The following is a 101,370-nucleotide window of genomic DNA, read 5'->3' on the forward strand; positions in this document are numbered from 1 at the left end:
AAAACAATTTCATGTTTCATTGCTCATCTTTTGAACGAAAACAATACAGTGTTAATACCAACTGAAAAGCATTGCTTTTATTTATTATTTTTTACTTTTATTTATTTTTCTATTTGCAATAAAAGCATTAAAATGCAACTGCACTGATTCTGATTTCCAATGAGATCCTGCTCAGTTTGTTTCTGGTAACCTGCAGCTGATGCTCAGTCACACCTGTATTGAAATATGACCTTGACCAAAATCTTTACCAGCAAACACAATGAAACACTTCAAAATGCAGTGCAGATTGATTTTGTGTATATTCTTGGTGTAGCTAATTAATGTCACCCACAAAGCATCAATGGATTAGGACTTATTCTGTGCAGAGACACAGAACGGCAGAGATTTAAAATGAACGAATGAAATGAAACATTGAAAAGGTTGAACATTGTTGACAGATGCACCTTAGAGGACACTCCCACAAGTTCTGCATAAAAAGAGAAATCGGTTTTGAGTTGTTAGATGAACAGGGAAGATCTTCAGAGTAAGATCTTGGCGTCATTAGCAGAGGTAAGATAGATAACACTGACAGTTTCTGCACTGAAACTGATCGTAGATAGAGGACACATTTGAAATTACTTCTCATAATATCTTTTGGTTAATATAATTTTGTTCCCATCAGGATTTTTCTTCTTTCAAGAGTGAAAATGGGCGATTATGAGGTGATCATTTTCACTGGCAATGTCTCCAATGCCTCCACTTTTAACAAGATCTACATTAAGCTAGTCGGCACAGATGGAGAGAGTGAACGCACACACCTGTGGAGCTGTGTGCCATCTTTCTACAGGGGAGCAGTAAGTATGATACTCAGTTACTTTTTTTATATATATAAACTCAATTCACAATAACAGTCACCTCCAGGTAGTCTCTATTTTAAGGTAAAGAGCATACGACATTAGAGAAAGCCACAACAAACAGATAATCTGCTATGAGCAATATAAAGGCAGTAGGAAATCAACTCCCTTATAGAAGTTAAAAGTCTTCCAGAAGAAGCAAGTTCAGGGAGAGGCAGCCATCTGGAAGTAAGTTATTACTTGGAAGTAAGGTCAAAGAAAAGAGAGCATAGGGAGAGTGGATGGAACACAAACTGTGGGAGACAAGACAAAACCTGAGAGAGCTTAATAAATAGTGGTTTGATTACAGCCACCTTAAAAGTCTGTCGTACATAAACTCAACTACAGTTAGTCACATTCTGGAGTTTTTAATCAATTTGGCCATGTTATTCGAAACAAGGCTGTACTTTCCACAGTGGGAAGGGTGGTATCCTTCCTAATCAGATAAAATATTCTCCACAGGAAAATGGATGTTTAAATTTGTGCCATGGTTATATGAGATTACATCGTGATTTATAGCATTAAATACTCTGAAACTGAAATGTACATTTTAATTTTGCCTGTATAGTAACTGCACTGTGATTACTAGGAGGTAAAGACGTATGATAAAATACAATTGTCAGTTTAATACATGCTGACCTATTGTACATTTTTCAAAGGTATTCAAAGGTATATGCTACTTTTACTTCAGGTGTCACATTTTATTGTGTCCTGCCGAAAATCCCTTGGACATCTAGCACTGATAGAGCTAGAAAAAGAGAATCAGACGCTTGTCCCAAACATGGCTTGGTATCCTGCTAAGGTGGATGTGACGTCCCCTGAGGGAGGCAAATACAGCTTTCCTGTCTACCGCTGGATCACTAACAGCAAGCCGCACTACTTCAGAGAGGGAGCAGGTTTGTGTCAATGTTAGAAATGAATAAATTAAAAGCAAAAAATGATGTAGCTATTCATTTAGAAGAGATCATAAAGATTATAAAAATTAACTGAAAAATGACACATTAAGAAAGTCTTCTTTTTTTTCTGCCTGTCTTCTTTTTTCTTTTTTTTTAAAAATCTTTAAGAGAAATTTTATAGACAATAAAGAATTTGCTAATTGGATCTCCTCAGTGAGTGTTTGAGAGAATAGTTCCTGTCCACCACAAGACGGAGGAGCAAATCAGCAGCAAGTGTATTGCTCCTCCAGTTTTCCACCTGAAGACAGCGTTTACATTGCAATCTACCTTTGGTAGTTTTTTGGCCAGTATCTGTAACATTCCGGAGATTCCTCATTATTTTGACACGCCCACACACAAACTGAGTACACACTAAGTACACTACACGACAAAGTAAAAGTAAGAGTAAAAGTGCTGCAAGCACAGCAAAATTCTAGGAATAATGGATATAACTTATATTATAATTTATCATCAACTCTGACCACAAACATCTGGAGTTAATTGAAACAAAAACAAACAATATCATGAAAACCAGCAGGAACATCTGCAACTGGTAACCAGAACTAATGAAACAGACCAAGCAGGTAGATCAAATCCAAACCGTTCTGTCTTTTAAAAGAATTTTTACCTTGTGTGTGTTTTTTCTAGCTCTCACAGCAATTGAAGACAAGCACAGACTTCCTAGCCCGTACAGTCGGGAACAGGAGCTTCTGGAAAGACGCAAAATCTACAGGTAAGAGATGAGAGCATCAGGAGAACCAATAGAATGAAGGCCTGAAATCCTTCTCCACCCCTGGCTCGATCAGTTGGATGTAAATTTGTGAAATACCAAGATAATTTAAACACTACATAATATCTGCTAGAATTTGATGTGCATGGTCGAAGCATAGATGTGCATATACAAACAATTAGTCAGTAATGCCATTTGTTTTCTGTACTATAATCCCTTTCCACTACACTTAAGTTATTTTGTTTTTGTATATTTTATATGTTTTGCCTTTATCTTCTTTTCCAGCTGGGACGAGCAGGGCATCTCCCACCTGAAGGCAGACAGTGTTTTATCACTCCCCTATGACATCCGCTTCTCTTTGACTAAGACTGTGGAGATGGTCTACATTGGGGCCACAGGGTGAACCCCTCATGTCATATATATATACATATATATATACATATATACATATATATATATGTATACATATAGATATACATACATATACATACAATACAATACATACATATATATATATATATATATATATATATATATATATATATATTTATAAAACACCCAGCACGCCCCTGCGGGCGGTTTATCCTTCAAGCTCGGGTCCTCTACCAGAGGCCTGGGAGCTTGAGGGTCCTGCGCAGTATCTTAGCTGTTCCCAGCCCTGCGCTCTTCTGGACAGAGATCTCCGATGTTATTCCCGGGATCTGCTGGAGCCACTCGCCTAGCTTGGGAGTCACCGCACCTAGTGCTCCGATTACCACGGGGACCACCGTTACCTTCACCCTCCACATCCTCTCGAGCTCTTCTCTGAGCCCTTGGTATTTCTCCAGCTTCTCGTGTTCCTTCTTTCTGATGTTGCTGTCATTCGGAACCGCTACATCGATCACTACGGCCGTCTTCTTCTGTTTATCTACCACCACTATGTCCGGTTGGTTAGCCACCACCATTTTGTCCGTCTGTATCTGGAAGTCCCACAGCATCTTAGCTCGGTCATTCTCCACCACCCTTGGGGGCATCTCCCATTTTGACCTCGGGACTTCCAGGTTATACTCGGCACAGATGTTCCTGTACACTATGCCGGCCACTTGGTTATGGCGTTCCATGTATGCCTTGCCTGCTAGCATCTTGCACCCTGCTGTTATGTGCTGGATTGTCTCTGGGGCATCTTTACACAGCCTGCACCTGGGGTCTTGCCTGGTGTGATAGACCCCAGCCTCTATGGATCTTGTACTCAGAGCTTGTTCTCGTGCTGCCATGATTAGTGCCTCTGTGCTGTCTTTCAGTCCAGCTTTGTCCAGCCACTGGTAGGATTTCTGGATATCAGCCACCCCCTCTATCTGCCGGTGGTACATACCGTGCAGGGGCCTGTCCTTCCATGATGGTTCCTCGTCTCCCTCCTCTTTGTTGGGTTTCTGCTGCCTGAGGTATTCACTGAGCACTCGGTCAGTTGGGGCCATCTTGCCAATGTATTCTTGGATGTTCGTTGTCTCATCCTGGACTGTGGTGCTGACACTCACCAGTCCCCGGCCCCCTTCCTATGTCAGTGGCTTCTATCTCCTCCTTTGGCCAGCCTATTACCCCAGCAGGGTACCTGATCACGGGCAGGGCGTACGTGTTGATGGCCCGGATCTTGTTCTTACCATTCAGCTGACTCCTCAGGACTTGCCTGACCCTCTGCAGGTACTTGGTGGTTGCAGCTTTTCTAGCGGCCTCTTCATGGTTCCCATTCGCCTGCGGGATCCCCAGGTACTTGTAACTGTCCTCTATGTCTGCAATGTTGCCTTCTGGTAGTTCAATCCCCTCAGTTCTGACTACCTTCCCTCTCTTTGTTACCATCCGACTACACTTCTCCAGTCCGAACGACATTCCAATGTCATTGCTGTATAGCCTGGTAGTGTGGATCAGTGAATCGATGTCTCGTTCACTCTTGGCATACAGCTTGATGTCATCCATGTACAGGAGGTGGCTGACAACTGCTCCGTTCTGTAGTCAGTATCCGTAGCCAGTCTTGTTAATGATCTCACTGAGGGGGTTCAGGCCTATGCAGAACAGCAGTGGGGACAGAGCATCTCCTTGGTAGATCCCGCACTTGATGGTGACTTGTGCTATGGGCTTGGAGTTGGCCTCTAGTGTTGTACGCCACATCCCCATTGAGTTCCTGATGAAGGCTCATTGATCTTGTACAATTCTAGGCATTCCAGTATCCAGCTGTGGGGCATTGAGTCATAGGCCTTCTTGTAATCAATCCAGGCAGTGCACAGGTTGGTCAGTCTGGTCTTGCAGTCTCGGCTGACTGTTCTGTCTACCAGTAGCTGGTGTTTTGCGCCTCTGGTATTCTTGCCAATTCCTTTCTGTGTCCCGCTCATGTATTGACCCATGTGCCTGTTCATCTTAGCCGATATGATGCCTGACAGGAGCTTCCATGTAGTACTGAGGCAGGTTATTGGTCGGTAGTTGGAGGGGACCGGTCCCTTCTTGGGGTCCTTGGGGATCAGGACCGTCCGACCTTCGGTTAGCCATTCCGGGTGTCTCTCGTTAACTAGCAGCTGGTTCATTTGTGCTGCCAGACGCTCGTGGAGTGCAGTCAGCTTCTTTAGCCAGTAGGCGTGAACCATGTCGGGCCTTGGTGCTGTCCAACTCTTCATACTGGAGACCCTTTCTTGGATATCTGCCACTGTGATGGTTACTGGACCCTGTTCGGGGAGGTCGCTGTGGTCTGCCCTCAGATCCACTAGCCACTGAGCATTGCCGTTATGGGTTGCGTCCTTCTCCCATATGCTCTTCCAGTATTGCTCGGTCTCCAGCCTGGGTGGTGCTGTTCTCTTATTATTATTGTTCCCTTGCCACTGAGAGTACACCTTTGCTGGTTCTGTGGAGAACAGCTGGTTTATTCTCCTGCCTTCTATCTCTCTGGTGTACCTCCTCAAGCGGCTGGCCAAGGCTGTGAGTCTTTGCTTGGCAGTTTCCAAGGCCTCAGGTATGGACAGCTTGCTGTATTTCTTATGCACCTTCTTTGTCGCACCTTTCTGCAACTCCGTTAGTTGGCAAACCTCCCTCCGTGCTACTTTGATCTTGCCCTCTAGCCTCCTTCTCCATGGAGGGTACTGCCCCTTGTGGCTGTTCATCTTGTAGCCAAGCATCTCACTGATCACTGCTGCCGTATTGTAGATCAGCTTGTTAGTGTCGGTAATCGTGGTTGTAGGTATTGTCCGTAGTGCTGCATTAACATCATCTAGCAGACCTTCTGAGGGTACTTCACTTAATCTTGGTAACCGGCTACGGGGGATCCAGGTTTCAAGCTTGGCCATGATCCTATCTTTCAGGTCAGTTCCTCTCGCACTTAACGTGCAATCCTTCTCCTATTGCACTTGGGGCTATGTACCCAATCTCGGGTGGGGGTGATGATATCGCCCCCCTGACCTGGCGTCCTGACTCCTCCTTGCCATAGCATTTGTGTTGTACCTCGTCAATCTCTAGCTGTGAGAGCAGTCCCTTCTTTCGAATGTTGGAACACTGAGCTACTAGTTGTTTCGCCGTCATTGTGGATGTTGGGTATCGAAGAATCCATCCTATTCATGTAGCCCCTTCCGCCGGGGTTACTTGCGTAGTAGCATTCCAACAATGCCCTGTTATATATATATATATATATATATATATATATATATATATATATATATATATATATATATATATATATATATATATATATATGATTCTAATCATCTGAAAAAGCTACTGTGTTTTTTTCTAGACTGGGAAGGCTGGGACTGATGGGAATGCTTCAGTCTAACAAGTTTAATTGTATAGAGGATATTAAACAACTATTAAATGTCCACAAAACTCAGGTTTCAGGTAATGAACAATCATTAGACCATATTATATAATGTATAATAGCACATAAAGTAACATAGAATAAGTCATATTATTAGGACTCTGGCATTTATGTCCATGACATGATGAATTTTACTTTCCTGTTTTTTGCCTGCGGTCAAATTTTATGATATTAACAGTGGTTGAGAAGGATTGTACAGCATTTTAAACACAGAGAAGTAAAATTATGTTTTATTTCTAGAATACGTCTCTAAACACTGGAAGGAAGATGCATTCTTTGGCTATCAGTTTCTAAATGGTACCAATCCCATTTTGATCCAACGCTGTACACAACTGCCCAATAACTTATCTGTCACGGATGAAACGGTTTTCCCTGATGGTCAGCATAATTTGGCAGAAGAAATGGAGGTTTATTTAATTTAAATTTCTATTAAATAAAGTTGACTGATATCTGGTTGCTCTTATTTGTATGTTGGTGAGGTATTTGTATTGGCAAATTTTACTTTGCAGTTGTAATACCCAGACTAAATGCATGGGGTCAAATAATTTGTCATTCCTTCTGAAATTTCAAACAGAAGGGTAACATCTTCCTGTGTGACTACAAGATTTTGGATGAAGTGGAGTCAAACACCATCAATGGGAACAAACAGTTCTTGATGGCCCCGCTTGTCCTACTTTGGAAAAACAATGCTGATCAGTTAATGCCAGTTGCTATTCAGGTGAGCTTAGAACTCAGACATTAATAACGTAAATTAACTGGTTCTTATATAGCACTTTTCAACCCTACCTGAGCACTCAAATTGCTTTAGACAATGTGCATCTATTGTATATGGATTTTGTTTATCTTTTTCCTTCTGCATAGAGATTAGCTCTTGCTAAACCAATCCCTGTTGTTGTTGCCAATGTCTGTGCCAGAAAAAAGTTCTCAGTAGCTTTAGCTAGGGAATGAAATTAATAAGAATTTATTCCAATTCCAATATCAATATCACTCGTGGATTCCATTCATTATCAATTCTCTTATTGATTGTCTATCCGGTCTTTAAGGCTGACGTCATTAGCCGCGTCTGGGCCCAAACTCCGCTGCAGGTTCCTAAGTCAAAAGATCTCTGCAGCATTACTGAGAGTTTAAAAACTGTCTAAATTCATTCATCTTTAATAAAATGATCAGTGTTGCTGTTTTACCAGGTGCAATGATTAAGTTTAACATCCAGGCATCCATGAAAACTGAATTATTTATGAAATTTAACTGAAGTCGAAGTTAGCAGGGAGTTAGCTCGCTAGCTTCCATTTAAATATAATACACCATGTTCTGAATGAGAGACTTCTGAAAAAATTAAAACGTTACAGCTCTGCTATCACTCCCAACATAAATGAAGACAGAAAACTAAACAGCAGTGGCGTTTGTAGGATTACAGAACTTGGACTAGCAGGTATATAATGATGTGCTGCATGATCGCTAGCGACACAGCTATGTTAGCATAACATTAGCATGGCAGGATGCTGTAAACGGACCAAACTTCAGTCAGGGGAACAAGTGAGATAATCCATCCACAAAACAAGGTTAGTCATTAATATACTGCTGCATGGGCTGTGCTGTAGTTACATCGTAAGGTTTTAAAAAACTGAGCTTTAAAATGATTAGCGGAAATAAAAATAGAGAGAGGCCGACAGTGATCACTGACTGTTTTTAGGGGCTTGTTGAGATGAAATAGAACAAGATACAAAGCATTAAAATATGTTAAAAGCACAATAGCCCTATTAAAAGCAGAGTACTTTTGGACCGGAAGCAGGATTCAGCACATCATCGCTTAAAGGCTGGATAGATTCTGGTTGGCTCAGCTTTGAGAATAACCACTATCTCTAAGCAGCATATCAAGGAATGTCTCAGGAATAGGGATGGGTACCGGTATCGGTTCTGACATAAATGGTAGTAACCAGACCGAAAAGCAGCGCACATTTCGGTGCTTTATTTCGGTGCTTTTTTTTCCTGAGATGTCATACACTTTGAATTCTAGCCAATCATTTTACGTTTCCGAGGATAGTAGGCGGGTCCAGGTACGTACGTTATTTTAGAGCGGAGCTACAGATTAAAAATGCCCAAGGCAAGCGGTCAAAAGTCTGGCTGTACTTCACAGCAAAATATGCAAACTCAGCAGCCTGCAACAAGTGCTTTAAGGTGATACTGTGATACTGTCAAAGGAGGTAACACCTCAAATCCGATGAAACACCTGGCGACGCATAGCGTTTTTTTTAAAGCCGAAAAATGCGCCGTATTTGATAGCGTGCTGCGAGACCTCACACCGAGCGCATCTACTGCACCCGAAGAGGAGAGTCCTGGCCCCTAGCCCTGCCAGTGTAGCAAAAATGATGACGGATGATAATGGCAGCAGCAGCCGTTCTTCTCTGCGTGAGTAGCTTAATGTTGTTCGTGTGTAATTTATGCTGAGTAGGCTAACCACATTATTAAATGAATGCATATAAGGTGAACTAGCAAACACAGTCGTAGTTACATGCAGCTGACTTCTTGTTTGATGGCAGATACTCCCTTCACCCTGGCCAAAAAGGCTAAAATGACCAAAGAAAAAGTGGAAAACAGTTAAACATGAGAGGTTTTTGGACAAAGTTTGTGTTTTTTCCATTGTTTAAGCACTGCTTCCAGCCAAGAGTGATACCATATATGCCCCATAGCTGCAGAAAAGGCTAACATTGTTATCTTTTTACAAAAAAAAAACAGCTGAACATGAGAGGTTTTTGGACCAATTTTGTGTTCTCCATTCTTTAAGCACCGGTTTGAGCACCGGTTTGAGCACCGTTTAAGCACCGGCACCGTTTCAAAAGTACCGGTTTGGCACCGATATCGGATAAAACCTAAACGATACCCATCCCTACTCAGGAATATCATCTAACAATATCAAACTGAAGTTAAAATCTCATACACCTACACTAATCCTATCCTAATGAGGAGTCACATGTGATCTTTCTCTTAATATTTAGATATGAACAAAACGCCAACAACACAAAGCAAAGATAAAAACAGCAGACAGAAACTTAAAACAATCACAACAAGATCATACAAGATTCTCAAAATTCTCATCTTGTCAATTTAGCTATTGGGATTTATCTGTTAGCTTGTAGCATGGGAGCCAATGCAGCAGGGTCACACAAGACCGGCATCAAAGGTGATGGCAGAGATTTGTGGAGTGACTCTGCACATATTGCGATCTGTCTGTCCTTTCTTGGCCACCTGCCTCATTCAACCTAAAGAAAGTGCCAACCTCCAAATGTGGCGGTACTGGTAAGCGGTGTCTTCTGGACTCGAAGGTCCCCACATGCAACAACCTGTCACTAGCACTCTTTCTTTTTAAGTGATTTTAAACTCTGGTGCTGATTTAATTGACAGTTCCCATATGGAAAAGATATATATAAATCTTATAAAGTTTGTATCTGTCTTGTGTGAAACTTGTATGAAAAGCATACAAGAGTAAAAACAGATATAAGATCCCTTGAAAAATTATATAATGAAACTTGTATGTTTTGGATACTTACTAAAACAATGTATGAAAGTAATGAGAAAGTGGCCACTTTCATGAGTAAATCATGTAAGCCTTAAATGATTTACTCATGAAAGTGGCCACTTTCATGAGTAAATCACATATAAGTTTTTACTATTTCTTTTCCGTATGGGTTAGCTTATGAAACAACTCAGTACGGAGGTTTGGCCCTTGAGGCTCCTGTGGAAGTAACTGCCAGTTACTCCCCACCATCATCATCACAGGGTTTTTGATCAGCACGTTCTGTTTGTCACACTTCTTACAATTCATCATCCCTTCAGCCCCAAATTGGGTCCTTAAACCTGACTTAGAGACTGCAGATTTATCTTTAGTTCCCTAGTAATATTTTGACACAAACAGCAGTGGCTCCTTCCTCCACATGACCCCTAAGACTCTCGGCTACTAGTCTCTCCCCTTTCAATTATCTATAAATTACATTACAAGGGCGAAGAGACTGAAATCACAGTTCCCTCCATGCCTTAACACCTACATCACAGCCAGAGGATACGAAGGCAGACTTTTCTGTGACGTAGAATCATTGATTTGCCAACCAGGGAAAAGGAGGACTGGTACGATCCAGCGTGGATGGGGTTTACCTACCGCTTTCTGTTTTGCTTTTCAGGAACAGTTGGGCAGCTGGGTGTGACTGTGGTGTACATGGTTTCTCTGGCACAACTAGGGCCATTTGGTTCTGTCAACCTAGTGTATTTAAGTAGCAACGAGGCAGATATCCTACGCCTGATTGTTGTCTCTGCTCTGGTGGTTTTGTTGTGACTTGAATTTTGGGAAAGTGTCAATCTGCAGTTTCTACTTTTGCTTTTCGGCAGTCCTCCTTCCAGCTTGCCAGTTTTCCCAGGATCTTTCAGAAGAATATCAGCCATGACCCTTCTCCACTTTCATCAGACTGTCCTGCCACCGTAAATCCTGCACTGTGTGCTGCTTACCTGAACACCTCTATGCCTCTCACACACCACTACTCTTACCTTTATTCCTCTCTGCCTCAGCCACCTTTCCTCAAACTCCTCACACAAGACCTTTTTAACTTGACAAATAATCTCTACTCACCTTTAAATTCTTTCATTCAGTATCCAAATCTTTTCCTAGTCATGTGCTTTCCAGTCACTAACTGCCATTTTTCTGTCTCCCTGGATTATCAAAGATCCTCGGTCTGTTTCTTTCCTGCGCCTTTAATCGTTATTTTTACAGTAAATAAAGCTTTTCATTGCAGTTTGTGTTTGAGTTGGTCTGCTCAACATCTATAAAAGTGTTTGATGGTTAGCAGTTCGTAATGATTAAAAAAAAGGTAGTATAAGTAAGAAAACACATTTATTCCTTCTCCTGCAGCTGAAGCAGAAACCAACAAAGGACAACCCGATTTTTTATCCTAGTGATTCTGAGTACGACTGGTTGTTGGCCAAGACGTTTGTGAGAAGTGCAAACTTCAACCTTTATGAACTAAATGCTCATCTGCTGCGCACTCATCTGCTGGCTGAGGTTTTTGCAGTGTCACTGCTCCGCAACCTTCCAATGGTGCATCCACTGTACAAGGTATGTAAAGTTGATTAATTGTTTCGAAGATTTAACACAATGGTAAATGGTACAGAAAGCAACAAAACTTGTGACTTTGATGTTAGCCATTTACATATATGTTATACAGCAGAATTAAACATTTGAATATAAAACATCAGACAAGAAAGGAAAAAGTAGTCTTCTTACAAATGAACTTCTCTGCTTCCCTCAGCTTCTCATACCTCACACTCGCTACACTTTGAACATCAACTTCTTAGCTCGGATGCTTCTGATATCTAAAGGAGGAACTTTTGCTAAGGTATAAACAAACAAAAAGGACAAACAAATGTTCTTTTTGACCAACATGTATTTTTTTGCCACTAAGATTTGACTGTTTCCTAGTTTACATCTTCTGGTGGAGAGGGTGCCCTCACAATCCTGAGAAGATCACTGACCTCACTGACCTACAGCTCCCTCTGTATCCCAGATGATATTGAGGAACGTGGACTGAAAGATGTGCCAAACTTCTACTACAGGGATGATGGACTCCAGCTTTGGGAAATCATCAACAGGTTCTATTACCACTTTGTCTGACACAACATACAGAATAACTTCAATTTATTTCGAAGTTCACCTAGGCCATTCTTCACACCCTGGTAAATTTAGTAATGTACTTTCAGATGCTTGCCGAAACAAAAACAAAATTCTTCCAGATGGCTTCCCAGTTATTATTTTAAATGAAAGAATAAATGAATGAAGCCTTTATTTGTGACATGCAGTTGCCTGCAGTGAAACTGACCCTTCTGACCATACATATATTACACAAACATCACATTGCGGAGACAGGTCAGAATAGATAGCATTTAAAAAGAACAGTGAAAATTCACAACATCAGGGACAGGAGGAGAAAAAAAGGACTCTACTCAGACTCACCTCCACTAGGAGAGCAGTTTAAGGACAGCAAAACAAAAACAACTCAGTGTCTGTGTCCGTTACATGAGTATGTGTGTGAGTGTATCCCGTGTTCACCCCATGCTTTATATTGTACAGCAGACCCTACAATAATAGATACAGAGAAAAACCCAACAATCATATGACCCCCTATGAGCAAGCACTTTGGCGACAGTGGGAAGGAAAAACTCCCTTTTAACAGGAAGAAACCTCCCACAGAACCAGGCTCAGGGAGGGGCGGCCATCTGCTGCGATCGGTTTGGGTGAGAGAAAGAGAAAAAAAGAAGGAGAAAGAAGATCAAGTCTCCAGTGGACCCAGGTGGCCTTGAAGGTCAGACAGAAAGTTCAGACAACAATCTTGTTGGGTGGATGCCGTAGGCATCCACACTATTGAGATCCTGTTTCTCTTTATTCTTTATCCTTTATTATTCTAGTTGCTCCGTTTCTTTGCCGCTTAACTACTCCCTCAGTTTTCAGCCGATTTTTACCATTCAAACTCTAAACTGTTCTGCTATTTCTGCTTTCGACTGCTATATCTTTTGGTACTTATTACTATTATACTTTTTAAAATATTACACTTTTTTCCTTTAATTTGTCCCATTGAAATGAATGGGAAACTTCTACAATTCTGCTAAAACTTGCTTGTCTTTGAAACTTAACTACTTCCTCATACTTTCACCTAGAAACTCCATTCAAACTTTAAAACGTTCTCAGATGATTGGGCTATTCCTGTGTGATTCAGCTTTTTCATATCTGTTACCGTTTTCATGTAATGACTCTTTAAGTTTTCAGTTACAACTTTGTGATTTTTCAGAAAATACATGTGTTGCTATGGTTGCTATGCAATTAACTCCCACTGCACACTCGTCCGTTCTGAATTTTCTCTTCATGTCTGAACAACTCCTTGCTACTCGCTCAATTTCCACTCAACTTCCACAAATTATACATCAAAACGTAGGTATTTTTGCTGGCTTTAAGACAGTGTCACTATAATTATTGTGAGAGTTACGTTTTTTTCACAATTTGCCTCGAAGTGACACATGGTCTAAAAACTCCCCATTCAAAGTCTATGGGGAGGTTGTGAAACTCAGAGCTGAAATACTGAAACTGAAGGCATTTTCAAATCGTCATATCTCCTTAACGAAGCAAAGTTAAGACATGAGGCTTGTCCCTGTATATCTTCAGACACTCCTGACACTCACAATTCAAGAATTATTTTCTCACCTATTACCGTTCTGAGATGAGTTAGACTTGTTTGAGGGGTGGAAATCTGTCCTCCTCTCATTTTTCAAATTCCGAAAATGAAGCCGTTTCTTCTCTCGTCATATCTCCGCGACGGAGATACAAAGAGCTATGTAAATCGCAGTCAAAGTACACCAAAGTCCGCTGATTCACCCAGTGCAAGAATTATGCTTCTATCCCACCTAGTTTTTGAGTTACACGACGTTTTGTAACTCCAAAAAACGGCGTTTTTCGCGTCTCACCGCGATCTAATTCTGACTCCTCATCACCCTTTTTTTCAAAGCGCCCGCCCCCTTAGAGGTGGCGCGATTGGTAATGACACCGCTCTTCAGACCAGAGGTCGTGGGTTCGATTCCACCTTGGCCCACATGTTTTTTTTTTAACTACAAATTTATACACTATCACAGACCGGTAATTCATATTGATAATTTATTACAATTCTGCAAAGTTTAATGATTTTAGCAGCTTTTCTAATATGGACCTCAGATTCTGGTTAACAGTCTATGGCAGAAATACATACAAGTACACAGCCTGATGAAGCAGACAGAAGCAGTACCTCTGATTGGTTCCGCAGTTTCACCTCTTATCAGCACAAATCTCACCCTCTTCTGCTGTTTTCACCTCTTTTCTGCTAATTTGAGCTTCTGTTCCACAGTGCACTCAGCCTCTTCTGCTGTTTTCATTAGAATTTTAAGCTTTTCCACCTTTTTTCAGTTACGTGAGAACCAGTTTGGCTCAATGAGTAGCTGAAAAATATCAGCCTCTTCTGCTGTTTTAGCAGGATTTCAGAGTTCAGCTTTTTCACTTGTTTTAAGCACAAATTTCAGTTTCTTTACCTCATTTCACAACAAAGTTCTTCCTCTTCACCTCTTTTCTGCTAATTTGAGCTGCTGCTCCACAGTGCACATTTTCCCTCTCATCATATCTTTGCTTGTGACCAGAACTCATTTGGCTCAGAGGGTAGGGCATCTGTCGTGAGACCCGGTGGCAGAGGTTCGAATCCTACCTGTGACAGCTGCTACACATGTTCACTGCTTGCATGCGCTCTGCTTTCTTGACACTCTCCAGTGTGTCATTACACATACAGCCATCTTCAGCAAGCACTTCTGCTTCTACACTTCTTTTCAACTCGGCTTTTTGCTTCTTTACCTCTTTTCAGCAGAAATTATTCCTCTTCACCTCTTTTCTGCTAATTAGAGCTCCTGCTCCACAGTGCACTTAGCCTCTTCTGCTGTTTTCATTAGAATTTTAAGCTTTTCCACCTTTTTTCAGTTACGTGAGAACCAGTTTGGCTCAGTGAGTAGCTGAAAAATATCAGCCTCTACTACTGTTTTAGCAGGATTTCAGAGTTCAGCTTTTTCACTTGTTTTAAGCACAAATTTCAGTTTCTTTACCTCATTTCACAACAAAGTTCTTCCTCTTCACCTCTTTTCTGCTAATTTGAGCTTCTGCTCCACAGTGCACATTTTCTCTCTCATCATATATTTGCTTGAGACCAGAACTCATTTGGCTCAGAGGGTAGGGCAGCTGCCGTGAGACCCGGGGGCAGAGTTTCGAATCCTACCTGTGACAGTTGCTACACATGTTCCCTGCTTGCATGCGCTCTGCTTTCTTGACACTCTCCAGTGTGTCATTACACATACAGCCATCTTCAGCAAGCACTTCTACACCTCTTTTCAACTCATCTTTTTGCTTCTTTACCTCTTTTCAGCAGAACTTCTTCTGATTCACCTCTTTTCTGCTAAATGTTTAGCCTTTTCACCTCTTATTAGCACAATACTAAGCAGCTTCTGCTAATTTCACCAGAATTGTCAGTCTCTCCACCTCTTCTTTGTAAGAATCAGTTTGGTCCAGTAAGGTGAGACGCCGCCTATAGATCAGAAAGGCCAGGTTCGAATCTCGCTCAGGGCAATGTTTTTTGTTTTTTCAACTTTTTCTGCTTTTTTCAGCAGAAATCTTCAGCGTAAGGCATCCACACAGCATTTTCGCAGGAAATGCAATTTTTTGGGTGGATGCCGTAGGCATCCACACTATTGAGATCCTGTTTCTCTTTATTCTTTATCCTTTATTATTCTAGTTGCTCCGTTTCTTTGCCGCTTAACTACTCCCTCAGTTTTCAGCCGATTTTTACCATTCAAACTCTAAACTGTTCTGCTATTTCTGCTTTCGACTGCTATATCTTTTGGTACTTATTACTATTATACTTTTTAAAATATTACACTTTTTTCCTTTAATTTGTCCCATTGAAATGAATGGGAAACTTCTACAATTCTGCTAAAACTTGCTTGTCTTTGAAACTTAACTACTTCCTCATACTTTCACCTAGAAACTCCATTCAAACTTTAAAACGTTCTCAGATGATTGGGCTATTCCTGTGTGATTCAGCTTTTTCATATCTGTTACCGTTTTCATGTAATGACTCTTTAAGTTTTCAGTTACAACTTTGTGATTTTTCAGAAAATACATGTGTTGCTATGGTTGCTATGCAATTAACTCCCACTGCACACTCGTCCGTTCTGAATTTTCTCTTCATGTCTGAACAACTCCTTGCTACTCGCTCAATTTCCACTCAACTTCCACAAATTATACATCAAAACGTAGGTATTTTTGCTGGCTTTAAGACAGTGTCACTATAATTATTGTGAGAGTTACGTTTTTTTCACAATTTGCCTCGAAGTGACACATGGTCTAAAAACTCCCCATTCAAAGTCTATGGGGAGGTTGTGAAACTCAGAGCTGAAATACTGAAACTGAAGGCATTTTCAAATCGTCATATCTCCTTAACGAAGCAAAGTTAAGACATGAGGCTTGTCCCTGTATATCTTCAGACACTCCTGACACTCACAATTCAAGAATTATTTTCTCACCTATTACCGTTCTGAGATGAGTTAGACTTGTTTGAGGGGTGGAAATCTGTCCTCCTCTCATTTTTCAAATTCCGAAAATGAAGCCGTTTCTTCTCTCGTCATATCTCCGCGACGGAGATACAAAGAGCTATGTAAATCGCAGTCAAAGTACACCAAAGTCCGCTGATTCACCCAGTGCAAGAATTATGCTTCTATCCCACCTAGTTTTTGAGTTACACGACGTTTTGTAACTCCAAAAAACGGCGTTTTTCGCGTCTCACCGCGATCTAATTCTGACTCCTCATCACCCTTTTTTTCAAAGCGCCCGCCCCCTTAGAGGTGGCGCGATTGGTAATGACACCGCTCTTCAGACCAGAGGTCGTGGGTTCGATTCCACCTTGGCCCACATGTTTTTTTTTTAACTACAAATTTATACACTATCACAGACCGGTAATTCATATTGATAATTTATTACAATTCTGCAAAGTTTAATGATTTTAGCAGCTTTTCTAATATGGACCTCAGATTCTGGTTAACAGTCTATGGCAGAAATACATACAAGTACACAGCCTGATGAAGCAGACAGAAGCAGTACCTCTGATTGGTTCCGCAGTTTCACCTCTTATCAGCACAAATCTCACCCTCTTCTGCTGTTTTCACCTCTTTTCTGCTAATTTGAGCTTCTGCTCCACAGTGCACTCAGCCTCTTCTGCTGTTTTCATTAGAATTTTAAGCTTTTCCACCTTTTTTCAGTTATGTGAGAACCAGTTTGGCTCAATGAGTAGCTGAAAAATATCAGCCTCTTCTGCTTTTTTAGCAGGATTTCAGAGTTCAGCTTTTTCACTTGTTTTAAGAACAAATTTCAGTTTCTTTACCTCATTTCACAACAAAGTTCTTCCTCTTCACCTCTTTTCTGCTAATTTGAGCTTCTGCTCCACAGTGCACATTTTCCCTCTCATCATATCTTTGCTTGTGACCAGAACTCATTTGGCTCAGAGGGTAGGGCAGCTGCCGTGAGACCCGGTGGCAGAGGTTTGAATCCTACCTGTGACAGTTGCTACACATGTTCCCTGCTTGCATGCGCTCTGCTTTCTTGACACTCTCCAGTGTGTCATTACACATACAGCCATCTTCAGCAAGCACTTCTGCTTCTACACCTCTTTTCAGCTCATCTTTTTGCTTCTTTACCTCTTTTCAGCAGAAATTCTTCTGATTCACCTCTTTTCTGCCAAATGTTTAGCCTTTTCACCTCTTATCAGCACAATTCTAAGCAGCTTCTGCTAATTTCACCAGAATTGTCAGTCTCTCCACCTCTTCTTTGTGCGAATGAGTTTGGTGCAGTGAGGTGAGTCACTGCGTTTAGACCAGAAGGGCCAAGTTTGGATCCTGCTCAGGGTAATATTTTTTGTTTTTTCAACTTTTTCTGCTTTTTTCAGCCGACATCTTCAACGTTAAGGCATCCACACAGCATTTTCGCAGGAAATGCAAATTTTTCTAGTTATTAGTAGTGGTGCAACAGATCAAAAATCTCACGGTTCGGATCGGATTACGGTTTCAAGTCACGGATCGGATCAATTTTCAGATCGGCAAAAAAAAGAAAAAAATGAATTTTAAAAAAAAAAATTCTTATTAACTTAGTTAAATATTTTTTGCCTATTAAAAACATTCAACACAAGACTCATTCCACGCAATTATATAAAAACAAATTAAGGTGCAATACAAGGCAGTACAGGACTTTGTATCTACCACTCCGCTGTGATATAATCAGTGGTCACGGTCACGTAGCTTTCCGTTGACCTGGAGGTCCACCCATTTGTAGTTGGGCAACAGAAGATGTCTGTGACAGTTCAGCCATAACTTTAAACTTTTCCTGCTCGTAAATGCCTGGGTACAATCTTGTCACTGAAGTGGACGCGCAACGGGATATCATAGCGTGGCTCAAGCACATTCGTCATAGTTTAAACCCCTTGTTTAGCACAAGGGAATACGGCCTCCCGTCTGCAGCTAAACACTCCAGTAGCTTTTGTAATAGCTTTAGCCCAGTCGGATTGGGCAGCAAAGGGCTGCTTAAATGCCGCAAACTCCTCTGCTCCTCCACTTGGACCACTAACACTGGCCATAATTATCACTTGACAGACTGACGACGTGAACCATACACTTTTTTTCCTTCTTTTTCGAATCTTCGGATCACCTGCGTACAGAACTGTGGATTGGGATCAGTTCGGATTACGGATCAACCTTTATCCATTGCACCATTAGTTATTAGTGAAGAATTTTGTTGTTCCAGTCAACTTCAACCTTGGCAGGTCTCTATCTGTTGCCAGTGGGATAGCCGCATGAGTGAAGATGGTGGTTGTTTGTGTTTAGTGCGAACAACTGCATCCAGTTTTTAGAGCTGGTCTAATGTCTGTCACTGGTGACTAAATCTCTCAATTCCTATTGCAGAGCCGTGAGCTTCTCCAAGATCTTGCCCATATGCGTTCAATAAACACAGTCTGAGTACTCACAGCTCCACTCATCGTCTATCTTGTCGGCCAGCCTGGTGGGATTTTGAACAGCTGTGGCTGCTTCTTGTTCTTCGATAAGCTAGGTCCGAGCCAGATCCAATCACCCAGAACTCTGTTATCGAGGTTCCGAATTGGTAGATCTCATTCAATGTCCTCCATCGATAATGTCGCTAAATACACAACACAACCGGCCATAGAGTATCACACAGCAAACGTCTCTGCAGGCCAATTGGGCTCTCCTGAGCCCAGGCTTTTTGTCGAGAAGAGGATGTCAGTTCCGTTACGGGAGCAGTTGATTAAATCCATAATTCTTTAGATTTTAACCCTCTCGAGGCAGGCGTTGCCGATTTGCAACAGTTAAAAACTAACAACCTGATTACCCAACATACATATTTTATATTTATTTTATCTGTTATGCATTATAGCTTTTTAAATGTGTTTTAGAAACCATCAATGGAAGTAGGAACATGTTTGAATGTGTCTCCATTTGGCCAAAGGTTGGTGAAGTCAACACTTGCCTTCTACTACAAGACTGATGCTGAGGTCCAAGAAGACACAGAACTGCAGAACTGGATTAAAGAAATTTTTCAGTATGGATTTCTTTCACAGGAAACCACAGGTGGTTCATTGTTTATTATATTATATTTAATTTCTGTGTTGACATAATTCATAATTTATTCTGCCTATTCTGTCAGGAATTCCTCAAGAATTTAGCACTATGGATGAGATGGTCAAGTTTGTCACCATGGTGATCTTCACTTGCTCTGCCCAGCACTCAGCTGTCAACTCTGGACAGGTGAAGCATTTTAATATATCCTGATTATCAGTGATGATGTTCACATCAGATTTTCTCAGTTCTCTCTGCATGGATCACTTTTGCATAGATAAATCCACTAAAATTTTGAGGTTTATGAAGGAGTTGATGCAACTCCATCAGCAGTGAATACAATACATTACTTAATGCTTATTGTATTCTATGATCATAATTGAACTTTACCTCGTGAACATGGAAGCAGAAATTACGTACAACTATTTCCAATCGGAATGCCATTTATTGTGCACTCATTCATGTACTACAGTGATGACCATTGTTGTAGGCCACAGCCCTCCTTTTAAGTCATAAGGTGATTCAAGTAGTTCATAATTTATCTTCCAATGTATTAAGAAATCTAAAAGTTGATAGAAAGTCATGCGAAGGATTTTAAATGTTTTTCAGTTTAATTCAATGGTAATTATAAAGGGCAGAATCATAACTCTCACTTCAAGGTGCTTTATATTGTATGTTAAAGACCAGTGTTGGGGTCCTTACTCAAAAGAAGTAATATATTATACAATACTTGTTGCTGCTCACTGCAGCATTGCATTTTTGTAATGCAAGTAACTATAACATTGAAACTGTAATCTAATTACAGTTTCTCAACTGAGACTGGGTGTACCAGTCCTAACCCAGCAGTCCTAAGTACAGTGTTTAAGACTGCCTGTACTGATAAACTTACACTTCATCTGCCTAATGGACAGAATTTTTTTTTAATAAAAAAGGTACGCTATACCTTCTAAGGATACTGCCTAAGAGAGGCATGTATAATGTAAAGAGTCCTAACATAAAACGCTATGAAACTCCATCATTAACAAATTCGAGTTACGTAAATATGATTCAAATCAGTATTTTTAATACCTAGAGCATGCTCTAATCACCATAATAAAATATTAGCCAGGCTGACAAAAAGTCAGAGCTCTTTTGAGCCAACCATCCCTTTAACGTTAACTAGTAATGACTTCATGAACTTCTTCACAAATAAAAATTACCAATAATCATCCCACAGATGTAATATTATCTACAGCTACTCTTAGTACCATTGATGTTAAGTTAGACTCTTTTTCTCCAATTGATCTTTCTGAGTTAACTTCAATAATTACTTCCTCCAAACCATCAATGTGTCTTTTAGACCCCATTCCTACAAAACTGCTCAAAGAAGTCCTGCCATCAATTAATTCTTCGATCTTAAATATGATCAACCTATCTCTAATAATCGGCTATGTACCACAGGCCTTCAAGGTGGCTGTAGTTAAACCTTTACTTAAAAAGCCATCTCTAGACCCAGCAGTCGTAGCTAATTATAGGCCAATCTCGAACCTTCCTTTCATATCAAAAATCCTTGAAAGAGTAGTTGTCAAACAGCTAACTGATCATCTGCAGAGGAATGGTTTATTTGAAGAGTTTCAGTCAGGTTTCAGAGCTCAGCACAGCACAGAAACAGCTTTAGTGAAGGTTACAAATGATCTTCTTATGGCCTCTGACAGTGGACTCATCTCTGTGCTTGTCCTGCTAGACCTTAGTGCAGCATTCGATACTGTTGACCATAATATCCTATTAGAGCGATTAGAACATTCTGTAGGTATTACAGGTACTGCACTGCAGTGGTTTGTATCATATCTATCTAATAGACTCCAATTTGTACATGTAAATGAAGAGTCCTCTTCACCCACTGAGGTTAATTATGGAGTTCCACAGGGTTCGGTGCTAGGACCAATTCTGTTTACATTATACATGCTTCCCTTAGGCAGCATCATTAGAAGACAGCATAAATTTTCACTGCTATGCAGATGACACCCAGCTCTATCTGTCCATGAAGCCAGATAACACACACCAATTAGTTAAACTGCAGGAATGTCTTAAAGACATAAAGACCTTTCTGCTTCTAAATTCAGATAAAACTGAGGTTATTGTACTCGGCCCTGAAAATCTTAGAAATATGGTATCTAACCAGATTCTTACTCTGGGTGGCATTACCTTGGCCTCCAGTATCACTGTGAGGAACCTTGGAGTCATTTTTGACCAGGACATGTCCTTCAACGCACATATTAAACAAATATGTAAGACTGCGTTCTTCCATTTGCGCAACATCTCTAAAGTTAGAAATATCCTGTCTCACAGTGACGCTGAAAAACTAGTTCATGCATTTATTACTTCCAGGCTGGACGACTGCAATTCATTATTATCAGGATGTCCAAAAAACTCACTGAAAAGCCTTCAGCTAATCCAAAATGGTGCAGCAAGAGTCCTGACAGGGACTAGAAAGAGAGAGCAGATTTCTCCTGTTTTGGCTTCCCTTCATTGGCTTCCTGTTAAATCCAGAATTGAATTCAAAATCCTGCTCCTCACATACAAGGTCTTAGATAATCAGGCCCCATCTTATCTTAATGACCTTGTAGTACCATATCACCCTATTAGAGCACTTCGCTCTCGCTCTGCAGGCCTACTTGTTGTTCCTAGAGTATTTAAAAGTAGAATGGGAGGGAGAGCCTTCCGTTTTCAGGCCCCTCTTCTGTGGAACCAGCTTCCAGTTTGGATTCGGGAGACAGACACTATCTCTACTTTCAAGATTAGGCTTAAAACTTTCCTTTTTGCTAAAGCATATAGTTAGGGCTGGACCAGGTGACCCTGAATCCTCCCTTAGTTATGATCCAATAGACGTAGGCTGCCGGGAATTCACATGATGCATTGAGTTTTTCCTTTCCAGTCACCTTTCTCACTCACTATGTGTTAATAGACCTCTCTGCATTGAATCATATCTGTTATTAACCTCTGTCTCACTTCCACAGCATGTCTTTTATCCTGTCTTCCTTCTGTCACCCCAATTGGTCGCAGCAGATGGCCGCCCCTCCCTGAGCCTGGTTCTGCCGGAGGTTTCTTCCTGTTAAAAGGGAGTTTTTCCTTCCCACTGTCGCCAAAGTGCTTGCTCATAGGGGGTCATATGATTGTTGGGTTTTTCTCTGTATCTATGAAGCGCCTTGAGGCAACTTTTGTTGTGATTTGGCGCTATATAAATGAAATTGAATTGAATTGAATTGAATTGAATTACAGTCAGCAGCATCAAACACTAAATTGTAGCCTGGTAGAAAAAGCAAAGAAAAGAGTCTGTCTTTAAGTTGTTTTTTTAAAAACTTAGAATTCACTGCAGTCCATGGGCTTATGGTGTTATAGACACTAGATATTTGAGCAAATCAGCAAAGAATTATTTATTTACTAAGATTTCATTAAGTTCAAGATCAGGACTTTTTTCACAGTGAGTAATTCAAATCACCCAGCCACCAACATGTTACTCACTAACCTTGTGCAGTGGATATAAAAATATGTTCTCTTGGCTAAAATGTGATCAGTTTTCAGTACAGTGGTCCCTCACTGTAGTGCGGTTCACCTTTTGCGGCCTTGTTGTCGCAGATTTTTTATTTATTTATTTTTGGTGCAATATTAAATGCTTTTTTTAAGTGCAATATTAAGTGCATTGTGGTCTGGGTCCTGATTGTCTGTAGACTATTGTCAGTAAATCTCGTGCTGTGTCTCCTATCCAGTACAGAATGCATTCAGCTTGTCAAATATAATCACTAACACTGTGACTCTGAAGTGCTGTACTGTTTGTTTGTAAGTTTTCTCCCCAACAATGTCGACGAGACATTTTGCACCATCAAAGGCACCTGTGGTAGCACCCAAAAGGCAGAGAAAGATGCTAATCATTGCACAAAAAGTTGGACTTCCGCACTTGCTAAAGGAAGGTAGAAGTTAACGTATTTTTCAGCCCATTATGCTGGGCATACACTGTGCAATTTTGGGCTCATTTTGATTTTTCAGTCGTGCGACCGTTTTGGTGATTGGAAACCTGAGTTTCGCCTTCATCGTGTGTCATGCATCGTGTAGTATACGTGGGGTAACGAGATTAACACCTCATGACCAGCTCCCGATCATCAATCGCTTCGTCGTAAGAAAATCAAACCAGTTTGAAATCCTGTCAGCCGTCGTGAGGGTGTCACCACAGCCTCTCACACTGCGGACGCGCAAACACAGAAATGAAAGTGAAAAAACGAAGTAGCACAGCAGTGCAGCGTGTGATCTGGACATAAGCGATGGAGGCACAACTTGTAGAACTTTGGCAAGCGCATCCGAGCCTTTTAGATTTGGCCTCACAAAATTATCACGACTACAACAACCGTGAAAATAGTTGGATTTACATTGCTGCTCAATCACAGCTGCCTGATCAATGTTTTTCATTAGCAATTTAGCAAAGTTGATGGTGGTGGTGCGTGTCTGTGTGAGTGAAAGACAGAGAGGGAGAGCGAGGGACAGATTATCTGTTATAACCTTCATTTTATGGACGCACAGTGTGAGCACTCAGGTCACATCAGGGCATCGGGCTGTATAGTGTGAGACCCTGCATCGTGACCTACAAACTTCTAACCCCTGTGAGTCAATCGTGCAGTTTGAGCAGAAGCTGAATAACGCGACTGAAAAAACTGCACAGCGTGTGATGTTACACTTGATGGATAAATCTGGATGTGAAACACCTTAGAAATCATGTGGAATATTTGGTACATTTGGATCCAAAGGTTAATGCTATCAGACCTAAAAACTATCTCTCAAAGCCTATAAATAATGTATCAATTACTTCACCAATGCAGTACGATTTTGGTGGCTGGATGCCCAACAGTCCTACTACCATGGAACTTCCCCCACCAAAAGAAAAGGGGACAACAACTGAGAAAACGATACTGGACACATTCCCCAGTGTTAACACAACAGTGCATGCCATGTCCACAGTATGGCTACTCAGCAAGCAGTCCTCTGATAGTGTAAGTACTCACCAAAGATGTTATGTTTTATGTTGCTGTTTGTTTATTTTAATGTAAAATACATGAAAATTTTGCTAGAGTTACATATTTGATCAACGTGATAGTGGAACCAAAACTAAATGTACCATTGATCTCATCAGATTTTTCTTGGCAACTACCCAGAGAAGCATTTTACTGAGAGGTTTCCTCTCCTGAAGATAAAAGAATTTCAAGAAGAGCTCAAAAAGCTGAGTGCAGACATCAAAGCTAGAAACTCAAGGTTGGCCTTGCCGTACACATACATGGATCCAGAGGTGGTTGAAAACAGTGTATCTATTTGAATGAATATTGAAAGGCATCTTCTCCTTCAGCTTCATATTAATTTAACGGGGTAGGGGGAAGAGTGTGTGTCCAGATTTAAACTTTTTCCACTGATTTAACTTTTGTGTACATCATAATCTTAAAACTTCTTAATAGTGTATCGGTGATTATAACAAACAGGGAAACTGTAAGAATGAATGTAAAGGTGTTGCAGTCAGGAGGTTTTTATGAAGAGGGGGGTTTGTGTAGTCATGGCCTTTTTTGTCTCAAGATATGAATTATTTGATTTATATTTGTTCTTATTTCAGTGTGTATTGCATGTCTGTTGTGTAACAGTTACTGATCACTGAGTTTCTCCTTTCTCAAATTCTGATAATAAAAAAACTTAGCAAACAAAGCTTAATCCATATAAAATATTTACATTCCGTACAGATTAATAGAGTTTATGCATCTTAGGAATTGTGTGACAAGTGATGATAAAATACTGTGTAACTGCCGTGTTGTGATCACATGTTTAAACATTAAAGTCAAAGCTTGAAGCACCATGTTATCAATCTGTGTGACTTCAGTTATGACTGGATCCATTATGTTTTGTTACACAGCTGATTATTGAGGATGCATCAAATAAATGCTTATAGCTTAATTTTCAACTGAGCTGACAGGCGATACTGTATATAAAACATGGATGTGCACATTGTCACCCAATCAACGTTGAACTCATTTAATGGCAGATCTATGACCATCACCATGTTGGTTTCATGGAGCTTGAGGTAAGCATACTCGGAAAAGATGGTGGAGTGCTTAGTTATAAGCTAATGCTAGCTAGCTTGATTACTGTTAGGTTCATTTTTGAGAGAGAAGTCAAATATACTCAAAGATACAAACATTTGATGCTAAATATGAGATACAAACTGTGGAATATGACAGAACCCAACTCCTCAAGTATTCAACTTTAAGCCAAAATTCAGCTTTATTGTCAGTACTGGACTCCGGATTGATACTGTGTTAAGAGTAGAATAGAGTAGAAAATATCAAGTATACACATATACATCTCTCTCCCTCTGTCCATATATATATATATATATATATATATATAGACAGACAGACAGACAGACAGACAGATAGATAGATAGATAGATAGATAGATAGATAGATAGATAGATCCATTCGCCTCCGCTTATCCTTTTCAGGGTCGTGAGAGGCCCTGGAGCCTATCCCAATCATAGGGCGAGAGACTGGGTACACCCTGGACAGGTTGCCAGTCTGTCGCAGGGCCAACACACAGGGACAGACAACCATTCACACTCACTCGCCCATTCACATCTAGTGGCAATTTGGATTATCCAATTAACCTATCCCCACAAGCTGGAGTATCTGGGGGGCACCCACTGTCACGGTCTCGCTGGCAGACCGTGGGGATGTGGGGAAAGGAGGACCCAAAATGCAGGACTCTACAGTGCAACAGTGTTTATTTACAGTGGTAACAATCCGAACAACAATAAATCCCCCCGTGCGATCCCAACTCCCGTTCCGTGTCTTCTCCTTTATCCCGTGCTCCGTGCTCTGTCTCCGTTCCCTGTGTACTCTCCGTGTGCTGCCTCCTGGTCGCCACAATTCCTCCTGAGGAAACACGCATACCAAAGGCAGCCGTGAGTACAAAACCTAACAGTAGACTTGCACTAACCTTGCATAATACACTTAAGACTGACGGGAAGTCACTCAACGATCCAGCGTCGAGGAGCTCTCAGCCACACTGTTTTGAAGCTCCTCTGACGAGGCTTGATCGGCGCCAGGTGTGTGTGGATTCCTGGGTGGGACCGGTCAGCTGGCAGGGCCACACCCACCAGGCCTAAAAGTGCCTGCCACGACCGCACCCTCACATACACAAGCACACACCCCTAAACACCTGACAGTACACCAACACGGAAAAACAGGACAGCAGACACAACCATGATAACAACAACCACAATAATGATAATAATAATAATAATAATAATAATAATAACTACAATAGTAGTCCACACTGCTCACGGACCCCGAATCCCTGGAACTGGGTCCGTGACAGTACCCCCCCTCTAAGGGTCGGCACCCGACGACCCAAAAACAAAAACAAAACAAAAACCACAGTACAACCAACCCCGGGCGGGCGGCGGGGGGTCCCGGACGGAGGGCCCCAAAACCCCAGTTCAAATGTCCAACCACTGCCATGGTGGGAACAACAGTTCTTGCAGCCGACCCAGTGGACCGCAAGCAGGCAAAACTCGCTACGGGTCAGGCAGTGGTGGGAAAACAGTTCGGGCGGCCTACCTCCAACCCCATGATGGAAGCGGAACGCTTCAGGCGGCCTGCCACGGATCCGGTGGCGGCGGCGCTGCTCCTCCGGCGGCCTGCCACGGGTCCGGTGGCGGCGGAACGGTTCTGGTGGCCTGCCACGGGTCCGGTGGCGGCGGCGCTGCTCCTCCGGCGGCCTGCCACGGGTCCGGTGGCGGCGGAACGGTTCTGGTGGCCTGCCACGGGTCCGATGGCAACGTCGCTGCTCCGGTGAGCAACAGCGAGGCGTGGCACATGGTCTATGACGCGCCGGTCGCTGACGTGGACGCACTGGACGTGGATGGCGTGGAGGCCGCGCTAGACGTGGTGGTCCCTCCGGTTCGCTGACCTCCGGCTGAGCGGGTCCCTCCTCGGCTGGCAGCGAGAGCCCCTCCGCGGCTGGCAGCGCCGGTTGTTCCTTCCGCTCGCCGAGCTCCTCTGCTGGTGGCTCGCCGAGCTCCTCTGCTGGTGGCTCGCCGAGCTCCTCTGCTGGTGGCTCGCCGAGCTCCTCTGCTGGTGGCTCGCCGAGCTGCTCCTCCGGCTCGCCGAGCTGCTCCTCCGGCTCGCTGAGCTGCTCCTCCGGCTCGCTGAGCTGCTCCTCCGGCTCGCTGAGCTGCTCCTCCGGCTCGCTGAGCTGCTCCTGCTCGCTGAGCTGCTCCTGCTCGGGCATGCTGAGCTCCTCCGGCTCGCTGAGCTCCACAGCTGGCGACGCGGGCTCCTCCCGCTCGCTGAGCTCCTGCTCGGGCATGCTGAGCTCCTCCGGCTCGCTGAGCTCCTCCGGCTCGGGCATGCTGAGCTCCACAGCTGGCGACGCGGGCTCCTCCCGCTCGCTGAGCTCCCGCTCGGGCATGCTGAGCTCCTCCGGCTCGCTGAGCTCCTCTGCTGGTGGCTCGCTGAGCTCCTCCGGCTCGCTGAGCTCCTCCGGCTCGCTGAGCTGCTCCTGCTCGCTGAGCTGCTCGCTGAGCTGCTCCTGCTCGCTGAGCTGCTCCTGCTCGCTGAGCTGCTCCTGCTCGGGCTCGCTGAGCTCCTCCGGCTCGCTGAGCTCCACAGCTGGCGACGCGGGCTCCTCCCGCTCGCTGAGCTCCTGCTCGGGCATGCTGAGCTCCTCCGGCTCGCTGAGCTCCTCCGGCTCGGGCATGCTGAGCTCCACAGCTGGCGACGCGGGCTCCTCCCGCTTGCTGAGCTCCCGCTCGGGCATGCTGAGCTCCTCCGGCTCGCTGAGCTGCTCCTGCTCGCTGAGCTGCTCCTGCTCGCTGAGCTGCTCCTGCTCGCTGAGCTGCTCCTGCTCGGGCATGCTGAGCTCCTCCGGCTCGCTGAGCTGCTCCTGCTCGCTGAGCTGCTCCGGCTCGCTGAGCTCCACAGCTGGCGACGCGGGCTCCTCCCGCTCGCTGAGCTCCCGCTCGGGCATGCTGAGCTCCTCCGGCTCGCTGAGCTCCACAGCTGGCGACGCGGGCTCCTCCCGCTCGCTGAGCCGCTCCTCCGGCTGCGACACGGGTATAGATGGTCGTTGATCCGGAGGTGAAGATGGCGATGCGGAAGCTGCAGGTGGCGAAGATGACGGTCGAGCGGGTGATGTGGATGGTGAAGTCGAGAGTTCTGCGGTCGCTGCAGTCTGATGGGACGCTGGTGGAGAAGTAGCTGCAAAGGGCGGAGGTGATAATGGTGCGGCAGCTACTCGTGGTAGACTGGACAGCGATGTAGAAACAACAGGCGGGTGACATAATGGCAGGGTAGTTCCAGCAGGCATATCAGCCTCCAACTGAGGATGAAGACGAGAGGCTGACTGGACTGGCTGTGCTACGGCTACAGGCTGGGCAGCTGGCTGTGCTACGGCTACAGGCTGGGCAGCTGGCTGTGCTACGGCTACAGGCTGGGCAGCTGGCTGTGCTACGAGGTTAGCTTTCACACAGTCCCGTGAATAAACAGATGAGGTGAATGAAGATGAATTGTCCATATGACTCACCACAGCCGGCTGTTGGAAAGTTTTAGAGTCTGACTGCGGTGAGGCACGCCGGCGGCGCAAGCGTCGCTTCTTTAACGATGCCGGGGCCAGCGTATCAGGCTGAGGTTCCACCAGCCGGCCGGACAGGAGAGCAGCTGCGTGATTTTGAGCTGCCGGTCCTTGGTCTGCTGACTCAGCAGGTGCCGCAGAGGTGAGTGGAGATGTGGTGAGGTGCAGAGGGCGTGTGAAACGTTTCCCCCGCAATGGAGGGTCCAACAAGCGAGCTGCAAGCGACGGCGGGGAGGCTATCAGCCTATGAAGAAATAGGCAGCAAGGGCTCCCAGGGAGGTTGCCATATCCTCCTCGCCCGGACAGCCCAAACCAAACAGCTCAAAACAGGAACTTTCCCTCAGCGTGGTTATAATCGAAATTAGTCTCTTAATGTCCAAAAAGCTCACAGATGAGGTGATTGATGATAAGAAGGAATCAAAAAATACGACCTGTAAGTGTCTCTGATGTGGATCTGCCGCCTGGATAATGCTCCGACAGTATTTCCAGAGCTGGGCGAGCAATTCCTCCTGTGAGACGGTCCTTGAGTCCGCTGGGCCCATAATGGCTGGATCGTTCTGTCACGGTCTCGCTGGCAGACCGTGGGGATGTGGGGAAAGGAGGACCCAAAATGCAGGACTCTACAGTGCAACAGTGTTTATTTACAGTGGTGACAATCCGAACAACAATAAATCCCCCCGTGCGATCCCAACTCCTGTTCCGTGTCTTCTCCTTTATCCCGTGCTCCGTGCTCTGTCTCCGTTCCCTGTGTACTCTCCGTGTGCTGCCTCCTGGTCGCCACAATTCCTCCTGAGGAAACACGCATACCAAAGGCAGCCGTGAGTACAAAACCTAACAGTAGACTTGCACTAACCTTGCATAATACACTTAAGACTGACGGGAAGTCACTCAACGATCCAGCGTCGAGGAGCTCTCAGCCACACTGTTTTGAAGCTCCTCTGACGAGGCTTGATCGGCGCCAGGTGTGTGTGGATTCCTGGGTGGGACCGGTCAGCTGGCAGGGCCACACCCACCAGGCCTAAAAGTGCCTGCCACGACCGCACCCTCACATACACAAGCACACACCCCTAAACACCTGACAGTACACCAACACGGAAAAACAGGACAGCAGACACAACCATGATAACAACAACCACAATAATGATAATAATAATAATAATAATAACTACAATAGTAGTCCACACTGCTCACGGACCCCGAATCCCTGGAACTGGGTCCGTGACACCCACGCAGACACGGGGAGAACATGCAAACTCCACACAGAAAGACCCCGGCCTGATGGTGGAATTGAACCTAGGACCTTCTTGCTACATAAAAAAAACAAAAAAAACACCCAGCACGCCCCTGCGGGCGGTTTATCCTTCAAGCTCGGGTCCTCTACCAGAGGCCTGGGAGCTTGAGGGTCCTGCGCAGTATCTTAGCTGTTCCCAGGACTGCGCTCTTCTGGACAGAGATCTCCGATGTTGTTCTGTGCTCCGATTACCACGGGGACCACCGTTACCTTCACCCTCCACATCCTCTCGAGCTCTTCTCTGAGCCCTTGGTATTTCTCCAGCTTCTCGTGTTCCTTCTTCCTGATATTGCTGTCATTCGATCACTACGGCCGTCTTCTTCTTCTTCTGTTTGTCTACCAAGGGCAGACATATATATATATATATATATATATATATATATATATATATATATATATATATATATATATATATATATATATATATATATATCCATCCATCCATCCATTCGCTTCCGCTTATCCTTTTCAGGGTCGCGGGGGGCGCTGGAGCCTATCCCAGCTGTCATAGGGCGAGAGGCAGGGTACACCCTGGACAGGTCGCCAGTCTGTCGCAGGGCCAACACACACGGACAGACAACCATTCGCACTCTCATTCACTCGCACATTCACACCTAGTGGCAATTTGGATTATCCAATTAACCTATCCCCACAAGCTGCATGTCTTTGGACGGTGGGAGGAAGCCGGAGTACCCGGAGAGAACCCATATATATATATATATATATATATATATATATATATATATATATATATATATATATATACATATATATATATAGAAACTCTTCATCTCTTCATCTCCTCTTCACTTATGTAACGTCCCTTAATGTGAAGAGCACTCTGTGAAAACAGGACTTCCGACTTCACGGAGAGTTTAATGTCCAAATTGTAGCTCCTGTCCACGACTGCTAGGTGGAGATATGCACTCAAATTAAGTAGCCACTTAATTAGGAACAGCTTAAGTGTTACTTGCTGTGGTTCGGTTTGATGCTAGACAGGCTGCATCAACTGTTTCATACACTGTTTTAATTTTCATGCTTTTCTTTTTGTTTTGTTTTTTAAACTACAAGTATTTCAAGGAGGATTTATTCACTTTGTCTTTCCGGGGTATTCTGTGTATAATTCTGAGGTGAAACATGAATTTATTATTCCAACAAAAGTAAATGAGGAATAAGTGGAGTTCTGCAAATACTTTTTTATGGAGAGCAGCTGAAAAGCCTCCTGAAAGAAAGAAAAACTGGAGTTTACTAAAACTGGATAAATTGAAAAGAATGCATCAGAATTTGGTGCAATAGCATGTAAACAGCATGAAGCTCATCTATCCTGTTTAGTATTGAAAAATGAGGCTACTGCTGCTGTAATAGAGCTAAGGGGTGCTGTCATGGCACTCTCTGAGCTCCTGAGCCCCACCTGAGCATCATGTGAAGGCCACAGTGCTGTTGCTGAACATCGCTTCATGTGTGGTGTCCAATTTGTGAATTTCTTCATGAGAAGCACATGGGCCCCACAGACAGGAAGGAGCTGTGTGATGCTATCATAATGACATGAACCAATAACGTCCCTGAGGAATGCTTCCAGCAGTTTCTTGAACCTCAGCCACCAAAAATAAAAACAGTTCTTGTCCCAGTGCCTAGAATGTGAACCTAATAAAGTGTCCAGTGAGTGTACATTCACTGGAAATTGTGAGGTTTTAACCACTGTCAGGGCCAGTGCCACTGAAAGACTTCAAAGAAAGAGATTGGATGGAGCTAGTTTATCACCATGTTATATGACAGTAATGTCCTTCACTCTTGAAGGCTATTTAACTCTCTGAGATCTCACGCTCTCACCGCAGTGAATTCTTACAATGAAAGGTCATATTATAGAGAATATGAAAATTGGGTTTCTGCAGTTAGAATTATACTTTTACTGAATTTCTTTTGTCCCTTGATCTCCAAAATGCAGGAGAGCATGGAGTCAGGGTGATGGGTTTAGAGTACAAAGGTCATCACTGATGTTGGCTCAGACCTCACAGGGATAAATCCAGGGCACCCACCCTGTGTTTCTCAGTTGTCACTGACCTTCCATGGTCTCTGGTGTCTGCTTTGCTGCCAGCTGCTTCCTCTGTAGTGATGGCTGTACATGCTGGGATTTTTTGTCCAGCTCAGCAGCTATATTGATCCACCATATAAGACCTAGAAGAAATGAAGGCCACTGTTTTTTTCTTGCCATTTATGTTGTTCGTCATGTATTACTTTGGGTTATTTCATGTTTTAATGCTCTGAATACGACTGGAGGAAAAGCACAAACACGAAGACAACACACAGCTGCTGTTTCACTCAGAGGATGGATTAGTTGAAAATAAAGGACCTTTTTTATATTTTGGGGTGTTGTATGGAAGGCTTTTAGATGCATAAGAATGATTTAAATGTTAATATGATCAGTTTAATGATGTTGAACTCTTTAGACGGGAAATGCGCTTCTCTTCTCAGACATGAGCATTCTGGTTCTCTGTGAAGACCGTTTGTAGTTGCTCTGTTTGTCCGGTAGATGAAGACAAAAATTCAGCTTTAAATTCGTGTTGTCCATGAATAAATGACAAGCGCGATTGAATATTTAAATATTTATTCTTTCCGGTGTCACTGGAGGCTGGACGAGTCACTCCCACCACTCCTCCTCCGCTCTCTGCTGTCACAAAGTTTCATTCTTCAGAGCGCCGCCTTGTCAGCAGAAGCACTCTCTGTAAAAATGAGGATCTGTCAGACGTCAGTGGGGCAGATGTCACGTGTGGAGAAGACAGTGGGGCAACGCTTTATTCTTGTGTTGAGGTGACAGGGTCCGCGGGAGTCCTCAGGTCCAGCTCCAGGCTCTCAAGGTGAGCTTCACATTTCACAATAGGCTATCCTCATCGGGAACGACCCAGATCCTACACTGACATGATGTGTCGTTTTTATTTCACGGTTTGCGCAATAATCGGTCTAGCTGACAGACATCGAAAACTATTCATACACCCTTAATAAACTGTCCGTGTTCCCTTTAAAATGTAGAGCAGATTTATTAATAACAATGAGTTCCAGCTCAGTATACTTAGTGTGGGGTAGGAGTTGGCAGGAGAGCGCAAAGCATGCTTAAATTGTGCAAGTTTGGAAGATATCGCAGCCAATTCTTATTGCATCAGCCCCGTCCCCCAGATTTCATTTCACCCTTTCGCTCAACTCTGTTCTCATTAAGCCAAGCCCCAAAAGTAAAACTGCAGCGCTAATGACATTTGGTGAAACCGGCAACAACTGGTCACAGTTTCTGCTGCTGATGTCATGGACAAAATCAGCAAGTCTGTCACTTCGGGCGAAAATGACTTGGAGGTTTGTTTGTTTTTTTATACCTGGAAAATCAAAGACGACATGGTTCATACTTATTATAATTGTGTTGGAAACTGTGAAACGGACCTGTTTTCATGTTTCAGTCTGAGAGTCATAAGCACTGTTCACTCTATTTTTTTATGTGTCTGAGCGAACGCACAAACTCTCTGAGCGTCTCTTGTAGTGATGGGATTTCCGGATCTTTTTAGAGAGCTGGCTCTTGCGGCTCCGACCGACTCTTCAGGTTGTTTTTTGCTTTAATTAATTTATTATTAACAATAATATGACATTATGCACAAAAGGAATTACTAATGTATAAAAAAAGTGGTTTTATTGATATGTTTATATATAAATATATACAGTGGCCCCTAGAGACAAAGCATGTACAAACTCCAAAGCATGTACAAACTCCAAAACACATTTCTAGCGTTAACTGAACTTCAAAACAGAGCTACCTAGATCACTTAAATTACACAATTGAAAGCATATATGTATTGTTTGTGTATTTATACACAAGCACCATATATTTTCAAATAATTAAAAAAAATGTTCATTTACCTGTTAATACACCATACACAAGCCAGCAAGTCGTTGGTACTTGCTGGCTTGTGTAGCCTCTACACTGTTAGAAAAAGCATCTTGAAAAAATGGTAATATTCCGGCAGCTGAAGCCAAAATACGACCGTATAATTACAGAAAATAACTCCCGCATAAAAATACGGTTATTTCCAGTAATGAAAATACAATTAGTTGCGCTAATTTGACATGGGATCCTGCCTTTTTCAAGTGCCGCTAAACATTAAATTAGGAACATGTTAATGTCATTAAACAATGAAATCATCTGTAAATAGGAAAAAAAAACATCTTAAAAAAAACGGTAATATTCCGGCAGCTGGGGCGCCAAAATACGACCGCAAAATAACAGAAAATAACTGTCCTATAAAAATACAGTTATTTTCAGTAATGAAAATAGAGTTTGTTGCTCTAATTTGACATGGGATTCTGTCTTTTCCAAATGCTTTTAGACATTAAATTAGGAACATTTTAACGTGATCAAACAATGAAATTACCTATAAACCAGGTCACTGAATGTGGAAATATGAATCATAATACGTAAATGTACAGAAATATACAGTTAACAGTTGGTTTAAATAATAATTGATTGCATGCCCTGGGACAGAGGCGAGGCTGCCATATCGCACCATCGGCCATCACTAGTAGGCGGTAGGTGAAGAGTCTTGACCACGGACACAGCGACGGAGAGTGTCTGAGCCGGGGCTCGGACCGACAACCTTCTGATCACAAGGCGAACTGCCAACTCTTGAGCCACGATCGCTCTAACTAGTGACGATAATAATACTTATGTGATGTAACACAAGCTTATAGGGATCATGTTATATACTTTTCCATAGCATTACATTTGAATTCAACAGTTCAATCTTTCAAATAACGGACAGATATTTGTGAAATCATGATACATTTGTGAATGTATTTTTACAATCTAAATATGCATATGTACAAAAAAATTTATTTAAAAAACAAGTAAATTGTGTTTTATTACATTTACAGTGATGTTATGTTATTTTACATTTGACGTGTCAGATCACAGTCTACTTATGTAAATGTAATGATATTCTAGAAAAACAGTACACAACTGTAAAATACACTGTAAAATAATTTGACATTTCTATTTTTTGGAACAGTGCAGGTAACAAAAGCTCAATGCTGGGCCTAGCATTCTGGAGCACTTCTGTTGTGTTTTCTTCGTGTTTTGGAGTTTTTACGTGCTTCTGAGTTTTTATGTGTTTTGGAGTTTGTACGTGCTTCAGGGTTTGTACGTATTGTGAAGTTTGTACGTGCTTTGTCTCTAGGGGCCACCGTAAATATACTTTTATTTATTCACTCCACATAAAATGTAATAAATAAATCATATAAAACGAAAACCAACTAGTCACAGTTCAACTTTTAACTATTTAAATTTTCAGCTTTTTTTTTTTTAAATGGAACAACACAAAATGCTGCAAACCACAACACAATTAAATATAAATGAAAATATGAAAACAAAAAGAAGATGCACATTCTCAGTCATATGGGCCTGCATGAATAAACTTTCTGAATCCTGTATCATCCGCAACTGAAAATAGTTGTGGACGATTACTATACCTTTCTAATGTGACGTTGTTGTCCCTAGCTCTCTTTCTCTGTCTCTCTCCCTCCTGCTTTGTTCCTGTGCTACTGCGAGTGTAACTAGCAGATGATTCCCTTCGCCAGTGGTCTGCATGGCAGTTTGTGCCAGGGAAGTTTAATCCCACAGCTTCAGAGCCCTTTGAGCAACACTCAGGGGAGGACGTTTTACCATCCTCTGTTGTCTGGCCCTTCTTCATCTCATCTCCTGACAGCTCTCTGACTCCCTTTCTACAGTTCTGAGTAAAACCCTTTCTGCTTCACCCAGGTGTCTGTCATACCATGCATGCCTCCCCTAGGAATTGAAACAAGAGCATTTCCTTTATGTTTGATTTCGTTTTCGCTTCCTGTGTGAAGTTATACAAAGTGGTCAATTCGACTGTCTGTTTCTATTCATCACTTTGCAAAAGAAAGTCTGAAGACGAGGAGGGAGAGAATAAGGGTAAATGTCTGTTGTCACTTCACATTTTTATCTCTGAGAGCTGTCAAAATGCAAAAGAGACGCAGTCAGTAAAGCAAGGACATCCTCTTTGTTTAGTTGTTTAGTTTGGGCCGTAGGTCTTTGGTTCAGACTCAGAGTGTCAAACATTGAGAGAAGAGGAGCAGGACTGATGGTTTAGCTGAAACTTTCTGCTTCATATATCAGACTAAGGGTTAGTTAGCAGCATGTTCATAGGTAGTCTGGTGTTTGAGGATTCAGTTTTGGTGTTTGTCGATGCCTGTTTTGATTTCAGAATTAATTCCTTTGGAGCATTAATGTGATTTGATTCCTGTCCTCCCTCTATCTTATTTTTCTGTTAGTGCCTCTTCATCTGGCTCTATTATTCCACTGTATGTGCTCAACGTTTTCAGGTATTTTATTTATAGCTTGTTATAAGTGCAATATGTATTCTGTGCTGCTGGAATATGTTTAGTATGTGTTTTTAAGCCTTACAAAAACCACAACATGAACTGCAAACTGTGAACTGTATTATCCCTGGATTGAACATGTATGTAATGAGCAATGTTGTTGTGCTTTAACCTGAATGGCACTGCTCACAGTGACACAGACTACCTGTAACTACCACAGGCTACACTACTAGTGTTGTAGTGTTATGCTTGAAAGTTTGATTAAACATGGGACGGCAGCCTCGTTTGGCTTGCATACGGTGAAGTCAGAGTCGAAGATTAAGAAATGAATGAAAAAAATAAAGTACGAGAATATGAGATTGTTTTTCATGGGCTCATAAGGCTGATAATGATCCACCCCATATCCATTTTTTGGAGTATGAGTTCTAACCCTCAGAGAGACGTTAGAGTAGACGGCTGCAAAAAAAATCACTTTAGGCTGATTTGATTACACACTCAGTATTAAAATAAATAACTAGAATTTAAGTGGGGTTTTTTTGCTGCTCGATGTACTAAGTTGTAAGAGCAACAGTGCTCCCCCCTGACCCCGTCACAATCAGCTGATTTCTTTTCTTACAAAAACTTCAGCACATCTCGTGAAGCCAGTCTGACGTTTGTCTTCATACTGTGAGTACTTTCAGAGTTACAGGCCCTTTGATGACACAAGCCTGGTCCAGATTTGTCCTCACGGCAGATATCAAATCAAATCAAAAATGTATTTATAACCCATATGGAAAAGATATATATAAATCTTATAAAGTTTGTATCTGTCTTGTATGAAACTTGTATGAAAAGCATACAAGAGTGAAAACACATATAAGATCCCTTGAAAAATTATATAATGAAACTTGTATGTTTTGTATACTTGCTAAAAAAAATGAAAGTAATGAGAAAGTGGCCACTTTCATGAGTAAATCATATATGTTTTTACTATTTCTTTTCCATATGGGATAGCACATTTAAAAACAACAATGTCGATCAAAGCGCTTCACAAATTAGGAAATAAATAAAATAAGACACATTTACCAAACAGGAACACAAGACAAGACAATCTTAGAAGCCACAAAATGATAGTCAAACTGTCTTAAGTCAGAGCCAGGGAAAAAAGATGAGTCTTTAAGCGAGATTTAAAAGACTGAATAGACTCAGAAGTGTGAATGGCAGTAGGGAGATTGTTCCACAGTTTAGGTGCTGCAATAGCAAAGGCACGATCACCTCTGGTTTTCAGTTTAGACTTAGGTTGCATTCAGAGCATCTAGTTTGAAGATCTTAGTGCTTTTTTAGGATTATACAAATGCAGAAGTTCTGTTAAATAGCTAGGCATGTTATTGTTAAAGATTTTATGAGTAAAAGAATTTTAAAATCAATGCGAAATTTCACAGGAAGCCAGTGTAAGTTAGCTAAAACCGGAGTCATATGATCATGCATTCTAACACCTGATAAAAGGCGTGAAGCAGCGTTCTGTACTAATTGCAAACGGTAGAGAGAGGAGTGAGGGAGGCCTAAATAAAGAGAGTTACAATAGTCCAGTCTAGAGGTAATGAATGCATGCAATCTGCTTTTCAAGGTCCTTGGGGGAAAGAAAAGGTTTAGCTTTAGAAATTTGACATAGCTGATAGAAGCTGGATTTAACCACAGTAGAAACTTGTTTCTCTAATTTGAAGGAGCTATCCAAGAGTACCCCAAGGTCTCTTACAATGTGGGAGAGGTAGCTAGCAAGGGGGCTAAGGGTCTCAGTTTCAGATATCCATATGAAAATTTAGGGGCGAAAAACATTTCTTTAAAACTGTACCCAAATCTCTTTTACACTCTCTCCAAGTTTGATTGATTGATTGGTAATTTCTTTCAAACATGTAAACAATATACAGGTAAATTTAGAAAAGAAAATAAGAGAAAAAAATACTATACTAAAAAAATCAATACATTTCAATATACCTGCCGTTCTGATTAACTTACATGTCGAAAGGGAGTGTGAAGAAGTAAACACTTATTTAATTCCACCCCTTTGCCATAAATTATCAGCTAATATTTAGTCAGCTTCCTTACTGATATAATTTGTAATAAAAAAAAGTGAACAGATTTCTGATATACTATAGACTATAATATCACATCATGAATTTTATTTTTTTTAAATAGAGACATTCACTTAATTTCAATATTCTCCATGCCTTTATAGTTCGGGAAGATCATATTTTTATAACCCTTTTTGAACTGTTTTATGTTTGGACATTGCTTTAATTCCATATTCAGACTGTTCCACAGTTTCACTCCATGAACAGAAACATACTCTGAATATTACCTGGCAGTTCTTTATTTTTTGCTTTGAATAGAATTTGTGCTGTTTGGAATTTCACTAGATCGTCAATTTTCAATATTTCAGACTGCAAAGATACTGAGTTGGTATGTTACCTTTCACAAAGTAAAGGTTGCTTTTTGCTTTCTTTTGCTTTGCTCGGATTTGTTTGGAATAGCTATTTATCCCCTATGATGAAATGAGTCATGGCAGTTTACCCACAATGCATTCTTGGGATATTTTTCAGTAGGATGTGGTATGACTCACCCAATTGAAGTTAAAAACCCCTTTATAGTATCTGAAAACTGTAAGAGCAGCAAAAACACAGCAATTATCTGATAACGCGTCCAACAACTCTCCTGCAGATCCTGCATTTTCTTTGGGATTATTAATTAAATTGTGTCGTAGAGTCTAAAGCAGTGTTTGAAAACTTATGGTCATTTTTGTATGACAGGATCGTCGGTATCAGGTCTCATCTGTTCTCACACCAGCTTCTGTTGCTTTCGGCCACTTTGGTCTCATTCTGTCTCGACATCCTGCAGAGTTAAAAATGAAAAATGATCACGTATGTGACAGCTACTGTATGCAAGTGAGATCGACTGTAAGATCGGAGAGAGAATCCGCAAATGAAGCTAAGTTTGAAAAATGACAGGACTCCGCACGCACACACACATTAAAATATATATATATATTTTTTTAAAGTTGCCTCAACAAAAGGGCAGGCAGGAATTAGCCCCTCTAGCTCCCCCTCCCCCCCCCCCCGCACGTGCCTGATGTGACAATATCCTTTATATCGATATAGTCTATGTTACGTTATAATTATACTTGTGGAGCCACAAGTTTGCCTCTCTTTCGTTCACTTTTGTCTCTACGCAACGTTACTCGGCCTCGCTTCTCCTTCACTGAATACAACTCCCCCTCCCCCATAGCTTCAACTGCAGGCAGCAACCAGAAGGACACGGCAAATCTCCATTAGCGAGTTGTGGGGCTGGACGGCGTCAACGTGTTAGCGAGCTAACCGCGCTAACGAGCTAACCATGCTAATGACATGCAGCCCACAGGGGCTGCACGGCCTAAAATCCTTTCATTTTCTCAAAAGTTGACAGCGCGCCTAATGTATGAATTCTGGTTGTGCTTACTGACCACGAACCGATTTCAGGTGGTACTCAGCAATCTGTCAAAAAATGTTTTACGACTTTGGTAAGCTACGGAGCTGCAGCGCTTGATGAATTGTCGGAGCATTACGGCTACCGTAGTCTGGAGCCTCGCGGAGTAATACGTACTGTGCTTCGACGTAATATTACCGTATTGTGTGTGTATAAGGACCATAAATGGCACCTGTTAAGAGACATGGTTACGAAGCGGATTTCAAACTCACGGCTGTCAGTCACGCAGTAGAAGTTGGGAACAGAGCAGCTGTGAAATCTGTCTTTGTTATTATGCTCAGCGTCTGTTAGTTTACATTTTGACTGCACAATTATGAGCTTTTTGTTATGCACAAAAACAACATTGTTTTCTTTTATTTATGGACCATGATTATTTAATAAATGCTGATAATTTATTTTTGAGTAATTTCTTCATGTAAATCTATGCTGTATGTAAATAAAAATGCCTGTGTGACATCTGGGACACAGTGTGACTAAGAACTCTCTTTTTGTTCTAACTTATGGCTTTAAAAAATATCGAGATATATATCTTATATCGCCACCCAGCTAAAAAATATCGAGATATGAATTTTGGGTCATATCGCCCAGCCCTACTCTAATGTATTCAATAATCCTCTGACCTCAATGTCAGATCTTGGCTCTGTGGCAAAGATGGCAGCCATTGAAGTGTGTTGTTTTTGTTTGTTTTTAGTTGTTTTTACTCTTGTTTAAAAATTTGTCTCTGGCTGTAAAGTGCAGTTGTCAAAAATTATGAATGCTTCTTGGTTCAGTCCCAAGAGGAGACTCTATTTCGCTTGGGGCTGTGACAGGAAAGGCACCCGTGCTAGTTTTAAAATGTGATTAAAGAAAAGCTTGATCACAACAGAGTGCTGGGCATGTTGCTACATGGCAAACGACTGTCTCATAGCTACTAGCTCATTCGTTTGTTACGACATATCCTCTTCCTCTTATCAGGATTGCAGAGGGGGTGGAACCTATCCCAGCTACCATAGGGCGAGTGACAAGGTGCATACAAACTCAACAAAAAAGTAACGAGTCAAATTTTGCAAATGTAGCGGAGTAAAAGTACCGTTTCTTCTTCACAAATGTACTCAAGTAAAAGTAAAAAGAATCATGCAAAAAAGGTACTTTAAAAGTAAAATTTTTTGAAAAACTTACTCAAGAAAATGTAACGGATTAAATGTAACTCGTTACTACCCACCTCTGCTCACGATGCACTGTAGATCATACTATAATCACGATAAAAGCCTTGTTCTTATTTCCTGCTTCTATCACCGTTGCTATGATGTAACTATGTGAATGTTCACGTTGAACCTAAAGTATGAGTTTACACGTCTTCATCTCAGACTTTGGGTCATCTCACTGAGAGTTATATTTTAAATGACTGTAACTCTGTAACACCTTGTTCAACCACAAATCCTCTCACACATTAACAGCTTGTACTTTGACACTTCACTTTTTCACTTTCAGACAGCGTTATATCTGATGAAAGAGCAATTCGGTCACATCAAAAGACAAGTTAGCATTAGGTAACATTAGTCAAACTGAAGCAAGGCCAGACTTCCTGTCTTGCAGAGGTCTGTAGGGAAGCAACGCTCGGCCTTGACCTCAGTAAACAATTTGCTGGTGAGTTCATGGTCTAAAATGGGTTTCCTGTTTCAGATTAACTGGAATAAAAAAAAATATCCCTCTGTTTTCCTCACATCACTTTCAGTGACACTATAAAAGTGACTTTGCTTTAAATTAAATGTTCCTTTCACTGTTGCTATCACTCACACTCAGACATGTTTACTGTTGAGAATGAACTCTCAGCTCAACTGTTTTCACTCTGTACATTGTAACTGTTCAGCTGTCCAAAGCATGTCTGAGCATGTCCATCAGCAGCTCTGTTATACAGGCTGCACAGCAGCCCGTAGATTGTTCCCAGCATCATGAATCTGATATTCCTCAGAGTACGGGATGACTCCAGAGCAAAAGAAATCACAACATGTTGTGTCTGTTTTTGGCTCTGATAAATCCATTTCAATAAAATTGCTCCAAATAACCAAAATTACAGAGGTGTACGTGTTGTCCTCTCAATGTTTTACTGACTCAGTTTCTTTGAACTGTTTTGCAACTTTTACACAAAAACATTTGTTTCCTTTCTTGTGAAGCCTGTTAGTGTGCATGGCTTTTTTTTTTTTTTTTTTTTTTTTACAAGGGTGTGTTCTACAATGCTTGTCTGATGCAAAAGCCTCCTTTCCTCTTACAGCAGTGCACACACACTTGTGCTGTGGTTTTACATCACGTCTCCGTCTTTAGATGGTTATTACTCATAAAGAGCAAAGTGTGTGTGTGTGTGTGTGTGTGTGTGTGTGTGTGTGTGTGTGTGTGTGTGTGTGTGTGTGTGTGTGTGTGTGTGTGTGTGTGTGTGTGTGTGTGTGTGTGTTTTTGTTGGGGTAGGCACCGAGTCAGTCATAAAAGAATTACAACCTAATGCAGACTATCTTACCATAGACCACAACAGAAAGTCTCAGACCAACTTAAATAAACAAAAAGAAAACATTTGTGTTTTTGCAACAAAGCATGCAAATGCAACCGTTTATGCTGTTTTTTGATTTGCTCATTTGTGTTTGGTGTTAATAAGACACGCTGTGGTCTCATCACTGACGCTCAATTAGCTCCTCAAGCGAGAAGCCGATTTTAGAGAGCCACTTTGAGTTTTCCACAAATAAAACACACCATACAAAAAGACAGCCGGCTGGTGATCATTCAGTGCAAATGTGTGCACTTTTTTCTTGTCTTGGGAATGCATCCTTTCAGACTTTGCATCAGCATAAATGCGTCACTTTGAAGTGACATTTCTAAGAATTTTTGCAGAAATTCAGTGAAAAAAAAAACCAGCCTTTAACTGCAATTCATCATCAGCTCCCCTTTAACTTGCTACAGCAGCAAAAAGCATGCTTTTACTTCTGTTTTCGTAACCCAGGTTATTTATTTATTTTTAATTACTTGAACATTTTAAAAAGAGACAGCTGTGTGAATACTGGTGCAGAGAGCCATTGGCAGTTGCTAGACTACCAAACAGGAACTGACTGCATGCAAATAAAACCTTTTTGTTCTGAGTTCTGGGGGAACTGTTATTTGGCAAGTGCACAAAAAAAGACAAAGTAGTGAGTGTGTTGGTATTACATATTTGGTCACTGTGGCTACAGTTTAAATGAAGACAGGAAGCCAAATTGTGAGAACGTGAACAAGACATGTTATTATTGAATTATCTGCAGGACATGACCTGATTTAAATAAATGTCATGTTATTTAAGTAACATTTTAAATGGCCTGTATTCCCATATGGAAAAGAAATAGTAAAAACTTATATGTGATTATTCATGAAAGTGGCTACTTTCATGAGTAAATCATATAAGGCTTACATGATTTACTCATGAAAGTGGCCACTTTCTCATTACTTTCATACATTGTTTTAGTAAGTATCCAAAACATACAAGTTTCATTATATAAATTTTCAAGGGATCTTATATCTGTTTTCACTCTCATATGCTTTTCATACAAGTTTCACACAAGACAGATACAAACTTGTATATATCTTTTCCATATGGGTTTGTATAGCGCTTTACTAGTCCCTAAGGACCCCAAGGCACTTTACACATCCAGTCATCAACACATTCACATACTGGTGATGGCAGCTACATTGTAGCCACAGCCACCCTGGGGCGCACTGACAGAGGCGAGGCTGCCGGACACTGGCGCCACCGGGCCCTCTGACCACCACCAGTAGGCAACAGGTGAAGTGTCATGCCCAAGGACACAACGACTGAGACTGTCCAAGCTAGGGCTCGAAGCGGCAACCTTCCAATTACAACTCTTGAGCCACGATCGTTCCATTTTATAGGTCTTCTCATTCATACAGTGCTGCAGGAGTGCTCAGACGTAATGAGAGGTATAAATAATTGATGTTGTTATGTTTAGGTTTGAATCTGTGAGTCAGTCCTGTGGGGAAATCCATCCATGCTGTACACACATCAAATGTCTGTTAAGCACCACTCTGATGTATTCGCTACCTCATACTTTGTGTTTTCTTGCTATTGCAACACACAGGCCACACTTGATCTGACATTAAAGATAAACTCTAAAATTGAGTTTATAGATGATTATCTGCCTATTACGTCTTATAATGCTAGCTGATACAAACTCCTCTTTAGTTCCCAAAGTCAAACAAACACTTCGCCTGAGAGTAAAACGCTCTAAAATCTGTCATCTTTAATAAAATGATCAGTGTATACCAACAATAAGAGGTTTAACAACAATAACATCCATGATAACAGGATTTATAAAGTTTCATGGAGTTAGAAGTTAGCAGGGAGTTAGCTCGCTAGTTTCAAAATAAGAATCATGTACAGCTCTGCTATCATTTCAGGTATAAATGAAGACAAAAAACTAATAATGTAAACACATTAGCACAGTGAAGCTAGAGGATAAGCGCTAACTTTTCCCCACTCAATAAAAGTTAACATGAGAGTCCCTGATGAACAGAGAGAAATGTGATCGCATGGCAGGAAAAACATGCATAAAACAGACCAAAGTCCAGTCATGGGAACACCTGAGACAATCATCCACAACACGAGGTTAATCATTAATATACTGCTGCATGGTCTGCAATATTCCTGATTCTCAGCTTCATGTACTCATTCAATCTTTGTTAGCCTCAGAGTGATTAGCTTCTAACCTGATTAAATATTTGATGTTTGGCAAACCATGAACTGCTGGGCTGTAGTTACATCACAAGGTTTTAAAAACTGAGCTTTAAAATGTGCTGCTGATGAATAGTGGTGATATCAACTCAGAGAAGCTGACACTGATCACTGACTATTTTTAAGGACCTATTTTTACACTTTGCACCTTCGATCCAGGAGGACGATATCTTGTCCCACTGTATACTTGAGTGTATTTTATTGGGTTGACAATAAAACTCAACTTGACTTGATTCGACTTGCTGTATGTGCTCTTTAATGGACTGCTATGCATTGAGAAGGCTGTTACTGATAGAGCTACCCAAACTGAGCGGCCCCTAATTATGTATTATTTATTGAGATGTGCTCTCATTTGCTTTTGAACTACTCCACGTCTTTACCATTACAGCTGCCAGACTGTTTAGTAGTGAAGCACTAGAGTATTTAAGTTTTTCCACATAAAAAAACAGCTCTGCTTTGTTAGTCTCAAAGGTCAGTCTGTCAGTGATTAAAAACTTTGATGGACTGAATGATCTGTTTGAAGAGACACTTTGGAGTCACAGTGTACAATTGTTGTTGTTGTGTACTAAGATGAATTTAATTGAGAATTTTAAATTTAACAATATTTTGGCCTAAATGCATATTAAGTTGTAATTTTATAGAAATACATGCTTATGGATATCAAGAAGTATTTCTAATGAGTTACAGTGACAGGAAATGCCCATAAATGATTATTTAAATAGTTTACGCTTTTACTATTAATGGAAATGTTCATTAATGGCACAAAAATATGCCAATTACCCAAAAGTTTGTTACCTTCCACAAAAAATACAAGCATTTTACAGAATTTTGTTTCCTAAAGTTTCATTCAGAGCCGATCCCCCCCTTTCTTTCTTTATATAAAAGTGAAGTTGTAATTCACACACGGTTCTTTGTCTTGTTTCGGCTGCTCTCATTGGCGGTCACCACGGGGGTCTCCATCACAGCCTACACCTAGCACAATTTTTGTCCAGTACATCCACTCTCCGTCTGCACCTTGTAGACTTTACATACTGTATAAAAGATGGACATAGTGTGGTAAATCTGCTTCATCTCTCATCTCCAGCTGACCTCAGCAAAAACTCTCCTAAGAAACTTTAGACCTTTTAGCAACCAAAGGGAGGAAAAACCATGTTGTCATGCTCAGCTCATGCTTGCATCATCCTTTTCATCCTTTACAGTAACACGTCATTTGTGACCTTAGAATAAGATTTCCCCCAACGTCCCACATAAATCTTTATACACAGTTCAGTTTCTGCTCTCCATCACATTGACATTTTTAAATGTTACATTCATGAGTGCTTTAACAGACTTTGCTTTTTTCTGATTTTTTTTAATTTATATTGCACACACAGTTAGTGTGTGTTAACATCTGGAGAAGTTTGGGACAGATTCCAGTCAGACTGAGGAAATAAATCCTTTAATTTAAACACTAATCCAATTAGCTCAACACAACAGGAGCAACAACACAAAAGAGTGGGCCACTGAAGCAGACAGCTGTGCAAACACACACACACCCACATGTTGCTGCACTTTTCTGACCCAGTCTCTTGTTTATTTGCTTAAATGAAATGTGATCCACGTAAATGCTCGAGCTGTTATACTTAGAAACACACATCTCTTGTCAGGGCCAGGTTTATGGCCCTCTCCTGGCTCAGAAATACCAATATAAATAAAAATGACCAAAAAAAACAAAAAACAAATTGTAAAAAAAAAGAAAAATCAAAGGAAAATGCATCCATCCTCTTCCGCTTATCCTTATCAGGGTTGTAGCAGACTGGAGCCTATGCCAGCTACCATAGGGCGAGATGCAGGGCACATTTTCCACAGGCCAGCCTGAGGGCTAACACACGAGACAACCATTCGCACTCGCACCTTTGGGAAATATAACCTAACCCCACTAACTGCATGCGTTTGGACTTTGGGAAGAAGCCGGAGTACCCGGAGAGAACCCACACAAACACAGGAGAACATGCAAACTCCACACAGAAAGGCAACAGTGCCAATCACCAGTGCTGCCAACAAAAAATGATAGAAGAAAAATCCTGTTTGGTCCATTTAAACCAAAGCCTTCCTACAACACTCTTCATTCTGGCTCAAAGTTCTAGATTACCCCAGAGTAAACATAATGAAATGATTCAAATTATACACATGAGTGGAATAAAAATAGGAAATAATGAAATCTCTAAGACCAACAATAAAAGCCAGTGAGCTGAAGAACAGAATAAGAAATGAAATGATGATGAGGGAAATTTCTGTGCCAGATTCAAGTAATTTTCTCACACTAACAAAAGCCTTTAATTTCAAACACATTCTCCGAGCTGTAGTTTTCTTTTTGGCTCAAAGACAGCAGCGGTTTAACAACTCGCCCAAACAAACATTGAACAACACCTGTTAACACCTGACATGTTGACATGGAGAGAGAAAGTTTTTTGACTTGCTAAGATAAAAATCAAACCACTCACGCTTCACTAACGTCAAACAACGGTGTTACGTTCATACTTAAGATCGACACAACTGCTAAGTGTTCACATGTTCGCAACTGTGGCTGATTCCTTCTTCAGCCAGCCATCCATACACATCCTCATCAGTACAAACTGTTCAGCTTTGTGAAAGACATCACAGTTATAAACCAGATGACTGTAAAAACCTGATCAACAGGTTACATGTTCACACATGTCTTTACAGCTGTTTCAGGCCAAAATAATTGCTACCACAGTGGTGTCGGGGTGTTCCTGTTATTTCCTTTGATGTTGCTGTGAATTCGGTGCTTTGTTACATTCTTCAGTCTTTGGTTCTACTGAAGAGTTTCAGCAGAATACAGATTATTATTTTAACCTGTGTCTTTATGATGGTCTTCATTTTTGCTTTGTTCATTGCTTGTGGGATTTTTTTCGGACTTGATTGTCTCCAGTGTTTTGCTTTGAGTTTCACACATTGTCTGTACCTGTGTCTTTTACCTAGCTATTCACACTTTCCTGATTACCCAATATTACTGTTTAAAAGTCTCAAGCACTTTTGCTTTCTTTGTAGCATGTTCAAAAATGCACAGTATTTAAGGCAAAAACAGAGTTTGTATAATTCTAAAAAGCTTGAAAGTCAATAGTTGGTATGGCCACCTTTATTCTTCAACAATAGGCTGAAGGCCGAAGGTGTGTCAGGTTTTTCCCCGGGATCCTCAGCTGTAGATAGTTTTTTTTTGTTTTGGCCTGCCATAGTTGGAAGCATTTGGCATCAGAAACGGGCATTTCTAAACAAAAGGCTGGCCCAACCCTTTTAAATACAGGAGGGGCAAAAATAAATTAAATTAATAACACGTAGTGGATGGTTCTCTGATGCAGATCCAGCAGAACGAGTTCCCACCAAGCGTACACCTAACTTGGTAGCAAGTGAAACTGACAGTTGCAATGCATGTACAGGAAATATGGAAACATTTATTGTATATGCAGTGAAATGGAACCCGAGGGAGGCACCTGAACCTTCAGCTAATACATTTATTATTAAAAAATGAAGGTAACCAGTTTGAAATACTGACTTCCAGAAACCTCCCATACCTATTTCCCACATGTATTGCTTTCATTGAACAACTACAGAGTGCTTTAAAAGCCAACGTGTTTCCTTAATGATGGTTTGACCTGTTTGGATTTCATTAACAGTAAATCCAACACGCTGCTCAAATTCCAGGTGTTCTAAACTTCATTGTGATCTTGAAACAGATCAGAATTTGATCTCAGGTTAAGTTATTCTGTAGAAAAGCTGAAGGTGCATTTGTCTGCTTTCTACAAAGCGATGCCACAGCTAATATGGGCGTGGTGTTAAACAACTAGCTGTGCAAACAGGATGTGTGCAGAAGTGTATCTATATGGTTGATCAGTGGTGTCAAAGAGGAAAATGTTGGTTTGTGGTACGAGTGGAGTCAGAGGAATAATTAGATCTACGATCTTAACACAAATATAGATTTTCATGACCTGGACACAGCAACCTTTGTTTACTGTTATTTCTGAAAAGGTGTTGTCACAACCTCTGACGCATTGGCACGGATACACGGACAATATAAACAAACATAAACAGTTACCACCAAAACAAGTTAAACTGGAACACCAGCAGGTTGATATTATATGGTGCAGATATCATTAACATTATGTTGGGATCATGTGGTTCTGGTTTAATCACAAAAAACCACAGAGACTCAGTGTTGAGATAAAATGATTTTTAATGTTTATTCTATGAGTAAAATGTTGCAAAAAGGAAAATGAATTTTTAAACAAAAAAGGATGTTAAAAAATAAATTTTTTGGAAATATTTAGATTTTTTAATGCTGGCATTCATTTGAACTGAGGTGACCTCTCTTTTCTCAGGACTCAGATAAAGTACAAATAAAAATCACTGTTGCAATAATTAGTGACCTGAAAGCAAAGCACAGCCACAGAAACTACAGATAAAATGACAAACTTTACTTCCCCAAATCATACAGCTCCCACATAGTTCCTCCTTAACCAACTCCCAAACGAGCTGAAATTCTGCTGAAAAGAGAAACACAATATGATATAAATAAAAGTGATTAAAAGTCCCCCAGGCCGTCTATCCCCACTGAGATACTGCTGTGGCAGCAGAAGCAGCACACTAACACAGGCTGAAATGATATGTGCACAGTAGACAGCGGCGTCGAACAAAAAGCTATTACATCTCTATGACCACATCCAATACCTTAATACAGTTTGTAGAAATTTCTCTTCCCCTCTTGGGGAGTCTTAAAAATATATTTTAAAATTTCCGTTAGACGTTTTTTTCAAACCATAAAAACAAGTTTACATTCAGGATCTCACTGTGCCCAACGTGTATTATCGCGGGACCGTCATTCTACTGGATTTCATCCGTAACCCGGCTCCTAGAACGCGGAAGGTCGTTCCTCGGGAACGCCGCGGGACATGACAAATCGTCGGGATGTTACGCCTCAGGAGTTCATTATTTTTATTTTGATAGGTGAAAAAAGATGAAAAAAGAGTCTAAATCTTTTTGGACTATATATATATATATATATATATATATATATATATATATATATATATATATATATATATATGCAGTAAATAAATATGTGGAGACAAAAAAAAGAAACATTGAAGCTATTCTTGCATTAAAACAGTGTTTTTGTTTTTACTGTGATTATTTATTGTGAGCAGCAGGAAACTACCTGCAGGATTAAACGGGAGGAGGTGTTGCAGTAAATTTTGTCTCCCTGCACAATCCATGACTTTTCAAATAAACTTTATTTAAACAGTTTTTCTGTTTAAGTGTAATTACTGAAGTTTTTTTCTGTTTTTTCTCCCTCACGCAGGCTCAGTGAGAACCATCCACACATGGACACGGCTGCAGAAGTCTCCGCAACACCAGTGCTGGAGGAGGCGCAAGAGGAGAAAGAGAAGACAGCATGATGAGGTTCCGCCTGTGCGCATGGTGTTTTCACTGATGTCAGGCAGTTGCAGAATATGTGATAGGTGCGTTACAGCTGGAAAATCTGCTTAATCTGGAGTTTCGGAGCACAAATCGCAACAATTTAGCAGAAATTTGACGTAGACGGCTTAAAAAACGTGGATTTTTAAATTTGGGGGTTGAAATAACATTGTAAACACACATAAACACAGCCGAGATATATTTAAAAAATATTTCTCATAGTATGTGCATTATTATTATACTGAACTTTTTAAAGCGGAAATGACTGCCTCTTGGCTTCCGTTTACTGGGATACGTGAGCCAGGAGTGTCTAGCTAGCTGGAAAACTAGAAGTAATAAGTAAATATAAAATTTATTTTGGGCATCTGGGAGGGATAAAGAAACGGCATGAACAGTTTAATCAGGTCAGTAATGAAACCGACAACGACTGGGCCATAAAATGAGTGTGATGGGTCATCGAGGCTAACTACGTAGTTCAGCGTTAGCCGTTTTCTTTTAGCTTAAGCTACTTCCGGTAACTGGCCAACTTTAAAGAAGTCAAACAAGACAAACAGAATTTCTCTGAATTAACTGCAGATAAACGAGCTTCTCCTCATATAACCAGCTCACAGGGAGCCGCTTTAACTCCTGCCGCTTCTCCGCTAACTCATTTCACTCCATCGTCTTTAAGTTTGAAGTTAAAAACACGTCGAGATAACATTTTTAGATGAATAACACATGGTGAAACCCTGGATCACGGATGATTTTTAAAAACTGAAAAAATCCAGACAATACTTCAGTTTTCTCTCATTTACGCTTAAAACTCCCTTTCTTAATAATAATTTTAAAAAAGCCCAACTTAACACCAAGAAAATATTTTATGAAGGTTTAACGTTCACGTTTTTGGCAGTTTTTCCTTGAAAATGAAAAGACGAGTCCACTCTTTTGACTTTTACTTTTAATCTAGTTTAAGTTTTACTTTGGAAGGATTTTATATAATTAAAATGCTATTTCATTTTATGTTTTTACCTCTAATGCTTCATTATGGGTTGAATTTTCGTTTAAATACTCAATACTGCTGTTTCTGCACTTGAGCTTCACTGAACCTGCTCGTTGACATTCCTGGATTTGTTGGATTTCAGTATCATCAGCTGTGTCACAGGAGTTACACTGAAACCTGGGTGTCTTTCTTTGTCTCCACAGCCTGACGGTGTTCCTGCTGTGGAATCAGAGCGTGGGTGAGTCTAGCATAAAAAAACCTTTTTACTAGGGCTGGGTATCGTCACTGATTTCTAGAATCGATTCAATTCCAATTCACAAGGTCCCGAATCGATTTGATCCACGATTCGATTTAATTCGATTTGATTTGATTCGATTTAAATCTGGGAAATTTTGACAGTCAGAAATATAATTCAGATCAGTACATTTACATATTTTTGTATCAATAAAAAGGAAGCTGACACACGCAAGACTTTATCAAAGGTGTGAGCATCACAGTAGATGCCTTTGTGTCAAAGTAGCTGAAGATAAAACACAGAAAAACATGAAGGTGATTTTCCTGTTCTGGGATTTTATAAAAATATTCTGCAGTACATCAAAAACGAAAGAAAACCATTAATCAACATATGAACATTACCTCTGAAGTTACAGCGGTTTTATTAGAGACACGTCTAAGCATTTTGCATAATTTTAAAAAGTTTAAATTTGTTCAGTATTGAACAGCAGAAATGAGGTTTTCTTTTCGGAAGAATGTAAAAGGGAAAAAAACAGCGGCCAACAGCGCTGTAAACAACGGTAGTCTTGTGGGTAACAAGCAAGCGAATAATGAAGAAAACAGAGAGAGAGAGAGCTGTGCATCGTGGTGGAAGCAAAACAGTAAAAGTCAGAGTGAATTCATGACGATGTTTATGTGAAGCGTTTGGATCTTCTTTTGCTGCTGGTTTGGTCAATATTGTTTGGAGAGAGATCAAACTAACAGCTTTAGAATCGGCTCATAAAGGGCGTGAACACAAAGCGCGGACCCGCCGACAGATCAGAATCAGCGAGCTGTCGGCTTTCAGCCCCGACTGTGAGAAAGGCGACATCTAACTGATTCTGATCCGCGGGTCCGCGCTGTGTGTTTACGTCTATGTGCAGAATCCGTGTACCTGCTCTCATTTACTGTCTTAGTTGTTTGGTGGTTGTTGAAATTTTGTGATCTTTCACCTGAGATTCTGGCATTTCGGGCAAAATAAATTTATATTAAAAAATCGATTCAGGATTTTAATGAATCGATTTTATGTTATCCAAGCCAGAATCGATTTTAATCGATGAATCGATTATAAAAACCCACCCCTGCTTTTTACAGTCTAAAGTTTGGATGGATGTCATGACTTCTGTGAAATTTGAGCTTAGAATAGAATAATCCTTTAATTGTCCCACAAGGGGAAATTTGGGTGTAACAGCAGCAAGAAAGACAAATATACAAACAAACAGTACACAAGAGTTTCTAACATCAGATATTTCTTCAGGTATGCTTTTTTTTTTTTTTAAAAGGCCGATCCACTCACTTTCAGCCCTCCCTCACAAACACACATGAAAGTCTGACTGCATGTTTAATATTAACGTCTGAAACAGTGTTAAAAATAAAACCCTGACGTTTTTACCGGCCCTTCTGAACATAAAGTGAATCAATTGATTTGATTGGTAATTTATCTCAACATGTGAACAATATACAAGTACATTTAGAAAAGAAAATAAGAGAGAGAAAAAATACTATACAAATTACATACAAAAAAACGTTCTGATTAATTTACATGTTGAAAGGGATTAATTAGAGGAATTAAAATCCATTAAAATGTTAAATTAATAAAATAAAACTCAGTTTCATATCAAGCAATCTGAAACCTCTTGTTATCCCCACCACAGCGCTGCTTTACATACATAGGCTGTGTGTACTTCTTAAAAATGGTTAAATGGTTCAGAAGAACTATAATAGTATTTTTTTTTTTTAACATGAAGTTTTTAGTCACAAAAATTAGTAAACGCTTTTTTCATTCAGCTTTCACGCTGGATCGAACAAATATGACAAATGATACCACAAAAGCAAAAACATCAGCAGAAATTAGAAAAAGAGTCTGGGGTTAGATTAAACACGGGCATATTTTCACAAGTGGATTACTTGCTCATTTCATGTACGAAGTCTTCTGAGGCCAATACATAACGGCGTGATCAGCAGTCAAGATTCTAACTGTAATGCAATGATGGCTACAGGCAAGCAGGGGTCAGACGGTCAGCATGCTGACAGCCAGAGTGAATGCTGCAAGATTTGTGACACATGAAAATGCTACTCTGTGGCAGTTTTAATGCCTCTTTGTATATTTAAACCTAGCCTGAATTAAGTTTATCAGTCAGCTTAACCTCAGACTACTCCTGAGCGATGTCCCTGCTTTCAAAGTCAGTCTCAAAAATGAAAACATTAGTTTAATGTTGCATTTCTGTGAAATATAGCACTGGTCACTAGTTGCTTTTGAAGTTTTTTATTTTCAAATATGGGACTTCAACACTTGAATTATTATTAATTTATATATTTATTTCATATTTTAACTAGCCAGTAGTGAAGACATTTATTAACGGATCTGTCTCAAATTGGAGACTCGGGGTGTTCTCTCACCTCAGTGTAGTTTTTCTTTGGTTCAGTGTTGGTTCTCCTTGTGTGTCAGGGTAATTTAAGATATTTAAACACAGTGTAATTAAATGTTTCCACCAAAAAAAAGAAAGACCTAAAACAGAAAACAGCTCTATGTGGTTAAGTATTGCGGTTTCAGTTCCTAGTCAGGTGTGAATCTTCTTCCTCTTTCTGGTTTCCTGCTGTTCATGTTCTTGTTGCGTTGCATCAGTTGAGCTGAACAAACATGAGAAGCATGCCATGGAAAGTCTGTGTGGCCCTCCAAAATAAACCAAAATTAAAACTGTGCAGTCATTAGAGAGTAGTTTGAGTGAGTTGGCAGTTCCTACTGACTAGTGTGGTCATTTTCTGAACGTAAACGGCTCGTCTCATTGTGGTACCTGCATGTACGGCAGCATGAGACAGACAGGAAAGTGGAAGATGTGAAAGAGTGGAAAATTTCTGGGCTTGGCAATTGTTGTTCCCTTTGTGGACAGAAGAGGATTTAGATCCAGTTTAGTTAGTGTATGTTTCCATGTGAGCAAAGAGCAGAGATGAGCAGGGAGTCTGTTGATACTGTGGCTACGCAATCACTTCTTCATACAGTGATGCACACAACAAAGAGGCTGCAGGGTGGCCGGAGAGTCATTAACGACATGGTTTTTTTAGGGTTCCAAATGGTCTGAGACCGTCCAACAGACTCCATGCCATCAATTGGCTAATCAGTGGCGTCACTCGATAAATCATGAGAGCGTCTCCTTCACCTAAATCAGGTATACCATCATCTCGGCGTCCATGTTGCATACAAATGACATCACAAGACACTTCCCTACGTTGCTATAACAACCCGATGTGCTTTAGGTTGTACTCGATTGTAATGGAAAAAAAGAGTCGTGCCACGTTGGGCCTGTCCCAGTAGGTACTATGGAAAAAAAAAACCCTAAAGACTGTGCAGAAAATCAGGATCCTGTTACCGTCTTTATGACTGGATTTATTACAAATGAATTAACCTTTATAATGTAAGCAGGTTGCCTGGAATTATTTTCTAGTTTCAGCTGTAAAATTATCATAAAATAATCTGTGAGTGTGTGGTTTTCTCCCTTGTTTATCACCAGCTCCAGGCCTGTGCTGAATACATGAAAGAATGGCGCCCCTCCAAATAAACAAAGAACAAACAAAAACAAAGATAAAATCCATAAAACTACAGTAAAGAAAAGTGAAATCACAGGAAAGAACAGAGGACAAAAATCAGTACAAATACATAAAAAAAGAGAAAAATCACAGCAAAATAACAGTAGAAAAACAAAAACGATAAAAAAACAGGGTAATAAAAATAAAAACACTCCCAAATTTTCCACAGATCTCTGTTACACTTAGTGATTAACTGACCTGTAAACCAACTGGGGATGCTGGACTCACATCAATTATTTTTATCATGTATTTGTTTTTAGTTTTTATGGTTCAAAGAATTATACAACTAGTGTGTCAGCTTATAAGCAATAAGCCTGGCTGCCAGAAAGTCTTTTTAGCTTGACAATGAGAAACTGAATGGGGGGGAGGGGCAAGGGGGGGGGAGGCATGCTTGCGCTTCATCCAGAATATTCCTGGCAATCTCAGAGTGGACTCTGTGGGAAAAGAAACATGCATTAAAACAAATGTTATATTTGAAGTCAGTGTAAAAAAAAAAAAAAAAAAAAAAAAAAAAAAAAAAAAACCTAAAGAGCTGAAGTTCCCAGGTTTTTCTTGCTGATAAAACCCATTCATACCACCCTAAAGTAACTAACAGAACAGGGGCTATCATTTCATTTCAGTCTGTACAATCAGCCATTAAAACATTTTATATAATTTTCCATGTTGATTTCTTACAGTTTACGAGTTGCTCTGATAAATGTCTCCCACTTACTACAGCAGGATGTTTTCTAACATGTAGGAAAACTGAAGAATATTATTGAAATGACACTTATTTTTTTCCTAAATGAAATCATCTCAGCTAAATGTGTAGTTAAACTTCACTGACAGACAGGACAGTTTCACTGGTTCGGACCACCTCGGATAAAAATGGGCTGTACGTCACCCTAATGAGTTTGATGTTCCTGCTTTACAGAGTAACAACCAGTGGAAAAGAAGCAGGATTTGTCAGATTCTGTACAAATCAGCTCCACACAGACAGATCTTCTGGCAGCTTATCTTTGTTTTTATTAAGTTAATTGTGTGAACACCCTCGTTTTGAACTCCACACACTAAAGTCACCACAGTTTAAATCCACTTTAACATTTGGCAGGTTAAGTGTTGAAGTCCCAAACCTTTATTTTATTTTTTTATTCACTTTTATTATTTTATACATTTTCCTTTGTTTATGAAGAGAAAAAAAGTTCAGTTTGATCTGATCTGCCTCAGGTTTAGTTTATTGTAATAGCCTGCCTTCACATTCATGATTCTGATCTCTGGTATTTGCAGATATTTAAAGATGAACTATTTCTAAGACCTGACTCACCTTTATGCAGAGGTCTGTAATCATGTAGGTCAGTGCCATTTAGTGAAGTATTTAGCTGATGAAGGACTTTGATTAAATCAAATCAAATCACTTTTATTGTCACATCACATGTGCAGGTACATTGGTACAGTACATGTGAGTGAAATTCTTGTGTGCGAGCTTCACAAGCAACAGGGTTGTGCAAAATACAATAATGTAAACAAGCAAAATACAAGAATGGCTAAATCTGAAACTAATAAATATATGTACAATATATAATAGTATATGCATTTCTGGATGTGTATACTAAATGTTTTTCTACGTGTGTGTGTGTGTGTGTGTGTGTGTGTATACACATTTTTTACAAATTAAATAGAGTAAAAATAAAATATATAAAATATACAGAGTTGAATATGTGCAAAACAAGTGGCATTTATATACAGTGTGGAGTGCATAATGTTGAAGTTCCAGTAGTGAAGCTGAGGTGTCTATGACGTGTTCAGCAGTCTGATGGCCTGATGGAAAAAGCTGTCTCTCAGTCTGCTGGTACGGGACCGGATGCTGCAGAACCTCCTTCCTGATGGAAGTAGTCTGAACAGTTTATGGCTGGGGTGACTGGAGTCCTTGATGATCCTCCCCGCTTTCCTCAGGCACCGCTTCCTGTAGATGTCTTGGAGGGAGGGAAGCTCACCTCCAATTATCCGTTCAGAGCACCGCACTACTCGCTGGAGAGCTTTGCAGTTGTAGGCGGTGCTGTTGCCATACCAGGTGGTGATGCATCCAGTGAGGATGCTCTCAATGGCACAGTGATAGAAGGTCCTGAGGATGCGGGGGCTCATGCCAAATCTTTTCAGTCTCCTGAGAAAGAAGAGGTGCTGCTGCGCCTTCTTCACTGTTTTGTTTGTGTGTACTGACCACGTAAGATCCTCAGCCAGATGTACACCAAGGAACCGGAAGCTGCTCACTCTCTCCACAGCAGCGCCGTTGATGGTGATGGGGGTGTGTACTTCTCTGCACCTCCGGAAGTCCACTATCAACTCCTTTGTCTTTGCGACGTTGAGGGTGAGATGGTTGTCTTGACACCAGTGGGTCAGGGCGCTGACCTCCTCCCTGTAAGCCGTCTCATCAAAGTTGGTGATAAGACCCACCACTGTAGTGTCGTCCGCAAACTTCACAATGATGTTGGAGTTGTTAGTGGCCGTGCAGTCGTAGGTGTAGAGTGAGTACAGGAGAGGGCTCAGTACACACCCCTGTGGAGCACCAGTGTTCAGTGTGATGGGGGATGAGGTGATGCTGCCCAGTCTGACCACTTGGCGTCTGTCAGACAGGAAGCTAAGGATCCAGCTGCAGAGGGAGCTGCTCAGTCCTAGATCCTGCAGTTTCCTGTCCAGCTTCGAGGGAACGATGGTATTGAATGCTGAGCTGTAATCTACAAACAGCATCCTCACATACGTGTCTCTCTTCTCCAGGTGTGACAGGGCAGTGTGTAGTGTCAGGGCTATGGCATCATCAGTGGACCTGTTGTGGCGGTATGCAAACTGTAGAGGGTCCAGTGAGTCGGGTAGTGCAGAGCAGATGAAGTCCCTGACCAGCTTCTGGAAGCATTTGCTTACGATGGGGGTCAGGGCTACAGGTCGCCAGTCGTTCAATGAGGAGATGGTGGAGGATTTGGGTACAGGGACGACGGTGGCCATTTTGAAGCAGGCTGGGACTACAGACAGAGAGAGGGAAAGGTTGAAGATGTGCGTGAACACTCCAGCCAGCTGAGCCGCGCATGACTTGAGGACGCGGCCGGGAATCCCGTCCGGACCAGTAGCTTTGCGCACGTTCACCTTCCTGAAGCACTTCCGCACATCCTCCTCAGACACAGTGTGCGCACTGACGTCATCCGCGGTGCGCACACTGTCCGGTCTCATGGTGTTCGCTGCGTCGAATCTAGCGTAGAATACGTTTAGATCCTCACACAGAGAGGCCGTGGTCTGCGGTGTGCTGGTTTTCCCTCTAAAGTCTGTGATCGTGTTTAGTCCCTGCCACATACTCCGAGGGTTGTTAAACTGTTGCTCCACCCTGTCCCTGTACTCACGTTTGGCTGCTTTGATCGTCTTCCGGAGTTGGTAATGTGCGTGTTTGTAGTCCGATGTGTTCGCGGAGGCAAAGGCGGTGCTCCGTGCCGCGCGAACATCTCCGTTAATCCAGGGTTTTTGATTTGGGAAGGATTTAACTGTTCTGGATGGGACGACATCTTCCACGCATTTTCTGATAAATCCGCAGACTGAGTCTGTGTACTCATCAATGTCCCTAGCAGCCACGTGAAACATTTCCCAGTCCGCGTGATCAAAACAGTCCCGCAGCGTAGATTCCGATTGGTCCGTCCAACAGTGTACCGCCCTCCGGGTTGGAGCTTCCCGTTTCAGCTTCTGCCTGTAGGCGGGCAGGAGCAGGATGGAGCAGTGATCTGATTGGCCGAATGGGGCGCGGGGGAGGGCTTTGTACGCATCCCGGAAAGAGGTGTAGCAGTGGTCAAGTAGCCGGTCTCCACGAGTGTTGAAATGGATGTGTTGGTGGAGTTTGGGTGAGACTTTCTTCAGGTTTCCCTTATTAAAGTCTCCGGCTGTGATAAACGCTGCCTCTGAGTGTGCGGTTTCCTCGCTGCTGATCGCGCTGTACAGTTCCCTGAGTGCTCTGTCAGTGTCGGCTTGTGGGGGTATGTAAACAGCCGTAATGATCACTGCTGTAAATTCCCTCGGTAGCCAGAATGGCCGGCACTTAATCATCAGGTACTCCAGGTCCGGTGAGCAGAAGGATTTGACCGGGTGCACGTTCGCATAATCACACCAGCTGTTGTTGATCATGAAACACACACCACCGCCTCTCCCAGTAAGATCCTGTGACCTGTCCGCGCGATGCACAGAGTTACAGTTACAGTTAGGAAAAGAGGGAAGCTGTTCTTGGCTTCAGCTTGCGGCCCCTCAGTCTCAGGACAGACATTAACAGCTGAATCAGATTAATTAATGCTAAAATACTGCTCATGTTCTTCCTCTGCTGTGAGATTTTCCCTGTGCTCAAAGTCACATGATGTTTGCAGGTCACTCACTCACAGCACTGAGCATGAATTACACAGTGCAGCAGCATTTACTGAGTATTCCCATCATCGTCTGGCAGATTTTAATCACAGTAAAAATTTACAGTCCTCTGCATATTTAAAGACATTCATGAGGGTTTACTAAGCAGGAGAACATCCAGTGAGTGTTTTATGTGTTTAAGGTTTTTCCAAACAACAGACTGATTCCATAAATTGGCTTGTGATGATTTGGTTCAGAGGACAGAAGTTTATCCAGAGAAAAACTGGAACATTAAGTTTTTTAGTCTGTTGCTTAAACAGTGAGCTAAAGCACAGAGCTGTGGTGAAGCTGTGCACAGGTAATCTGTAACTCACCTGTCCTGTCGTCCTGCAGTCAGCAGCCAGTCTGTGAGGACCGGCTTCATCGGGGGTGAGGTCCTCCTGCCCTGCGTCTACTCTGAAAAGCTGCCCAAGGAGGTCAACGCCTTCTGGAGGGACAAGGATGACAATGTTGTGTTGGACATCTTCAACGGCAGAGAGGGTAAAATGGATCCAAAGTTCAAAAGTCGCGTGTTCAGCTTTCCAAACCAATACGAGACTGGAAACTTCTCCATCCTTATAAAGGGCCTGAGGGCAGACGACGCCGGCCCGTATGACTGCTACATCACCAAAGTGGACTATCAGACCAAGATAACTCTGAAAGTCACAGGTCAGTTCAGCAGCACGAGCACCTTATTAGGAACACCTCAGTGTTTGTGCAGCAGCAGCTCAGGGGTCTTTGAAAAGTGCAGAAAATGATCATGCTGCTGTGAATAGAAATCAGGACACGTTTCCTCTTTAGATCTAATTCAGTGCAGAAACTGTTCACAGTAAGTGTCGATGAAATCTCGAGCTCACAAAGAGCTGACTGCTGCACAAAAATCCTCTTTATTAATCCATTCTCTCTCTGAACAAATACACGTGCTGCAAATCTAGCGTGCAACTCTTATTATCCTGTTGTTGTGGTGCCTGACTCTTTCCACATTATAAAATTATGACATCACTACAATGTGATTTGTGTCTTGCAAGTGTTGAAGCTGGACACCATTAGTTTTATTGCTGCAGAAACAACAACAACGCAACAATATCAGATCGAGTCAAAGCTGGAGTTGGTGGCTCGTTATGTATCTGCTGCGTCCATGTGGCCCTATATGTGTCACAGATAAACAGCATGAACCCTGATCAGTGAGTGTGAGCTCAGGTATGGGGATAAAAACTTTTTCAACTGCTTGTGGCTCGTGCAGCAGGTCAATATCAGGTGAAACTTGAACTCAGACAGCACCAGACTCCATTCAGATTTTCCCCAATTTAAGAGGCTTTTTAAAAATATCCTCCGTGTCCTGCAGGTGAACATGAGTTTGGTTATCAGACTATTAAGCAGCCCCATCAGTGGCTCTGTGCTGCAACACTGCCACCTGCTGGACTGCACCTACACCTGTGAACACATTTGAATCTTTAAAGAGTTCCAGTGTCGTGTTTGCCTTTTAAATATTGTTCACTTTTCATATTAAAAAAAGTAAAAACAAAAACTTAAATCTGAATCTAAAATCCAAAGCAGCACTACAAGAGGAAGAAAATAATTTTATTAGCTTTTTTTTTTTCCTTTTTTTTGTTCGTTTCTGATCTTCCCACAATATTTTAGTATTCCACTGTCAGGCGTGTTTTTAGAAGCAGCATACAGCATACATGTAGCTTGCCATCACCAGTGTGTGAATGTGTGTGTGAATGGGTGGATGACTGAATGTAGTGTAAAGTGCTTTGGGGTCCATAGGGACAAATTAAAGCGATATACAAATACAGGCCATTTACCATTACATCACCTACAAAGCTGCAGTAGTGTTAAAACTGAGTGGATAAAAGAGGAAACAGACCTTTTAGAGCTCAAACACTGACTAAAATGAACAGCTAATTTACTGAACCACTAAGGCAGGGCTGCCCAATCCCAGTCCTCGAGAGCTACTATCCTGCAGCTTTTAGATGCATCCCTACTCCAACACAGCTGAATCAAATGAATGGCTTGTTATCAGGCCTTTGCCAAACACGATGGCATGCTGAAGAGGTAATCAAACCATTTGATTCAGCTGTGTTGGAGTAGGGATGCATCTAAAAGCTGCAGGACGGTAGCTCTCGAGGACCGGGATTGGGCACCCCTGCACTAAGGTGTGCCTTGTGCGGATTTGACTTTGGGCTGATTTGACAGCATAAAGCAAAGATAGCGCTGCTTCCCAGCAAACTTACAAATGCTACACTTAAGAAGTTGCACTTTAAAATTTAAAAAAAGTAACAGAAAGCATCTTTATTTTTAGGCAAACAGAAGAAAAGAAAAAAGTGTTTTTTGCACGTTCAGCTCTGATTAAACTGATGTTTATCTGTTTTGTGTTGCAGAGAAGCCCGCCGTTAAAATAACAACTCCACGTCCTTCGCCTCCTGTGACTGCTTTGCCTCGGGGTGCAGCGGTTACCTCCTCCTCCCTGCAGCACCTGACTCTCCTCTGTCCTGCTCTGTTTGTGCTTTTCTTCTCTTGAAAGTAGGCACAGACTTGAGTTAAAGTTGGGTTTAGCTTTAATCAAAAACTAGATTATACCTTAAAAATAACATTTCACACTGTCGTATAAAGTAAAACCCTTCTTTTCCATATTTGCTCTAAATCTGGTAAATGTATAATGGAGCTGCTTTGAATTATTGACATCCATACATCTATCGTCATTATATACAGCTATCGTCTTAACGTTTCATCCTTCAGCTCAGACGACTGAAAAATTCCTCTTCTGCCTCGAGGCATTTCTTATTAGACTGTTCAGTGTGCTGATGTAACTCATCCTCCAATCAGGTGACAGAAAAATGTTAAACCTAAACCTCAGCTCGAAACCACCTGCGACCGTTACACTCCGACTCACCCGCTGCATCCACCTCCACCTGTTTTCAGCCCTCCAAAACAAACATGAATGAACTCGCTGCACTGATGTTCATGACATCAACGTTAAATTGATCCATTTATAAACAGTCTCCCAAAGACAGGCTGTCATGTTATTCAATGTATGTTGACAGTCATAAAGATAGTCGTTTAGCTTAGTCTTGCTAATCAAGTCATCTGCCCTGCTGGACACGCTGTGTCATGACACCAGAGATATCGGTGTAGTCCTGTTTAGATCTGATTGGAGTCAGATGGTGTTTTCATTGCTTTTCAGTGCTAACTTCATGCTGTGTTACTGGAAAACAAAGAAATAACCTCCAAAATGTGTAAGTATCCATACTGGCCAATATTGGTTAATGCCTGAAAAACTGATGAACCAGTCTCCTGGCTGATATCCATCCGCTGAGTCAGGTCAGCCTCCAAATTCAATGATTTCAAAACTGAGTGTGGCCCTGAAAGGTCAAACAGCTGCAAGTAGAAAAGTACTCCAAAAACACACCAAGTACAATAAAAGAAAAACAAAACCTCACAAAAAGTTATTTTTTAGTAATGTTTTTTTCAATTTCCTTTCTGTTTTGTGCACTTGTTCCATTTGTTGATGTTTTCTTATGTTGCAGTGCATTTGACCTTTGAGCGCCACCATTTAAATAAATCAAAAATAAGTTATATGGAGAGCTGACGAGGTTTTAAAACCAGTCATTATTTACCCCTATTGAAGCTCTTTTGATGCCCGAGACCAAAAAAGGACATTACAGCAGAAGAAGAAGAAAAGTATCCGAACAACATTGATACGACCCAGATTACTGTCATAAACAGAAAAATACAGTTGTTCGACTTTCCGAGATTGCTGCCGGACCTTTAACGTCTAAAGTTTCAGTGTGTGTTTCATTATAATTGTACTCAGATACTTCTGTGATGGGCCGATATTAGTCATATTGATCAAATTGGAATTCTTCCACAGAAAACACCTTTATAAAGCTGATTTACATTGTTCACGTTCTTTGTCGATCGCCAGGAGGGAAGTGCTCCCTATCATCTATGAATAAAACAGGAAGTCACACTGTCAGGCAGATTTAACAGGCTTTAATCTACCTGGATGTTTCACAGTGACACCATATAGAGACTGATGTTTGCCACAGACCGGGATTGTGAAGGTTTTTGTTTTTTAGGTTGTGTTCATTTCAGTGATTCTCCTTGCATGTGTGTCTGTGTATCACTGACGTAAAAAGCATTAGTTTGATCCAAAGACATTCAACATCAAATGAATCTTTAAAGTATCAGATGTGTGAAACATGTGAGAACAATCGGCCACTACATGGAGCTGTCACAGTTATGATTATTATTATTGTTAGTAGTATTATTAATAATCGTTATTATTGTTGTTATTATTATTTATTAACAATGGAGGAGCTCCAGCAAATTTAAGACTTACTAAATCTGATGGCATGGATCTCTGCAGAAGATTAGCAGCTTCTAAAGGAGGTCATTGTACATTATGCAGTTTGTTTTTCTCTGTTTTTATTTGAAGAAATTACTGTTGAAGGAAAATAAGCACTTACAACTAAGCTGTTATTTATTATTGATTAAAAAAACCAAAATGTAAAAGTAATGTTTACTAAAAACAGCAAAACATCCAACACAATCCACACAAGTGTGTGTGAATGGGGATGACTGGATGTGTAAAGTGCTTTGGGGCCCTTAGGGACTAGTAAAGCGCTATACAAATACAGGCCATTTACCATTTACAATCCAACAAAAACATGACTTTATTACAATCGGTGCTGAGAATAGTCAGTAAAATGTCAGATTTATTGTCTGCGTCTTCTATCATTTACTATATAATACTGTTATTAAAGATCTGCTGTGTTTTATATATTTATATATATTGTTTCCGATGCAGATGGGTCAAAACATCCCGAAGCTCCCTTTAAGCTTCATCTTGTTTACCGGCATATTTTATGTTTATGAAGTGACGAGAGATCAAAAAGCTGCAACGCAGATGTGTGTGAGTCTTCCCAGGTAGCACAAAGAGCTGATTAACCGATTAGTGGACTGAGCAACAGTTCAGCTCTGCAAACGATACTACTCGCTTGATTTTCAGGGTTCAGTCCTCAAACCACAGTTTGAGTTTTCTTGCACAAGCCAATGCGTCAAAGTTGTTTTGCTTCCATAGTCAAAGATTTACTCCCAACTTTCATACCTCAGATTTTATCTGTCAACATTTCAGGTTTATTTATTATCTGGTTTAATTGTTGCAGTGTCATAGTAGAGATCTTAACAAAATGTTAGGGTCAGGGAACGAACGAGGATCCTCTTTCGTTTGTATCAGTTTTTTGTTTCATTTTTTTTTTCTCTTTTCAGCGATAAGGATGATAACAGATCAGTGGTTTAGTCTTCTTCATCAACATGTGGGGTTAACTGTCTGTTTAATTACACAAAGACTCTAGGCACTACAACGTTCAGCCAACTTGTTGGCTTTAAGTCATTTTCAGATTAGTTTGTGTTAGGCAGAATAATTCATATTAAAACTTGTCAGTCATTCGATGAAGATCAATCAGTTGTGTTCAGTGTTTTATTTTCATAATTTGTTTTGTTCCTTGGCTTAGTTGTTGTGTCATGGAGGTATTTGTCAGGGTTTCAAAGCCTTGGAAACATCCAGTGTTTTTAGTTTCTTTGCTTCAGCTCAAGTTTAAGCCTGTTTATCATACAGTTTTAAGTCAGGACAGACTGAACCAAAGTCCAGGATCTTTTCCCTTATACCAACTTAATCAACCAATAGCATCGTGGTCATGTGACCAGGATCATTTAAGTGTAACTACTGCTTGCTCTGGTGTGACCACAGGTGGCGCTACAGTGTTTCTCTTGTAGAAAACATCAAAGAAGCTGCGACCGCACATAAACTGTCTGTCAGTCACCCAATCAGTTAATCGATCAGCTCTGATGTGCCGTGTGTTTGTGTATCGCCGCGCTGTTACAGTCTGAATGGTGAGGGTCTCTGCTCAGGGTACCTGTGATGTCTGAAGGTAATCACAGCAGTCATGTGACCCTGGTCCTTTTCATTGTAGCAGACCATGGTGTGAAGTGTGGAAAGCAACCCAGAGGCATTGTGGGAAATTTAGGAAAAACTGGTAGCTTTTTTTTTTTCTTCTTTTCTTCCCTGTTTCTGGTTGTTTTTAATGCAGTTTATTTAAACTGGATTCAAACCTTTGTTTTGACTCTGAGTGTTATGTTAAGGAAGGTGTTGATGACTTCAGACTTCCTCAGCAGTTCTGGTGTGTTTGTTACATCTGACGTTTGCAGGTTCATTGCTGAAGCTCAATAAAAACCCAACAATAAAACGAAACGTTTCTCAGTGTTTTTGTTCTGCAGTAACAGTTTCCTGCCACAAGGAGGAGCCACTGAATCCACTGTGACGATGGAAATGTTTAATTATCAATGAGAAATGTTTATGCAGTAATTTATATTTTACACTTACCATGTGAATTTGTTTTGTGTGTGTGTGTTTTACTAAATAAAGAGTTAACAATCAGATGTCAGTCCCACTGAAGCCAAGTTCAGATAATTAAATTGAAAGAGATTTAAAAATGTGTCTTTGAGGTATTCCCTGTTATTGTTTATGATTGGTTTGTGAAACAGCTGATTCATTAACTGATTCATTCAGTTAATGGAATGATTGAATAATAAAGTCCCGTTTAAACACAAATTGTTCTACAATAATTAAAAACAAACTTTTTTTTACTCTTTTGTCTTTTTTTTTTTTTTTTTTGTTTCTCTGAAACTATCTGCATCATGTCGGGGTGTAACATGGTGATATAGATAAGTGGCAGAGGAAAAATGTGGACAACAAAAGGCTTTAAATAAACGTAATCAGCGCCTGCAGTGATGAAGCTGCTGTAGTGCTCTATTCTGATGAAGGTGAGCACAGTGTGTCAGAACGAGCTTCATCTGAAGGGTGGCTGACCTCCGTCTTAGAGATGGGATGAGGAGAGGAGAGCCAAAACTCCATGAATCTGTGACACCTCTATTAGTGAAGATCCTTTAGCGTCCCTCTGGATCAATGGATGAACTCCTGGAGTCAGGAAAGGTTGTGTTTCTGATCGACTCAATCAACATCAGTCAACAACATCTTGGTTTAAAAATAAATGACATGAAGCAAAACATTCTTTTTTTTTTCTTTTTTTTTTAAAATTAAGATAGCTTCAGGCTGTGATTTTGGCCTTGGTTTATTAAATAATACACCACAGTGATGAACCTGTGGTGACACCCTAGATGAAGGTGGTGGTAGTTCTTATTTTTGCAGGTCGACTGCTGTGTTTGATTCTTGGTGTTTGGAGGAGTAGCTCTAATGATGGACCTTGAATGTTCCAGCCCTGATAAGTGCTACAAAGGCAGGCTTTGTTTGGGAACGTCTTTGTGTACAAAGAATAGCTGAGGCAGGTGGCTGGAAGAGGGAAGTCTGAGCATTTCTCTTGGATTATGAGGCAGAAAACGGATGGTTCATTCAATAATGAATATATGATGTTCATGTACCTTTGGTTATTTTGTATTTCTGCAAATTTTAAAATATAAGCCGACTAATACATGGTGATTCAGGACAAATATCTCATTTTATTCCTTCCTTTTTGGTAACTTCAGCAAAGAGTCAAAATATTCCTTTAGGCGTATTGTAACACACTCCTTCAACGCAAACCATGAGGGGACTTTTCCATTTATGAGGACACAGGTTGTAAATCAAACACAGCATTCATTTCTACTCTGCTCCACCCTCCTGTGGTACTCAGCTAAAAATAAAAAAAAGGACCTGGACGCACATATTCACAATCTTACAAAGCTACATTATTGTCAGTAAATTTGGAGAACCTCTTTTGGTCACAGGACCCTTGAGCATCTGTAATCTGTACTTATAATACTACCAATTATTAATTAATTAATATATTAATTAATATATTAATATTCCATATAATATATTAATTAATATAATGATCATAATCTGTGCATCTGTCCTGAATCCCGCAGCTGTATTCAGTACAGATGTCAGTTGTACGCTGGTGGACTTCCCTTTTAGTGAGAGTAAATGCAAACAGGAAGCATCACTTTTTAAAGGATTTCACATCCTCATCATTAAAGCTTTTCTTCTCGGTTTTTACTGTAAATGTCGCTTCTGTTTTTCACAGCAACACAGAGTCCTTTTATTTCATTGCATTTACTACAGTTTTCTGCTGTGTCAGTGTGTGGGCCTCACTGCTCATCTGAGAGCTCACATCTTCAGTAGCACTTTATAGTGATGTCATATAATAATAGTAGTAATTTAAAACAGATGTATTATTCAAGAAATTCAAAGTGTTTATTGTCATGTGTCACAAGAGAAAAGGCATTTCTCTGTGCAATGAAATTCTTTCTTTGCTGTCCACCCACAGATGCCGATTAATATATACAATAGAAACAGAACATGTAAATACAAATAGTACAAATAAATAAATGTAGACAGTAAAGGAGACAAAATATGGAGATCTGAAACAGAAATGTGTGTAAAAGAGCTATAGCTTAATGTGTAAGATGACCTGATGTGCAAAATAAATGTATTATTACTGTTCAAAATGGGTCAGCTGTTCAAGAGTCTGATGGCAGTGGGCAAGAAGGAGTTGTTGAGTCTCGATATTCTGGATTTCAAACTTCTGAACCTCCGCCCTGAGGGCAGAAGTGTGAACGGTCTGTGTTGGGGGTGTGTGGGGTCTTTGAGGATGGAGGCAGCTCTCCTCTGGACTCGATGATGGTAGATGCTCTGCAGAGAGGGCAGCGGTGTCCTGGTGATCTTCTCCACAGTTGTTATCACTCTCTGCAGGCGTTTGCGGTCCATAGCAGTAGTGCTGCCGTACCATGCAGTGATGCAGCTGGTCAGTGTGCTCTCCACAGTGCAGCTGTAGAAGCTGCTGAGGATCTTGGCCGACATACCAAATTTCCTCAGCCTCCTCAGGAAATACAGCCGCTGCTGAGCCTTCTTGACCAGCTGTGTGGTGTTCAGTGACCAGGTGAGGTCCTCGGTGATGTAGACGCCCAGGCACCTGAAGCTGCTCACCCTCTCCACTTCAAGGCCCCGGATAGACAGCGGTGGGTGAGGCCTCCTCTTCTTCCTCATGTCCACTATCATCTTCTTTGTCTTGTCAGTGTTGAGGGTGTCCTTACACCATGACACCAGACCGGCCACCTCTCTCCTGTAAGCCGCCTCGTCTCCTCCAGTGATGCAACCGATCACTGCAGTGTCGTCCGCGAACTTCAAAATGATGTTATTCTGAATATTGTTATGATTATCACATGCAGTGATAGCTGTAAATTGTATATTTATAAATGACATATTGAGGTGTAATATGTATAAATGATGAATTAAGCGCTTGCTCTGCTTACTTTGTTTCCTCTGCAGGTGAAGGTAGAAAGTGTGTGTGAGCTGATGTGAATTCAGCAGCATGGATCAGTGTGAGGACAGAGAGGAGGGAGTCCCTCCCTCTAAAATCACTCTGTGTGGGGAACATGAGAGCCAGACCAAAGCTCAGAGGTGAGGTACAGAGGTACTATTCACACTCAAAACTGTGTCACAGGCAGGATGATGAAGACCAAGCAGCAAAGAGTAAACTCAGGTCACTTGGACCTTGTGCTGGACCGAGTTGAAAAACAGGAGTCGTCGTCCCAGGAATTATTAGAAAAATATAGTTTCCATTTATTTAACCCCCAAAAATTATATTTACAAGACTAATAAATGTTGAGCTCATAAAAGAGGCCAAAGAAACAAAACTGAACTGAACTCAGGCAACGACTGCAAACTTAACAAACCAAATGACTGCTACATACAAACACAATTGACCTAAACATGAAATGACATACAAGGGTATATATAATGGCTGATCAGACCATTGTGACACATGAGGGGGTAACAAACAAACACAATCATAAATCACAAACGATGCAGTACAATCTGGTTTGTTAATAAACTAAACACCAAAGAAGAAAATCAAAAAACCCCATTAAACCCTAAACTCAAATATTTAATTAAATACAAATACTTTGTTTTTAAAGTAAAGAAAACACACATTCCCCCCTTCAGCAGGAAGTGGTGGTGTAGTCCAATTATCTTCCTTTGCATTTAATGATTTCAAACCCTGGCTACCATCTTTTGTCCAGCAACTCCCAGGGATGATGGCAGGTAAGAAATAAAAAGACAAAGGTTAGTCAGAAAGCAAAGAAATGAAGTAGTATGAATACATAAGTAAACTAAATGTGCACGCTTACAAATAGAACAAATGTATCCAAACCAATCAATAAAGTTATTGGCAACTAAAATGTATTACTATGTTCAAATGAAGAATGAAAATACAAAAGTTATCGACTTTAGAGTGTGGCCACGGGTTTGGCCATCACAGACCTCTAAGCAGAACACTGACCTAACAATTAGACTGTCCTTTTTTAAGAAAGACTGTCTAAAATGACAAGATTCAAGGTTACTGCAAAATTACAAAAATTAAAATTTGATTAAATTTGATGTTAGTCGCACAAAAATGTTGATTTTTATGGTTTAAAAGCCTATATTATCTGTTGTTTGACCAGTCTATTTGTTTTTTTTCTGTTAATAACTCAGATGTTGGTGAGATTTTATAAAACGACTCTTTCTTGTTCATTGTTTAGTGTACGAATTATCAAAAACGTTCTCTTACTTTATCAGATAAAAAAGACAGACGGGCTTTTAAAGGAATGGCTGTGGGAAACTCTGGAGACTTTGGGAACTGAAGAGCTGAAAAACTTCAAGTGGTGTCTGCAAAATGTTACTGAGTCAAGGGATGGCTTCAAGCCAATCAAAAAGAGTCGACTGGAGAACACAGACAGACTGGACACAGTGGACCTGATGGTGCAGATGTACGATACAAAGACTGCAGCGGTGACAACGAAGATTTTAAAGAAGATCAAAAGGAATGAAGGTCTGCTATTTAGAGGAAATATAAAGGCTGTACCTGTTGTTTTAAACAATAATGAAAATGAATCCATTATTGGTTTTCAACAGGACAACCATTTCCCCAAATTCTGCTGCAGGATCAACCAGCTAATGCCACAGGTATGTGTTCATTATGGTACTAAATCATACTACGCAAAGACTGATAATATAACTGTAATATATGTAATAAAAAAGGGGGGAGACGAAATAGCTGATTTAATCGTGGCTCAAGAGTTGGGAGGTCGCCTTGTAATCGGAAGGTTGCCGGTTCGAGCCCCGGCTTGGACAGTCTCGGTCGTTGTGTCCTTGGGCAAGACACTTCACCCGTTGCCTACTGGTGGTGGTCAGAGGGCCCGGTGGCGCCAGTGTCCGGCAGCCTCGCCTCTGTCAGTGCGCCCCAGGGTGGCTGTGGCTACAATGTAGCTTGCCATTACCAGTGTGTGAATGGGTGGATGACTGGATATGTAAAGCGCTTTGGGGTCCTTAGGGACTAGTAAAGCGCTATATAAATACAGGCCATTTACCATTTAATCTAAACCTTTCTCACCTTTCCACAATTCACTAACTTGCTTCTGTGTGAAAAGGTGAGTCTGCCCATATCTAACCGCAAACGCTTGAGCCACGATCGCCTCTAATTAACATAAATATTTTATGTTACAAAGTTTCAACACATATACTAAATGTTGTGAATTTTTAGCTTCATATAACAAATACTTTAAAAAAATGTTCCAACTCACTTTCAAACCATTTTTTTCACATGAATATCTAAGAAAACATGGTTTAAATGACAAGCCTGAAATTTTCACTAGTCATTTTTGCCATCAACCATCAGCATCTGTAATTGTGTATTTCAGACAAATGCATCACATGTCTCTCTATTAGCGTATCAAGTAGTCCTTTAAAATCCCATATTTGTGCGTACTTAATGTTTTCAAGACCTACTCCTACCATTTTGAGCCCTTTTGTCCTAGAAGAGTCTGATAAGTATAGAACTTTTTATTTTAAACAGCCTTTGAGATATCGATGTTTAAACATTGCCTCAGATTTCAGTGTGCAAAAAAAAAAAGACCTGAAAGGAACCTTTCTTTAAAAAGTCCTCCGCCAAGTCCTATATCCTGAAACTAATTGGATTTATGAATCTAAAATTTGTCAGCAACCATTATACATGTTCAAACTTTGTGTCACAACATTTTGATGTAAATTTGAGATGGTTGAGTAGAAGACCAGTGTTGATTTGAGATGAATGACCCGTTTAATAATCAATAATCTTGTGAGACACATAAGTTTCGTTGTGACTCAGTGTGACCACTGGAGGGAAGTAAAGACTCTTTTGCAACATACAATCACGCTGCAGACAGTGCACAGGACACTGGGAGAGGTTTACTCATGCTTATAAGTCATCCAGAAATAAATTTAAACTTGGCCCAGAAGCAGCACCTGCTGTCTGGACTACAAGATTTTCGATTAGTTTCCATGCTCAAAAATATAAAGTACAAAGATATAGAGTTAGAAGTTTTAAAGCTCAGTTATTTGGATAGATAACGTCTCGTGTATAATTCAGGGTTTTTTGATTACATATTTTAGGTTCACTACCATGCACAGACACACACATACACACACGCAAAAAATTAATTGTAATTGAATATTTTTTGTTGTGTAATTTCATTAAGAAAAAGTAACTGTAAGGATCTGTGTTGCTTCTTAATTTGAAGCTGCTAACACGTTGCTCTGATGGTTGGATTAAAAGTTCTAAAGGTTTTTAAATCAAGCTTGAAATTGTCCAAAACAGCTGATTCAATACAAGCTTTGTGCCATCAATTTATTTAATGTAGCAAAACCTTGTCAGTCATTAACAAAGAGCAAAAGAATAATAAAAAGTAAATGATGTAGCAGGTGGGTCAGACGGGGTCAGTTCAGCTCTGAGTGGGTGGAGCGCTCAGTGGAAAAGAATGAGATAGAGGGGTGCAGCAGCAGATATGGATCTGTTCTCAGCGGTTATTAGGACAGAAAAGAAAGTCAACAGCCAATCAGAGCTTCCCTTTGTGCAGCAGCTGGGCTGTGTGGGTTTCTGTGCGAGTTGGGGGTTTTCACTTTAATGTCACAGTGACAGTTACAGCAACAGCCACAGTTGCACAATAATTCCAGAAAGTATTCAGACCCCTTCACTGCAGTGACTCCGTGTGCTATAATGATGAAATCGAATAAAGTTTTGTTTGTTTAGGTTTTGTTTGGTTTTTTTCACCAAACATTAGAAGTGAGGTCAGCTGCATCCTACAAAACCAATACAGGGAACACAAACTTGTCTTTAATAATGTTGGTCCTACAACATCTAAGCTGGTGTTTATTAAAATCAGTCATTAGGATGAATTTTAGGTTAGCTGTACAAACCAGCATTAAGGTTAATCTGAGCTACACTAGTGTTACATTCAAGACAAGGTCACGTGCTTATTCACATGAATGCAGGTTCGACTTTAGTGGTCAGTAATGACGAACACAACTTAAAAGTATATGTGAGAGATTTTTGGTGCAAATAGCACCATTCATGCATAGAATATGGAAGAAATCACAGTTAAACAGTATTATAGGAATTTAAAGTTTATGAAGTGATCGCATGAGAACAGTTCAGCGCTGAGTCTCGGACATCCTGCTCGTATGAGAAGACAAACCACACAGAGACAGACTTGGAAACCGCTGAAACAAACAACTTATTGTTCTTCTCGAAACAAACACCAGCGCTTCACCTCACATGTTTTTATTTCACTTCCACTTGATCATGTTTTTACTTGCTCCACCTAAACACATTAAATGAAACAATGATAAGTTTGGAATCAGGGCTTTCAGTATTTAGCTCATGTATGCTGGTGGAAAATTAGATGTCAGCATCAAGAAATATTTCATCAACATTTGGTGTTTTCTGCTGCTTGTTTAAAGTATATTTATTTTTACTGCGCAGCTTTAACAAAGTCAGGTGTTTGAATTCGTTGTAGTGTAGTCTTGACTCTTAGGACCATCTGTCCCCTTAACTACCAGAATACTTCAGTTTTAGTCATTTTCAAAAGTTAGCAAAAAAATAGAAGTACGATTGATGAAATTAATACAGAATGTTTAGTAGAAAAAGTAAATACAGTATTCAGGGTAATTCAAATAAAAGGAAAATTTATAAAAACTAAAACAATTTGACAGACTTTAAGCTGTTTGAAAGAGATTCAGTTAAAAAGTTGAAAAGCGATCCATGTTAGTTTTAAAAGCTAAAGGACGCTGCTATGGGGTCGCAGCGCTAACAGCTGCACTGATATCATGACATTGTTCAGAGGCTTTAAACAATCTCACATGGAACACACAATGACACATAATTTACATAACTGATATATAGATATGCAGACACTGCAGGATATACATGTGCATGTGTAAAAAACCCCACACAGTCCAAATAAAGCTGGTGTAAAGATGATATCGTTTTTAAGACTGAGTCCAGAAAACAACATCCACGGGTTCCTGATAGTTTGGTTCCTTTAGTTAGACAGTTTTTATTCTGTTTCCTTTAATAAGAAAACCACACTATCTGTATAAAGAAACATTTGATTTGCAATGTCTGAAAGAGGACAGAGCTTAAAACTGGAGTTTGCTTTCATAGTTTTATCTGCTTCGAATCATGGAGAACATATTAAATAATATTTTAGGTCATAGAACTAATTGTTGTTGAATGACAAACACATTGGTGAGAGTTCACAAATGCATCTGCTAAATATGTCCTTTACAAAATGAAACCAATCAAGGTGAACTCTAATTTTAATTTATTTTAACATTTATAATTTCATATTCAAATAAATATTGGGTCATTGTGTTTAACATTTTTATTGCATCTGGAAGGAATTTGTGATTTTGTGAGGGAACATTATGATTTTGAACATTTACTTCCACACTATGATATCACATCATGTGATGACTATGCAGTCCCAATGATAGTGAACTAAAAATAAGGCTCAGACACACCTGCATGTTTTTTTTATCTAACAGATTTATGGTTTCATGTTCTCATCTTCTTTAAAATCCTGTTTGTATCTCATTAAACATTTGTTCTTCTTTTACCACTGCTCGTTGCCTATCAGCATATATTGGGAGTGCTGCTGTTTCTCGCAGTTTTCTACAAAATTTAACTCAAACAAGCAAGATTTTTTTTGTTTGCTTTATTCGGAATATTGCAGAGAAATACTTTGAAGAGCAGGCAACACTTTGTTTTAATTAAACAAATGCTATAAATGATGAATCATCTACTAGGGAGCTAATAATTCAGCCTTTTCTGTTTCAGCTCTTTTTTTAATATTGAAATAAAAAAGAAAGTAAAAAAACAACCAAAATGCTGCACTGTTACAGACTTTTCTAAATCCTGAGTGATAAACGATATGAAAAGCGATAAGCCAAGAAGAAGGAAACAGTCAGTCAGCTGCGTGTTTGCGGCTGCGTCTGATGAGCCTGAGCAGAGAGACTCCACAGCAGTACACCAGACTCTTCGTGATCAGCACCGTGTACACCAGGCAGAGCAGTTTTACTTGTTTTTGAGACACGGGATGTTCTGATGATGGACCTTCTGTTAAAGTTTGATTGGTGGAAAGTGTATCTGGTGGAAGTTCTTTTGGTGGACTTTGAGAAACTCCTGAAACAGAAAAGTCACATTTGAGTAGCTGCGTAGCTAATTTCATGCTGAAAAGGCAACAAACTTTCATTACCTTCCTCTATTTGACCCTCCACCGTCCCCCCCTCGTGTGTGACAGAACAGCCATATGTATGTGAGTTCTCGTCTTGCTGATGGATCAACAAGATGCTGGCAGTGTAATCGGACTCTATGATGTCCAGCTGTTCTGTGTCACCAGGGGGCGCCGCCAGCGGAGATCCGTCCTGCTTCTGGCTTTTCCAGGTGATCTTGACCACAGGAGGAACCATTTGTGAGGCCACACACAGCAGGGATCTCTTCTCCTCCAGATGATCACTGGATGCTGCTTGGTACACTGTCACCGAGGGCTTTGCTACCGGCGTAGCTGAAGTTTGACAGCAGACACAGAATTTCACTCAGTGTGACCTGAGAAGCTTCATAATCACCAAACTACCAATCAGTGCCTATCGGCCGTGTAATGGCTCATTTTAAACACTTAACAATATTCAGATGATTTATTGTTATAATGTACAATGTAATATTAAATATTAAAGGCAGAATTATATTTATCAAAGTTAAACTGATTTCATTAACACACAATATTTAATACAATTAACTCCTTTGTCCTTTACGTCTGTTATCACAATTTTAAATTATAACAATACAATGTAACACATCTATAGATGTAAAAATAAATCACATCCTTCACATATCATGGCAGCAGTATTGATAATGAAAGCACGCGTACTTTGTACATTATAGTTTCTGTATATATTTGAAGCATATAGTTTGTAATTATTCTAAAACTGTTGCAAATAAGATTTCATATATACGATGTGAATATTTCTATATCAGTTTTTATAATATGTCAGAATTTAATTGTATCTTTGTTTTCATAATGATTTTATATTTGGCATCTATAATCTCTTAAAATATACAAGGTTAGTATATACATATTACAGTAATTTCAGCTGAAAACATTTATGAAGAAATATTTGTACAGGGGATTTTTTAAATCTATATTGCGATTAACTAAATATTTTGTATGACATTTTAATGACATTAAAATGACATTTAAGAAATTTCCAGTATGCACAGAGAGAGAGACCGAGACATCATTAGATCAGAAACTTCAGAACTTTTTTCATTGTGTTCACATGAGACATAATTTTTTTCATGTAGTTAAACAATGGCAATTATTTGAATATGTGAAAAATAGCTTAAAGCCCTCAAAGGATACACAATCAATTCTATATAATGCACTACATGTAATGAAATACTGAATTACATAGCTTATTATATAATTTCAAAACTTTTCTTATTTTAAGTATGATGTCAAGTCCTAAATTTCCAAATTACATCTACTATAATATTTGAGATAATATTAAGTCAGTAGTCATTAAACTTTCCTTAAATGTGTCTTAAGATTCAAATATGAATAACATTTTATTTATAAGCTTATGACTTACTGTAAATATGTCCACGTTTAATTTTAATGATTTTCTTTCACAAATCCCAGTGAATCTGTTATCTTTTTGAGCTTACAAACAAATATAAAAATAAATAAAAGGATGTTGAAATTTCTTAGATAAGGATTAGTTGTAATCCTGCTCACATCAGACTTTTAGGACTTTTCACGCTGAAAACCCCCCAATAAATACCTCACATATACAGTGAGATTCACAGTTTTTTCCTACTTAATAGAAACACATTTTAAGTCGGACTTAGCGGAAACTGGCTTTGAACAAATTGTCATTTTGAAAGTTGTAAGGAAAATTAATTCATTTGTTCTTACCTGTTACGTACAGTTTAGCTCCAGAGCCAAAGATCCTGTCTTCTCACACAGTGACACAGACCAGTACAAAAACCTGTCTCATGTTGAATGTGGCAGCTGAGGTAAAGCAATGTCATTCACCGATCAAACGTAACATTATGACTCTGCCTGATTTTGTGTTGGTCCCTCTTTTGCTGCCAAAACAGTCGTGAGGCATGGATTCCACTTGACCCCTGAAGATGTGCTGTGGTATCTGGCACTGAGATGTTAGCAACAGATCCTTGAAGTCTTGTAAGTTGTGAGGAAGGACCTCCATGGATTACACTTGTTTGTTCCGTAGATCCCACAGATGCTCAGTTACTGGTTCACCACTGTTTCTTCTTTGGACCACTTTTAATGCATAGTGACCACTGCAGGAACACCCCACAAACCCTGCATTTTTGCAAAAGCCTGGTTGTCTAGAGTCTTAGAGTCACTTAGCCATCACTACTTTGTCAAACTTGCTCAAATCCTTACACTCGCCCATTTTTTTCCTGTTTCTAAACCATTAACTTTGAGGACAAAATGTTTACTTGCTCCTTAATATACCCAACCGACTAACAGGTGCCGTGATGAAGAGATAATCTTGTCACCTGTCAGGGGTCATGTTGTTATTTCTGTTTAGTGTAATTCAGCTCCATGATTTGGTTCAGTCGAGATGAATTAATGTTGTAAAAATTGCATGAATCTGAATATTCTGCATAACTTCTGCCTCCAGATGATGAGCTACCTGAGCTGACCTTTGTTTCACAAGTTTATTCTTGTCCAAACAGCAGGTTGGCAGTTTTCCTCCAGAATTAACCTTCTCAACAATGTTTTGATGGAGTAGCACTGTAACAGGATTCATTTGCTGTGGTGGGCGTGTAGTCTGTGGCTCAGCTGCACAGTAGGGGTGTTGCAGTGGGTTCAGGGGCAGTTTCAGGAGAGCCTGGTGGACACAGCTGACATCGATTGTCTGGAATCAATGAACGGTCTGCAAAGATAAAACTGTGCAAATAAGTCACTTTAACTGCACCAGCCGACCCATCTGAGCATGTTTTGGGACCTAGAAACAGCCAACAAGTGTTACAATATTAGTAGGGGAGACCGGGGATAGTTGTAACATTTTTGACATTTCTGTCTGTAGCTTGGAGCTCTTTTAAGGTAGTGGATTCAAAATGTAATGCAAAGTATTTACATGTCTCTGCTATTAAATAGTGCAGCTATTTTCTCTGCAGCACAATTACCCATTGCATGGTATGGCCTCAAACACAAAGAGTGAAATGTTACAATTAACCCCATAGTCTGGGTTAGTTGTAACATATCCTGGGGTAAAATGTAACACAATGAAATAAGGGTACTAACAAAACATTAACATGTAATCTTTGTTTATTCAACACATGAATGCACTTACATCCATTTATGTAGCTGTGTGTGTGTGTGTGACAGAATGCAGAAATCTAACTTTTGAACATATGCCAACCCCCCAAAAAAACATATTATGGAATTTTCTGCAACTGAATATTTCATTCATTTTGGTTGGTCTTCCTTGAGTTTGGCCTCATTGGCTCAGTGGGCATTATAACCTACAACTCTTGCACCAATTTTGAACATAACAAGGAAGCTGAAAAAATGTAGTTGTTCACCAGCATCGCAATTCCATTACTTTTTATCATGGCTTACCTTGGTGTGGTTTGCAAAGTGCTTCAGAAAGATGAGTGAATCTGTTTCTTGCATCCATCCTGATTTATTTCCACTACCAGTATTTCCTACTGGTCCATCTCTGACACAGTGGTCTGCATAATGTATGTGTGGGAACACAAACAGTGGAGGAATTGTGTTGCCAATGGCATTAACCGCATATACAAATGTGACCAGTGAACCTCTCTCTGCTGATGTTGTTACCCCAACTTGTTTAATATAAGTTAAAGTAATAGTGTGGTAAGTTGTAACATCTGCATTATTGTTACAACTAACCCAGACTGTTGCTGTTACAACTGACCCAGACTCCTATAGCCATGAACTAGCTAACATTACAGCCAACGGCTAAAACATTAGCACTAAAGACTTACACAGAATATATCCCCATAGACATACAAATAACATAATTTAAGTTTGATGAGTTTAACTGCAAAGCAGATAATGCTATTAGAAATTGAAATAAAGTAGAAAAACTTACTTTTTGGCATACAAATTACTTTTTTCCGTGTTAAATTGTCTGTGTTTGACAAAATGTGCTGATTTTTCACATGTGATAGCAGAACTGAATTGGGCATGCACAGGATGAGTCACATCATTTGAAACTTAGCCCTGATTGGAGAAATTGGAAGTGTTACAACTGACCCACGTTACAACTATCCCCAGTCTCCCCTATGCACTTTGGTCGTCCTCTGGTTTCTAAGAACAAATATCTGTCCAGCTAAATGGTTTCTTCTGTTTGTTCAAAATTATAAACATCGGCAGAGACAAAAAAAAAAAAAAAATCTCCTCAGACAAAATACAAACTTGGTCCATGTTTTGTAGTTTAACTGTGTCGCGGGGTCCTCTCCTAAACTTCTCCCGAACAAATGCAGGCGTAGTCAGGAAGCATTCAGTGTGGATAGTTTATTCTGCCAGCTAGTGATGTGATGTTCTGTATCGAGGCTTCGAAGCGTGTGTCGAGTAATTGAGGGGGCGTTTCCGCGATGCGCGTAACGAGGCTTGCTTCATTTATGGGAGGAGCTGAAAATGATGACGTCCGAAGCCTCGCTGCCCGGCTGTACCACGTGACTGGTTCATGAAGCGGTTCGAACTTTGCCACGAGATATGGCAGCGATATAAACCCCTCAGACTTCATTCAAAATGTGGGTGTTTGATGGAGAGTTGCGGTTAGTGAGAGTTTGGAGAGAGTTTGGAGGTTTATGAGAGTGAGGAGAGAAAGTCAGGAGAGAATGGAGCCAGCTAAGAAGAGGAGGATGTCCTCCCCTGTGTGGGAACATTTTGATCTTATTCCTCCCAACAAGGTATGTAAATTTCTACAGAAGATGTATTTTCATAACACTGATGGTGCAATACAATTTATGTTACGCGGCTTTACTTTTGTACAAGGTGAAGTGTTTGCTATGTGCCAGGGAGCTGGGATATAACAACAACACCTCATCCATGCTTAGGCACTACAGAGCTTTGCATGAGAATAAGGGGGACACCGATTGTGGAGCAAGACCAGGTGAGCCATCAAATGCCATGATAATATAGCATGCAGTAATGTTACTAAATAATATAACAATATTATACAGCTGTAATAAGTTACGTGTGTGATATTTATATTTGTGCTTTGTCTTTATTGTCTTTCCTCAGGAGAACAATCTCAAATAGATGAAGACCTGGTCAGCATGGTGATTGAGGACTCCCAGCCATTTAGCATTGTGGAGGACAAAGGATTTATAAGATTTGTTAAATCATTAAATCCTAGCTATGTTCTCCCCACTAAAGGTTATAAAAGCAGCGAATATTTAGTTTTTACTGAATAAAATATGGGCAGGACTGAGGCCTCAGTGTGTAGCTGTCCATACCTCAACGTTAAAGAGCACAACCACTGTCCACACCCAACCACACCTCACCTCACAGTAAATGATAATTTCCATTTTAAGCATTTCCAAATAATCATTTTCCATACTGCCACTATAAATATACACAGTGTACTGCCATCACTACAATATACATGTTTTACACACTCCTTTTGTTGTTGACATTTACAGGCTGTGTGCAAAAGGCCACACTCTTCAAATTCATGCCAACTAATATTTTTACGTCCAGTAGGTGTCCTACTAGAGCAAATGAAGCTTCAAGAAGCTTTGCGCTGGGGTGAACCAATTGGATGAAAAGCTTCAGTGCTTCATGAAGCTTCATCTGCCCATCACTACTGCCAGCCTCCCAAGTGCACAAAATATTATTTACAAAGAAAATAGAAAACTAACTTAAGTCAACACAAAACAAACATCTATATACAAAACACAGTCTGCATGTCACCCTCTCTGTAACGTCTCACCGGGGGAAAAAAAAAAAAAGCCCAGGTAGGCCCTGACAGCCTTCTTTTATACCCCATGGCCCCTCCCACTACTCATAATAGTCATCTCTTTATTATTTCTTTTACCAAACACTCTTTTCCCCTCAGCTTATTTCCAGCTGTATTCCTACAATACATATATATGTATATACAGACATTTATGGCCAATTCCAGGCAGCCTACAGTGTTTCACAATAACAAAAAAAACAAACAAACAAAAATGATGCAGTTCACGTGACCTTTCAAGCGCGGGCGAACCCACTATTTGAACCCCGGAACACCATACCATCGGCTTGCATAACCACTCGTATAATCGGCGATCACAGCGAGTCTACGCGACCGGCTTTATTAAAGGTAAGTGGGAAAAATATGTTGGCCACCCTCTGCGCCGCTCAAAATATACCTCTCACCCCTTTTTGTTTATCTGCCCGGTCGACGAAAAGACGCGCAGCCACGGTAATTGTAGAAACTAATGGTGGTGGTGCGTGTATGCGCCCAGATCAGCTGTCTGCGGGACGGTGTAACTCCGTCACAAACTGTCTTCAAATCTCAGCATGATTATTATGAGGAGTCCTCATGGAAATGTAGAGAACCAGCACATGACAGCAATGACTGTAAAGGAAAAGAAACCAACCTGTATGCTCTGTGCAGATGTGCAAGGTTACAGAAATAAGAGTTGGACAATCAAAGCGACCAAAAAGACACCAAAGCACAGCTTGCACTCGCGGATGTGATGTAACTTTTAGCTTGGCTGACATTTGTGAGGATGACAGTCATAACTATAATGTTACTAAAGGGTGTGATTGACCAGTTGGCTATACTTTGAGAATCCTGGATTCAAACTGTTGTTTTTCATTCATTTCTTTTTTTTTCAAAGCTATATGCTTTCTGGTTTCTGGAGCTGTGATCACTGTGTTGTGGTGTTTTGGTTTTCCCTCAGTTGCTGTTCTCATAGAGGAATATTGCTTCTCCAAAAAATATAGACACTTCTGTTTGATGTTTGTCAGAAGAAGATAATCTCTGTGGATTTTTACAGTCTGCTGTTTTTGACCTGAATGTGAACACACAAGACAAGTTTATCTGATACTCCCAATTGTGTCATCTTTTGAATCTACTTGAATTAATTTTGGTCTTGATTATTTTTACTTCTTATATAAATAGAATACAAACTAGTTGTTTTGGTTTCAAAGGTGATGCCTGCGTCAGTGTGTGTGTGTGTGAACCTGAGCTGTGGTCTGCTGCTGTTCCTTTGATGGTTTTTGTTCAGCCTGCAGGGATGTTTTGTCACTGTGAGAGCTTTGAGCACAGGAGCAGTAGTAGATGGCTGAATGAACGAGGCTAACTGCATTTATCTCCAACTCACAGCTGTTCTCATTTTTCACAGCTGAGAAATCTTTTCTCTGAGCATGGTTGTAGTCACTGTTGACTTCACCAGTGCGTATGTTAATATGAAGAATCACTCTGAACTTATCACCGTCTTTCTTCTGGTACCAGTGCACATAACTGCCACTGCACTGGGAAGTTCCACAGCTGAAGGAGACTTTTTTGCCAGGTGTCGCAGTCAAAGTTAAATCTTTCTGGATCAGCTCTGCAGCCATGGTAACCAGCGCTGCAAAGACACAGAGAGGAAAATGTCAGTTTGATGGTGTTTCTGACATGTAGTTTTTGTTGGGTTGAAACTCACCTAAACACAGACAACACAGAGCAGCAGCTGGGAGGAAAAGCATTGTGTGAACCGTTGTGTTCAGTGACATTTCCTCTGGTGAATCTGAGGAGAAGTGATGTTTTGATAGAAACGAGGCCAAACAAGGACAATTTATATGATCAGACGAGGACCACGTGTTTCTAACAACTCCTACAACCTCCCATTAACTGCTGCAGCTGTCAGTGCTGCTGCTGACTGACAGCTAAGGCGTGTGTTGCAGTTTTCCACTGAGACTGAGGTTTGCAAAACACTAACCTTCAAATATAGAGGGGAATTTATTTATTATTTCAGTCGTATCTTTTCTTCACTTTCTATGAAGTCAGTCAACAAAATGTCTTAAAACTGTGATGACTTCAAAACTAAAAATATTTGTTCCCTCAAACACAAACTGAGGAACATAAAGGGACTTAATGTAGTCTGAAATATTTTAGACCATGCGTGGAAACACTAGTATCATCAACATACAACTCAATGATATGGGAGGAAAAACCTCCCATAGAACCGGTCTGAGACATTTTTTTCTTTCTTATCCACCTTTATTGTGTACTTCCAGTACTCCCAGTTAGCTGTCAACCTTAATTACAAGTATTAATTTTACCCTTTGACGGTATGAACATTTCGATTTATGATTTAAAGTACTGAAATTTTGTCTAACTGTTGTCTCTCAGGCTGAGACGGAGCTGTGGTTTCTTGCTTTTCCTCTGATGGTTTTCGTTCAGCCTGCAGGGATGATTTCACACTGTGAGTACTTTTGTAACAAGAGCAGTAGTAGATGGCTGAATGAACGTCTTTAACTGTTTTTAGCTCCAAAGCCCAGCTGCCCTGATTTTTCACTGCTGAGAAATCATTTTGCTGAGGGTGGTTATAACCTCGATTTATTGCACCATTGCTTATACCAATAGAAAGAAGCATTCTGAATGAATCTCTTGTGTCTTTCTTCTGGTACCAGTATACAACAGTACTGCTGCACTGGTCAGTCCCACCACAGCTGAAGGAGACACTTTCTCCAGCTACCCTGGTCAGAGTTAAATCATTCTGTATCAGCTCTTCAGCCACAGTAATCACTGGGGTAGAGACACAGACAGGTTAGTATGGCAGTGTTAGTTACAGATGGTGGACTCGTGTTTGAATAAAATCACTCACCTGAACACAGACAGCACAGAGCAGCAGCTGGGAGGAAAAGCATCGTGTGCAGTGATGTTTCTTCTGGTGAACCAGGAAAGAAGTAGAGCTCTGTTAGGCTGATGCAGAACAATGGCAAGTTATAAGATCTTACAAGTACCACGTGGCTTCTAACGGGTCCTCCAACCTCCTCTTGTAAGGGTGGTACTGACTGACAGCTGCAACCATCTTGTCGTTTAAAAGAACATTTAAATATTTTCCTGTAGAGGGATTTATTTGCTGTTCTAAGCTATCATCTTTAATTCATAGTTTCTGACAGGACATACAACCGTGTGACTTATTCTGCTATTTTAGAGATGCAATGAACTTGAATTCCACAAAGATCCTGATCTCTGATTTTAGCTTTGAAATATTTCATTTTTCCCCGTCAACCTAAATCACATAAGTGGAAGATGGATGGATTTTCCCTTTCAATTCATTGGTTCAGTTTCCATTGCTCATTCTTCTGATTCTTGTGTTTGATGATCCAGCTGGTGGAATAACAAAACTGCAGGGCGGTTGCAGAGTGCCCCCTGGTGCACAAACTGTGAAACATCAATATTCATGACATTGTCACAGTGGCACTGTGACATATTGAAAGGTGCTTTTCTTGTCTATTTTTTTTTAAATTGTTCATTTATTGATCACTCTAAAGGCTGATACTGATATGTTGTCAAATCAACCAATATATCAGTGAGGCTCTAGAAATGACAACCCAACCACCATCTGAATCTTATCAGCGTTCACATGTATTTTCACATCATTATAGTACAATAACACTGTTGTAGAAGATGAGTGCACTCCACTTCCATATTGCTCATAGATATATAGACAGCTTTCCTGGACGAGTGATCCCCCCTCTGTTGGTCTACCTTTAAAGTTTTAGTGGTAATTAAGAAACATTTGCAGTTTGGATATATAACACACTGAAAATTTAGAACTAAAGCCACCAAAAAAATTGTTCCATTTTTTCTTTTTTCCATTTTTTTAAGATAATAAGGTTTTAACTTTGATTTGTGGAGATCTAAATCCTGAAAATTTCTTTAGCCTGGTGTTTGTCTCTCAGACTAACATGGAAGCAATAAATGTGAACCTTACCCCTGTACTCCCAGTACTTTCTAGTCCTCTCTCACATCTTTTGCGATGATGGCGCCAGTGTGTCCTGCAGGCCTTCTCCGCTGCTCTCTGCTGCTTCTTGCCCTTCTGCTTACATACTATTCAGGTGGCTTTGCATTGATTACCTATGACCGGCATACTTTCCTAAGTCTGCGGCCACCCTATACTTACGGGTCGCACTTTCATGGATCGGACCCGTGGGGCAATATAGGAGATACCACTCTGCCATGGACGGATCACCTCTCAGGAACATACTGCCGACCCCTGCCTCCTTCACGCAGGAGATGCTACAGGAAACGGGGCAAGCAGAGCGGTGTCCGTGTCCGCATTAAGGCTTACCTAAAGGCACATTTTGTAGCTGGCTTCGACGTCGATGTGGATGCTTTCTGCCTTCCCTCGACCTTCTGGGAGCAGTTTACCCTTAGGTTGTTCAGGCATCGATGGATTTGCCATGTTGAGTCACAGGCCTGCCCTGCCAACCCAGTGGTTTATTCACTGGCCCGGTGTTGGATTAGGGCTCCTAATGGGCTCCTTCCAACTGTCACTCGGCGTCTTTGACTCGGAGGCGCTATTAAATGTTAGGTCGCTGACGAATAAGACATTTATTGTGAGCGATCTTTTTACTGCTACAGGTTTGGATTTATTATTCATGACGGAAACATGGATTTGTCCTGGTGAGTCTTTTCCTTTTTCAGAGATTGTTCCTCCGAATTGTGCCTTTTTTAGCTCACCGAGACCTTCCTGCAGGGGGGCAGGACCTTCAGTGGTCTTTAGGAATAAATTCTGAGTACGACACCTGCCCTCCGCTATGTTCCCTAGCTTCGAAGCTCAAGTGCTGGAACTTGCTGGTCCCCCCCTGACTCTCTGTGTTGTGATTTACCGTCCCTCGAAATATAATAAGACTTTCATTAACGATTTTGCTGACCTTTTAGCATCTCTTTATTTAAATTATGATCGTGTTCTTATCACTGGCGATTTTAACATTCACATCCAGTGGGTTAATGCACCTACCCACTTCAAAGGACATACCCTTGATTTTTTCTTATGGACTGGACATCTGTATCAGGGACATCAGCAACATCGGAATCTCTGACCACTTCCCAGTCATCTTTGATGCTGTTATGCAAAATGGTCCAGGACTTTGAGGGTCCTCGACGTCTTGTGCGCATAATCAATCCTGTGACTGTGGCTGAATTTTTGGCTGCTTTCTCCAAATCTGTTTTTCCTGACATTGATCGTTCTACACCCTCTCCAGTTGATGATTTTGCTAACTCCTTCCTCTCTACATGCTCTTCTTTACTGGACGTTGTGGCCCCTATAAAGCTAAAACAGCTTAGAAGCTGCCCTCAACCATGGTTAAATGACTCTTTACATGCTTTACGATGCATTTGCTGCCAAGTTGAAAGGCGGTGGAAAAAAGATAAGCTCCAGGTGTCTTTTGACATCCTTCGCAGGACCCGCCTGGAATTATAGAAATCAGTTAGGCAGGTTTCCTGTCAGCTGTCATTACGGATAACAGTCACAATCCACATTTTTTTATTTAAAACCTTTAACTCATTGATTAATCCCTGTCCTGTAACGCCTAGACTGGCTTCCTTAGCACTTTGTGAAGAATTTTTAAATCATTTTACAGGCAGAATCTTATCTCTAAGAGTCTCGCACCCCCCTGTGATGAGTCAGGCGCCAGCTTTACGATGCTCCACTAACCTCAATCAGTTTTATCCAGTTTCACTCCCCACTCTCAGGGGTATAATTGATCACCTGAAAAACACAAACGCTGTTCATGACATCCTTCCATCTTGCATTATTAAAGATGGGTTTAACATTATCGGGCCCTGTATTTTATCTCTAATGAACCTGTCATTGTTACCGGGCTATGTTCCGGCTGCCTTTAAACACGCTGTAGTGCAACCTATACTCAAAAAGAGCTGCCTCGGTCAGAATGATCTCGCTAACTTTAGACCTATTTCCAAACTCCAATTTCTGTCTTAAGTCCTAGAGAAGATTGTTCACTCCCAACTCCAAACTTATTTGGATGCAAATAATATCGGGGAAAATTTTCAGTCGGGGTTTAAGCCACGCCACAGCACGGAAACAGCATTACTGAGAGTCTTTCATGACCTTCTCTCAATTGCTGACTCAGGGCGCCGTGTGGTCTTAGTTTTGCTTGATTTGTCCTCTGCTTTTGATTTGGTGGACCATAATGTCCTTCTAATGAGGCTTGAGCATCTGGTGGGCATCACGGGCAGTGCCCTTAAATGGTTTAAATCTTATCTATCAGAAAGGTCCTTTTCTGTCACGATGGCGACCTATGTAACAGTGTTTATGTGGCATTCCACTTGCCACAAATGTCAGTGTAATGGGGAAACAGCGCCCCCTATCGGTTTGGCTGGTTAGGTGAGGCTGGCTGCAGTAATCGCTGCCAGTCTGACGTAGCCATACGAGAGGTGAGTTGTATTGTTCCACACACAATGTAGCTAAGTAGTACAGACACATAAAAGATGTTTGATTAACTGATGGGCACCGAGTGTACTAAGGGCGCAGTGGACCAGCGTCCTTAAGATAGCGTCCAGCTATCTTAAGGATCTCCTCAGCTTTTATACCCCTAGGAGAGTGCTTAGATCAGCAGGTCAAATGCTCCTGGTGCGAACTAGATCCCGCCTTAAGACCAGAGGTGGCCGCACATTCGCCTCTGTTGCACCCTACCTCTGGAATAATCTTCCTCAAGCTATCCGCACATCTGATTCAATTCAATCTTTTAAATCTCGATTAAAAACGTTTTTATTTAGCCTTGCCTTCCCTGCCTCCTAGACCCTGCATTTTTAACTGTACTGTAACTTATCTTTTTTGATTTTATTAATGTTTTTATGTTTTAACCTTCAGCCTCTCGGCTCGTGTCTACTATGCCTGGTATCATTGGTTAGTTATGTCTCCCACCTGTTAGTATATTCCATTTGTACTTATTTTATTATTTTATTTACTTGTATTTATTACTGCTCTTATTTGGTTTCTGTGAAGCACTTTGGCATACACCTTGTTTTTAAATGTGCTATATAAATAAAATTATATTGTATTGTACTCCCAGTTACCTCTCAACCTTGATTACAAGTACTATTTTACCCTTTGATGGTATGAACATTTTCATTTGTCTGATTTAAATACTGAAAAATTTTCTAACTCTTCTCTCTCAGACTGAGACGGAGCTGTGGTTTCTTGCTGTTCCTCTGATGGTTTTTATTCAGCCTGCAGGGATGATTTCACACTGTGGGAACTCTGAGAACAGGAGCAGTAGTATATGGCTGAATGAATGACGCCCAGCTGTTCTGTTTTACCACAGCAGAGAAATCATTCTGCTGAGGGTGGTTGTAGTCTGAAGTGATCGCACCAGTGCGTCTGTTAATACCAATAATCACTCTGAATTTGTCACTGACTTTGTTCTGGTACCAGTATACAACTGCAGTGCTGCATTGGTCAGTTCCCCCACAGCTGAAGGAGACACTTTCTCCAGCTCTCCTGGTCAGAGTCAAATCATTTTGAATCAGCTCTGTGGCCACGGTAAACAGCGCTGCAGAGACACACATAGGTTAGTATGTCAACGTTTGTTACAGAGGGTGTGTTCTTGTTTGAATAAAATCACTCACCTGAGCTCAGGCAGCACAGAGCAGCAGCTTGGAGGAAAAACATTGTGTGCAGTGATGTTTCTTCAGCTGAATCTGAAGAGAAGTGGCACTGTGACAGAGCAGAGGCCAAACAAGTATTAATAAGATACTGTTTGAAATCATGTGACGAGGCTCACGTGATTTCAAACGGGTCCTCAAACCACCCTGCAGCTGAAGATCATACAGCTGCTGATTAACAAGTGATGCAGTCTTGTAATTTTTCCACTGAATCTGAGGCGTGAAGAAGAATAATCATCAGTGTGAAAGTCTGAAAACTGCTTGTTTAGCCATACGTGTAAACTACAGTGTCATAGAAAACATTTCTTCACACTATAACAACACAATAACATGTTTGTAGAAGATGTTTCAGTTCCACTTTTTATTTTCTTTACACATATGGATAATCGTTCCTGCATGAGTGATCTCTCTTCTGCCGATCTCTCTGTGGATTATTAGAGATGATTGATTTAATTTGAGGTGATTTCAGGAGTTCTGAAAAGTGTAACTTTGAAATATTATCATTAAAACCATCAACACTTTGTTTCTTTTTCTTCCTTTCTGTTAAGATAATAAGCAATTTGATTGAAAACCACTTTATTTAGTGGAAACATACTAGAGTAGAAAGCTTCCCACTGAGCTCTCGGCCTTCATTACAAATAGTCATTTCACTCTTTGCTGATATAAAGACTTCGATTTGTGTGATTTAAATGCTGAAATTTCTGTAACTCTGTTCTTGTGTCTCAGACTGAGATGGAGGTGAAAGATGTGAATGTGGGTTGTGGTTTCTTGCTTTTGCTCTGATGGTTTTTGTTCAGCCTGCAGGGATCATTTGTCACTGTGAGAACTTTTAGAGCAACAGCAATAGTAGGTGGCTGAATGAATGTCTTTAACTTTCTTTATCTCCAACTCCCAGCCGTCCTGTTTCTTTACAGCTGAGAAATCTTCTTCCTCGGGGTGGTTGTAGCCTTTAGTAACTGCACCATTTTTTGTGCTGATAGAAAGAAGCATTCTGAATGAATCTCTTGTGTCTTTCTTCTGGTACCAGTCTACAACTGCAGTGCTGCACTGGTCAGTTCCCCCACAGCTGAAGGAGACACTTTCTCCAGCTACCCTGGTCAGAGTTAAATCATTCTGTATCAGCTCTTCAGCCATAGTAACCATCGCTGTGGAGACACAGACAGGTTAGTCTTGGAGTTTGGTACAGATGTTGTGCTCTTGTTTGAATAAAATCACTCACCTGAACACAGACAGCACAGAGCAGCAGCTCGGAGGGAAAGCATCGTGTGCAGTGATGGTTTCTCTGGTGAACCTGGAGATAAGTAGAGCTCCAATGCAGCTGAGGCCAAACAAGGATGACTTATAAAATCACACAAGTACCACGTGTTTTCTAACAGATCCTCAAACCTCCCGTCAGACCCTGCAGGTGACAGATAACAGACAAGACTGCTACTGATCAACACTGAAGCTTCTGTGTGGTTTTAAACTGGTAAATAAGGCACAGGTAAACCTTGTGTTGTTATCCTGCAGATAAGGTAGAGACACTATTTACATTATAAGAAAAATAAGAATAGTCTCCTTTTAGGAGTTTGAGGATTGATTGATGGTGATTTATCCCCATCTGCTGGTGAAAAGGTTGCATTAAGTATCATCTTAATACTTCAATAATCACAGAGAAGCTTCATTGTATTACTAAAATTATTCACCCAGTGTGCTTCATACACATATGAACTTGAGTAACACTCCATTCTTAATCCATAGGGTTTAATATAATGTCTGCCCACCCTTTGTGGCTATAACAGGTTCAACTCTTAATGTAAGACTTTCCAAAAAAAAGGCATCTCAACATTGTCCGCACAAAAGAACAGCCATCCATTTGCTTATCCGTTTCAGGGTCGCGGGGGGCGCTGGAGCCTATCCCAGCTGTCATAGGGCTAGAGGCGGGGTACACCCTGGACAGGTCGCCAGTCTGTCACAGGGATAATACACAGAGACAGACAACCATTCGCGCTCACATTCACTCCCGCATTCACATCTATGGGAAATTTGGATTGATCAATTAACCTATCCCCACAAACTGCATGTCTTTGGACAGTGGGAGGAAGCCAGAGTACCCGGAGGGAACACGCGCAAACAAGGGGAGAACCAAAATGTTTTGGTATCCTGCAGCATTAAGAGTTCCTTTCACTGGAGCTAAGCACTTGGCACAAGCGTGATTTGTGAAGCACCTGACTTCACTAGCTGTTACAGGTAGGAGTTATGCACATGTCACTGCGGATCAGATCACCTGTGGATTATGTCCTCTGAAACCTCCCATTGATTGCTAGTATGTTTGTGTGGCATATGTTTAATTATTTTACTTGGTAGTAAACAATAGTGATGGACAAAGTGAGGTTTCGTGAGATACTGAAACAATTTAAACATTTGTGCTGGAATCGTGTTGAGGCCTCAAAACAATCCTAATGTCATAGTCCTTGGTTGGTGACCCAGTGTTTTGTGTTTTGAATTATTAATAGTCTTTGCTTTCATTATTATTTAGAATTTATAGTCTCTTGGTCTCATGTTTGATTACTCCCAGCTGTGCTCTCCTCCTGTGTCGCATTCCCTCGTTATCCCTCAGTGTATTTAAGCCCTGTGTCTTCCTCTGTTTGTTTGCTGGTTTGTATGTGTATCACCCGTGACATTTCCCATATTCATTGTGTTCCCTGTCTCAGGTTTTTATGTTTCAGTTCCAGGGGTCCGTTCTTCGTACCTTGCTTACTACATCCAAGATCAAATCATCGCGCCAACTTTGAGCTTGCTATTCCGGTTCTCCGAACACATCTGTTGTTGACGATTAGTACAGCTGGATGAAGTAATGTGAGATCGCTGGCTGGCTTAAAAGGGGCTACGCATCGATAGTAGAAACATTGATCGGCAACCCTTTGATTGGTCGGCGAAAATGTCGAATGCGCGCGCTCAGTATTTTTCGGCAGCAGAGCAAGAACTCTTGATTGAGGGATTTCAGGAGTTTCAGAGTTTAATTAAAACGCAAGGGAACACTGCAAAGGCTGCAAAAGCAAGGAGAGAGGGCTGGCAGAAAGTTGCTGACAAATCAAACTCGTAAGTAATTTAATAATAATAATAATAATAATGGATTGGATTTATATAGCACTTTTCAAGGCACCCAAAGCGCATGACAATGCCACTATTCAGTCACTCTCACATTCACACACTGGTGGAAGCAGCTACGGTTGTAGCCACAGCTGCCCTGGGGCAGACTGACAGAAGCCAGGCTGCCATATCGCGCCATCGGCCCCTCTGGCCAACACCAGTAGGCGGTAGAGTAAATTTATTATATCATATTATATTATATCACATTATATCCTCTTTCACATTAGAGCCACAACAGGACCCACTAGAACATGGGAACAAGTAAAAGTGAAATATAAGAATATTCTACAGAATGGTAATATTTATCACTTATATTGCTTTTAGTCTCTTGAAAAGAGACCCTGAAATAATCTGTTTGTTTGTTTATAACAGCAATCAAGAAAAGGGCAGAGCAGAAAAAGACAGGTGGTGGTCCTGCACCCCCTCGTCAACAAGTTGGTTAAGTAAATAATATCCTCACGGGAAAATCGATATCTCTCAATGAGCACACTGTCGCGCTGAGCTAAAGGATCCTGTCTGTCCCGCAATATACGCTGAATTCTGAGGACTCTCCTTATCAATCTTGCACCTTCCGCAATGGGTGGCTCGCGTATACGGACAGGACATGGCTGCGACAGACTTCCCAAATCCACCTTCACTTTTATAGCCGTGGTCTCTCATCTCGATTACACGAAGTAATTTATTATTACTACTCTAAAATATGAATTACATCTGAAATAATCAAATACATGAAATAGAATGATTAATAGTACATTTCCCTTTTTTTAGGAAATGACCTGTATGTATCTGTGTGAAATCAATAAAAGGATCAAATACTGCATTATCTTTAGTTACATTGATAATATTTATTTATGGAAAAACAGTGGAAAAATATCGCTGTTGCTTTCGTATACATGAAGCGGACATACCTGCGTGGCCGCGATCTAATCCTGTTTACATAAAGTAAACCTGCTCCCGAGCAGGTTTACGCTTACGGATCTGTTGCTATGACAGCAAGTCCTGGATGAGCTTCGGAGAACCGAACGATCCAGGATCACGCGAAATCGTCAACAATCAAATCCAGCTAACTAAGGCTACGTTCACACTGCAGGTCTTAATGCTCAATTCCGATTCTTTGATCAAATCCGATTTTTTTGTCTGCGTGTTCACACTACAAATAAAATGCGACAGCAAAGGCGCTCTAGTGTGAACGCTCAAAGCGGCCCGCATGCGCAAAAGAAGACTTCACACACAACGTGCTCTGTTTAGACCCAGAGCAAACAGTATTGTTTGACTGATGGCCGTTAATATAAAGGCTTCGGACTTTACGTTTCCCAATTTTTGCTTTAAGTTATTTTGTTATTTACATAATAATGTAAATAACCTAATAATGATCCTTATTGCTGTTTTAGAGAGGAGCGGTGCTTCAAATGATAGCTGCAGATTTCTGTCAGAATCTGCAGATTATACAGTACAAATAAAATGTTCACGTTTATCCAACGTTGTCTTCCCAACAGTTTCACTGACATCTACACTGGATGGCCAGGAAGCGTTCGCGATGTCTTATCGGGCGCTTCTCCGGCGCTGATAATTGGCGTCTGTCTTGTGTCGGTGACGTAAAAGACGGATTTAATGCGACATGACCGTTCAAACAGCAGTCGCTTTCTAAAACATCGGATATGTATCGGATTCAGTACCACATACGAAAGTGACCCAGATCGGATTTGAAAATATCGGATTTGCGCCGTTCACACTGTCATAGCATGATCGGATATGGGTCGCATAGGGTCAGAAAAATCGGATTTGATGCGCTTTCGCCTGCAGTGTGAACGTAGCCTTACTTAGTGAGGTACGAAGAACGGACCCCAGGTTTCTAGGTTCAGGTTTTTGTAGTGATGGCCAAATGAAGCTTTCTGAAGCATTGAAGCTTGTATTGAAAAACGGTTCATTACTCGAAGCTTTTCAACACAGTCCTCTCTGGTGACATCTGGTGGCCAAAAATACAAAGAGCAGCTTGAATCCACAAAATAAAACCAACTGCTTCATTATGATTGCTCACTCTACAGAGTGGAATTCTGTATGATATTGGGCCGCCGTTGTGTTGCTTTGAACGTGTATTTTGGGGGGTTAAAAAAATGTGGTTTATTTGTTTAATAAATAATTATGACCAGCAAATTTTCCTTGTTTAAACATGCACCATGGCGTGGTCTTTCTTTGCTTTTCACTTCTTGATGTTGGTAAATGCAATAATTGAAAAATACCACGTTACATATAATATATATATAATAATGTACAACACATTATGGAGTATGTTTCTGCTGTGAGGTCCTGCCTCCATGCACTTATGCAATTAATCGCAAGATGGGTGTATTTATCAATAATATTATATTAGGGAAATTTTCCTATATATATTTCTGACCTGGGGGTAGAATTGATTGTGAAATGGAAAATGCTTATGAACTTGCAAATTAAAAACATGATGCATTTAAAGTAGCCCTTTTTCATTTTTATTTAAGAAGAAAATTCGTTCCACTGTGCGATGGCCGAACCTGTTCCTTTTCGTTGAGATAATTTCTCCTGCATTAAGGAAAATCCCTTCACATGGCCCAGAGGAGGCTGGAGTGCAGAGAAACTGGTAGAGATGCAGTTATACAGAAACTATCAGCTAAAGAGAATAAATAAATTCAATTGCTGCACATTTGGCAGACTAACATTTTAAGATTAATTGAAAAATAAAAAAATATATATTTTTTAATATTAAATGTAACAAGTCAAATGGAAGTTTTTCTAAAGTTATTTGATGATATTTATATTATGAAAATCATATTTTTGACATTTTAAGTTTTTCCCGTTTTCAGATAAAATAAACACGCACAAAACAAAAGCAAACAGCCAAAACACAAAGCTGGAAAACCCACCCGATTGACGAAAATCAACTCAAAATTCTCCCACACAACAGAACCTCCTCTATTCCTCGCTGGCTCCAAATCTCTCAGTAGAATGATCAGTGGTTCGCTATCTGTCACCATCAAAACACTCTGCAAATCCTGCAAATGATTCATTTCCTTATAAACCATTGAATCAGATACCGAAGCAGTCACGCTCTAAATGAAGCTTCGGACGTCACTGATCACGTGACTCTGGCCAAACGAATCAAGCTTCGACACAGTGCTTCTGAAGCAGTGTGTTGATTTTTTTGACACACGCACCGGAGCGTCAGCTTCAAGTGGGCCATCACTAGGTTTTTGTTCTTTTGTATTATATTTGTAGGTGCTCCCACTTTAAGTTTTATTTAGTTTAGGTTTTATTCGTGCTCTGCTTTTGTTTGTTTCCTGTCCCCGCTGCAAATAAAAGCGTGTTCACAGTTAAGTTTGTTATCAATGTCTGCACTTGGGTCCTGTTTCTCTCCACTCCATACGTCTGCCAAGGCAGCCGTGACACTGAAACCATCTCCACAGTGATACATGCTGGCCAATTTGGAACAGGGCCTTCAGTACAACTTGAAGAGGCTGTTCTGTGAAACAATGATGCAGACAGGCAAAAGCTCCAAACAAAACTACTTATTACATCAGACTGTCAGTAATTATGAGAGAAATTCTAAAACATGGCCAGAAAAATATTGGGACTGCTAAAGACAACAAGCTGTGACTGTAGTGATCAGTGTGCTTCAGCAACATCCTCCCTCTGTGAACATTCATGATAGTCACAATAAATCCATTGATAAAGTCAAACATACAGAGAACAGACTGCTGTGTTCACTGTAATAACCACACAGGTTTACAGATGTTTGTTTGTTTTTTTTAGCTCAGTCGGTTTGTTTCTTCCTCACAGCCCTCAAACTTGGTTTGGTTGATTTTTAAGTTTTCTAAATGTCTGTGTCATCAACTTTGTTCTACACACTGGCAGAAAAGCTAGAAGCTGGCACAGTGTTAGGTTTTAATATATATATGGGGCACAAAAACCTAGTTCAATTGTGGTCATGTGACCTGGTATTTTGAACCAAGCTTCGGAGCAGTGTTTTTAATCCAGACTATCCCTCTCCCTCTCTGTTCTATACACTTCTCTGTCTAGTTATCACTTTATCTTTTTCTCTATATTTCTTCCTTAGTTTTCTCTCACTTATTAATTAATCTTTGTGAACATATATTGTGTAATGAATAGAAACACATTCCTTCTCTTACAGTAAGATTTTTCTCTGTCTCTGATATGTACCTTTGTGAAACAAACACATTGCAATGTGGAGAGAACATCGCAGTGAAACACCAGGACCATTTCTGAATTGTGGACACCGCCTTTACAACACAGACAAAGAACATATCACAAACTCTTACATGTTGGCCCCTCTCACGGGGGGGCTATACCTCCTCCCTCACAGAGAGAATTATGACCTTGTTTTCTGCTTAGCCTTCACCTAAGGATTTACATCCCTGATAAGCAGAAAGAGTCTCACTATCTGTTGATGTCTCCCATTACAATGACCTCACTGTGTTAACTTTCCACATGCATGTAAACTAGTGACAGGAGTGCTCTTACTATGGTAAAGTGAGAAAGTGATATTACTGTAACTAATGTGATATAATTATATATATGTGATTAATATATGAGAAAAGAAATCTGCCACCACAATATCATTTAGAGAAAGAAAAGGAGAAGCTAGCTTGAATACAAGAATATACAAATATACGTAAAAACAGCACAGAAATGATAAGTGACAAAAAGGCTGACGTCCTAGAATAACATGTACTTCCTTGTGGTGCATGCTGGGTTTTTTTCCTGCTGCCTAACAGTGTAAACCAGAGACAAACCAGAGAAACTGTTACAGCCCTGTTGAATCTGCTGTGTGAGGCTGTGTCCTGCTGCTCTTTCTAACTCACTCAGATAACAATTCTCCTGACTCCACTCAGCAATCAGCACTGAGGGCAAAGCTGGTGAGTTCTTTGTAATATCCTGCTGATTTATCTATTTATTTATTTTTATTTAATGAACGTTATCCCTGGGGCGCAGGGTGGCTGTGGCTACAATGTAGCTTGCCATCACCAGTGTGTGAATGTGTGTGTGAATGGGTGGATGACTAGATGTGTAAAGCACTTTGGGGTCCTTAGGGACTAGTAAAGCGCTATATATAAATACAGGCCATTTACCATTTGTTTTCTGATTCTTGTCTGTAGTTCAGTTTTTCATCAATGAAAAGCAAATAAAATGTATAGTTGTAGAAAGAAAACAATAGCGGCACTAACACACATGATAAAACATGAATCAAAAATGTCAAATAATTTGATTTATTTATATCCATTTTGAAAAAATAGAAAAGTCTTGGAATGTGTATATATTTTTTTCTCTCTATTTTAAATAACCCCAAACTCATTTTTATGTGATTCTTGTTTTCAGTGAGCTTAATAACAAAGCTGATATGTTTGAAGTTTTTAAAACACATTTTAAAGGTGTCAAAATTGTTGGTCATGAGCAGAAATGTTGCTGAAACAGTTCAGAGCTGTTTCTACATTGAAATATGTGAATTTATCCTTGAGGTGAACAGGTCAGGATATTTCCTAAAGCTGGGGAAAAAAAAAGAAACAGCCTAAAACACTAACTGGTAAGACAACAGGAAGTAGTTATTTAAAGGTAATGCACAGTGAATGTTTCATCTCAGATACTTCAGTGGGTGATTCCATCATGCTACTTCACTATGCATGGCACTGCAAAGAAATCTGTGTTTCAAGTGGAACAGTTCCCTTATTTTGCTGATCTTCTTGCTTTCGTTTCTCATTAAAGTTTTACATCTCTTTCCTGTCACGAACTTTAAGGAAATGCGAGCGTTTATTGTGGCTAAAAACAAAAAAATAAGCCAAATGAAGGAAATAACCAGGGGGGAAACTAACATAAAACTCGAACCAGGAAAACTAAGTACATGAAAGCTGGAATGCCTGGAACAGAGAGCAGGGAATGGAACACGCAGACTAAGACATACTTGACTCTGTCATAATTGTCTTTTCTTCTGTAAATGCTGATTGTATGATGCATTACAGGAAGTCTGGGTCTGAGTGGGAAGCTATAGCTTTACAGCACAACCACGCCTTGTGGAAAAGTTGAGACTTTTTTTTTTTTTGCCTGTCCCATTTGGTTCTTTAGCCATCAGAATTGTTGTCTGAAGACCAACAAGGATACCCAATGGATTTACTTTGCCAAATGGATCATCGTGGCATTGCCGTATTGGTCCATTTGGTCGATCTTTGTTTTTATTATTTATTATATTTTATTTTCAGATGTTACAGACGGGACAGACATGAGTGAGGGATAGGAAAGGGAGAAAGAAAGAGGAAGGAAAGGAAAAACAGAAGGGGAGAGGGACAGTGAGAAAGGGGGGGAGAAAAAAAATAAATAAAAATCTCCTGGATCACCTGTTGAGAGAAAAATAGAAAACAAGCAAAAAAAAAACAAAGCAACATACTAAACACAACACCATCGCATTAATCTAGCTAAGTGTAAACAGCAGTAAATACTAAATATTCAATGTTGTTGTGCAGCACGCAGGACAGATGTGCCTCGAAGTAGCAGCCAAGAAAGGTGTAATTTGGGTCTACGAGCAGTGAACACCCGTGTGCATACCTGTGTGGATCAGCGCGCTTGTATTCCAAAGGTTTCTCCATGTAACGATCTGCTAGGGAGTGTGGGGGGGGCCACAGCCCCGTCCTCCAGGGTGTGAAGCGGGTATGGAGGAGATCAAAACTCCAGACATCCAGAGGCCCCCAGAACACAAGAGACCAAGGAAGACCAACAGAGGGGCAGCCGCGCCACTGTTCCAGTAAGAGCTGAGGAGAGTCCCAGATGAGGGTTCACTCAGCAGCCGCGGAGCAGAAGCCAGGGGGAGTTGCAGTGACGCGCCCATGAGCTCCACCGGCCCCCAGCTGTGCCTGAGTGACCGAGCCCCAGGCCGAGAGGCCGGGGGCACCCCACCTCCGAAGGGGCCCGAGTGAGCCCCAGGCTCCAGGCCCCGATAAGCGGCCGCCAAGGAGTGAGCCGGTGTGTACCTGGACGCCCACCCCCAGACACAAAGAACCACCAACGCACCGACACCTGAGGGAGTCCGCCACCGGCAGGGGAAGTGGTGGTGGGTGGAGATAGGCCTCCAAACCTTGGAGGGCCTGAGGTGTCCCCAGAGAGGTGGCGTCTGATACCCAACCTGACATATAGACACAGACATACAGGCACACACAGACACAAACATTCATTCCCACCCTCATGCTCTCTCATGTGCACTTACTCCACACTCAACCAACGTGGAGACAGACATAAAGAGATGCTGTACACACGATCACACTCCCCAAGCGTACTCTACAAACCGGGTCTAGGTTGAGACTCTTAACTGAGGATGCATAAATCTAGAGCTGGGCGATAGAACGATAACCATATGTATTGCGATATAACTTTTACTCGATAGAGAAATTAAGCTATCGCGATAGACCTCGCCACTCTTGTCCTCTTAAAAAAAAAAAAAAAAAAAAAAAAAGGTCAGCCGATCCAAATTCAGTAGCGCAGAGCCGAACCAATCACAGCCGCAGCGTCACGTCGCGTGACTTGGTACGTACAGCACAAGTGCCAAGCCGCACGTGGGTTTGTTTGGGAAGCAGCCAGCGGGTAATGGAGCCAGCGCGTAATGGAGGAAATGAGTGTGCCGACTAGAAAAATCAACCGAGCGTGACCGAAGGTTACAGAAGAGAAAACAGATGATGGTTCCAATGCCGGAGAGATTGTCGAACGGAAGAGCCATAGAAGTTCCGTAGTGTGAAGGTATTTCGGCTATTTCAAGTCTGACAAAAAACAGAGTAGCGTGCACTGTAAATTGTGCCGAAAGCAAGTCTGTAAATACAATAAACTGGTGCATGCGTCACACTGTGCGCCACGTTATTGTTTCAGTGAAATGAATTTCTACAATACTGTTACTGTTAATTCTACTCTCTGCAGTGTTTAAATGCTTACATATACACACAGTTACTGTCCGTCCACACATACGACTCTGTTCTGCTTCTATGCCCCAGCTTTGTTTACTTTTTCCCACCGAGGCTTCTAGACTTCTGATTGACCAACATTTCTGCACGGTTAGGAATTTAGCGCCACCTGCTGCTTTGGCATGTTCATAGCAGCGTTTTCCTTCATTTCTGCCTTTATGTGTGGACGGGATTATTTTTTAAAACGAAAACGGAAAATCTCCGTTTTCAAGAATACCCGTGTACGTGTGGACGTAGCCTCAGTCTCTGACTGGAAGCGCTAATTCGTCATTCGGCTTTTGTCAGACTAAAGTAACTGTTAAAACTGTTTGAAAAGCTAAGCTATACAACAAGGAGAGATTGAGAATTTCCTTTTAGTTCTCAGTTTATTTGATACTGACAAAAGTTAGTTTTGTCTGTTCTTCTGTAAAACAAACTAAGATTTATTTTTAGAATTAATACTTTGTTTCTAAGTGGAATTGACAATTTAGTCTGTTTTGTTTGTTCTATTTTGAAACTTAAACGCTTTAGCGGCTGCCTTTTGTGTAGTTTACAATATTTGCCTTTATTTATCTGAAAAAGTCTCATGTTCCTTAAGTACATCTACCCTGTTGAACTTATTATGGGAAATAAATATTTAAATAAAAACAAGCTGCTGATTATTTCACATTTTACTTGTGAGCAACGGCACATTTAAATCTTACAAATATAGTTATTTGGCTTATATCGTGATAGATATCGTTATCGCCTGAAATGAAAAAAACATATCGTGATATGAAAAAATCTCATATCGCCCAGCTCTACATAAATCTGACATTTAGATCAGATATCGACCAAATCCTGACTAGAATATCTGAATTTAATATTGGTAACCAGGGGCGATTTTAGCCCATTTTTGAATGAATCAAATCACCCCCAAAGATTTCTTACTTTTTTGACTTTTTTTTGACAATATTTGCTGTTTGTGTGACACACTTCTAAAAATATAAAAAGCAAAAAAAAAAAACTGTACTTGTTTGAGACATAACATTTTAACAACGGTTAAAACAATGGTTAGCTTCAGCTCGCCTCTCCCCTACTCTGGCTCTAGCACCGTTGCTGCCAGAGCGATGGTGGCTGAGACGCAGCAGAGCGGAGGTGTAAGTGCCTGGCTTAAAACAGGACATATTAGCTGCATTTAACCTTCAGTTACTCTTTATATAGTTGGTAGGAGTCAGACCATGTTTCTTTTTAGCTGAAAAACATTACACCAGGTAACCTGCTGTGTTGAAAACTTGTTTTCTGACAATGTTTGCTACCCTACAATCCGTCCTGTTCTGTAGTAAATTCAGCAACATTTCATTGTCCTGTTGCTCCCATTGAAATTTATACAGCCTATTTAAAATCTAAAACGTAGCCTACTGTTGTTACCACTGTCCTGTTAGAAATGGATACTAACTA

General features: G+C 40.8%; 5 protein-coding genes and 1 pseudogene across 8 annotated transcripts in view; 4 read left to right on the forward strand and 2 right to left on the reverse strand.

Annotated features, from left to right (window-relative positions):
- Positions 1-686: 686 nt before the first annotated feature.
- LOC146641737 (polyunsaturated fatty acid lipoxygenase ALOX15B-like) lies at positions 687-25,346 on the forward strand. The gene is made up of 14 exons (XM_085398526.1): positions 687-833; positions 1,564-1,768; positions 2,456-2,540; positions 2,823-2,936; positions 6,286-6,386; positions 6,607-6,773; positions 6,941-7,084; positions 11,261-11,464; positions 11,658-11,744; positions 11,828-11,997; positions 19,469-19,590; positions 19,667-19,767; positions 24,426-24,596; positions 24,737-25,346. The coding sequence occupies exons 1-14, from the start codon at positions 687-689 to the stop codon at positions 24,914-24,916; spliced, it is 1,998 nt and encodes a 665-aa protein (XP_085254652.1). The 3' UTR covers positions 24,917-25,346.
- A 1,060-nt stretch (positions 25,347-26,406) lies between these two features.
- LOC146641738 (uncharacterized) lies at positions 26,407-29,437 on the reverse strand. Its single transcript, XM_085398606.1, has 2 exons — positions 26,606-29,437; positions 26,407-26,516 (listed from the first exon to the last, which is right to left on the reverse strand). Exon 1 carries the CDS (start codon positions 29,158-29,160, stop codon positions 26,902-26,904), a length of 2,259 nt encoding a protein of 752 aa, XP_085254732.1. The 5' UTR covers positions 29,161-29,437; the 3' UTR covers positions 26,407-26,516; positions 26,606-26,901.
- A 3,775-nt stretch (positions 29,438-33,212) lies between these two features.
- Positions 33,213-66,409, forward strand: LOC146641739 (T-cell surface glycoprotein CD4-like). Of its 3 annotated transcripts, none has more exons than XM_085397588.1 (5): positions 33,213-33,363; positions 50,482-50,641; positions 51,780-51,814; positions 60,151-60,465; positions 62,181-65,257. In XM_085397588.1, exons 2-5 carry the CDS (start codon positions 50,598-50,600, stop codon positions 62,318-62,320), a joined length of 534 nt encoding a protein of 177 aa, XP_085253714.1. In that variant the 5' UTR covers positions 33,213-33,363; positions 50,482-50,597; the 3' UTR covers positions 62,321-65,257. The 3 variants fall into 3 exon arrangements, with proteins under 3 accessions (XP_085253714.1, XP_085253713.1, XP_085253715.1); XM_085397587.1 differs by lacking the exon at positions 33,213-33,363 and adding an exon at positions 66,079-66,409 and having other exon boundaries at positions 50,486-50,641; positions 62,181-62,322; XM_085397589.1 differs by lacking the exons at positions 33,213-33,363; positions 50,482-50,641 and adding an exon at positions 50,841-51,001.
- Positions 66,410-74,916: 8,507 nt separating this feature from the next.
- On the reverse strand, positions 74,917-84,066 carry LOC146641740 (immunoglobulin lambda-1 light chain-like; annotated as a pseudogene). The gene is made up of 5 exons (XR_014909547.1): positions 84,000-84,066; positions 83,621-83,944; positions 77,134-77,172; positions 75,415-75,723; positions 74,917-75,341 (listed from the first exon to the last, which is right to left on the reverse strand). The product of XR_014909547.1 is annotated as an immunoglobulin lambda-1 light chain-like (transcript).
- Positions 79,907-81,031, forward strand: LOC146641741 (uncharacterized). Its single transcript, XM_085397592.1, has 3 exons — positions 79,907-80,132; positions 80,218-80,335; positions 80,467-81,031. Exons 1-3 carry the CDS (start codon positions 80,031-80,033, stop codon positions 80,637-80,639), a joined length of 393 nt encoding a protein of 130 aa, XP_085253718.1. The 5' UTR covers positions 79,907-80,030; the 3' UTR covers positions 80,640-81,031.
- Positions 81,223-101,370, forward strand: part of LOC146641742 (uncharacterized) — a 68,641-nt gene continuing 48,493 nt past the window's right edge. Inside the window, exon 1 of the mRNA XM_085397581.1 lies at positions 81,223-81,529. The gene's annotated coding sequence lies outside the window, so the exon portion shown is untranslated. The remainder of the gene's footprint in view (positions 81,530-101,370) is intronic.

The sequence above is a fragment of the Rhamphochromis longiceps genome, linkage group LG23 (genome assembly GCF_057381845.1).
Source record: "Rhamphochromis longiceps isolate RC_006_pf linkage group LG23, R_longiceps_female_GT1.1, whole genome shotgun sequence".
Lineage (NCBI taxonomy): Eukaryota > Metazoa > Chordata > Actinopteri > Cichliformes > Cichlidae > Rhamphochromis > Rhamphochromis longiceps.

Coding starts and splice junctions, on each gene's coding strand:
- LOC146641737 (XM_085398526.1), top strand. CDS start 687: ATGGGCGATTATGAGGTGATCATTTTCACTGGCAATGTCTCCAATGCC. Junction 2,541..2,822: donor GAAAGACGCAAAATCTACAG/GTAAGAGATGAG, acceptor CTTCTTTTCCAG/CTGGGACGAGCAGGGCATCT. Junction 24,597..24,736: donor GCAAGCAGTCCTCTGATAGT/GTAAGTACTCAC, acceptor TGATCTCATCAG/ATTTTTCTTGGCAACTACCC.
- LOC146641738 (XM_085398606.1), bottom strand. CDS start 29,160: ATGGACAATTCATCTTCATTCACCTCATCTGTTTATTCACGGGACTGT.
- LOC146641739 (XM_085397588.1), top strand. CDS start 50,598: ATGGTGTTTTCACTGATGTCAGGCAGTTGCAGAATATGTGATAG. Junction 51,815..60,150: donor GCTGTGGAATCAGAGCGTGG/GTGAGTCTAGCA, acceptor GTCGTCCTGCAG/TCAGCAGCCAGTCTGTGAGG. Junction 60,466..62,180: donor GATAACTCTGAAAGTCACAG/GTCAGTTCAGCA, acceptor TTTGTGTTGCAG/AGAAGCCCGCCGTTAAAATA.
- LOC146641741 (XM_085397592.1), top strand. CDS start 80,031: ATGAGAGTGAGGAGAGAAAGTCAGGAGAGAATGGAGCCAGCTAAGAAG. Junction 80,133..80,217: donor ATCTTATTCCTCCCAACAAG/GTATGTAAATTT, acceptor CTTTTGTACAAG/GTGAAGTGTTTGCTATGTGC. Junction 80,336..80,466: donor CGATTGTGGAGCAAGACCAG/GTGAGCCATCAA, acceptor GTCTTTCCTCAG/GAGAACAATCTCAAATAGAT.